Source organism: Lynx rufus, unplaced genomic scaffold (assembly GCF_022079265.1).
Source record: "Lynx rufus isolate CCGP_SWC_20201006 ecotype Redwood Valley unplaced genomic scaffold, mLynRuf1.p SCAF_5, whole genome shotgun sequence".
In the NCBI taxonomy this organism is placed as follows: Eukaryota; Metazoa; Chordata; class Mammalia; order Carnivora; family Felidae; genus Lynx; species Lynx rufus.
The window spans coordinates 49,861,121-49,980,403 of NW_025814867.1; the positions used below are offsets into that span (position 1 = coordinate 49,861,121).

Below are 119,283 nucleotides of genomic sequence, written 5' to 3' on the forward strand. Positions count from 1 at the left end.
TGGAAGGCTCGGAGAAATGGCTTAACAAACACACAGAAACCAATGCAAGTCAAGGCCAGACACAAGGAGTTATAGCTATCGATTACAGGAAATTTTCCAAAAAACGGCTCCAATGACAGGCCTGTGATCTTCCAGTTTCAAGTCTCTCCTGGGCTCTGATAGAAAAATGAACACCACCATCTAGTGGTTCCTTCCTATACTTATGTGTGGTTGCAGATCTCTTGACTTGTTTCCCAGCTCACTACCATCTGAATTATGTCTTCTATGCATCCCTCAGAATTTTTTCATTGCTTGGTTTTTTTTTTGTTTTTGTTTTTTTTGTTTTTTTTTGTGGGGAGGTGGGGAGGGAAGGTAGAATCAGGTTTACCATGGTCTAATTTATATACGGTAAAATTTTACTTTACAGTTCTGTAAGTTTTGATAAATATAAACTATTTTGACAAATAGTTATATAACCACCGCCACAATCAAAATATGGAATAGTTTCACCAGTCCAAAAAGTCCTTTGTGCTCTTTTGAGGGAAATCTCTCCACCCATCCCTCAGCCCCCACTGATCTGTTTTCTCTCACTATAGTTTTGCTTTTCTAAAATGTCATATAAATGGAATCATTCAATAGGTAGCCTTTTGAGTCTGGCCTCTTCAAGTTAGCAAAACACATTCATCTATGTTGTCACCTGTATTGACAGTTCTCCCCTCTCCTCACCCCCTTTTTTTGTTTTAGCTGAGTAGTATTTCACTGTATGGATATGACAGCATGTGTTTATTATCCATTCACCAGTTCAGGGACATTTGGACTATTTCCACTTTGGGCAATTATGAATAAAGTCACTATAAACACTGTGCACAGGTTTTTGTGTAAACATAAGTTTTCATTTCTCTTGGGCAATTACCGAGAATAGGATTGCTGAGTTGTATAATATGTGTATATTTAACTTTATAGGAAACTACCAGTATGTTTTCTAAAGTGGTTGTGCCATTTTGCACTCCAACCAATTTTTTTTTTCTGCTTATGACATCCTACCTGGTTTTCCAATATTGCCATGTTTTACTTCTAAATTTTTTTCTTGTGTTATTTTATGGGATTTTCAGAAGACTGGGAAAATGATACCAAAATATTTTAAGTAGCATATTATGTTTATTAACTAGTGACTAATTTTTAAAATTTATCTCCCCCTTTCATGGTTGGGGTCTTGATGTTTGTCTTAATTTCAATAATGTTTTAGCGATTACTATGCCTGTTATTTTGCTATAAAAATTTCCCCATATCTTGCCATATTTTAATGTACATGATTTTTAAAATAAGGACAGAGTACATAATGCTTTAGTAAATGATTCCACAATCATATACAATAAACACGTTGGTTTGGGAGCATAATTCATTCTGGAAACATGCTTGTAATTCAAAGCACTTGTATATAAAAGCAGATTTCAAGAACCATTGGCTCAGTTGTGATCATGTGATGTTCAGTATCACATACTATTTGTATTACAAGACACCGTTCCTTTATCAAGTTAAAATTTATTAGAAATGGGGGCATCTTGGGGTTCAGTCCATTAAGCGGCTGACTTTGGCTCAGGTCACGATGTCAGGGTTTGTGAGTTTGAGCCCCGCATGGGACTCTCTGCTGTCAGCGAGGAGCCTGCTTGGGATTCTCTCTTTCTCTCTCTGTCCCTCCCCATGCCCTCTCTGTCAAAAGTGAATAAATAAATAAATTTTTTTAATTTGTAAGAAATGTCTGCTTGCCTTGCAGAATACTTCCAGAGCAAGTTACCCGCAATCCAAGGTTTTACTGTTTTGGGTACTCACAATGTGCTAGTCATGGGACTATATTCTGAAAGTAAATAATAGTTTGTATCGTCTTTTATCATTTTAAAGTGCTTTCATATAAATTATTTAATTCTATGTAAGTTAAGCTGATTTTAAGTGGCTAAGAGGTGGAGAAAGCTGGAGAAAGAGGTAAAAATGTGTGAGGGGGAGGTTGGGAAGTGGAGAAAAGAAGGACATTCATGAGTACTATGTTGGGTAACCATGTTCGTCCCACCCTGAAATTCCCTTGGGAGTCTTTAAGATACACCTTCACATTTTTTTATAGTCTTTTGAAATGCTAATTAACTGCTTACCTACTTTTTACAATTAGTGGAATTTTACGTTGGGCCACACTACCAATAGGGAAAGACATCTTAGATAAAATAGAAGTAGGTATGGAAAGGCAAACTTTGTCAAGTTTCTCCTTTCGGGAAAAGCATCTATTCTTGTAACAGGCCCAAAGTAAAGTTGGGTCATGCTGCTTTCTTCTACTCAGCTCAGATTTGTGGCATCTTGGTTGAACTGAGGCTCTGAATGAAGAGCTGATTACTAGGAAGATGTTGAAATAAAAACATAAAAACATCAAACTATTGGGGCGCCTGGGTGGCTCAGTCAGCTGAGCTTCCTATTTGGGCTCAGGTCATGATCTCATGGTTTGTGGGTTCGAGCCCCAAGTTGGGCTCTGTGCTAACAGCTCAGAACCTGGAATCTGCTTCAGATTGTGTGTCTCCCTCTCTGCCCCTTCCGCACTTGTACTCTCTCTCTCTTTCTTAAAAATAAACATTAAACAATTTTTAAAAATCATCAAATTATTGGTTACAAGTAGAACACCCTGTATTTGTATAAGTATTATGATGGCTATTGCCAGAATACTAAATTCGTGCACATTATGTGAAGATAAGTGATTTTTAAAAAAATTTTTAATGCTTATTCATTTTTGAGAGAGAGAGAGAGAGAGCGTGAGCTGGGAAGGGGCAGAGAGAGAGGGAGACACAGAATCCGAAGCAGGCCCCAGGCCCTGAGCTGTCAGCACAGAGCCTGACACTTGGCTCGAACCCACAAACTGCGAGATCATGACCTGAAGCGAAGTCAGATGCTTAACCAACTGAGCAACCAGGCGCCCCAAGATAAGTGGTTTTAATATAGGAAAACAGCTTATCAAGTCCTAAGGTAAAAATTCCATGGAAAGTGTTACCATTACTTGTATAAAAACAGATAGCATACTGCATTTCAAAACCTGGAGGACTTCATTTTCTTCACCCTCACTGCAAGCTGTTTTATGGTTACTTCTTTCATTCTTACATATATATATTTAATTTTTTTATTATTTATTTACTTCTGAGAGAGAGAGAAAGAGAGAGAGACAGAGCACAAGTGGGGCAGGGGCAGAGAGTGAAGGAGACACAGAGTCCGAAGCAGGCTCCAGGGTCTGAGCGGTCAGCCTAGAGCCCAAAGCAGGGCTCGAACCCACAGGCTGTGGGATCATGACCTGAGTTGAAGTTGGATGCTGAACCGACTGAGCCACCCGGATGCCCCTATTTTTTGTTTTTAATACACAAATGCTCCAACAGCAATATTATTCACAACAGCCAAGAGGTAGAAGCCACCCAATGTCCACTGGCAGATGAATGGATAAATAAAATGTGGTATATACATACACACAATAGAATATTATTTGGCCTTAAAAAGGAAGGAAATCCTGTCCCATGTTACAATATGGATAAAACTTGAGGACATTATGTTAAGTGAAATAAGCCAGTCATAAAAAGACAAATACTGTATGATTTTACTTATAGAAGTTGTACCCCTCTATTTCCTAGCTGTGGAGACGCGACAGGATTTGGCTGAATCAGTTCCTCCCAGCAGGATGTCAGTTTAGCTGCAAGAGAAGGAGACTAAAATCTAAGAGCACAGTGGGACAGAGGGCACAGCAGGGATAATCAATAAAAATATAATTATGATAATAATATCCAATGGTCTGCTTTAATGATATTTAAACATATGAATGTATCATATATGGGTGGTTATTTTTATTATATAGTCATTCCTTCAAGAAAGGATTAACTGCAAGATTTTTTTTTAAGGAGCTTTTATGGTGTATATTATCTTTTAAAATTTTAAAGTATTCTCAAACTTACAGCAAAGTTGCAGTAACAGTACAAAAAGCTCCCATTTGCCCTTCCCTTACAGAGGGCATTCAAGTTTTGCCAATTATCCCATTATATCCTTTATAGCAAGAGGACTCAACCCAGGAGCATGTATTTACTCAGCTTCTTCTCCAATCTAGAACAGTTCTTCAGCCCTCCCTTGACCTTCATGTTCTAAGATTGTCGGGCTAACTGTATTTTTTCCCAGCATTGCCCCACATTTCCAGTTCCCCATGTTCTTCTAGAGCTCTGTCTCTTAATCCAGACAAACTCTGTGCCTCAGTCAGTCCATGAATAGAAGTAGACCTGTGTCACTTATGAGGCTGGGGTAGAAAAAGCCATATAATCTTCTATTTGGCTCTCTTTTGCACACAGACACATACACACATTCCCTGGGAAGTCCTGAGGTCATGTATAGGAAATCCAGTTACTCTGAGGCTGTGGTGATGAAGAGACCATAGAGAGGTAGAGATTTCAGATGGGCTGCAGCCATTCCAGCCCTCAGCTGTTTGAATCTTCGAGATCAGGTGTCATAGATGTGAGTGTGCAAAAGTCTTCATGTGATTCTAGCTCTCAGCCTTTGAGCCACACTAGCTAAGGCCTAGTGGAGCCAGGCTCTGGGCTGTATCAGCTGATACCTTAGGATGGAGAAGAGTTGTCCCTGCTGAACCTTGTTCAAATTGTAACAAAGTAGTGTTGTTTTAAACCACCAGGTTTTTGGGTGTTTGTTGCAAGCCATTAGATAACTGGAACACTTGTAGACCCGTTATTTTGTGGAATGTACCTATATTTGGGTTTGCCTGATGTTTACTCACAGTTGGGTTATGATGTCCATTTGTTCCACTACCGTTGATGTTAATTTTGATCACTTGAGAAAGGATGTGCCTTCAGTTTTGTCCATAATAAAGTTATTCTTTTTTCCTGTATAATTATTATTTTGTAGAGATCTACTTTGAGAGAATGTAAATAAAACCTGTTTGTGACCCATCTTTCATCCATAAGTTTTACAATCCACTGATGTTTCTTGACTGAATTTATTATTTCTATGAGGGTTGCAATATGATAACTTTATAATTCAATTATTCTTTTGAGTTTTATTAGTTGACATTCTATTTATCACAAGGGTTTTCTATTTAATCATTCGTTGATTTATATCATCAGAGACTGATGGGCTCATAATTTAATCAATGGGTATAATTTGTTTACTGTCACTATTTTGATACATTGTCTCAGATTTGGCTAGCAAAGTCCTTTCAAACTGACTTCCCCCAAACTGACATGTCCCCATTATTCTCTGAACACTTCCTCACTTCCTGACACAAAAAAGATGTTCCTGGTCATCCTGTCCCTGCTTTGATCCTAAATTAACCTTTTCTCCAAGAAGACCTGGTTCTTGTGGGAGAATAGTATTTAGAAACTGCTATCTAGAGGCTAGGTTTGCTTGTTGCTACTGGTGGATACTGCTTCCAGGTTTTTTCTGTGCACAGAGACAAGTAAATACAGTAGAGGGTGGTGAGTACTAATGAAAGGGATATGAGAGCACAAAAAAGGAAGAGAGATCTAACCCAAGCCTTCATAGTTTTGGGAGGGGAACAGAAATATTCTAGACAGAAGATATTTATGCGCAAAAGGCCTGAGTCAAGAGAGAACATGTCTTGTTTAAGGAACTAAAGCAGTTTAATATGGCTAGAGTAGAGTGAGGTGGCATTGGTAAGAGAGCAGGATACAGTAAACAGGGGCTAGCCAAGTCTCCAAGGACAAAATAATGTTAGAAGTTTTAAGTTTATCCTGAGAGCAATGGTGAACTATTAAGAAGATTCTGAGCAAGGGATATATGATTAAAAATCACTTTAGAACAGTTGGAGCATCTGAGTGGCTCAGTCCGTTGAATGTCTAACTCTTGATTTTGGCTGAGGTAGTGATCTCATGATTTGTGAGTTTGAGCCCCACATCGGGCTCTGCAATGATGGCGTGGAGCCTGCTTGTGATTCTCTCTCTTTCTCTCTCTCTGCCCCTCCCCTTCTCTCACTCTATCTCAAAATTTTTAAAAATTAAAACAAATTAAAATAAAAAATCATTTTAGAACAGTTGTCTTCAATAAAAAAAAAAAAACCCTCACATTCCACCCTAAAAGGATTTTGAAAAACAATGTACTTCCTTCCACATTTTAAGTTGGCATCTAATATTTTCCATGAGTTAAAAGTTAATCGTTTAATTTTTATTTATTTATTAAATAATTATTTTTGAGAAAGAGTGTGCGCGTGAGCAGAGGAGGGGCAGAGAGAGAGGGGGATAGAGAATGTGGAGCAGGCTGACAGCCGTGAGCCCCACGTGTGGCTCAAACTCACAAACTATGAGATCATGACCTGAACTGAAGTCAGACTCTCAACTGACTGAGCCACCCATGTGCCCCTAAAAGTTAATTTTTTTTAATGGGAGGTTTAAAATATCTTACATTTTTAAAGATGAAATGACCTTGGATTGTACCTGAAATAAGTATTTTATGATACGATACTCGCCAAATCTGAAAAGTCATGTAAAATTTCTATCTGTGGATTTTATCCAATGTTATTACCTAAAAAAATGGCTCCAGAAACCACAAAATTACATTTGTAAGTATTAGGATCACTCGTTTATGTTGCCTAAGTTGTCCCGTCCCCCCCACCCCGGACAAAACTATGTATGAGACAGGTGAAGTTCTTGTAGGTTTCAGATGCTTCAATTACTCATTAAAAGAGGTTTTCAGACTTCCCTTCCAGCAAAGATAGAGGAACAGGAACTGGATTTATTCTTCTGCTGGAACAACAACAGCAACAAGAAGAATTCAGACAAAATATATGAAGCAGTGGTTTCAAAATACTGGATATCAAGCATCAAAGGACAGTGACCCGTGAGAGACAAGAAACAAAAGAGATGAGCCCTTCAGTTTCCCCAGCTACTGCCTTGATAATCTCTAAATTATAGATATAACTGTATTAATTAATAATCATGTAAAGTGTGAATGATCTAAATACTCCAATGAAAAGAAATGAGTAGATAAGACAATAAAAGCCAGACCCAATTATTTGCTGCCCATAAGAAACACTTTAAACATAAATACAAAAACAGGTTAAAGAGTTGCAAAAGATACCATGTCAACAATGAGTCAAGAAAGCAGGCATGCTGTTTAATTGTATTTTTTTTTTCATTTGTTTTTTAGGTAAGCTCTAGGCCCAATATGGGGCTTGAACTCACAACCCTGAGATCAAGAGTCTCATTCTGACTGAGCCAGCCAGGCACCCCAGGCATGCTATTTTAATATTGGACAAAGTAAATGTCAGAGTAAAGAATATTACCAGGGATAAAGAACGTCATTTCATAATGATAAAGTGGTCAATAACAATTTAAACATTTATGACCCTAACAACAGAGTTTCAAAATACATGAAGCAAAAACTGATGGAACTATAAGAAGTTGATAAAAATCACAAGTATAACTGGAGATTTTAGAACTCCTCTCTCAATAACTGATAGAACAAATAGAAAATCAAGAAGATAATAGTCTTGGTGCGCCTGGGTGGCTCAGTCAGTTAAGTGTATGACACTTGGTTTTAGCTCAGGTCATAATCTTGCAGTTCGTGAGTTCAAGCCCCGCATCAGGCTCTACGCTGACAGTCTGGAGCCTGTTTGGTATTCTCTCTCTCTCCTCTCTCTCTGCCCCTTCCCTGCTTGTGCTCTCTCTCTATCTAAAAATAAATAAATAAACTTAAAAAAAGAATTTAATAGTCTTGAGCAATACTATCAAACAGCTTGACCTATTTGCCATTTATAGGACACTCTACATGACAACAGCAGAATACACATTCTTTTCAAGTACACAGAGAACATTCACCAAGATAGACTATATTCTAAGCCATAAAACAAACCTCAATAAATTTAAAAGGATTCAAATCATACAAAATATATTACAAAATATATTCTCTGACCACAATGGAATTAACTTAGAAACCAATAACACATCTCTGAAAAATCTTCTAATGTTTGGAAATGGAATAACAGGCTTTTAGATAAGCCATGGGTCAAAGAAGAAATCAAAAGAGAAATTAGACACTATTTAGAACCAAATGAAAATTAAAATATCATATATAAGATTTTGTGGGATATCAGTAGAGCAGTTCTTCGGGACAGACATAGAGCTAAATATATTAGAAAGGAAGAAGAAAAAAGAAAGAAAAAGAAAAGATCTCAAATTGATGATCTCAGATTCCAACTTAGTAAAATAGGAAAAGAGCAAACTAAACACAAAGTAAGAAGAAGAAAGGAAATAATAAAGATTAAAGTGGAAATCAATGAAATAGAAAGCAGAAAGACAATAAACCTAAGAGCTGTTCTTCGAGAGGATTAATAAAATTGGTAAACTGCTATCTAATCAGACTGAGGAAAAGCAGAAAACAAAATTACCAGTATCAGGAATGAGAAATTTGACATCACTACAGAGTCTAGATATCAAAAGGATAATAAGAGAATATTGCAAATAACACTTTGCCTATGAATTTGACAACTTAGACAAAACTGACAAATTCCTTGAAAAACACAAAATGCCAAAGACCAATCAAGAAAAAAATAACCTGAACAGCCCTATGTCTTTTTAAAATTTTATTTGGTAGTTAAAAACCTTACTACCAAGAAAACTTCAGGCTCAGATGGCCTTATTGGTGAATTCCACCAAACATGTAAGAAAGAAATAAAATGAATTCCACACCAACTCTTTTAGAAATAATAATTCTATGTAACATTTCAGGGAGTGCCTGCGTGGCTCAGTCGGTTAAGTGTCTAAATCTTGGTTTCAGCTCAGGTCATGATCTCATGGTTCAGGATTCAAATGGCACATCTGGTTTCACACTGACAGTGTGGAGGCTGCTTGGGATTCTCTCTGCCATTCCCTGCTTGCATTGTCTCTGTCTCTCTCAAAATAAACAAATAAACTCGGGGTGCCTGGGTGGCTCAGTGTGGGTTAAGAGTCTGACTTCAGCTGAGGTCATGATCTGAGTTCAAGCCCTGTGTTGGGCTCTGTGCTGACAGCTGAGAGCCTGGAGCCTGCTTCAGATTCTGTGTCTCCCTCTCTCTCTGCCCCTTCCCCACTCACACTCCATCTCTCTCTGTCTCTCAAAAATGAATAAATGCTAAAAAAAAATTTAAAAATAAAATTCTACACAAACTTTCAACCTTATTCTCTGAGGCCAGCATTACCCTGATACCAAATCCAAAGACATTAAAAGAAAGCTACAAGCTAATATTCTTCTTTAAAATAGATACAAAAATTTGAAATCAAGATTTAACAAATCCAATACATAAAAAGGAAAATATATCATGATTCCTTCAAACTTGTCCCAAGAATATAGGGCTGGTTTGACATTTACAAATCAGCTCATCAATGTAATTTACCACATAAACTGAAAAAAGGCATATAATAATCTCAACAGACACAGAAAGAGCATTTGACAACATCCATTCCTGATCAAAACTCTCAGCAAAACAGGAACAGAGGGGAACCTCCTCAACTTGGTGAAGGCTATCTATGAAAAACCTACAACTTATGGGTGAAAGACTGAATGTTTTCCCTCTAATATCATAGTTCCAGTGAGATTGGGCACAGACATTTGGGAAGTTTTGTTTTGGAATTGTTGATTTTGGGGCCCAAAATGCCATTGAACATCTAAACTAGGGATTTACAGGGTAATATGGATCTGGAGCCCAGAAGAGAGAGCTGTTATAGAGCCTATTAAAAGATATTTTAAAACGAATTTATATTTTTAAAAACCCCAGAGAAACAAGGTGAAAAGTTAAGATGAGAAGAGGGTTAGGAATGGAAATATTGAAGAAAAGCAACACTGAAGCCTTCTCCTGTAGGAAGATATAGGAAGGAAGAGGGGCAAGAAAAGGTGACCAAAAGAGCATGAGCTAGCCTTAAAAAAAAAAAAAAAAGTGACCAAGAACAATCTTACAGGTGAAAAGATACCTCTAATGGTGTGTCTGTAAGAGAAATCCAGTTTCAAGAAAGAGGGAGGGGTCAAGTCAAAAGTTGCAGAGGACCTTAAGATTTAAGGATTGTGGTACATGCTGATATGCTTAGCCATAAACACAGGTGACCATCAGAACATATTTAAAATAGGCATTATCTAGTATAGATGGGCTTTAGCCAATCCTTAATACTGGCACATCATATTACATTCCATTCCATTCTGGGTCAATATTGATGCAACTGAGTCTTTCCTATTGGTTACTACACTGTTCTCTTACTACACCGTAGGTTCATACGGACCTACCAAGAGAGCCCAGTATCCATGGCTTTAGAAAGTTCAAATATCCATTTTTCAACTCAAAAAAGGGTAAGTGAAATACTTTCGTTGACTCCAAGGCCTGATAAGATTTGGGGCCTTTTGTTCCTGAAACTAATAAACCGTCTATCCTTTCCCAGATCAGGTACCCCTTACCTCCTATAATGAGAGGCAGAGAAGAACATTATCTCACCGAGCCTCATTTTTTTTTATTAGTAAAAAATGTATAAGAACATAAATCCGACCTCAGTACTTTCGTGGAATTGGTTAGAATAAAATGGAGGTTTCGTAAATCAGGGTTGTCTTATTCAGGTTTCTTGACACCTGGACTAGAGCCTGACACATAGCATGAGCTCAGCAAATGGCTGTATTGTAATAATTGAATATTTGTTAGAAGGCTTTGTTAATCTGGAAGCTGTTCCAAGTGTTACTTATTCTCCAACCCCGATTTAGGCTCCCAGGTGACCAAATTTAAACAACTCCTCTTGATGGGTGCTAAGGAGTAGCTGGAAGGACTATAGCCCCCTCCCCAGAATAAATAAAAACATCGGAGGCTGTGCAAACAGAACTTCATGGCCAGTTCCCTGGCCCACCATCCCACCAGATTGCCGCTCCCAAACCTCTTCCTTTTGAAAATCTGCACCCGTTGTAGAACTTTTGGGACCCTATGTGAGCAAGTCTCGCTTTGATGTCTCTGGAGATGTTACCACAAAACTCTTCATAGTAGCCTTGGCCTCTTCAACGTCCCTCAACTTGAGATGCGGCCGCGAAAACGGCTAAGAGCTCCCCCAGGGGCCCAGCCCTCGGGAGGCTTCTTAGTCCGCGCCCCCAGCCTCTCACAGTGGTTAAAGGATGCCGGCAGGCAGGCCTACGAAAAGCTCTCCGAGGCTTAGGGTTTTCTCGGAGGTGGACCTTGGGGGCGAAGGTGGGGCCGCCCGCCAAGGGCCCCTCCTCCCGCGGCCCGTTGCCCGGTGCGGGGGCGGGAAGGGCGGAGCCGGGCTGTTAGCTGCGGGCTCCTCCTCCCAAGGGCAGGCCAGGGGAGGCGGAGGCGGGGCAGGTTCCTAAATGGGGCGGACTTTGGCGGCGGGGGCGGGGCCAGACGCCGCGGGCACTTCTTCCCTTGGGCGGGCAGGCCGGAGAAGCGGCGGTTTTCTTTTCCCGGGGGCGGGCCTCGGCGGCGCGAACGGACCTGGGGGCGGGGCCGGGCCCCGAAGGTCCCTCCTTCCGAGGCGGGCTTGTTTGGCCGTGGCGGCAGCTGCGGGGTGTCCGCGGTTTGGCTGCCTAGCCAAACGGGCTCTGGCTCCTCCCAGTGGCCGGCCGGGGCGGAAGCAGGAGGCGGGGGCAGCGTGCGCGCTGCTGGTCTCCTCTCCCGCGGCGCTGGGGCCCGCGTTCCGCGGCTGCTGCTCGATTCGGCGCCTCGCAGTCGGCCAGCTCCTCTCGGCGCCCGCCGGCTTCTGGACCAGGCCTCCTTCTCAAGCCCCGGCCCGCGGCGTCGACCCCGCCAGCCCTCTAACGCCCCGTCTCATAGTGTGGCCACCGCTGCCGCGGCCCCAGCCCCGATGGCTCTGTGCAACGGAGACTCCAAGGTCAGTCTTTCGCGTGGGGGTCCCTGCCTCGCCGCTTCCGGGCGCAGGCGAGGCTCCGGGGCCGGGGAACCACCGCTCGACCCCCCCCTCCCCCCAGCCCGTCAGCGCAGCCCTGCGGCCCGGGCAGCTGCGCGTCGGAGAGCCCTTGGTCGGGGCCTGTGGCATGTTTTCTCCTCGGGAGCGGCAGGTGCTTTGTTGATTTTGTCTGCGTGTCGGGGTTCCTGCGGCCGCCGGTCTTTGGGCGTCGGGGAGGGCGTCAGCTCCCCGCGGCCGCGCCGCTGGCCCCCGCCTCCCCCGCGCCGCTGTGGGGCTCGGAGCCCGGGGAGCGCGGCCGGAGGGTGGAGGTAGGGAGGCCAGCGGGTTGTGCGTGTTTGCTTCCTCAGCCCTCACCCTCGTCCCTTCGAGAGGCTGGGGGCCTTTTGTGGATCTCCGGGGACCCGCCGAAGGCAGGGCAGGGTCGGGGCCTCGCGTGCGGCTTTCGAGCCGTGCCGGCCTCCCGTCTTCCCGCCACCCCATTTCCCGCCTGCCTTCGGTGGGGCCCTCCCCGTACCCTAACGCCGGCCTTGGGGTCCGCGGCGGCGAGGCCGCGTGACTGCGGCTCCCCTCGCCTCCCCCCTCCTCCGGTCCTGGTCCCCAGGTCAGTCCCTGGTCAGGGCCCATGGCCCCTCACTCCGCTGCCCTCCCCCCCCATCCTCCGAGGGCTGGAGCGTGGGTCTAACCCCGCCCCCAGTCGCTGGCTGCTTTTACTCGCTTGTTGGCGGTGGATCCCCCTCCCCGCGGTGCGGATCCCTCTCCGGGACGCGAGCCGCGGCCGCCACCGCCGAGGGCTGGAGAAGTGGGGAATCCCGGCGTGCTGGAAAAGTTGCTAACTCGATGTGGGGAGAGCACGTTTGGGCCGCCGCTGCGCTTCTCGTCACCTCCAACTCACTTTTTCTTTAGACCTCTTCGTCCGTCTCGCTTCTGAAATTGAGCACCTTTGCTTTCACTTCTGTATTAAAATTTTCGTTGGCTTGGCGTTCTTTCAGACCCTTACAAAGTCGTTTTTGTCAGCGGGAAACTGCAGTTTTGAATTGGGATTAACTTGAGCAAGATGTACCTCCTGTATGCTGTTTAGAGCCTCGCTTTGAGAAATTACTTTAAATTTTATTCGGGTGTGTGGGATTTTAAAAGTCAGGTGGGAATTGGTGTTCTAAGTCAGATAGTAGTGCCTTACTCATGGTATTGTTTCCAAGGTGGTGCCTAAGTGTCACTTGCTAGTAGGTCCTTTTTTGCTAATGATTGCTTAGTTCCTCGTAAACATTCAAAAACTATTTGTTGAGCAAATGAGAAGAGATAGTAAGGTAGCGATATGCGCTTTTAAACCAAGGAAACTGATGCTTAGACTCCGTGAAGCTCTTGTCTCAGGATTATGAAGTTTAAATGAAGACCCTGAAGTAGTTTCAGACCTCAAGCGAATGTAAACCTCATTGTACAGCTCTTTACAGTCTGTACATTTGCAAAGCATTTTTCTTCTCTCTTTTGAGACTTATAACTTAGCTTTGTGCTCATAGAAGAAATGACTGTACCAACAGAACTGAAACCTAATTTACAGACTTTGAAAAATATGTAGTGGTATAAGAGTATTTTCAGGAAATTAACTGGCAGCAGGAAGTTAAAGATTCAGTTTCCAATTTATTTGTCTCAGGAGTATGGAACATAAACTTTTTTTCTAGTTGACACTTTGGTTTAACTTGCATTTTAAAGAGAGTCTTGATCAATTTGATGTATTTGAGCTTCAAGTGAACTGCTGATTTTTTTAAAATTTCAAGGTCCTTTATGTTTTATAGCATACTCAAGCATGTGTATTTTTATTTTGGACTAATAGATGTGAACCGGATTGGAAGCATTTTCAGGAGGAGCCATCAGGGAAATAATATACTTCATTAAATATATTATTATTTCATGTACGAGTAAGGAGAAAAAAAAAACCCTACAATTAAACCATGATATGTCATTGACATCGTATTGACAAGTAAAGAGATGTAGAAGTAAAGTAGGTGAAATGAGATATTTCTAAGAGGTCTGTCTGGAAATCTGAGTAGGTATCTCTTTTCTATAGTTTACTCCTGAATTACTCTTCTCTGGAGTGAAATACAAGTACTGGCCTCAAGCTTTGGCCGCAAGCTTACTTTGCGCATAGATTGTGTTTCTGACAATTGTATGTAAATCCTGGTTCATAAATTAAAGAGGCGATTTCAGTTTCTATCCTGGCACATTTCAATTTGTATCAGGATTTTCTTTCTTTCTTTCTTTCTTTCTTTCTTTCTTTCTTTCTTTCTCTCTCTCTCTCTCTCTCTCTCTCTTTTTCTTTTCTTTTCTTTTCTTTTCTTTTCTTTTCTTTTCTTTTCTTTTCTTTTCTTTTCTTTTCTTTTCTTTTCTTTTCTTTTCTTTTCTTTTCTTTTCTTTTCTTTTCTTTTTGTAATCTCTACACTCACTGTGGAGCTCAAAACCCCGAGAAAAACCTGGAGATCAAGAGTTGCAAGCTCGGGGCGCCTGGGTGGCGCAGTCGGTTTAGCGTCCGACTTCAGCCAGGTCACGATCTCACGGTCGGTGAGTTCGAGCCCCGTGTCAGGCTCTGGGCTGATGGCTCAGAGCCTGGAGCCTGTTTCCGATTCTGTGTCTCCCTCTCTCTCTCTGCCCCTCCCCCGTTCATGCTCTGTCTCTCTCTGTCCCAAAAAATAAATAAACGTTGAAAAAAAAAATTAAAAAAAAAAAAAAAAAGAGTTGCAAGCTCTACTGACTGAGCCAGCTATAGGCGCCCCTGTATCAGGATTTTCTAAAATGACATTTTTATGTGATACAAATCAGGGAGAGACCTAAAATCTGTAAAAGCATTTGGGCTGAATGGTTAACCACCTAAAGCAGAGGTTATTGTTTTCTTGGTTAAGGAGTTGACATAATGTTATTTAATTAAGAAGTTAAGATCATATTTAATAATGTCTTTAAAAACTTTTTACAGCTACTTGATGTTGTATATGAATTGTATATAGGTCAAGTATGAGACATAGTAACTATTTTCTGTTTTACTGAGGCAGGATTATCAGAATATTGTTCTTTGGACTCCGTGTCAGGTTTCCCTTTTTTTTTTTTTTTTTTTGCCTTATCTAAGCCTCAGACTCTTGGTTCCAGTAGAGGTGGGACCTGCTCCATCACCTTTCCTGACATGTTGACTAGGGTAATCATACTTGAATTAATGTGTCTTTAAAGTTGATTGCATGTGATACAGAATCTTTAATGACATCTAATGTTAAACTTCTTTTTTATTTAAAAAAATTTTTTTAATGTTTATTTATTTTTGAGAGAGAGAGAGAGACAGAGCTCCAGAGGCAGAGGGGCCAAGAGAGAAGGAGACACAGAATCAAAGCAGCTCCAGGTTCTGAGCTGTCAGCACAGAGCCCGACGCGGGGCTCGAACTCACGAACCCGTGAGATCATGACCTGAGCTGAAGTCGGCCGCGTAACCGACTGAGCTACCTAGGCGCCCCTAATGTTAAACTTTTAAATTTGGCATTTCTAAATTTAAGTTTTTGAATTGAGTTGAAAGATGATGAGATTTTTTACCTGGGACGCATTGACAACTGTCCTTTTATGATAATCCTATATAGTATATATTTTTTTGAAAGGTCAAAGATGATTTTTTTTGCCTCAGATTTTAAAATATTTGTGAAGATGCTCATCTAGAATGTAAGAGCTGTTACAAAAGGAATAGTTTTTATTATTTCCTGTCGTTACATGGAAGGTTTTGAGACTTGGAAGGTTTTGAAATTCCTCCAGGAACCTCAGATAGCCTTGTCTTTAGCGAGGCCAACTTGTTACTTAAGGTAGATGATTGTCTTTTAAGAATTTTTTAAAGATGTAGACTTGTCTTATACTCGTCCAAATGTATTTGATACTTTTTAAAAGGCTATTTAATGAATTATATTCCAAAGGATGCTGTTTGAAGTAAAGAATAATTATTTGCTATACAGAACAATAAAGTATAACTCTGTTATGATGCTTAAATTGTCTTCATGTTTCCTTCTAACCTAAACTCTGTTAGATGCTCAAGATGAATGAAATCCTCAGGGATAAAACAATTCTGAAGCACTTTGTGAATCAATGGAAAAGTAGTCTCATAGAATTTGAGTATTTGTATAGCATATATAATTCTGAGTTGTGTAGAATAGAATGCTATTTTTTTCATGCATTTTGTAGAATAGAGACATTTCTGTATTTGCTTAAGAATCACAGTGGTTCAGGGGCGCCTGGGTGGCTCAGTCGGTTAGGCCTCCGACTTCGGCTCAGGTCATGATCTCGTGGTCCGTGAGTTGGAGCCCCGCGTCAGGCTCTGTGCTGACAGCTCAGAGCCTGGAGTCTGTTTCAGATTCTGTGTCTCCCTCTCTCTCTGCCCCTCCCCTGTTCATGCTGTCTCTCTCTGTCTCAAAAATAAGTAAACATTAAAAAAAAAATTAAAAAAAAAAAGAATCACAGTGGTTCAAAAAAAAATAGCTTTACTATAGTAATGATGTGATAGTTGGTTTTCTTCTTTTTTTAATTTTTTAAATGTTTATTCATTTTTGAGAGAGAAAGAGACAGAGCCTGAGCAGGGGAGGGGCAGAGAGAGAGAGAGACACACACAGAACTCGAAGCAGGTTCCAGGCTCTATGCTGTCAGCACAGAGTCTGACATGGGGCTCGAACTCCTGAACTGTGAGATCATGACCCAAGTCCAAGCCAGACCCTCAACTGACTGAGCCACCCAGGCGCCCCTATTAGTTGGTTTTCTTATTGGTGGGCTCTTGCCATGGCTTCAGGTTCATGGTTTGAGGATTAAGGACATGGTTATATAGTTATGTTGTACATTCCCTGATATAGGCCTTTATAATGTGATAGGAAGTAAGGTGTTTGGTTATAATAGTGTGACCATATATTCTCTTTGTCTAAACTGGGGCGTATAAGGACATAAAAGAACAGAAAAGAAGTTGCTGAAAATAAATTTGTAATTGCTGTAAAATGAAATATTACCAAACGAAAAGTTTGGATTCATGCAATATAGTAAATAAATGGCAAAACTCCTGTAGCAAGAATGCTCAGATTACTGTCTGAACATTATGTGCAGGAACACACGACATCTCTTTTTTGCATATACTTTACAAACACCTTATTCACGTTTCCCATTGACCTAGTGGATGGTGGCCTACAGGTTTGGAGCATCTTGCAAGCTGAGCAGTGGCTGTGTGGCACAACTGAGCACTCAAGACTGGATAGAGTTAGCTATCCCTAGTTGCCGAGGGTCCAAGTGTACCTCATTTTATCAGAAATGGATAAAAAAATGGGTTATCAGATTGAACCTGAAGTTAGAAGTGAGAACTGTATATTGCACCTGCACTCTATGCAGAACTAGACAAAACCATGTCAGAAGGTGGAAATATAAAGTGAAAGTATAATAAACCCATCTGATGTTATTTAAATGCAGCTATTCATAAGCATATGTGTAAAACTGAAGAATATGTTAAGCTGGGTTGGGTGTTGGAATAACAGGTGTAAATTAGGATCCTTCTGGGCAAACTGCCATATGGTCACTTCAGTTATAGAGCACATATTGTCCTGAGTCTGGATCTTGATTTCACAGTGACAGGTATTTAAAATTTGGCTAAAATTTAATCCTAATATATATATCAGAGTAGTTATTTTTGAGTTAATAAAATTCTGAGTTATGAAAATTCTTAAAAATTGAGTGTCAAATTGCTTGTTTTCTAAAAGATGAGAACCAGCAGTGTTGAAACTGACCAAAAGGTAAAATAATCTGCTCTAATCTACCATAACAGATGTTTCCCAAACTTTTAAAGCTGCCTGGAGTTGCAAAATTCTGTTATTCCTGTTTGTCACCAGGAGAATAGAATCCTTTTTCTGTCTTAAAACTTACAGAGATCTATGTAAATTTAAGACACCCTCACCTTGTCTATAATTTGGAGAACTAGTCTTAGTAATTCTTCTCCTCTGAGTCTCATTATGAATGTAAATTTAAGACTCCAGAATTCTAAAATACTGCTTTGGACACATTTTGGATGAACAATCCCAAATTAATTTGGGAAAATTTAGATGAATATACAGTTATTAGAAAATACAGATAAATCATTGTTTTGATGTGTTTATTAGTAATAGTGAAACTTTTTATGCTGTGATTTTTCCTTCTTTAACTTAAAAACAATTTTTTTTAATGTTTATTTTTTTTTTGAGAGAGCATGAGCGGGGGAGGAGCAGAGAGAGAGGGAGACACAGAATCTGAAGCAGGCTCCAGGCTCTGAGGTGTTAGCACAGAGCCGGATGCAGGGCTTGAACTCAAACTGTGAGATCATGACCTGAGCCAAAGTTCGATGGTTAACCAACTGAGCCACCCAGGTGCCCCTTCCTCCTTTAACATTTTTTTTTTCCTTTAACATTTTATGAAAAATTTTCAAGCTAACAAGTTAGAAGAAATTTTAGTCACCATTTAGGCATACACCTAGATTCTACTCTTCACTTTTATTAAAACAGTTTTATTGAGATACAATTCATATACCATAAAATTGTGCCAATATAAAGGGCACAATTCAGTGGTTTTTAGTATATTCACAGATTTGTATGACCATCGTCACCACAGTCAATTTTGGAACATTCTCATCACCCCCAAAAGACATCCTGTAGCTTTTAGCAATCAGCCCTCCTTTGGCCATCTGCCTTTTTTTCCCCAATGCTAGACAGCTACTAATCTTTTTTGTTTCTATAAGATTTGCCTTTCTGAACATTATATACGACTAGAATCTTAAAATATGTAGTCTTTTGTGACTGGTTTCTTTTAGTATAATGCCCTCAAAGTTCATCTGTCTTATAGCATGTGTTAAGTACCTTATTCTTTTTTGTTACCAAATAATGTTCCATTGTATGGATATACCACCTTTTATACATTCATCAGTTGATGGACACTCTTGATATTATACATAATGGTTCTATGAATATTCCTGTACAAGTGTTTGTGTAGACATAAGTTTTCATTTCTTTTGGATGTGTACTGGGGCCGAATTGCTGGGTCATATAGTAATTCTGTGTCTAACCTTTTGGTGAACTGTCAGACTTTTCCAAAGTGGCTGCAGTATTTTCTATTTTCTGTCAGTAGTGCATGAGGTTCTAATTTCCCCACATTTTTACCAACACTTGTCTTTTGGATTATAGCCATCATAGTGGGTGTGAAGTGGTATTTCATTATGATTTAGATTTGCATTTCCCTAATGACTGATGATGTTGAACATCTTTTCATGTGCTTATTGTCCATTTGTATATTTTCTTTGGAGAAATGTCTGTTCAGATCATTTGCCTGTTTTTGAAAGTAGGTTACTTGTCTTTTTGTTGAGTTGTAAGAGCTCTTTATTCTAGTGACAAGTCTCTTATCAGAAATATGCTTTGCAGATATTTTCTGCCATCCTCTGGATTTTTACTTTTTTAATGGTGTCCTCTGATACATAAAAGCTTATAATTTTGATGAAGTTCAACTTATTTATTTCCTTTTGTCACTTTAGCTTTTGGTATCTCACCTAAGGAACATTTCCTTTTTTTTTTTTTTTTTTCTTCAAGTTTTTATTTAAATTCATTAGTTAACATATGGTGTATTACTAGTTTGGGGAATAGAATTTAGTAACTGGTCACTTAAATATAGCACCCAATGCTCATCACAACAAATGCCCTTCTTAATGCCCATCGCCCTACCCACCTCGCCTCCAGCAACCCTCAGTTTGTTCTCTATAGTCAAGAGTTTGTTTTATAGTTTGCCTCCGAAGAAGCATTTCCTAATGATCTTAAGTCTTGTGTAATTGCCTATGTTTTCTTCTAAAGCCTTTGTAGCTTTAGCTTTTACATTTAGGTCTTTGATCCGTTTTGTTGTGAGACTCTAAGTTATAATTTGGTGGAACATTTTCGTATTATTGCATTATCGTCATGAACTGTGAAATCTGTTCCTTCCAACTCCAACATCTGACTGAGTGAAATAAGGTACCAGATTTACAGCATTAGACTGAGCAGGTAACTTTTTAAAAAGTAATTAAAGGGAATTAGGAATAAAAGTATACATTTTTAGTGGATGGTTAATTGGATGCTTAATCCACTTAATGGATTTAACCTGATAGATTTTTGGTTTTGTAATGGAGTGATTCTTAGATTTGACTGAATGTTGGCCTTGTTTTTGACACCATGGCAGAGCTTGACGATCTGGTCCCCCCCCCCCCCCCCCCCCGAAGGCTGAAAGTAAATAGTTGCTTATTGTAGCATTGTTTTTCGGTTTGTGGAGACAAATGGTTTGAAAAGGTCACTAATAGGTATTTTGTTTGGCTTGTTTTTATTGAGGCAAAATGTGCATAGTTGAAATACACAGATCTTTAAGTGTACAATTTGAATTTTTTAAAATTTATTTTGAGAGAGAGCGAGCACAAGCAGGAGAGGGGCAGAGAGAGATGAAGAATGACAATCCCAAGCAGGCTCTGTACTGTCAGCACATAGCCCAGCTTGGGGCTCAGACTCCCCAAACGTGAGACCTGAGCCGAAATCAAGAGTTGGGCGCTTGCTTAACTGACTGAGCCACCCAGGTGTTCAGTGTACAATTTGAATTTTGACACATACACACACACACGTATACATACACACACACAAACACACCCATGTAACCACTTCTCCAATCAAGATCTAAAACATTTCTATCATTTCCAAGTACCTGTGTGCCCCTTTGACACTTAATCCCTCCACTCCTCTAGCAGCAACCACTGTTCTCATTTTTATAACCAGACATTAGTTTTTGTCTGCTTTTGAACTATATATAAATGGAATCATACAGTGATTGTGGCTTCTTTCATAATGTTTTTGAGATTTATCCATGTTGTTGTGTCAGTAGTTTGTTCATTTTTATTGTTGCATAGTATTCCACTGTGTGGATATACCAGAATTTGTTTATCCATTCACATGTTGATGGCCATGTGTTCTGTTTCCAGTTTTTGTGGACATAGATGTTCATTACTCTTGGATAAATATTTAGGAGTGGAATTCTTGGGTCAGAGGAGAGCCCCTAATAGGTTTTGGTATTTTCTATTTTGTACAGTTTAAAAATATTTAGGTTATAATAATAAATTACTTGATACCTGGAAGAGATAAACCTTGGTATAGTAAAACAAACTTTAAAAAATTACATCATAATATTTTATCTTTAAGAGTATTTTCAAAAGTACCTTGTTCAGCTGTATTTTAATGGAAATAGTATGTGGTTTGTGGGCAAAGAGGCTACTTTTGGATTGGCTTTATAAACCTGTACCAGTAGAAATGAATCACTTCTTTATTTGATAATAACAGTCTGAATTTTAAATTCAAAAATAATTTGACAATAAAGCTGATGAAAATAGAATTGGATGGGGCGCCTGGGTGGCTCAGTCGGTTAAGCGTCCGACTTCGGCTCAGGTCACAATCTCACGGTCCGTGAGTTCGAGCCCCGCGTCGGGCTCTGGGCTGATGGCTCAGAGCCTGGAGCCTGCTTCCGATTCTGTGTCTCCCTCTCTCTCTGCCCCTCCCGCGTTCATGCTCTGTCTCTCTCTGTCTCAAAAATAAATAAACGTTAAAAAAAATTTTTTTAAAAGAAAATAGAATTGGAAGCACTTGATTTAATAAGGCTGGGTTTTTATTTTTGTTTTTATTATTTATTTATTTATTAAAAAAAATTTTTTTTTAACGTTTATTTATTTTTGAGACAGAGACAAAGCATGAACGGGGGAGGGTCAGAGAGAGGGAGACACAGAATCTGAAACAGGCTCCAGGCTCTGAGCTGTCAGCACAGAGCCCGACGTGGGGCTTGAACTCACGGACCATGAGATCATGACCTGAGCCTAAGTCGGCCGCTTAACCGACTGAGCCACCCAGGCGCCCCCCCTTTTTTTTTTTAAATTTTTTTTAACGTTTATTTTTGAGACAGAGACAAAGCATGAACTATTATTTATTTATTTAAAGTTTATTTAGTTATTTTGACAGAGGCAGAGAGAGCACGAGTCAGGGAGGGACAGAGAGAGAGAGCGTGTGGGGGAGAGAGAATCCCAAGCCAGCCCATGCTGACAGTGCAGAGCCCTACACAGGGCTCGAACCCAGGAACTGTGAGATCATAACATGAGCCAGAACCGAGTCCAATGCTTAGTCGACAGAGCCACTGAGGTGCCCCTGTTCTTTTTAAATGCAACCTTTGGAATTGATGCAGTATTTGCATATAAAATCTATTTTCAGGTTTTTGATAAGAAAATTTCTATCAGTTTGTGAGGCGTATTTTCCTTGTATGGCAAATCTTGGATTCACCAGGACTAGCTCTCCAGAGGTTAATTAATAGTGCCTCTAAGTGGTTCCTCTTCCCTAATGTCTTTCCTTCATTAGTTACCCCCTTAAAAAAATTTAAGTATGCATTTATGTTTTAAATTTACAAAGCTAGAGAATCTGTATAATGTGTATTTTTTTTTTAAGTTTATTTATTTTGAGAAACAGTGCGAGTGGGGGAGAGGGGCAGAGAGAAACCATACCCAGCAGTTTCCCTGCTGCCAGTGCAGAGCCCGATGCAGGGCTCAAACCCACGAAGCTGTGAGATCATGGCCTGAGCTGAAACGAAGATTCAGATGCTTAATCGACTGAGCCACCCAGTCACCTTCAGTGTAATCTGTATCTTAAAGACAGGGTCATAGAGACCTAAGCATGATTATAGCCATTTTGTATACTTCTGCCCTGTGTTCTTACGTATTTTTGCATGTATTTCCAGGGAAAGCAGGATCATGGTTTTTTTGTTTTTTTTTTTTAATTTTTTTTTTTTCCCAACGTTTATTTATTTTTGGGACAGAGAGAGACAGAGCATGAGCGGGGGAGGGGCAGAGAGAGAGGGAGACACAGAATTGGAAACAGGCTCCAGGCTCTGAGCCATCAGCCCAGAGCCTGACGCGGGGCTCGAACTCACGGACCGCGAGATCGTGACCTGGCTGAAGTCGGACGCTTAACCGACTGCGCCACCCAGGCGCCCCAGGATCATGGTTTTTTGATTTAGAACCTGCCATGGGTGCTTTGGTGTTAGTTTTTTGTGAAATTTCACTTTAGGTGGCAGTAAACATTTTCAGAAGGATGTGTCATACTGATTTATTGCTGACAAGTTTATGGGTCAGCTCAGCACTGCTGAGATCTACTACTTTCATCCTTCCGCCTAAGCCAAGATGTCTTATGGCATGGCACTCTCACTTCTGCTCTCATTACATAAGCCAAAACTAGTCTCATGGCTGAGCCTGATGTCAAGAGTGAAGAAACATATTCCACCTAAAACAGAATGAACTGCAAAGTCACATGAGAAACGGCATGGATGTGGGGAATAGTGAAGAAGTAGGGCCAATTATACAGTCGATTACATATAGAATGTTAAAAACATGCATATGTAGAGCAGAGAGTATGAAGTCCCTACCTAGCTAAACGGTTACAAGCACATGGTCAATCTTTCTTCATATATATTTACTTAGTGCCTCACAGAGTTACATACATATTCTCTATTTTGTATGTTAAGATTGATCAGTTGATTCAGGTATTGCCAACATAACCATTTATTATCAAGTTTCTCATGAATCTTTCACCTAATGATTTTAATAACCAATGCCTAGTTTAGTGCTTGTCATAGATCTGCTGTAAAGAACCAGTTTTTAAATTTTCAGCCCACTGATGCTAATGCAATAAATTTATAGACATGAAATTTAAAAATCTAAGACATAATACATAAAGACCCCCAATTTTTATTGTAGACTCAGCAGGAATAAAATTATTTTGTCAACTTGTTATATAAGTATATGAATGTTTATGTAGAACTTATGTACCTTTTGTTAACATACCTTTGGTCACAATTTCAGATCAGAACTGGTCCCTGGGTGAACCACAATAGCTTAGATCCTTTAGGATTGTAAAATGGTGATATTCTAATTCTGCTATAAAGAACTCTCTCTCATGAACTATATGGTTACTTGGTAGAGTTCCTACTGGAAAAGCAGAATGCATGCTTGATTCCTTCCCATTACTTTGACCAAATTTATTAATAGTTTTTTCAAGTTTTATTATTTGCAATAAAGTGTAGTTCAGGCACATATTAGAGTAGAAAGGGCTACATATAGAAGGGAGATTGTGTTTATGAAGTAGAGTAGAAGCATCTTGAAAAATGGACCATGTGCTAAACACCTGTGAAATTGTGATATCTCAAACTTCGCATTTTTTTCCTTAAAAAGTGTATTGATTCTTTCTAAGCTAAAATTCTTTTTTTTTTTTAAATGTTTATTTATTTTTGAGAGTGAGAGAGTGACAGAGCATGAGTAGGGGAGGGACAGAGAGAGAGAGAGAGAGAGAGACGGAGACACAGAACCTGAAGCAGACTCCAGTTAGAGCTGTCAGCACAGAACCCGACACTGGGCTTGAACTAACGAACCGGGAGATCATGACCTGAGCCAAACAAAGTCAGACACTTAATTGATTGAGCCATCCAGGCGCCTCCCTAAGCTAAAATTCTCAAAGGTATTTTAGGAGTAATAATTATGTGGGAGACAAAATTGAATCTCTTCATGAACTCAGTATGAAGAGATAGCTTTTTGATTATCTTTCATCTGTAAATAAAAAGTGTTATCCTAAGGTCATCAGAAAAGTGAAGTTTGGGGATAAATCTGTATTATTTCTTATTTTTTTTATGTTTACTTTTGAGAGAGTATGAGTGGGGGAGGGGCAGAGAGCAAGTGAGACACAGAATTTGAAGCAGGCCCCAGGCCCTGAGCTATCCTCACAGAGCCTAGAACGGCGAGATCATGACCTAGGCCAAAGTTGGATTCTTAACCAGCTAAACCACCCAGGTGTCACTGTATTATTTCTATTTCTTTGTTTGTCTTTGCAAAGAACCTTTGGTGCTTGTTTATGTGAGTAGGTCCACATATGCTCACACCTGAAATCACTTTCAAAAGAGGTACTTTTTGTTAGAATAATTGATCTGAGTCACAATAAGAATGCAGAATCAGTAGAGAAAACTAAGGGATAATATAAAGAAAACAATGTATGAGGAGGGTGAGCAGAGATAAACACAGTTCAGAACTTTTCCTTTCAATATTTTAATAGTATGAGAACAGTTGTTACTGAATGTTGTCTGTGTATGTGTATACACTGCTAACTTTTAGAATGAGGTTGATTTGAGCTGATTCACAGTGGCTTAGATTTACCTAGAGATAACCTTGTTTGTTTCTTAGTTGGTTAATGTTCGCCATTGAATGGAAAAACTGTAATAAAACTTTAAAGGATTTAAAAATCATGAGGTAAATAATAATACACTCTGATTTTCACCAACAGTGCAAGTTTTATTTAATTTAGAACTGGTTATGTAAGTATAGTTTATCCATCAGGTAACCTTGCCATAGATTTCTGAAAAGACCTCTTTTAGGATAATTGAAATCCAAGAGGAAAATAATTAATAATTTCAAAGAGTTTAAACACTGGTATTAGAAATTATAATGTTGGACTAAATTTTTATTTCCCTGCAAGTTAGATGAGACAGAGCATATAGACTTGTGGTTTTATTTTCTTACTCAGTGTTCATATGTATAAATTAAATCCATTAGATCTGTATTTAGCTCATCTGAGAAGATGAACTTCCTCAACCACTCCTGTGGTTAAGGTTTATATATGGGAGTCTGATAGTGTTTAAGTGGATGCTGGAAGTAGTATTAGAGTCCAAGCTAACCTGCTTTTTATTTTTTAATTCATTGATTTTAGGTCGTTCATTCAGACTGTGTTCATTATGTTTAGCAGTCGTGCCCTTGAACTTGAAAGGAGTTGTTGGCACCATAAATACAGGTTAGAAGAGGATTTGCAATGATTTTGAAGGATCCAGAGACATAGTTGGTTATTCAAAAGAAGATGAAGTTCGGGTCAGAAGTACAAATTGATTCAGTAAAGGAGAAAAAAATAAAAATATGGAGATGGTGGTGGCTTGGTCCTATCTAACATGTAGAAATAAAGTAGGAGTGATGAATATACCTAGTAAGTGCTTGAAATTTCATTAGGGAAAAGAATTTTCTCAACGTATGAAATCATTAGCAAACTAAGAGTAGTAAAATGCTAACACAAAAAGTTTATGTCACTAGGGCCTTGTATTTTCCAGACCTGTTGAACACTGAAAACTTAAAAAACGTAGTAATTTATTGAGGGAATTCCAATAGAAGCTTATAGGTTACATAGATTAAAGGAGATAGAGAAAAATGAACTCCAGTGAACTGAGTGATCGTAATTTTTGTTCACAATGTTAATGCCTACACATGTGAAATTCTAAGATAAATAGAACAAAGTCAGTAATCATAACTTAAACAACATGAAGCAATTGAAGATGGGTAAGCATTGCATGTACAACTAAATGTATATGCAGTATTGTATATTATTGTATTGGGATGTCTCAGGACTTGTAGATTTTTCTCAGGTGTAAAGCCATTTCCTGAGGGCATTTTATACATTTGTTACTTAAAATGAACTGCATAACTATCACTTGTATTCAGTAATGGCACCTAGAACTTTTTATATATGTCATTAGAGATTTATTTAGAGAGGCTTTTTTGAGAATCATAATAGCACTTACACACAGATAAAAATATATGTATATGAAATAAATTACTTTTAGTATTGCTAAACTTTCTTCGTGTTCAGTCTGACTCTTCTAAGAAATTACTTTTTGACTTGAGTTGTCCAGGAATTGTTTTTCCGCACATCTTCCATGACATCAAGAATTTTGATAATTCACCATTTCTTGAGAGTGCTCAGTTACTTCTGGGATTTTTTTCAAGGCCATTGACAACTCATTCTGCAAGTTTTAATGCTAGTACTTCCTTGATCTTATCAGAAGATGTCAATGGAAGTTTTTCAGGTAATGACCAGGACTCAGTCCTTATTCAAATGGTCTTTAAATGTTTTGCTGACTGAAATGTTAAGGGGTTGAGCTTGTCCAAAGATACTACGAGGAGTAATAAGCCACTGCACTTTCCAGGGGTCTTACTCAAGTGTTTGTAGAAAACATAGAAAAATGATGTACTTGGTGAATTACATAAAGCTCCAGACTGTCTATCCTAGATGAATTTTAGCCAAGCTCAGCTGTATTTCTTTTGCTGAATCCTTGGGGCATCTTTCTGCTCTGAAGGAAATTTTCTAAGAGACTCCAGGGAATCTCTTTCCCTTAAGGGATTTTATGTCAAGTTGTACGTAACTATGACCATGGCAGTGACAGCTGTGTCATTGAGCTAATGTAAAACTTAAGATATTGTGTGATTTTTGAGCTGTCTGGCTTCTTTCATTTGGCATGTCTGAGATTGATTTATCCATGTTGGGATTTTTCGGCCAGAGAAGACATGGTATAGCACTCTGTGGGACCATAGAGAGTTTAAACAGCAGTTTAGGCTTAAAGAGTAGGTCATGGCCTTCCTTGTAGGGCTTGGAAGGTATTTTGGACTTAATTGAACTTTATTCTAAGGGAAAGTCACTATAGGATATTAAGCAGGGGAAGGAGGACTTAAATCACAGTTTTTTTTTCGTTTTAAGCACGCAGGCTTATTAATCACCTGATCAAAGTCAGTGTCACCAGTAATGAAACAAAATGACATTGTGTCCTTGCCACCGTGTTCTGTCAAGAAGAGGCATGATTACATCACCAGTGTAAGATTGTTGCCAGAAAAATGTTTATCTGGAATCTAATCATAAGGCAACAAGTAGATCCTGCTTGAGGCGTGTTCTGCAAAAAGCTGGTCTGAACTTTTAAAAAATGTCACTGTCCTAAAAGATCATAAAAAGATGAATAAATCTAGATTAAAGGAGACAGTGACATGACAATGTGAGTTCAAAGTGTGTGGCTTTAGATGGGGTTCTGGAATTAAAAAAAAAAGCTATACAGGACATTATTTGGTGACATTTGGGGAAATTTGTGTGTAGATACTATCAGTGTTAAATTTCTTGGGTGTGATAATATATTGTAGTTAGGTAGGAGAATGTCCCTGTTTGTAGGAAGTACATTCTGAAAAGGTTTTTTGGGGAGAAAAATGTCTATAATTGTTTTCTAGTAGTTCAGGGAAAGAAGTATATATAGATAGGAATAATGCAAATGTGGCAAATGTTACTAATTGTTGAATTTAGGTGGAGAGTGCTGTTTCACTGTGCCATAGTTTTGGTTTGTTTGTTTTTTTCTTAAGTTTATCTTACTCCCAGTATGGGGCTTGAACTCATGACCCCAGGATCAAGAGTTGCATGCTCCTTTGAGCTGGCCAGGCACCCTTGTGCCATATTTTCATCCTTTCTGTAGGTTTAAAGTTTTTCGGGGGGGAAAAAAAAAGGAGGGTTGAACAAGCATATGATAAGGTTAAGAGATAGAGGGTCTCTGATTTAACCCTTTAGTTGTAGGATCAGACTTTATTCAGTGTTGTATGTGAGGTGATGGTTTCTTATGAAAAACCTTCAGTTAATTCTGTTGACATTTCTTTAAAAAAAAATTTTTTTTTTACATTTATTTATTTTTGATAGAGACCAAGCACAAGTGGGGGAGGGGCAGAGAGAGAAGGAGACACAGAATCCGAAGCAGGCTCCAGGCTCCGAGCTGTCAGCGCAGAGCCCGACGTGGGGCTCAAACTCACAAACCGTGAGATCATGACCTGAGCCGAAGTCGGACACTTAACTGACTGAGCCACCCAAGTGCCCCTGTTGACATTTCTAAAGTACCTAAGGTGTTGGATAATTTTATGAAGATGTACACTTTTTCCAGAGTATAGGTGTAGTGAGATTAAAAAAGTAAATACGTTCAAACTTCCAGTAGCCTTTTGGTAATGAAAGGATTATTCTGGATAGTTGAATATCCCAGATGACTAAAATGTGTGTGTGTTGGGGGGGGGGAGGGGTTGTTCAAAATATCTTTAACCCTAAAACTTTTATTTTGGCAACTGAAGGCTTCTAAAATGTCTTTTCTTTTCTTTTTTTTTTCTTTTGAGAGAGAGTGAGAGTGCGTGTACAAGTCAGGGAGGGTCAGAGAGAGAGAGAGAGAGAGAGAGAGAGAGAATCTGAAGCAGACTCCAGGCTCCAAGCTGTCAGCATAGAGCCCAATGTGGGGCTCAAACTCAAGAACTGTGAGGTCATGACCTCAGCTGAGGTTGGATGCTTAACTGACTGAGCCACCCAGGTGCCCCCTAAAATGTCTTTTTTGAAGGACAACTACCTGAATAACTTTAGTACTGATGAAATCCAGTTTCCAAAATCATTTATGTGATATAATACTACCTTTCTCAGATACCAGTGGAACATTATTTCATTCATGAAAGCAATCTTTCTAAAGTGATAAAGCTTACTTCCTTTAAGTACCAAAATAATAAAAAATAAAATGAAGGTAGTCTTCCAAAAATACGATGCATATTTATTTATTTATTTATTTATTTATTTATTTATTAACGTTTATTTATTTTTGAGACAGAGAGAGACAGAGCATGAACGGGGGAGGGTCAGAGAGAGGGAGACACAGAATCTGAAACAGGCTCCAGGCTCCGAGCTGTCAGCACAGAGCCCGACGCGGGGCTCAAACTCACGGACCGCGAGATCATGACCTGAGCCGAAGTCGGCCGCCCAACCGACTGAGCCACCCAGGCACCCCCGATGCATATTTAAAAAAACATTTTTTTCTTTTAATGTTTATTTATTTTTAAGACCGAGAGAGAGGGAGACACAGAATCTGAAACAGGCTCCAGGCTCCGAGCTGTCAGCACAGAGCCCGACACGGGGCTGAAACTTACAGACTGCGAGATCATGACCTAAGCCTGAGTCGGAAGCTTAACCAACTGAGCCACCCAGGCACCCCAAAATACAATGCATATTTACCCACTTTCCTTCTGTAGTGCTGATTGTTTTGGGGTCTGAAAAGGCCTACATTTACATCCTGCTTTTGCCATTGTTTCCCTGCGCAAGTGACATAGTATCTGAGTCTCATTCTTCCATCTGTAAAATAGAAACACATACCATTATGAATAAGAAAACATGTAAAGCACATGAAATACTAGGTGTGAAGTAAATGCTAGTTCCCTTTTATTAAAAAAAATCTTTTTATTGTAAAATAAAACATGGGCACAGAAAACTACACACAACAAATGTATAGTTGGATGAATTATAAATCGTGTGTTTTTTTATTCAAAATATTGAAAGTTTTTTTTCTTTAAAGTCCTATAATTTTGTTAAGCATATGTGTTGGTACAGAGCGGATTAGCATGGCTCCTGTGCAAGGATGACATAAAAATATATGAGGTGTTCCATATTTTTCCACTTGCAATGATGTGGACGGAGCTAGAGAGTATTATGCTAACCAAAATAATCAGGAAAGACAAATACTGTATGTTTTCACTCATATATGGAATTTAAGGAATAAAACGACCAAAGAGGGAAAAAAAAGGCAAACCGAGAGACAGACTCTTAACTACAGAGAACAAACAGATGGTTACCAGTGGGGAGGTAGGCGGGGGGATGGGTGAAATAGGTGAGAGGGATTAAGGAGTGCACTTATGATAATAAGCATTGTGTATTGTATGGAAGTGTTGAATCACTATATCGTACACCTGAAGCGAATGTTACATGGTACGTTAACTGGAATTTAAATTTAAAAAGTATGTGTTGAGATTGGTCATTCTGGTTTCAAAGTCTAATTTTGAGTCGTGTTCTTTTATGCCTTGTATAATTTTCTTAATATTTTTTAGTTCATTTAGGGGTGCCTGGGTAACTCAGTCAGTTAAGCTTCCAACTTTGGCTCAGGTCATGATCTCATGGTTTGTGAGTTCGAGCCGGGCATCTGCCTTTCTGCTGTCAGGCGGAGCCCGCCTCAGATCATCTGTCTGTCTGTCTCTCTCTTTCTGCCCCTCCCCCACTCTCTTCTTTCTTTCTCTCTCAAAAGTTAACAAACATTTTTTAAAAATTAAAATGGTACTTTCCAGTTTTGATCTGTTTCTCTTTTCAGCTTGCTCTTGTAGGGATGTTGTTTTATTCCTTACTCTCTTTTTTACTTTTAGTAATTTTGTATGGGATTTGACTTGTGTAATTTCTTTTTCTCTTTTATATGAATTTAATTTTCCTGAGTTTTTAGATGGAATCTTAGTTCATAAAACTTTCGTAACTTTAGGGGCGCCTGGGTGGCTCAGTCGGTTAAGCATCCAACTTCAGCTCAGGTCATGATCTCACTGTCCGCGAGTTCGAGCCCTGCGTCGGGCTCTGGGCTGATGGCTCAGAGCCTGGAGCCTGCTTCCGATTCTGTGTCTTCCTCTCTCTCTGCCCCTCCCCCGTTCATGCTCTGTCTCTCTCTCTCTCAAAAATAAATAAATGTTAAAAAAAAATTAAAAAACTTTCGTAACTTTATAGGGCTCTTCTGTTAAAATTATGGCAGATTGTTTTCTCAGGATTCCTTGCTCTGATCCTCCCCGCCCCTCCCCCCCCCCCACCACTGTAGTTTGGCCCTTCTATTTTCCTTCCTCCTTGTCCTTGTCCTGCTTAATTTTGATTCTGCTCCCAGCAGTTGCTCCTCATTTGTGAGCCTTGTCCTACAAGGGAGCCCTGGCCCATTAGTTTATAAGGTTCATGGGTATTAAATTCCTTCCACCCGTTTAAGCCTTACCTTGGGTCTCCTACTACCCATGCACTATTGGATGGAGTTCTCACACCTCCCAGTGCAGCTGCTGTTCTTGAATTGGCCTGTGCTTTCTAACTAATATCTGTTGATTGTTTTTGGAATTGTCCTATTCTCAAGTTCTTCACTGAAGCTAGGTTGTTTCCCACATAAATGTTTAACACCAGAGTTTATGACTATTGTAGTTTGTTCCCACAAGCTTGTATTTTGGGATTCTTGGGAGAATATCTTGTCATTTACTGTTTCGTTTTGCTATCTAGTTGTTCAGTGATACGTGGGAATTCAGGAAGATACAAAAATGATACCATCTCTACCTTATGAGAATCTCTAGATTCTTTTGTCTTATTGTTAAATTAGGGTACTGATAGGTTTTTTTCCCTTAGTATTATTGATGTTTTAAAAAATGTCATCATGATAAGATAACATGATAGACATCAGGTGAGTTGAGAGGGGTGTTAACCTTTCAGGCTTTTGTATTTACTTAATAGATTTTACAAATAGGTATAATAAAGTTCTCTGTTGTGTAGTGTTGAATTTCATTTGTCTCTACTATTGATGTGACTGCCAACTTCTTTTCTCATTAGGGTCCTTTTTCTAATCTGTTAAGTTTGGAAGTTTAATTATCAAACTTTACAGCTCTGTGTGAAGTAGTAGTAAATAGAGTCAAGGTTTTGAGGGAAAGGAACTTTTGCTTTCATTACTGGTGATCTTTTTGCTTTTCCCTGAGTTGTTGAAGATTTGTGCCGGATATAGGCACGTTGATAGCCGAGGTAGAAATGAGGCAAGGATTCAGTATTTCCTCAGTGACCTCTGATGTCATGTGATTAAACATTTTCAAAAGTTGATGAGGAAACAGTGTACATTTTTCTTTTAAATTAGTTGATTTAAAGAAGTACAGCTAGTCCTCACTGTATAATAGTAAAACGACCATAAAAATGGTTGTGCAAACTAAATCATGCAAAGCAATTTTAATCAATGGGAAGATTACAGTGGTTTTATGACCTTTAAAATCTTTTGTCAAAACATTAATTTTACGTTAATTATAGAAGTATAGAGAAATAAAATACTGAAACTGCCCTTTAAAATAACTTAAAGCATTAGACACAGTGAGACTTATGTTTTCTTTGTAAAATACTGATTAAGAGTAGTTTAAATACTGCTTCTCTTTGCATCTTTTCTGTGCCTTGATGGCTTTTGACATTTTATCCTTTACACTTTGAAATGTCATGAAGTATCTCCAAGAGTTTCTTTAATGTGAAGTATTTTCCTTGGGTCACTTTCTCTGGTACATTGGCATCCTTTTCAACATAGTCACTTTCCTCATTGGTGGTGGTAAGTTTACCTTCACCAAGTTCTTCTGGCTGCACATCTAACCAAGAGGCACACAAACCACAGCAGTGTCAACAGTGTCATGGCCAGCAATTTCTTCCACAGCTTCATTTACACTGGATTCATATTTCACTTCTAGTGTCACTTTTCATTTCTTTGCTGCACTTTCTTTTTTTTTTTAAACGTTTATTTATTTATTTTGAGGGGGGAGGAAGGGCAGAGAGAGAAGGAGAGAAGAAAGAGAGAATCCAAAGCAGGCTCTGCACTGCCAGCGTGGAGCCTGATGCAGGGCTTGAACCCATGAACTGTGAGGTCATGATCTGAGCTGAAACCAAAAATCGGACGCTTACCTGACTGGGGCCACCCAGGTGCCCCTGCTGCACTTTCATCTTTATTGGTCGGTTCCCTCTTTGGATTTTCCATAGGAGTAAAATGTTATGTCGATTTATCACTGGGCAACAAGGAGGTAACACAGCTGTACTCTAGCTTTTTTGTTTTGCACTGACCAGTTGCCAACAAACTTTGAAAGAAAGGACGTATCAGTCACTCGTCATAATGTTTGTTATTTATGTGAAAATTTGTGGATTGAAGAGCTGGTAACGAAGTTTGTACTTTGTGTAATTACAGTTAATATATGGTAACTGAAATTTGAGCCATGTTGTGGCTCAGACTGGTGTTAGTTAACTGAACTTTGATACAAACAGTGGTGACTGAAATTTGTGCGTGTCAGAATCATGCAAAGCGAGAACTCTGCCTGCAGTGTAAAAAAACAGGTTAGTACTTAGATTTGGTAAAAAATTATGACCGTGATAAAGGGACTGAAATCTGAGAAATTTACACAATAATCAAGCGGTCATTCAAAAACACTTTCTATTCTTGACAAAATTAGGTAGAGAGGGGGAGAGAGGATCTGAAGTGGACTCTGTGCTGACAGCATGTGTTCCACTGCGGGGCTCAAACTCACAAACTGTGAGATCATGACCTCAGCCGAAGTTGGATGCTGAGCCAACTGAACCACCCAGGCGCCCCAATTGAGATTAAGGAATTTTAGACAAATAATTAAAAACAATTTTTTTAAATGTTTGTTTATATTTGAGAGAGGGAGAAGAGAGAGAGAGAGGGAAAGAGAGCATGAGCGTATGCAAGCATGAATGGGGAGGGGCAGAGAGAGGCAGACTCACAGGACCTGAAGCGGGCTCTGTGCTGACGCAGTCAGCCCGTTTGGGGCTTGAACCCACAAACGGTGAGATCATGACCTGAGCTGAAGTCCAGCGCTCAACCGACTGAGCCACCCAAGCACCCCATTAAGACAAATGCCTTAAAGAGTAGTGTGTATGCACCTGTGTGTATATAGTCTTAAGGGCAAAGATCTAAAAGGAAAAAGTTTTAGCATTTCTTTCTCTCTGGTATATTCTATAAACTTCTTCTTTCTGTGATCTGATTTTTCTACATTGTTCAGTATTCGTATGATTAAAATATTCATTGTTTTGATCTGAATAATCCTTTCTGGCCTGTGGTTTGGTCCTTCTCGCAAATCCTTTGTAGATGGCTGTGATTGTTGCTTTTTTCATTACTGCAGCAGAAGTGTTTGTGAAGTTGTGAGGTCTGCATTTATTTTTTCACATAAATGGAGAGGGAAGAGGGATGGAAAGGATTACAGAAGTGTCTGAAGGACTGGCTTATGCTTTTTTATGTGCACATTTTACAACTGGAGGGGGAAAAACTCAGAAATGTTTATTATAAACCTTTAAAACGTACTGAAGAGTTACAAGGAAAGAAAAATTTTATTATTTTTAAAGTTTATTTTTAAGAGAGCATGCAGGGGAGGGGCAGAGAGAGAGGAAGAGAGAGAGAACCCCAAGCAGGCTGTGCACTTTGAGCAGGGTGTGTTGCGGGGCTCGATCTCATGAACCATGAGATCATGAGCTGAGTTGAAATCAGAAGTTGGACCCTTAACCGACTCAGCCACCCAGGCACCACAGGAAAGAAAAATTTTAAATCACTTGTAGCTCATTATTCAGATACAACCTCTGTTAATATTTTTTGTATAAATCTGTCTATATTATGTCCATACGTCCTTTTTCATACATGCACATACATTCTTTTACATGGTAAAATATTTTAAAATGGGATTATATATGCTTCCTACAAGTGGGTTTCCGAGTACAAACACTTTTTAAAGTTTTTTCTTACGTTAATATACAAAAACAGAATAGAGAGTAGACTAAAATGAACACTGTGTACTTATCTTAACTTCAGTGATTTCAGCGCATAGGCAGTCTTGTTTCATCCATACCCACCTACTCCTGCGTTATTTGAAGCCAGTTCCTGGTAACTATTTCAGCATATATAGTTAAAAATTTTACATTTTGCCAAATTGCTTTCAAGAAAAGCGTTATCAACATATACTTGACGTAAGATTAAAAAATTAAAAAAAATTTTAATGTTAAGGGTTAGATGCACATATATAGCATTTCCTCGGGTAATACAAAAATACTCTGATGAAGTGAGTTTAAGCATGCTGAACTCTGGCTGCAAACTTTCAGTTCCTCATCAGAAAATCCTTCATAGGAATGCTGTGACTGTTAGATAGGATGACCATATAATTATTTATTGTTCAAGCTAGGATGCTTTTGAGATTCAAAGGGGGCATTCTTAATAATAATGCCAGTGTAACAGGCATAAACCAGGACTGTATTTTGGCACAACTGTTGTAGGCCCACCCTATTAGATAATACACTTAATACTTTTATGCATAAAGTGATTGTATCAGGTAGTCAATAAATGGTAGCTTTTATTGAAGTGTTTATGTATGCCCATGTATGGATATATATAAAGATCTTCCATTTAAAATTTTTTTAATGTTATATGAGAGAGAGAAAGAGTGTGTGTGTGTGTGTGTGTGTGTGTGTGTGTGTGTGAGCGCGGGGGAGAGGCAAAAGTGCAGGAGACAGAATCTGAAGCAGGCTCCAGGCTCTGAGCTGTCAGCGCAGAGCCCAATGTGGAGCTTGATTGAACTCAAGAACCGTGAGATGACCTGAGCCAAAGTTGGACATTTAACCGACTGAGCCACTCAGGCGACCTGAAAAATCTTCCCTTTGAAAGAAGTGCTTTGAATTGGCAACTCAAAGTCCTAAGTTTTTTGTTTCTGTGTGTTTTTGGAGCTCATAGTGACCACTATTTTTTAAAATAGCTCTACTTTTCATAATTAAGCAGACATTTGTCTTAATATTTGCAGCTGGAGAATGCTGGAGGAGACCTTAAGGATGGCTGCCACCACTATGAAGGAGCTGTTGTCATTCTGGATGCTGGTGCCCAGTATGGGAAAGTCATAGACCGAAGAGTACGAGAACTGTTCGTGCAGTCGGAAATCTTCCCCTTGGAAACACCAGCATTTGCTATAAAAGAGCAAGGATTCCGGTAGACTTTTCACTTATGTTTTCTAAGGAGATGGAGCTTAGATTGTAGGAGATTTTTATTAATTTGCTTGGACAGTGAATTTTTTAAATGACTGTAAGACATGCAGTGGTTTTTACAAGAAATTTTCCATGGTTCTGATTTAAAAAAAAGGAAATTTTATTTTTTGAAAAACCATATTCGTAGTTTATTTTATTTTTACTTATTTTTAATGTTTATTTTTGAGAGAGAGAGAGAGAGAGAGAGAGTGCATAGGTAGGGGAGGGACAGACAGAAGGGGACAGAGGATCTGAAGCTGGCTGTGTGTTGACAGCAGAGAGCCTGATATGGGGCTCAGACTCACACACCATGAGATCATGACCTGATACAAAGTTGGATGCTTTACCGACTAAGCCACCTAGACACCCCAATTTGTTTTTTTGTTTGTTTGTTTTTCAATTAAAAAGATTGACTTAATTTTAATTGCACCATTACAAGAACCTTTCATTTGAATATTTTATATTTTATAGGATTTTGGGGTCATACTTGAATTTGGCTAATATGGTCATTCTTTCATTCATCCCAGAGCATTTGATCAAAGGAATGTATACAGTGGCTAGAATACCTAAATGAGAAGAATTCTGTGTCCAGTGAGTCTCTTTTGCTTCCTATCCCAAGAGACTAAGTTTCTAAAATATGAAGATTTCTCAAGTCTAATATAAGGTCTAATTCAACAGCTTACATGCTCATAACTAGTCAAAATGACAGCCAACTTCTATATAGTCTCTTCCTTTAACAATTTCTGGTTAATGCTATGCCTTTTCTCACGTAATTAATGTTTTTTCCTTACTAAGAGTGTTGCCAGAAGCAAGCAACTGCCATTTGTAACCTTGATAGGCTCTTAAACATTAATGCTATGTTTCCTCCAAATACAAGATGTTTAATTTTTCTTAAGAACATAATTTTTTTCCATTAGAGAAATGTTCAACTTTTAAAGACTTCATAGACATGTTTATCCTGTGAGTGTTGTTTCTGAAATAGAGTGAATTGGACATCAGAAAAGACAGGTTTAAATTTAACTGTGTACTAGTCTTAGAATACAGTTAAAAACAGTTCTGTCTTTTAAACTGTAGAATTTTTAGAGTAAGAAGAGACCCTTGAGTTTATCTAATGCAATTGTCTCTGTTCGCCAGTGAGAACCAGTTTTAGGGAATCAAAAAATGGTGCGAGAATTCTGAATTCCTTCTGTCATATCTAAGCTCCTTCATTCCCCTCACCCAAACAAACAAACACTCTCCAGCAAACTAACCTAGGCTGAATATTTAAGAATAGGGTAGTCAAATACTTGGCAATAGAATGCTAAGTGTTTTTCCTGCCCTCTCCCCACCATCATAAACAATTGCTAGGTCTTGTGTCTAGAGGTTCTTTCTGTATAGGAGTATAGGAACTATAGCACTGTGGCTTTGATTACTATAATCCTTTCTTCTGAGAGATCTATTTGATCACCCTTTTTGTAAAATATTAGTATTATGACAGGAAAGACCTCTTAACCTTGTTTTTGGAAGTTTGACCTGCTTGTTACATAAAATTGGTATCTGGAATGCCTTATGGCTTACTGGGTTTTGTAATTGCAAGTTAGTTTCAAAATAATTGCAGAATAGAAATAGAAGACTCAGAATGAGGGATTAGCTCTTCTTGAGAGTTACTGAGATAAGAATTTTCATAATTGGCTTAAGTACTCCTTGAGTTTCATCCTTGACTAAGTCCATTACCTTTTCTTTTTAATAGTATTAAGAATCTTACAGTCCTGGGGCACCTGGGTGGCTCTGTCAGTTAAGTGGCCAACTTTGGCTCATGAGTTTGAGCCCTGTGCTGGGCTCTGTGCTGACAGCTCAGAGCCTGGAGCCTGATTCGGATCCTGTGTCTCCCTGTCTCTCTGCCCCTCCCCCACTAACACACTGTCTCGCTTTCTTTCAAAAATAAATAAACATGAAAAAAAATTAAAATTAAAAAAAAAAAGAATCTTACAGTCCTGAGTTGTTTAGCAGATTATTGAAGGATACTGGGCAGTCCCATGGTGGTTATGTTTTATAAAACTAAGTATAACATATTGCAGTTTTAGAGGTCTTGATTACTAAGTATATTTTATAGAATTCTAGCTTATGCATTAAAAAAAAATTTTTTTTAACGCTTAGTTTTGAAAGAGAGAGAGAGAGAGAATACAAGTAGGGAGGGGCAGAGAACAAGGGAGACACAGAATCTGAAGCAGACTCCAGGCTCTGAGCTGTCTGCATAGAGCCCAGTGCAGGACTCTGTGAGTTCATGACCAAACTGAAGTCGGACCGAACCAGGAGTTCATGACCTTAGCCGAAGACGGGTGCTTAACCGACTGAGTCACCCAAGTGCTCCTTTAGCAACTTATTATACAATTAAATCTTTACTGGAGGTGCAGGTCTCTCTCTGATTCTGGTTATTTGTAGCCATGTGAGAGTGAAGGTCAGGTGCTGCCAGATTCCCCCCCCCTTCCTAAAGAAAACCCAGAAATACAGATTTTTATGTAAAATTTTCAATATTAAAATGTTCTAAATTTTTGGAGTGAATTCTGAAGGCCAAATTGGATCTGTCAGTGGCCAGGTGAGAAGCATAGGCCTCAGTTTGCAGCCTTTTCCATAATAACAGTTCGACTCCCAAGTTAACCTATAGAATGCTCTGTAAATTGTAATATAGTGAAGTTATCATATTGACCTGAGAGAATGCCATGTGGGCAAAAGTCATATGTTAGTTCCTTTTGTTGGGTCTTTGGTAAAACTGTTGGGAATGTTGGACAAGTTTTCAGCCAACATAGGTTATTATTCATATTCTGTCATCCTTTGATGTATCTTGCTTTGAGTCATCTAGGGTCTTTCTGTGATGTGCTTTACTCCTTGGGTCCCAGAAGATCTGTATTTTCTTTTTCTCCCTCTAGCATTTTCATTTACTTCCTTCATGAATAAAGAAGACAAAACAAATTCATGCTAAATTTTCACAGATACAAATATTAGTATTTATGTATTTGAAGTTCGTACTTATTAACAAGTGAATGTTGAAATGATAGATTTTAACACATTGCAGTAGAGTAAAAATGATTAAGCTGTGTAGGAGGCTGGATTTGCTATAATATACTGAAAACATAATATAATCCCTGAATCTGTATTGAGTCTCCCTCAGTGCTTCAAAGGAGAGAAAATATAGACTTTGTGTAACACGGGGCGCCTGGGTGGCTCAGTTGGTTGAGCGTCTGACTTGATTTTGGCTCGGGTCATGATCCCAGGGTTGTGGGATCGAGCCTGTCATCAGGCTCTGCACTGAGCGTGGAGCCTACTTGAGATTCTCGTTCTCCCTCTGCCTCTCTCGTCCGCTCATGCACTTTCTCCCTCTCTCTCTCTCTCTCTCTCTCAAAAAAAAAAAAAAAAAAAAAAAAGAAAAGAAAAAAATCAGCTGTTAGAGATTCTTCACTGACTCTCTTCCTTAAATCTACAGTGCTATTATCATCTCTGGAGGCCCTAATTCTGTGTATGCAGAAGATGCTCCCTGGTTTGATCCAGCAATATTCACGATTGGCAAGCCTGTTCTTGGAATTTGCTATGGCATGCAGGTACATCAGTGAATTTGCCTTAAGAATTGACTTAATTTTATCCTGTTTGTGACTCCTACTGTATTAGTATTTTCTGTCTTTAGAGCATGTAGGATATTTAGTTGTATGAGCTAATTTGTGCATATTACGAGGGTTTACAAATTGCTACAGTAGCATGGCAGAATTGACCTGAGTGGAAATCTCTTTTCAGAAAAAAACAGCTATATTACTGCATATAACATAACACTATCCATTAAAAAATAAATAAACTTAGACATTCAGATTTATGTGTTACAGAAATAGCACACAGAGCTTCTATGTATTTTTACTCAATTCCCTTACTATTGACACTTTTAACCTTTGAGAGTAAGTTGCACACATGATGTCCTGTTACTTGTATTTCCTAAGGGCTAGGGCTCTCTTCTGTGTAACCACAGTACAAATAATAAAATCTGTAAGTTAACATTGATTCACTTGTGCATCTAATCCACAGAGTGAATTTACATTGCACTGTTTGTCTCATTAATGTCCCTTATAAGTCCTGGATCCAAACCAGGACCATGTATATTTAGTTGTCATGTTTCTTATTATCAGACACCTTTACTTTGGAACCATTCCTCAGTCTTTTCCTTCTCTTTCATGACCTTGACAGATTAAAAAAAAAAAAAAAAGGATATTCCAGTTCTTTGTAGATGATGCTTCAATTTTGGTTTATTTGCTGTTTCTGCATTGTTAGATTTAGGTTATTATTTATTTATTTTCTTTGGCAGGAGTACCATAGAAGTGACGCTGTGCTCTTCTCAGAGTATCTAACTAGGAGGCACCCGATCGATGTCTGTGTGTACCATGACAGACAATGTTAATTTTGATTATTTTGTTAAGATTGTGTCTGCCAAGTGTCTCCAGTGTGTTATTAATATACACCTTGGAATTGTATCAAAAACAAGAATAAATAGGGACTGAGGTCTAGACATAAGCTATTCTTTTATGAGTTAGGTGTTTAGAAATCTATTTTGGCTGCTTTGGTACTTCTTTGGTTACTTTATTTTTAGGTAGTATAGGTTTATTAGACTAGTAGAATGTGATTACTAAATAAGATGATGGGAAGATAATGAACCAGAACCTGCTAAAATCTCACTTAGCAAAGAATGATTTGTTTAATACGGTCTATTTACTGACGAGGTGGGAATAGAAATAAATTAAGAGAAGTTATCCTGGGGCACCTGGGTGGCTCAGTCGGTTGTGTCCAACTTCGGCTCAGGTCATGATATCATGGTTTGTGAGTTCGAGCTCCGCATCAGGCTCTGTGCTGACAGCTCGGAGCCTGGAGCTTGCTTTGGATTCTGTGTCTCCCTCTCTCTCTGCCCCTCCCCTGCTTGTGCTCTCTCAAAAATAAATAAATGTTAAAAAAAAATTTTTTTAAAGTTATCCCTAGTGGTTGTAAGCAACATGATTTTCTAATTGAGATAATTTTTAACAGTGTGTCTTACTTAACCATGTCATCTGAAAATTGAGTTAGCTGGGAAAATATTCCCTGAGTAATAATTATTAATTGATATGTTACAGTATTTTGACTTTTCTAGTGTCAGAAGCAAGATACTTTTTTGTTAAACTCAGAATTCTCTGCTATGATAAGAATAGCCAAATAAATATGATGACTAGATTCACTTGCTTGTGAATTGTCTTCATCTCTTCCCTTTTGCCCACCTTAAGCGGAAGGGAGGACAGGGTCGGAATACAAGTGGAATTAATCTAATTGTGAGTGTTAATCCATTGATTAACCAAATGGAATTGGTGTTAATTCAGATACTGCTTTTTACTTCCCCATGATACTCTGTTCCTCCCTAATTGATTATTGAGAACTGCCTATTAATTTTTGATTACTTGTATGCGTAGCTTAATTATTAAGACAATGTGTTCTTTCTCCCAATGACCGAGTTGTTTTAAGTTTTTGGATTGAAGATAATTTGAAATTTTAGTAAGTGGGCAAAATGACTATTTTTTTTTAAAACAATCTGATTGAAACCTTTATGCTTTAATATGAATATTGTACAGAAGGAGGCTGTTTAAAAGGTAGAAAGTGAGCAGACCAGTATATTCTCTTTTAGCTATCTCTGGAGTATTCCGCAAAGTAAAAAAAATATAAATCAATGTTCACAAAATAAAAAAATATAAATCAGTGTGAATATATTCTAACTTGGATATAAATTAAAAAATAAATTATTAAAAAATGTGAATGTTTCATTATCTGTATGCTTGATACAAGAGCAGAATATTAGGAATCATCGGTCTGTTAAACAGCTTTACCAGATTTCATTTCTTGCTAATTGTTGTTAAAGTTTTCCACTTTGATTTAGAGGAAATACTGATCACTACAAATATGTGACATACAGAGTCCAAAGGCTATAATAGATATTTTCTTCTCTATGCAACAAACATTTTCTAGTAAAAGGCTCTTTTTCCCGTTAATGTTCTCTGAAATGTCAAGTGGTGATTATGAATTTCACTTGGTTAATAACTTATTTTTAGATTTTCTTATGTAATATTCTAATAAATGCATTTTCTTAGAAGAGCCTGCATCTTGATTTAGTTGATATTTGGATGACTCTTTTTTTAAAATATATCTTCGCTGTAGGATGTAATGTATTTACATCATTGATTTTCCATGCCAGAGTAGTCAGTATTAATCATACAGCATGACTTAAGTGTTTTTTAGTATATTGAGAGGTATTATAACATTCTGTAAGGAAGACTCTCATAGATACCTTTTTTCAGGACCCACTTAACAGTGAAATACATGTGGAAAATGTTGCCTTAATTTAAGTGCTAGTGACTGTTTCTCCCTTATGCCAGTCCCTCATATAACTGTGAGGCCTAGTTTTTCTGTTATTCATTAGGGATCTTTATTGTAGCCAGAGCCAGGCCTGCTCAGGTTAAATGTGTACAACAATCTGCCTTTATGTCCTCTGAACTTACATAGTAGGACAGTGGAATAGGCTGATCTTGGTCTTTAGACAGAAATCGTCTTTCCATAAAATACTGGTATAGATGGCACATCTAGCTAATAAGCGGTCTATAAAGGACTGACTGATATTTCTTAATGGCTATTAGTTGGGTAAGTTTAGCACCAAAGGTCTCACTCTGGGATGTACTTTTGCCCCCAACAGCATTCTGAAATTTTAGTAATTTCACTATTTTATGTACCATCTTTTCCCATTCTTGAGACTCTCTTGTCAGAGACTTTCTAATTGCTTTCTGGTAATTCTTTGCTTTAGAAGAAAAAAGTTAGTCCTGCTCGTTGCTCCATTTATCTCTATTACTCTCCACTCAGCATAAGAAATAGAATATTAGTACAACTTTTGAAACTCTCTTTATACTTTTCTCCATTCATGTTTTTTTCCTACCAGAGGCAGCACTTTTCCTGAATTTTATTATTCATTCTTTCTTTTCCTTACAGCTTTAGACATAAGCTTATATCCTTAAATAATGTTATTTAGGTTGCCCATTGATCTTTATATAAATGAAATTCTGCATGTTAATGCATTTAATTGTAAGTTACTCATGTTCACTACTGAATTTTTTGTTTGAATAGCACAGATTAATTATACATTTCACTATTGGTATTGGTGGTCTTTTTCCAATTTTTTGCTATTACAGACAATACTGCCATGAATATTTTTGTACTTGTCTTTTGGCGTTCTGCATACTCTAACTTTTCTCTAGGGCAGCCATGAACTGAAATGCTGAATCTCAGCTTTACTAGTAATATTTCCCTCCAATTTACATTCCTGCAGCAGTATGTGAAAATTCCTTGTGCTCTATATTCCTGCCAAGCCTTAACATTGTCAGATTTCTTGTTTTATTTGCCAATCTGAAGAGGCATTAAATGGGATCACATTGTAGTCTTAATGTTCATTTTCCTTATTATTGTAAGATTTGTATGTTTATTTGCCAGTAGTGTCTGCTTTAGTATAGAAGCATGTTAATGATTTTTGCCCATTTTTCTATTACAGTGTCTTATTTTACTGTGTTTGTATATGATGGATACTAAACATTAGCCAAATACATATAGCAGATACCTTCTAGATTGTGACTTGCCTCTTCACTGTTGTAATTTCACTTGGTTTCTGTTTTTATCCTTTTTTTCTTTCTCTTTCTTTCTTTCCTTTTTTTTTTTTTTTTTTGCATCCTGAGAAACATCTTTATTACAAGTGTTTGGTTTCTTTACACACTCCATGAGGTTTTGTCAAATTACTTCTATTAAAAGGGAGTATCCTTCCCTTTCTCTCTCCCAAATCTAACCCTTGTTGTAAACTGGCAAGACAAGAGCTGATCTGATTGGGGCAGGAGATCTGGAGTCCTGCATGAGTTTCTTTTGAGGCATTTATGACATTGGGGTTATGAGGAATCCATACTGAAAACTATTTCCTTAAGTCAGAATACTAAAACAAAAATTTAACAAGAAAACAAATTGTTTTATTATAGGTAAAGTTATCCCCCCTTCTCACAAACACAAGCTTAACTGATTGTCAGCTCTTTGCATTTTAACCTTAAGTAGTGTGGTCAGGAACGGCACCCCCCCCCCCCCAAGAAAAAAACCAAACAAACATGAAAGCCTTCTCAACAGGTAAGATAACTTCAAATTTTAGGGCAAGCCTTTGGCTTTGTAAAAGCATTTAATTTAGGTTTTGTGAACTTTTAATTTGTGTTGAGTTTGAACAGCTTTAGTTTTCTTGATCATTCAGCTGTCTTTTAATTAAGAACGGCAAATTAAAGGAGGTAGACGTGCACAAGGTTCACTGAGTATATGAAAGACAGCATTTTTCATTCAGCAAATTTTAATGACTGCTTTGGGCCACATGCTTTGGTAGGCCTCTGGGACTGTGAAGAAATCTGAAGACGTGGGGGAGAACACATGGTCTCATTGTTTTGGCAGTGCCACTTGTTTGGCTGGAGTAGAGAAGTGGGGGTGGGGAAGAGAGGTGATACTAGACAGGGGCCATGTAATGAAAGCTTTTTGTGTAATATAAGTGACTTGGACTTTATCCTATAGACAGAGGGTCAGCAAACTGTGGCCTGCCTCCACATCTGGCCCATTGCCTCTTTTTGTATGACCTGCAAGCTAAGAATAGTTTCTGTGTTTTTATTTATTTTTTTACTTTTATTTATGTGTTTATTTTAGCACGAGCCAGAGAGAGGGGCAGAATGAGAGAAGGAGAGCCTTAAGCAGGCTCCATGCTCAGCACAGAGCCCCAACCCCGGGGCCGATCTCATGACCCTGGGATCATGACCTGAGCTGAAATCAAGAGTTAGTTGCTCAGTCAACCGAGCCACCCTGGTGCCCCAGTTTTTATGGTTTCAAATACTTGGAATAAATTTTTTTAAACTGTGTGGTTTTTTTTTTTTTAATGTTTATTTATTTTGGGTGTGAGGGACAGAGAGAGAGTGGGAGAGAATCCCAAGCAGTCTCCATACTGTCAGCACAGAGCCCTACTTGCAGCTGTATCTCATGAAGTGTGAGGTCATGACCTGAACCAAAACTAAGAGTTGGATGCTTAACCGACTCAGCCACCCAGGTGTCCTGAAATAAAATTTTTTTTAGAGAATTACATTTTGTGATGTGAAAATTAAGTGAAGTTCAAATTTCAGTGTCCATAAATAAAGTTTTATTGGAACATAGCCCTAACCATTTCTTTAAGTGTTGTCTGTGGACAATACTTGTCTGTAGCTTTCATGCTATGGCAAGAATTGCATGGTTGCTTCAGAGGCAGTAGGGCCTGCAAAGACCAAAATACCTACTCTTTACAGGAAAAGTTTACCAACCCTGCTGTAGATGGTAGAGAGCCATTGAAGAAATTAATCATGGACTAACACAATCATATTTATATTTTAGTAGCTGACATTGGTAGATCTCTAGAATATAGACTGGTTAGACTGTAGCAATGTTTCCTAAACTGTGTGGTAGTTAATGTACTGCAGAAAGTGTTTAATACCTAGGTTTTTAGTTAGGGAAATTTGGGCTAAATGGGTTAACAAGTTTTGTTTTGTTTTTTTTCTCTCTTTTGGGCTTAACCCAAACCTTTATTGCAGGAAGTTTTATTTTGAATGTCTTCAGAGGAGAATGTAGAGGGCAGCATTTGCTGATGATTTTGAGGAATATTCCACTGTGCATTGTAAGAATGGACATTTATTTAGCCCTCTGCCTGCTTTTTTGTTGGGAGCTGGATCAACCTGTAACCTGCATGGGTATGGCAGGTATCTTATGACACCTGTTGTGGAACAGACAAACCCAGATGAGTTGTAGTGGTTACCTCAATCAGAGATAATGATTGTAAAAATCTTTTGTGTATTTTTTTTGGTGTTGGGGAGGAGGTTGGGCAAATGTGAATGATAAATTAGAAGATTGATTGACACAAGGAGGGGCAGAATGAAGAGACTGTTTGAAATAAGAGTCTGTAGGTGTATGGGATTTGTACAAATGTGTTTAATTGAAAGACCAGATATTCTTGCTTACGCTGTGTCCACACCATAGCCTTCTGCAGGCTTTCAGACTGTTCCTTTGGGGCCAAAGATTAAATCGCTTGGAGAAATTTATACCTGTCTAGTTTTAATACTACAGCTCTTCTATCATCTGCTCTTTTTCTAAGCTCAGAGTACCTTTTAAAATGCTTTTAAATTAAACTCAGATGTAAGTATTAAACCTCCATTTTTAACAGATGAATTAAAGTACACTAAATGGAAAATCTGCCAGTATTTAATAGAAATTAACCTCAGGTCAGATATCTAATCTAGTTTTGTTTTATAACTATTCTTCTTAATAACTGTGTAATTTTATATGATAATACCAAGTTATCTATATTTATCCAAGTCTTTGATTTTTGGGGTGCAAACATAGCAGATATTCTGAAAATAAGAAATATAAATTACTAAATTAGCATAATAAAGTGGGTAATTTTCTTTTGACTTACATTAATGTCAATTTATTTTTTTTTTGAACAGATGATGAATAAGGTATTTGGAGGTACTGTGCACAAAAAAAGTGTTAGAGAAGATGGAGTCTTCAGTATTAGTGTGGACAACACATGCTCATTGTTCAGGTATTATAGATATTTTTAGATGAATAAGAACGGTTAGTAGAGTACCTGATTTAAAGTTGGGATTGTTACTCTTCAAAATTAGAGAATCTGGAATAATGAAATTAAGGCCATCCTAGTGGCCATCGGTGTAATTGTCATATTTGTTTTCCATTTGAGTGTCAGGATGGCAGAGGGTGGTGGGGAGGCTGATTAGGAATAGTGAAAGCCCTTATGACCTAATTTAAAAACACTTGTGCAGTCTTGGATTCCTGTTTGGAGTTGTGGACTGGGATGCTAACATTTATGGCTTTTCTTTTTTACTCTTGGGGGTACGATTTTAAACATTCGTGTGCCAGGTGTGGCAAATCGATAATGTTTTAAACTATCTTGCATCTGCCACGTGTGTTTGTATATCTCTTCCTTCATGTTTTTTGCTGGGTACTTAGCAAACAGCCAGATTGTTGGACTCATTCCTAAATATGTGTTATGTTTACCTCCTCACTTTCTCTGTGTTGAGCATAACTGTACCTAGTGTACTATCTTTTAATATAGTGAATGTATTAATTGATTTTGTTGCTAGGTGATAATAGATAAGGTGCTATAGCTCTAATCTATTTGAAGATAGGTGAATGAGCTATTCATAGCTTCCTAGAATCATTTATCTTCTGCTTGACTTAAAAAAAAATGCTGTTTTCATTCAGTTTTCTAAAGAACCATAAACTTTCCTTTTTTGGGTTTTTCCGAGTTTTGGGTAAAGCTAATTTTGGTGGACTATTAATAGTGTTACTTATTTTCTTGATTTTTTTTTTTTTAAGTAATCTCTACACCCAATGTGGGCTTCAAACTCATGACCCCAAAATCAAGAATTACATGCTCCAAAGACTGAGCCAGCCAAGGGCCCCCCTCACTTAATTCATTTTGACTTAAGTTTCATTTTTATTTCTTTTTCTTTTCTTTTCTTTTCTTTTTTTTTTTTTTATATTTTAAGTAATCTGTACACTCAACATGAAGCTCAAACTTAACTCTCAGATCAAGAGTTACATGCTCTACTGACTGAGCTAGTCAGGCGCCCCTTAAATTTCCTTTTTACTTTAAAACTACATTTCCCCCTTACTGCAGTAAATCTGTAAAGTGCAGGCTGATATCGATTGATACAGAGTTAACCTGTTGTTCTTTTTTTTTTTTGGTGAATCCAAGAAGTCTGTTTATTTATAATTTAAGTATAGTTGACACGATGTCACATTAGTTTCAAGGTACAATATAGTGATTAGACAAGTCTATCCATGATGTGGTTACTTTTTTTTTTTGTTTTTAATTTATTTTTGAGAGTCAGAGCATGAGTAGGGGAGGGGCAGAGAGAGATGGAGACTTAGAATCCAAAGCAGGCTCCAGGCTCAAACTCAAACTCACGAGCCATGAGATCATGACCTGAGCTGAAGTCAGTTGCTCAATCAACTGAGCCACTTATGTTCCCCTTGTTATCATTTCTTTTAACTGCTAATTATTTTTAGTTACGGGTTTGTTATAAAGTTCTTTTTTTTTTTGTATTTGAATTAGTTAACAGTGTAGTAATGGTTTCAGGAATAGAACCCAGTGATTTATCACTTACATATAACACCCGTTGTTTGTCACAAGTACCCTCCTTGCTTCCCATCATCCATTTAGCCCACCCTACTACTTACCTCCCCTCCAGTGACTCTCAATTTGTTCTCTGTATTTAAGAGTCTCTTGGGTTTGCCTCCCTCTCTGTTTTGATCTTGTTTTATTTTTACTTCTCTTCCCCTGTGGTCATGTTTTGTTTCTTAAATTCCACATATGAGTGAAATCATACAATATTTATTTTTCTCTGACTTATTTCACTTAGCATAATACACTCTAGTTCCATCCATGTTGTTGCAAATGGCAGGATTTTATTCTTTTTGATCATACTGTGTGTAAGGTTCTTAAAGGCTCCATTGACTTGTGCCTAAATTAATTCTTAATGAATAGTTTTCTCCAAATTGGACAGATCAGAAATTTTAAAATCCAACTTATTTTTATCTGAAATAGAGACATAACCCCAGTTGATACACAAAACAGGCCGTGGCTGTCTCCTCTTTAATTTTGAGGAAGAGCAAAAATAAGTGTATCTGTTCAAAGATTATCATTTTTCAAAACAGCCAAATGGCTCAAAATAATTTTATGAACTGAAGCTATTCATTACCAAAATACATTTGAAATCCAGTGCTTATCCATTTCATAATGGAGAGGTTGTTGTTTACATTCATCTGTATCCCAAGTGACTAGTCTTGAGAACCATTTTAGGAGTCATGGTGGTTTATGATACTGCAAGAGGTTTTTTTAAATCTAAAGATCTGGTTAAAATTTAAAGTTTTTCTGTCTTCTAATTCTACAATTCTGGGACTCCCCTTCATTAATCCTAAACAACAATGATGACAGCAGTTAGTAAACCCAAAACATCATTTTGGCTTTAATATACTTTTATCTTCTTGCTTTATTTTTAATTATTTTTTTTTAACTTCGTAATATTCAGACCTCTTTCAGATTTTCTCATAATATAAAAAATGTCTTTTTATAGTTGATTTGTCTGAATCAGGGTCAGAGAAAGTCCATGCGTTGCATTTGATAAATGTTACTGACATTTCCTTTAATCCATGCCTTTGTTTGGCATGAGAAGTAGAGATACACATTGCTACCGGGTTGTCTTTGTTTCTAGGCCTTTTCAGTGAACAAAGTTAGTCAAAATGTATTCTTTTAGAAAAAACAAAATCAGTGTACATTCTTATTTCCAATTAAAATGAATGTTTATAGGGTTTTTATCTAACTCCTTTGATTTTGCATCTCCTTACTGTGAGGCTAAAAATCTCAATTCCTAATTATATTAATTATTTAATATTTATTTTACCCTGTGATATGTATGTATTTATACTCTCTAGCTGCAAAATAACACTACCAGTATTAGTACTATCACTTTTTGGTAGAAAACTACTGAATATTTAGTTCTCTGAAATGCCTTTTGTTCTTAAGATATTTCCTAATAGGTAAAATTTTGAAATTAGTATTTTGTAGCTTCTTGAAATTATTTTTTATGTGTGTGGTTATACCACCAACTTTATTTTTTCAGTTTTTAAATTTTACAGATTGACTTTTTTTACGTTTATTTTTTCGAGAGATAGAAAACAAGCAAGTGAGGGGCAGAGAGAGAGGGAGATGCAGAATCCGAAGCAAGTTCCAGGCTCTGAGCTGTCAGCACAGAGCTGGATGCGGGGCTCGAACCCTTGAACCGTGAGATCATGACCTGAGCTGAAGTAAGACACTTAACCCACTGAACCACCCAGGCGCCCCAACAGATTGCCTTTTTTGGTATTTAATGCTCTCAATGACTTTTTTTTTTAATGATGCATAGAATAAATTTAAATTCCAGCAGATTTGCACTGTTACATGGTTCTAAATTTTTTGATTTACATGTACGGTGAGCTAGTATTTCTAAAGGGAAAAAACAAACTTTAGTGATAAGATGAGTAAGTTCTCGGGATCTAATGTTCAGGGATGATGACTACAGTTAACACAGTATTGTATACTTGAAAGTTGCTAAGAGAGTAGATCTTAAATAGATGAAAAAAATGGTACCTATGCTAAATGATATGTGTTGACTAACCTTATTGTGGTAATTATTTCATAATACAAGTGTATATCAGATCATCAGGTTGTATATCTTTAACTTACACAATGTCATATGTCAATTACATTTCAATAAAGCTGGAAAATAAAGCATAAGGTCTCATTGATCATGTCTCTAAGATATTTGTATGTTGTGTTTTATTTTTTGTATGTTTAGGGGCCTTCAGAAGGAAGAAATTGTTTTGCTTACCCACGGAGATAGTGTAGACAAAGTAGCTGATGGATTCAAGGTTGTGGCACGTTCTGGGAACATTGTGGCAGGTGAAAATTGTTAAACCTTTGCAGATCTCATTTCAAAAAACCTTATCTGAAAAGTCTAAAAATATGTTTCTGTATGAGGTACTCAAAAAGATTTTTTTAAGAGTTATTGTAAATGTCATAAAATTGACCATTAATTTATGAAGGGAATTCAATATTAGATTATTTAGAAGTTACTTACTGGTTTGCTCTGAAATACTTAAAAAAATGTTTGTTAATTCATTCATTTTTTAAAATTAATTAATTAATTTATAGAATTTACTTATTGTTTACATCCAAGTTAGCATATAGTACAACAATGATTTCAGGAGTAGATTCCTTAATGCCGCTTACCCATTTAGCCCATCTCCCCTCCCACAACCCCTCCAGTAACCCTCTGTTCTCTATATTTAAGAGTCTCATCTGTTTTGTCCCCCTCCCTGTTTTTATATTATTTTTGCTTCCCTTCCCTTATGTTCATCTGTTTAGTATCTTAAATTCCTCATATGAGTGAAGTCATATGATATTTGTCTTTCTCTAATTTCGCTTAACATAATACCCTCCAGTTCCATCCATGTAGTTGCAAATGGCAAGATTTCATTTTTTTGATTGCCATGTAATACTCCGTTGTGTGTGTGTGTGTGTGTGTGTGTGTGTGTGTGTGTGTATACACTACATCTTCTTTATCCATTCATCTGTTGATGAACATTTGGACTCTTTCTGTACTTTGGCTATTGTTGATAGTGCTGCTATAAACATTGGGGTGCATGTGCCCCTTTGAAACAGCACACCTGTATCCCTTAGATAAATACCTAGTAGTGCAATTGCTGGGTCATAGGGTAGTTCTATTTTTAATTTTTTGAGGGACCTCCATGCTCTTTTCCAGAGTGGCTACACCAGTTTGCGTTCCCACCAGCAGCGCAAGAGATCTTCTCTCTCCGCATCCTTACCAACATCTGTTGTTGCCTGAGTTGTTAATGTTAGCCATTCTAACCAGTGTGAGGTGGTATCTCATTGTGGTTTTGATTTGTATTTCCCTGATGATGAGATGTTGAGCATTTTTTCATGTGTCAGCCATCTGGATGTCTTCTTTGGAGAAGTGCCTATTCATGTCTTTTGCCCATTTCTTCACTGGATTATTTGTTTTTTGGGTGTTAATAAAAAATGTTCATTCTAATAAAAGTTCTCCAGATGCAAGATACTGCTTTTAGAGCTCAGGAAAAATTGGAGAATGGTCTGTTTTTCTGTTGTGCCTTATTCATAATTGGGTTTTTAAATGCCTTCCTTAGGTGTACATGGATATTTGCAAAACATCAGACTAAGCACTCAGGACATTTCTCTGAGCCAGGATTGGTAAACTGTGTTCTATAGTCTGTTTCTGTATGTTCAGGACCTAAAAATGATGTTTATTGTTATTAAAGAGTTATAATAAAAGGCAGGGATTGTGTCCCATGTATGCATGTGTCCCTAAGGGCCTAAAATTTTTACTATTTAGCCCTTTGTAGAAATTTTACCAATCTGTGCTTTAAACCCATTTTTATTCTTGACTTTTCTGAGGAAGAGGAATTGATTTTCTGGCAGTTTATGATTTTTGACATGCTTACTTGGTTAGTTATGTAAATAATTATCAATCCTAGAAGTCAGTAGAAAATGGGTTTATCAATAAAGTTATTGTTTGAAATGCCACGCTTAAACAATAAGTTGAAGAAAAGATTTGTCATGGATAAACTGAATTGAGTATTCTGCCTGCAATTAGTTAATTAGACTAGTACATTAACATAGAAATGATTGATAATGGTTTTCGTCTTGAAATGTTTTTATTTAATATAAAAGATCAACAGTGTTAGATGGCTTATGTATTTTTTTTCATTCAACAAATACTTGTATACCTACTTTGTGCCAGTCATGGCTCTAGGTGCTAAGGATAGAGTAATGAACAAACTGGACAAAAGTCTCTGTTTAACATTCTAGTTGGGAGGAGGGATGGGACAGACAATACACAAATACAGAATATGTCAAGTGTCAGACGGTGTGTAAGTGCATTGAAAAAATACAGGGAAGAGAGGAGTGTTGCAGAATATGTGTGATTAGGGTTGTTACTGTTTTCTACAGGATATTCAGGGAGGGTATTCCTATAAAATGATACTGGGCATGAAGGAAGTGTGACCCTTCTAGATAGTTCGGGGAAGAGGAGATAGTAGTACAAAGCTCCTGGGATGGGACCTTGTTTGAGGAACAGCAAGGAGACTAAGTGGTTGGAGCAGAAGAAGCCTGGGGGAGAGTGGTAGAGGTGAGATGAGGGAGGTGTTTGGGGGACCAGAACACAGACCCTTTGTGACCACTATGAACTTTTTGGCTTTACTCATAGCGAGGTAGAGTTTTGAACAAAGGAGAAACTGAATCTAATTTTAGGCTTACCTTGGCTACAATGAAGAGCAAAGAGGAATGGGTCAAATGTAGGAGTAGGGAGATCACTTAGGAGTCTATTGTAGCAATTAGGAGAGGGGAGTGTAAGGTACAGTGTGGGAGAGGTACAAGTGGTCAACAGTTACTGGTTTCTCGCATAGATCTTGTATGTACTTTGTTAGATTTATACCAAAGTATTTCACTTATTTGGGTGCTAATTGTGTTTTCAGTTTCAAGTTCCACTTGTTCATTGTTGATGTGTAGGAAGGCAGTGAACTTTTGTGTATCAACCTTAGATCCTGCAACCCTGCTATGATCGCTTATTACTTCTAGTGTTTTTCTGTGGATTTTTTAGGATTTTCTGTATAGATGATCATGTCATCTGTGAACAAAGACAGTTTTATTTCTTCTTTCTCAACCTGCATGCCTTTTATTTTCATTCTGTTTTTTTCAGTGTTTTTTCTCATTGTTGTTCAGTTTTGGTTATTTCTATTGAGATATCCTGTAGCTGAGAGCTTCTTTCCTCAGCTCTGTCTGGTCAACTAATAAACCCATCAAAGGCATTCTTCATTTTTGTTAACAGTGCTTTTTATCCTAGCTTTCTTTTTGATCCCTTCTTAGACTTTCCATCCCTTTGCTTACATTACCCATTTGTTTTTGCATGCTGTCTGCTTTATCCATTAGTCTTAGCTGCTTAATCACAGTTTTTTTTAAATGTTTATTTATTTTTGAGAGAAAGAGTGATGGAGGGAGGAGCAGAGAGAGGGAGACAGAGCCCGATGATGGGCTAGAACTCACAAACCATGAGTTCTTAACCTGAGCCGAAGTCAGACGCTTAACTGACTGAGCTACCCAGGCGTCCCAATCCTAATTGTTTTAAAGCCTGATCTGATCATTCCAACATCCCTGCGATATCTTAGTCTGGGTATCTGGTTCTGATGCTTATGGTATCTCTTTGAACTGTGTTCTTTTCCTTTAGGATGCCTTGTAATTTTTTGTTTGTTTTGATTGTCATGCATGATGTACTAGTTAAAAGGAATTGTTGTAAATAGGCTTTTAGTATGTGATGGTAAGGTGTGGGGATAGGAAGAGTAGCTCTCAGTTTTTTAGTAAGCCTGAGTCCCTGGGCTGTGGAGTTCACAAGTACTCAGTTTTTTCTCACTGTTAGATGGAATGTGATGACTAGAGTGGGCTGGATTTGGAGATTTCCCTTCTAGCAGGTCAGTGGTCTCTGATAGAAAGCTAACTCTTTAAGTGGATTAAATAGTTTCTCCTGAGAGTAGATAGACCTAGTTAAGAAGAACAGAATGTCCTGGTATATTTTAAAATTGTTTCTTTTTCCCTCTCCCTGACATTTACTTTGAGAGCTTAGTCAATCTCCTGGAGGTAAGATTCACAAAAGTGTCAGGGCCCGTGATGAGTGGGTACTCTTGGAATTTTTCTCTCTCAGATTTTCACACTGAATCTCTAGCAATTCATTGATTATAGTTTAAGTTTCCCTACCTCAGCAGTGGTTCCTGTGGATGTTTGCACTCATGGGTTTCTGCTATGGTAAGTTATGATTCTCTGTGTTCATCTGCAGTCTTTCCAAGGGCAGTGGTTAACTTTCTGTTTATTGTTAGGATAGAGCAATGTCCTTCAGGTTCTTACATGCTGGACTGGATACTGGAAGCAAGACTGGGTTCTGATAGGTTTTGAAAGGAGAGACAAAGGAATTGCTGTTGGATTACATGTGGAGTGGGGAAAAAAGGGTATAATTGGGCTTTAACTCCCAAGTTTTATGACCTGAGTATCCAGAAAGGTGAAGTTTTTGTTTACCTGATGGATAAGAATGCAGTCATGTGGATTTGTGTATTAAATTCAAGATGCCTTATTAATCATAGAAATAAAGGTATGAGTAGACATTTGTATATGTAGGTCTAGACTGTAGAGTAGAAAATTGGGCTTGAGGCATAAATTTGGGAGTATACCATCATATGGGTAGAATTTAGAGCCGTGAGAGTGATAGATCACTCCACGTATAGAGAAGAGATTTAAGTGCTCAGTACTGGGCAACTTTCATTTGTAGAGATGGATAAGATGAGGAGGAACCAACAAAGATTAAGAAGGAACAGTGAAATCAGCAATGAACCAAGAGAGAATGGTGTCCTAGAATAGAACCCAAGTAAAGAAAATGTGAAGTTCGTTGGTATAGTAGAATGAGTATGAGTTTGGGAGCCTGCTAGACCTGATTTAACTACTTACCTAGCTGTACATTTCTTGATATCTCAGAGCCATAAACAGGGGTAATGCATGCACATGTAAAACATTAAGCCTAACACCTGTTGCTTAATAGGCAGTCAGTAATTTCAGAAACACATTATCCAAGTCCATGAAGTTATATCTGCAGTTAATAATATCTAAGAAAGGAGTACTTAGAATATTCTGACAGGCCTAATACGTAAAGTTGGTAGCTGCACATTGCATATGAAAGCTACGTGGGACCGAGAGCCAAAATTGAGTTATCATTGGGGTGCCTGGGTGGCTCAGTTTGTTAAGCGTCTGACTTCGGCTCACGTCATGATCTCACAGTTCACGAGTTCGAGCCCTGCATTGGGCTCTGTGCTAACAGCTCAGAGCTTGGAGCCTGCTTCAGATTCTGTCTGTCTCTCTCTGCCCCTCCCCCACTCATGCTCTGTCTCTCTTTCTCTCTCTCAAAAATAAACATTAAAAGATTTTAAAAAATTGAGTTATCATTGTATTATGTAGACAAAGTAATCTGGGTGGAGAAGTTGAAAGTACTGTGAAATAATCTCTGTAGGACTTACTTCACTGTCATACATAAAAACCTTTGAAGAAAAATTGTGGCAATGTTGTTTTTGTTTTATGTGTTGTCTTTTTTTTCCTGTAGCTAAAAATGCACTGATTTATATCAGTTTTCACATTTATAGAGGAAGAAATTGTGAGGAATTACTATGGGTACTTAGTTGAGTCTTCAACATGAAAAAATTTTAATTTGTGATTATTTTCTCTATAAAGGTATAGCAAATGAATCTAAAAAATTATACGGAGCACAGTTCCACCCTGAAGTTGGCCTTACAGAAAATGGGAAAGTAATACTGAAGAATTTCCTCTATGATATAGCTGGGTGCAGTGGGACCTTCACTGTGCAGAACAGAGAACTTGAGTGCATTCGAGAGATCAAAGAGAGAGTAGGCACATCAAAAGTTTTGGTAAGGAATTTACATCTGAAAGTCTACAAATTTATTTCAGTAATGTGAGAACTCAAAACTGGCTTCATCACCATAGCTCTTAAATGTTGACTGGGTGATGGGAAGCTTTGTGAGTTGCACTGGTTCAGAGTGCTTTTCCAATTACCATACATACTTGTGCTAAAAGCAGCGTTTTTAAAGCTGATAGTTTTGTTTGTTTACTCAATTTGATTTTTCTTTTAATTTCACCTTTTAGGTTTTACTCAGTGGTGGAGTTGACTCAACAGTTTGTACAGCTTTGCTGAATCGTGCTTTGAACCAAGATCAAGTCATTGCCGTGCACATTGATAATGGCTTTATGAGAAAACGAGAAAGCCAGTCTGTAGAAGAGGCCCTCAAAAAGCTTGGAATTCAGGTCAAAGGTATTGATGAACCCCAGAAGAGTTAATATATATATGAGGATTTATTTAACAAATCAAATCTAACCTTATGGTTTGAATGAGCTCATTGCCTTAACCTTATGGTTTGAATGAGCTCATTGCCTTAACCAAGTACAGGTTTCTCAATAAGCTTATAGTTATGTTTTTTACATTATAAGTGTCTGGTTCAAGGGGCGCCTGGGTGGCTCAGTTAGTTAAGCATCTGACTTCGGCTCAGGTCATGATCTTGCGGTTCGTGGGTTCTAGCCTTGCGTCAGGCTTTGTGCTGACAGCTCAGAGCCTGGAGCCTGCTTCTGGTTCTGTGTCTCCCTCTTTCTGCCCCTCTCCTGCTCATGCTTGTTTCTATCTCTCAGAAATAAATAAAACCTTAAAAAAAATTTATGAGTATCCAGTTCAAGAGGTGTCCCAGTATAAATTTTATAACTGTTGACTATTCCTAATGCTATATACAGGTAACTAAAATTTCAGCTACCATTTTGTTCTCTTCTGTTCATTTCTCTTTTTGGGTTATCTTTTCCCATCTGTAATATTATTTATGGATGAGAATTTTCAAGTTTTCCTACAAGTATGGATGTACAGATTATTTTACAGACTGAAAGGCTTATACAGAGGAGTGAAGAGTCTGTGGTCATCTTTTTTTTTTTTTTTTTAATGTTTATTTCTGAGACAGAGCATGAGTGGGGGAGGGGCAGAGAGAGGGGGAAACACAGAATCCAAAGCAGGCTCCAGGCTCTGAGCTGTCAGCACAGAGCCCAACGCAGTGCTCGAACTCACAAACCGTGAGATCATGACCTGAGCCAAAGTCGGTCGCTCAACCGACTGAGCCACCCAGCCACCCGTATGGTCATCTTTTTTCCTAGTTTTTTTTGAGAAATCATTGATAACACATCACTGTATAAGTTTAAGACAATAGCATGATGATTCGATTTTACATGTATTTTGAAAGGATTATCACAGTAGTTCCAGTTTATATCCATCTTCTCATATAGGGACAGTAAAATTAAAAAGGAAAAAAATTTTTATGACATGAACCCTTAGGATTTACTCTTAACTTTTCTGTGTATTATTCAGCAGTATTAGCTATAATTGTCATGTTGTACAATATAGCCTTAGTGCTTACTCATCTTATAATTGGAAGTTTGTATCTTTTAACCTAACCTTCTTCCCAATTCCCCTTCTTCCCACCCTCCACCTCTGATAGTAAGTCTGATCTCTTTTTCTATGAGTTTGGTTTTTTTGGAGTCAACATATAAGTGAGATCATACAGTATTTGTCTTTCTCTGTGTGACTTATTTCTCTTAATACATACAAGGTCCATGCATGCTGTCACAAATGGGTAGGATTTTCTTGTTTTTTTAATGGATGAATAATTTTCCATTGTATATATGTACCACATCTTTATTTACCCATTGATGGACGCTTACTTAGGTTGTCTCCATATCTTAGCTATTGGAAGTTATGCTGCTATGAACATGGGAATGCAGATATCTTTTTGAGTGCTTTCATTTCCTTTGGATATATCCCAGAATTAGAATTGCTGGATCGCATGGTAGTTTTATTTTTAATTTTTTGAGGATCCTTCAAACTCTTTAAATTTTTTTTTTTTTAAATGTTTGTTTATTTTTGAGAGAGACAGAGACAGAATGCGAGTGGGTTAGGGGCAGAGAGAGTGAGAGACACAGAATCTGAAGCAGGCTCCAGGCTCCGAGCTGTCAGCACAGATCCTGGGGCTTGAACTCATGAGCTGTGAGATCATTACCTGAACTGAAGTCGGATGTTCAACTGACTGAGCCACCTAGACGCCCCCCTCCAAACTCCCTTCTATAGAGACTGTACCAATTTACAATCCTAACAACATTGCACAAGGATCCCTTTTCTCCACATCCTCGCATTTGTTAATCTCGTCTTTTTGATAATGGCCATTCTGACAGGAATGAGGTAATACCTCATTGTAGTTCTAATTAGCATTTATCTAATAGCTAGTGATATTGAGCTTCTTTCTGGGTACCTGTTGACCTTTTGTATATCTTCTTTGGAGAAATAGCTATTCATATCCTCCGTCTGTTTTTTCATTGGGTTATTTGTGTTTTTGCTATTGAGTTGTAGAAGTTCTTTACATATTTTGGATATTAACCCCCCTTATCAGATACATGGTTTGCAAACATTTTTTCTCATTCTGTAGGTTGCCTTCTTTTTTGTTTTTTTAATGTTTGTTTATTTTGAGAGAGAGAGAGAGAGTGAGTGGGGGTGTGGGGCAGAGAGAGAGAGAGGGGGAGAGAGGGAATCCCAAGCAGCAGAGAATCTGCTCAGCACGGAGACAAGCTGCGGGGCTCCATTTCAAGACTGTGAGATCATGACCTTAGCTGAAATCAAGAGCCAGAAGTTTAACTGACTGAGCCTTCCAGACACCCCTGTGGGTTTTTACTTTATTGATGGGTTTCTTTTGTTGTGCAGAAGTTCTTCAGTTGGATATAGTCCCACTTGTTCATTTTTGATCTGTTCTTGTACTTTAAGGGTCCTGTGCAAAAATTCATTACCAAGACCCGTGTCAAGGAACTTTATTTCTGTGTTTTCTTTCATGGTTTCAGGTCTTATATATTTAGGTTTTTAATCTATGTTGAGTTAACTTTTCTGAGTAGTAAAAGGCAGGGGTCCAGTTTCATTCTTTTACATTTATATATTCCATCACCATTTATTGAACAGACTGTCTTTTCTCTATTGAGTATTCCTGGCTGTCTTATCAAATATTAGTTGATTGTGTATGCTTGGGTTTATTTCTGGGCTCTTGATTCTGTTTTTTGTTTTGTCTGTTTTTATGCTGATACCATATACTGTTTGGATGAATATAGTTTTATAGGATAGCTAGAAATTAGGAAGTGTGATACTTCTGCTTTGTTCTTTCTCAGGATTTCTTTAGCTATTTGGGGTCTTTTGTAGTTAACACATATTTTAGGGGTGTTTTTTCTACTTCTGTTTAAAAAAACCCGTTGGGTTCTTGGTAGGGGTTGCATTAAATCTGTAGATGGCTTTTGGTAGTATTGACATTTTAACAGTATTTTTCTAATCCATTTATTCATTAATTTTCCATTTGTGTCTTCTTTGATTTCTTAAATCAACATCTTGTAGTTTTCATAGTAGAGATCTTTCACCTTCTTAGTTAAATTAAGTATTACTGTTTTTGATACTGTTGTAAATGGGATTGATTTCTCTATTTTTTTTGAAAATTTGTTGTTGGGACGCCTGGGTGGCTCAGTCGGTTAAGTGGCCGACTTCGGCTCAGGTCATGATCTCGCGGTCCGTGAGTTCGAGCCCCGCGTCGGGCTCTGTGCTGACAGCTCAAAGCCTGGAGCCTGTTTCGGATTCTGTGTCTCCCTCTCTCTGGCCGTCCCCCATTCATGCTCTGTCTCTCTCTGTCTCAAAAATAAATAAACGTTAAAAAAAACAAAAAAAAAAAGAAAATTTGTTGTTAACATATAGAGACACTACTGATTTTTGTATGTTAGTTCTGTATCTTGCAACTTTACTGAATTCATTGATCAGATCTAAGTTTTTTGGTTCAGTCTTTAGGGTTTTCTCAATATAAAGTCATGTTACCTGTAAATCCAGACAGTTTGATTTTTTTTCCTTTCCAATTCTGATATCTTTTATTTCTTTTTCTTGCCTGATTTTTCTAGCTAGGACTTGTAGTACTTATGTTGAATAGGATTGATAAGGGTGGGCACCCTTGTATTGTTTCTGGTCTTAGAGGGAAAGCTTAACTTTACACCGTCTAGTATGATATAACTGTGGGCTTGTTGTATGTGGCCTTTATTATGGTGAGATATGTTAACTCCTGTGCCTATTTTGTTAATAGTCACTTTTTTTTTAATTTAATTTTTTTAATTTTTTAATTTTATATCCAAGTTAGTTAGCATATAGTACAATAATGATTTCAGGAGTAGATTCCAGTGATTCATTCCCTATGTGTAATACCCATTGCTCATCCCACAAGTGTCCTTCTTAATGACCCTTACCCATTTAGCCCATCTCCCACCCATTATCCCTCCAGTAACCCTCAGTTCTCTGTATTTAAGAATCTCTTATGTTTTGTCCCCCTCCCTGTTTTTATATTCTTTTTGCTTCCCTTCCCTTATGTTCATCTGTTATGTATCTTAAATTCCACATATGGGTGAAGTCATATGATATTTGTCTTTCTCTGACTTCGCTTAGCATAATACCCTCTAGTTCCATCCACATTGTTGCAAATGGCAAGATTTCATTACTGAGTAATACTCCATTGTATATCTATATATACCACATCTTCTTTATCCATTCATCTGTTGATGGACATTTGGGCTCTTTCCATACTTTGGCTGTTGTCAATAGCACTGCTATAAACATTGGGGTGCACATGCCCCTTCAAAACAGCACGCCTATATCCCTTGGATAAATACCGAGTAGTGCAGTGCAGTTCCTGGGTCTTTGGGTAGTTCTGTTTTTAACTTTTTGAGGAACCTGGTCACTTTTTTTTAAGTCCACTAGTAAATTTTTAGTTTTTTTTTTTAATGTTTATTTATTTTTGAGAGAGAGAGAGACAAAGCATGAGCGGGGGGGTGGGGCGCGGAGGTGAGAAGAGGGAGAGCCAAAGCACAGAGCTGTCAGCACAGAGCCCGACATGGGGCTGGAACTCATGAACCGTGAGATCATGACCTCAGCCGAAGTCAGATGCTTAACTGAGCCACCAGACACCCCTAAACTTCTTAGGTTTTAACTGCATTTATGTTTGTAGCTATCTTTAATACTTTTTTTTGTTTTTAATGATTATTTTCTTTTGTTTTTTTTTTTTTTTCCAACATTTATGTATTTTTGGGACAGAGAGAGACAGAGCATGAACAGGGGAGGGGCAGAGAGAGAGGGAGACAAAGAATCGGAAGCAGGCTCCAGGCTCTGAGCCATCAGCCCAGAGCCTGACGCGGGGCTCGAACTCATGGACCGTGAGATCGTGACCTGGCTGAAGTCGGACGCTTAACCGACTGCGCCACCCAGGCGCCCCTTTAATGATTATTTTCAAGAGAGAGTGAGCGAACATGAGCAGAGGAAGGACAGAGAGAGGGAGAGGGCCTGAAGCAGGCCCCAGGCTCCACGCTGTCAGCACAGAGCCCAATGTGGGGCTCAAATCCATGAACTGTGAGATCATGACCTGAGCTGAAGTCAGAGGCTTAACAGCTGAGCCACCCAGGCGCCCATATCTTTAATACTTTTTAAAAACAGGGTGTAATCAGTAGTTACATTGAAATCAAGTCCATACTTTGATACAAACCATGCATATTATTGAATTAGTTGGAATTGATGCCAGAAGGTTGACTGTAAAATGAAGACTTGTCGTTAAACATGAAGTGAAGACGAGTCTATTTCTTTCTCTTTTGAAGCTTCACTAAAATAACATTACAGGCATAAAACAAATATAATGCTACAGGACAAGGAATAGGGGAGGTGATAGCAGTCTAATGGTGTAACAAAATGTTGGAAGGTGGAAAGCAGATGGATAATGTGGATTTTCTCTGATAAGCTAATGGCTCTTGACCAGGATGCCTCACTAGCCAAGCTTTTTCCAAAATCCTGGAATGGACCCTAGGAGTGTCTTTACGTATTTCTGTATTGTTGTGAAAGGTGCAAGTAAGATATTTTAATAAATTGTAGTTAATTCATTTTGTCTTTCCACCATAACTTGAGCTTTGTTTCGTGGTGTTGAAGTGACTGCAGGCATTTTGGGATTAGGCTAAGAAAAAGTTGAGTTGGGGACACATTTAGTTTGGGTTTAATGGCATATATGTGATTTGTAATCATTTCTATGTGTAGTTTGTGTTAACCATCCTAATATTGTGATTAAAAAAAAAAAAACAAAAACCTTGTGGTTATTCATTCTTTTTCTTTAAATTTTTTTTTTTTTTTAACATTTACTTGTTTTTGAGAGAGAGATAGAGCATGAGCTGGGGAGGGGCAGACAGAGAGGGAGACACAGAATCTGAAGCAGGCTCTGAGCTGTCAGCACAGACCCTGAAGCGGGGCTCGAACCCATGAACTGTGAGATCATGACCTGAGCTGAAGTCATACATTGAACTGACTGAGCCACCCAGGTGCTCCTCATTCTTTTTCTTGAAGGGAGCCTCCAAGTTGTAAAAGTTTTATCCTCACAAAAACTTGCATCTGTCCCTGGTAACTGATATAGTAGAATGGAGGACTCTCAAACTTTGGTGGGAGGGGTGTTAAGGGGAGGAAGGTAACAAAGTTGAGACTTGTGGGGAGGCTCAGGGTTGACTTCCCAGTGTGGTGTGGTTCTCTGGGTGATCCTAAAACCGATTGGTTGAATACCTGAGAAGGAGATCCTTTTTCTTAACACAGGAATAAACTGCTTCTATCCCTCCACATCATAAGACTAGATTTACTCTCTACAGAGGCTAAATAAAATACACTCTGGATTTGGGCATGTCAATACCAGGCATAGTTGAGGGTAGAAATAAGATTCTACAGTAGAAACAGTAAGATTAAGCAAAAATCTGTGTACTGAATGGCTACTCCCTCTCCTTGCCACTTTCTGTGTTCCATTATCAGAATGCTGATAGGCAGGAGATTTAGGGTGTCTATTCTGGGGTAATTGACCAGTTTAAGAGAAAGAGCTACAAATTCACGGCTGTATCCCAGTGAAATGACCAGCTGTATTTCGGTGAAACTCACCAGTTGTTCAGCCTTTCTACCAAGTAGAGATCTTAGTCAATTTTTAAGTATCTTGCTCTTTAAAAATAAAAGGACAGGGGCGCCTGGGTGGCTTGGTCGGTTAAGCGTCCGACTTCGGCTCAGGTCATGATCCTCACGGTCCGTGAGTTCGAGCTCCGCGTTGGGCTCTGTGCTGACAGCTCAGAGCCTGGAGCCTGTTTCAGATTCTGTGTCTCCCTCTCTCTCTGCCCCTCCCCTGTTCATGCTCTGTCTCTCTCTGTCTCAAAAATAAATAAACGTTAAAAAAAATTAATTAAAAAATAAAAATAAAAATAAAAGGACAGCCAGAGATTGCTACATATATGTTGATAAACATCAGTTTTTCAAGAGACTAGTTAATTCAGTGTGCACTTCTGAGGACTTTGACCCTTCTATATGAACCACTGCTTTCAATTCCCTTGGGGCTATGCTTCTTCCTTTAGCTTTTCCTTATTGCTCTGGTGGGGCATTGAATACAGGGAAAGCAGCCACCATAATTTATAATGTCATGGCCTTGGATTATTAAATGCCACAGGATTCTTAAAAGAACAAAATTTAATGAGTGCCTATGTCTGGACACTGTTAATCGTGGTTTGTTGGTAGTTCTTTAATATGTAGGCAAGGTAAGTTGTGATCAAAAGATCCATCTAGGTTTTCTTTCCGTGGTTTGACCTGTTGTTTATGGTTTTTAAAAATGTTCTATTTTAAAATGTGCTTCTCCCTCTCCTTCAGTGATAAATGCTGCTCATTCCTTCTACAATGGAACAACAACTCTACCAATATCAGATGAAGATAGAACTCCACGAAAAAGAATTAGCAAAACGTTAAATATGACTACAAGTCCTGAAGAGAAAAGAAAAATTATTGGAGATACTTTTGTTAAGGTACCTTTTTGATATCCACATTGTGTGCTATTTTTGATGTGAATTTTACTATTTGTTTCCTTGTTATATCAAATAACCAAGTTTACTACCTAATTTTAATTCTTTTTTTAGTTAAGAATTTTAGTGTATGTTGCTATTATACTGATTGGTAGAAACTATTGTATGTTTTAAAAACCATGTTTACTTATGTTGCCAGTCTATTGTTTTAACTATTTTAGATATTTTCAATTGATGTTAGACTTCAGTTCTTTGGATATTTCAATGGCTACTTTTCAGGCTTTGAATGTTTGCATACCTTTTTGAATCTCTAAAGCATATGTTCTTAATTTACTTCTGGGAGTTGGTGCAGATTTTGTCTCTTGGTCAGGATTGTAAAAGGACTCTGAGAAATTTTGCTGACGGTGTAAAAAAGACTGCTATCTTTTTAAAAGATTTGTCTCCTAAAAGGCTGTTTTACTCCTCTTGGTTATAGATTGCCAATGAAGTGATTGGAGAAATGAACCTGAAACCAGAGGAGGTTTTCCTCGCCCAAGGTACTTTACGGCCTGATTTAATTGAAAGTGCTTCCCTTGTTGCAAGTGGCAAAGCTGAACTCATCAAAACCCATCACAATGACACAGAGCTTATCAGAAAGTTGAGAGAAGAGGTAAAAGCTTGTGAGAACTTTAACATAAAGCCTTTCTCCCTCTCGCTCATCCCTCCCTGAATCATTTTTAATTGTACAGTTCAGTAATGTTAAGTATATTTGCTTAAGTATATTTGTTATGAGACAGAGCTCCATAACGTTTTCATCTTGTAAAACTGAAACTTTATATACCCACTGAACAACAGCTACCCTCCTTTTCTTCTTCCCAACACCTGGTAATCACCATTCTACTACTTTAGATACTCCATATAAGTGAAATCATATAGTATTTGTCTTTGTGACTGGCTTATTTCATTTAGCTTAGGTCCTCAGGGTTCATCCATGTTGTAGCATGTGACAGGATTGCCTTCCTTTTTAAAGGCTAAATAATATTTTTTTGTATGTGTACACATTTTGTTCATTTATCTGTCAGTGGACATTTGGGTTGCTTCCACTTTTGCCTATTGTGAATTGTGTTGTTATGAACATGAATTGGCAAATATCTCTTAGAGACCCTGCTGTCACTATTTTTGGCTACATACAAGAAAGGCTGGATCATGGTAGCTCTATTTTTTTTTAAAGGTGTTATTTTTAAGTAATCTCCATGCCCAACATGGGGCTTAAACTTCTAACCCTAAGATTGAGTTGCATGCTCTACTAAGTGAGCCAGCTAGGTGCCCCATTATAGTTCTTTTTTTAATTTTTAAAAGGAACTTCTTAATATTTCCATGGCAATTAAACCATATTCTAGTCCACCAGCAATGCACAAGTGTTGCTGTTTGTCCACACTTTACCAACAATTATTACTCCCCCCACATTTTTTTTTTTTTTTTGGTAATTCACACTCATTAGGATGACTATTATCTGTCTTTATTTTATGCATCTTAGTGGATGTGACGTGGTATCTGTGATTTTGGCTTGCATTTCCTTAATAACTAATGATGTTGATCATGCTTTTACATGCTTATTAGCCATTTGTGTATCTTCTTAGAAATATCCAGATCTTCTGCACATTTATAAAAAAGTTTATTGATTTATTTTTAAAACTTTTTAAAAGTTTATTTATTCATTTTGAGAGAGAGTGACCAGGGAAGGAGCAGAGAGAGAATCCCAAGCTGACAGCACAGAGCCCAGTGTGGGGCTTGACTTATGAACTGTGAGATCATGACCTGAGCTGAAATTAAGAGTTGGATGTTTAACTAATTGAGTCACACAGCCGCCCCAAAAGTTTATTTATTTTTGAGACAGAAAGAGAGTGCACACATGAACGTGAGTAAGGGAGGGGCAGAGAGAGAATCCCAAGTAGGGCTCCATCTCACAAACCGTGAGATCATGACCTGAGCTTAAATCAAGAGTCAGATGCTTAACAGGTGCCCCCAGATCTTTTGCACATTTGTAATTGGTTTGTCTTTTTATTATTGAATTGCAAGTGTTCTTTATGTATTCTAATTATAGATCCTTTATCAAGTATGATTAGGTTGTCTTTTCATTACTTGATAGTATCATTTGGAGAGCTTTAATTTCGAAACACTAGTATGGTATTTTTGTTTTTAATTAAAATTGTTTTTTTAATGTTTATTTATTCTTGAAAGATAAAGACAGAGTGTGAGAGGGGAGAGGCAGAGAGAGAGAGGGAGACACAGAATCTGAAGCAGGCTCCAGGCTCCAGGCTGTCAGTAGCACAGAGCTTGATGTGGGGTTCGATCTCACAAACCGTGAGATCATGACCTGAGCTGAAGTCGGATGCCTAACCAACTGAGCCACCCAGGCGCCCATTAATTTTTTTTTTTAATGTTTGTTTATTTTTGAGAGAGAGACAGAGCGTGAGCAGGGGAGGGGCAGAAAGAGAGGGAGACACAGAATCTGAAGCAGGCCCCAGGCCCTGAGCTGTCAGCACAGCGCCTGATGCAGGGCTCGAACTCAAAAACTATGGGATCATGACCTGAGTCGAAGTCGGATGCTTAACCGACTGAGCCACCCAGAAGCCCCTAGTATGGTATTTTCTAATTGTCTTGTATTCTAATGAGAACTAGATCAGAGATAGTGGTTAGGACTGCTCTGATTTATTTATATTTGAAAGGTTTATGTTTAAAATGTGTTTCAAAGAGAAATATGAGGATCAGTAAAATATTTGCCTAATTTCTTATAAACATATGGGAGGAAATATACTTTAAAATACGAAATTTTAAAGAATGGTATTTTAATCTAAGGTAAAAGACAATAGGAGAGGCCAGTAATTTGTCACTCTTTATTTTCCATGTCATTTTGTTACTAATTTGTATTAATTGGCTTTCTGCCTCTGTAGGGAAAAGTAATAGAACCTCTGAAAGATTTTCATAAAGATGAAGTAAGAATTTTAGGCAGAGAACTTGGACTTCCAGAAGAGTTAGTTTCCAGGCATCCATTTCCAGGTAAGGAAAAAAAAAAAAAGAATTGCTCAATTTGCCGTTATACCTTCATGTTGAAGAAAAATCAGTTCAGACAATTTTGAAATAATTTTTTATCTCACGGAATATGTAACTTTAGAGAAAGGAAAGGGTGGGTAGGGGATAAAATTCTTCTTAGTATCTATTATATATACTTCATTTTCTTACATAATCATTTTCCATTGTATTTGTGTATATATTACACCAGCCCAGTGAGTCTGGCCTATGATGTTGCCATCAGATGAGAAAAACAAGGCATAGAGATATTTTAATAACATTGCCACACAAGAGCTGGGATTTATATGTTATTTCTGCTATACCATGATGTATCCCATGGAAGACCAGGTTAAAATGTGGTTCTCTGAAATCCTAAATCCTATGGTTAAATTGAATGGATGAATTACTTCTTTGCATAGTGCTGTATGTAACTAATTCATGAACAACAACAAAAAAAAGTACTTTGTTTAATCATGTGCTGCTGTCATATAGAAAAATAACTAATTAGAGGTGGTATTGGTTTAAATTTAGGACTGAGAGTCTTAAACTGTTTTTGTTATAAGTTCTTGAGCTTGGGTAAGTCTTGTACCTCAGTTTCTGGCTCTTTGTAATAGTTATTAGGTGATGATTTGCAAGAATGGCCTAATTAAATTAAAAAAACACAGTAAAGGTTAACATTTCTGAAATACTAGTATGTGCCAGGCATTCTGCTAAATAATTTACACATACTGTCTCATTTGATCCTCACAATAGAAACTACCATTATTCTTTTTTATAGATGAGGAAATTTTAGGGGCAGAGCCCAGTTTGCCAAAAGTTAACACAGATTAGGTATGGAGCTGGTATTCTAGCCCCGATGGCTTCACCTCACAGTTTGTACTCTTAAATACCATATTGGTTCCATAAACAGTGTTACAGAGTTATAACTCATTTGGTAATTAGTGTTGTTTGTGTCTATAAACTTCAAATCTAGGAATTCAGGATGTTTAATTCCTAACCTGTGTGTTGGCAAAGGATTGTGTATGAATGTAATGGAGGCCAAGTGGTCCTGTGTCCTTGGGCATCATTGCATTAGATTCACTTGACTTTTTAAAATTTATTTTATTTATTTTTGAAAACACACAAGCAAGTGGCAGAAAGAGAGGGAGAGAGAGAATCCCAAACGGGCTCCTTGCTGATAGCACAGAGCCTGATGTGGAATTTGAACCCATGAACTGTGAGATCATGAACTGAGATGAAGAGTTGGGTGCTTAACTAACTGAGCCACCCAGACACCGTATAGATTCACTTGACTTTTAAAAATCTATTTTATATATTGGATTTTTTTTTTATTATGTTAGATTTCTTTAGTAGAAAATATTGTGCTGCTTTAAAAAAAAATTAGGCATACTACTTACCTTAAATAAGCTGTTGATTCTACAGATGAAGAATGAAACAGGAATTAATGGAACATGGCTAAGGTTTTGTCTATAATCAGGCATCTCAAGGGATGCCTTTTCTGTTCTTACAATATAGAAGCAGAATCCATTTTTCTTAGATCTATGCATACCTTATGTTTTTATCCTTTTTAAGTATTTGATGAAAGAGAAATGCCAGTTCACATTTTTGGAGTTAAACAGTCTGTTGTACTTTTTTTTTTTTTTTTTAAACAGCATACTCTTCTTCCTAAAATTAGATTAGTAGTTGAATCTGGGTGGTGAATAATAAGGTGGTTCATTATACGGTACTCTTTACTTTTGTATGTTTAAAAATTCTTTTAATAAGTTTAAAAAAGATTGGCACATATATTGTGATTTAAAAAATTTTCAGTGGAGAATACTGTGGCAATACATGGACTATCAAAAATAGATAAAAATCCTTGATGTAAAGGAGATGTAAAGAGAACTAAAGCGTTCTAAAAAATGATGAGTTGGATGGGAAATTAATAGTCACATTTGAAATTAAACACTTCAAAAAACTTACTATAGTTATGTCAATTATAATTCAGTAAAGTTGGAAACAATGGTCAATGGATTTTAATTTTTGGAAGGATTTTTATATTAGAAACTGATACTTTTGTATTACATTTTAATATAAATATAAAATTTATATTAAATACCATTGTTACTATTCTCTTTAGGTCCTGGCTTGGCAATCAGAGTAATATGTGCTGAAGAACCTTATATTTGTAAGGACTTTCCTGAAACCAACAATATTTTGAAAATAGTAGCTGATTTTTCTGCAAGTGTTAAGAAGGTAATAATTTGCATTGAGTTTATATATTGTAGGTGTTTTAAGTAGACACAGCTAATCAGTATAAGGAATTGGATGGATTCTTGGCAGTAGTAGTTTCATTTTTTGGAAATTCAGAGTAATTTAACATGTTAAGTTACTCTAAAGAAAATATTCTCTAGAGACTTTCAAATGCAGACTTTTCAGCCATACAACAGATTAGATAGCTTGAATCCTTAAAAATGCTAGATATGAAAGGGTGTTTAAAAATATTGTATATTTAGTATAAGAAAATAAGGAAAAACGTTTTAACTCGAAAGTGAAGATAAGTCTCCCAGTCCTTCTGTAGATTCGATGCCTGAATTCATAATCTGTGTGGTCTGAAAAACTGCAGGCCAAGAATTTCAGTTTAAAGTGAAGCTTGATTGCTCATGCATCCAGGTGTCAGGCTTAGCAGTGTAAATTCTCTTTGCAGTGTCTTCAACCAGCCCTTAAAAGATTCCTGCATATAGAGTTCCAATATATATGAACTTAAAATTTTAAAAATTGCAAAATATGTATAGAAGTGAGGCAGCATGAATGAGAGCTAGTGGAAAAAACTGTCAGAACAAGACTCTGAAACACTATTCAGATACTGGTGTTCGTAGATAGTGTAAAATATGTAGAATTAAAAGAAGCAAAGAATAATAGGGTATATGATAAATGACTGGGCAGCTTTGAAAAAAAGTAAGTTCTAGGAATGAAAACAACTAAAACTAAAAACAGCTAAAGACAGAAGTAATGAACTCCAAGGTAGATGCTAAGAGATTGTCCAGAAATTAGAGTATCAAAGAGAAAATACGGATAGAAGAGGTTAAAATAGAATGAGAAGGTCAACTTTAACATATGTCCAAGAGGAGATAATAGACAAAAGTATTTGAATTCTTCCATGCTGGTGGAAGACACCATGCCTCAGATTCAGGAAACGTAACACATCTCAATTAGAATAATGGGAAGAAAAATTGATACCAAGTAGGCATATCTAGCAAAATAGTCTGCCAAAGACAAAGCAGCTGCAGAGAAAAGATTGATTGCCCTTCAAAGGAAAGACTTACACTGAAAGTAATGGTAACAGCAAGAAGATTTCAAAGTGCCAAGAGAGAATAATTGTGAATAGTGAACAGATGACCTGTCTTGTAAGAACTAGGGCAAAATAAAGACATTTTGAGATAAACAGAATTTACTATTAACAATCATTACTTAAGGAACTAAAGGCAGTGCTGCTCAACCCGAAATAAACACGGGCTGTATAATAAAAATAATCTCTGATTTTTGTTACTTGTTTAAAAACATTATAACAGTATACATGTAAAATAGCATATAAGCCACAGGGATTGGAATTAAAGCATTCAAAGATGCTTGTATTGTTTGCTAGGAGGACAGAGAGATTGATTCTCTTCTGTTAAGTATCCATGCTAACACTTAAGGGGAACTGCTAAAAGAATAAAAATATGGGAGTTAACTTCAAAACCAGTAGAAGGGGGGGAAAAAAAAAAGACCAGTAGAAGGGATTAAATGAGGTGGGAGAAATAGTTTAGAAAAATGTAAGAAAGGAGAAAGAAACCCAGAAACTGGGACAAAAAGAAACTGCTAAATAAAATGGTAGAATGAAATCCAACCATGTTTTTAACCCACAATTAATTAAAAGGACTAATATCTCTAGTTATGATATAGATTGTCAAACTAGATTGAGAAGTAAAATCAAATTATAGTCTGTTTACTTAGAGATAGAAGGAGTGAAAGTAAAAAAATGAAGGAGCATATATATACCAGGCAAATACACCAAAAAAAGGAAGTGGGTGGAGATACATTAATTTTAGACAAAAGTAACTATGGTAAAGAGTTTTAATATAAGGAAAAGGTTTGAGTCACGTGAGGTGTGGCCCTCGCTGATGATGAAGATTAAGTCTTCAAAATATATAAGCTGTATTTCTTACCCTGATGCTTAAGATTTTACAGCCCTGGCCCTTAGGAGTGAAATTCTGATACACTGCGTAGCACACACAAGTCAAAGAGAAATATCAAATAGGATCTATTGCTGTAAACCAGTAAGTGTAGATACATAAGAGAGTAATAGATACCAAAAGAATACCTCATTTCTTGAAACCTTAAGAAATATCTGTTTGATTTTCTCAGCCACATACATTATTACAAAGAGTCAAAGCTTGTACATCAGAAGAGGATCAGGAGAAGCTGATGCAAATTACAAGTTTGCATTCATTGAATGCCTTCCTGCTGCCAATTAAAACTGTAGGTGTGCAGGTGAGTTGTGTGGATTCACTGATCTGTGACAGAACTTTCTGCAGTTTGTTCTTTCCATTGATACTGAAATAGGAATGACTTAGGAAAATGAAATATGAAAGTATATATATCAGATTTAGAAATGTAAAAAGGTGGTATTTTATAAAATGTTTGTAGAGTAAATGAGGTTATAGGAACTAAAAATTCAGGCTGAGATTTTGCATTTTGGAACATCTGCCATCTCTAACCAAAAGTTAAAATTCAAACAGTGATTTGCTATAGAGTTGGCTTGCTTGCTTCTGCCTTGAAGGGCAGGTACCAGGAAGTCATGTTGTCTTGTATCCCTCTTGGTGTGGAAATGTACTTTGGCTTTAGAAGTCTTTTAAGTGCAAGAAGGCTCCCAGATGAGCATTTACACTATTTAGGTCTTGCTCTCAGCTTGTGTATTCCTTAAACGAATGCTCTCCACCTCTTCAACACGTTCTCTCTTAGCTTTGATCATGTACAGCTTAACGTTTTTATATTTATTGTTCTTTCTAATTGTAAAAGCGTAGAAGGATAATATAGTTTTCACTTTTTTTTAATGATGTATGTATGTATGTATGTATGTATGTATGTATGTATGTATGTATGTATGTGAGAGCGAGCAAGCCAGGGGAGAGGCAGAGAGAGAGGGAGAGAGCAAGAATTCCAAGCAGTCTCCATCCACACTGTTGGCACAGAGCCTGACTCGGGCCAGCTGTCAGCTGTCAGCACAGAGCCCGATGTGGGTCCTGAATTCACAAACTGCGAGATCGTGATCTGAGCTGAAGTCGGACGTTTAACCAGGTGCCCCTGCAGATTCATTTTGAAATTTGTTTTGATAATTCAGGCAGCTATTGCCCTACTATTAAAAAAAACAGAAAAACAGACAAGTTATTTGATTTGTAAAAGTTTTTCCAGTCCAAGTAGATCTCTTACAGAGAATTTTCATCTCTGTATACTAACTCCTGCTAGGCAGGAAGGTGAATTGAATTAGTTCCCTACTCCTGTTTTTAGGTAAGTATTATAGATGATGTTAGATGAATAGATGTTTGAGGCAATTTGTTGGATGAATTCTTTTTTTTTTTCTTTTTTTTAACGTTTTATTTATTTTTTGAGACAGGGAGAGACAGAGCATGACCAGGGGAGGGTCAGAGAGAGGGAGACACAGAATCTGAAACAGGCTCCAGGCTCTGAGCTATCAGCACAGAGCCTGATGCGGGGCTCGAACTCACGGACTGCGAGATCATGACCTGAGCCGAAGTCGGCTGCTTAGCCGACTGAGCCACCCAGGCGCCCCCGATGAGTTCTTTTTTAAAAATGAAGCTTATTCCAGTTCCACTACTTTTTCCATCAAAATAAAGGTTTCTTTTGTTGTTTGATATGTTACTTTATTTTAGTCTTTGATGCTTTTGAAGGTGAGACCCTTGGAAAACTAGATAAAAATCATAATTCATGGTTAGTACAGCAATGAAGTTTATTTTCTAAATACCAAAATGAACCATACTTGTAAAAAAACAAAAAAGGTCAAAATGCAGTACTTTAGTAATTTTCCCTCCTCCTGTTCTCTAGTTGCATCTCCTTGTATGCATCCTTACAGAAACATTTATTTATGTATTTATGTATGTATGTATTTATTTTTTATAATTTAACTTTATTTTTTATTTTTTAAAATTTACACCCAAATTAGTATATAGTGAAGCAGTGATTTCAGGAGTAGATTCCTTAGTGCCCCTTACCCATGTAGCCCATTCCCCCTCCCACAACCCCTCCAGCAACCTTCAGTTTGTTCTCCGTATTTATGTCTCTTTTGTTTTGTCCACCTCTCTGTTTTTATATTATTTTTGTTTCCCTTCCCTTATGTTCATCTGTTTTGTCTCTTACAGTTCTCATATGAGTGAAGTCATATGATTTTTGTCTTTCTCTGACTAACTTCACTTAGCATAATACCCTCCAGTTCCATCCATGTAGTTGCAAATGGCAAGATTTCATTCTTTCTGATTGCCAAGTAATACTCCATTGTATATATATACCACATCTTCTTTATCCATTCATCCATCAAGGGACATTTGGGCTCTTTCCATACTTTGGATATTGTTGGTAGTGCTGCTATAAACATTGGGGTGCATGTGTCCCTCTGAAACAGCACACCTGTATCCCTTGGATAAATACCTAGTAGTGCAATTGCTGGGTCGTAGGATAGTTCTCTTTTTAGGTTTTTGAGAAACTTCCATACTGTTTTCCAGAGTGGCTGCACCAGCTTGCATTCCCACCAGCAGTGCAAAAGAGATCCTCCCCCTCCGCATCCTCGCCAACATCTGTTGTTGCCTGACTTGTTAATGTTAGCCATTCTGACAGGTGTAAGGTGGTATCTCATTGTGGTTTTGATTTGTATTTTCCTGATGATGAGTGATGTTGAGCGTTTTTTCATGTGTCGGTTGGCTATCTGGATGTCTTCTTTGGAGAAGTGTCTATTCATGTCTTTTGCCCATTTCTTCACTGGATTGTTTTTTGAGTGTTGAGTTTGATAAGTTCTTTGTAGATTTTGGATACTAACCCTTTATCTGATATGTCGTTTGCAAATATCTTCTCCCATTCTGTCGGTTGGTTGCCTTTCAGTTTTTCTGATTGTTTCCTTTGTTGTGCAGAAGCTTTTTATTTTGATGAGGTCCCAGTAGTTCATTTTTGCTTTTGTTTCCCTTGCCTCCGGAGACGTGTTGAGTAAGAAATTGCTGTGGGCAAGATCAAAGAGGCTTTTGCCTGCTTTCTCCTTGAGGATTTTGATGGCTTCCTGTCTTACATTGAGGTCTTTCATCCATTTTGAGTTTCTTTTTGTGTCTGGTGTAAGAAAGTGGTCCAGGTTCATTCTTCTGCATGTCGCTGTCCAGTTTTCCCAGCACTACTTGCTGAAGAGACTGTCTTTATACCATTGGATATTCTTTCCTGCTTTGTCAAAGATTAGTTGCCCATACGTTTGTGGGTCTATTTCTGGGTTCTCTATTCTGTTCCATTGATCTGAGTGTCTGTTCTTGTGCCAGTACCATACTGTCTTGATGATTACAGCTTTGTAGTATAGCTTGAAGTCTGGGATTGTGATGCCTCCTGCTTTGGTTTTCTTTTTCAAGATTGCTTTGGCTATTCGGGGTCTTTTCTGGTTCCATACAAATTTCAGGATTATTTGTTCTAGCTCTGTGAAGAATGCTGGTGTTACTTTGATAGGGATTGCGTTGAATATGTAGATTGCTTTGGGTAGTATCGACATTTTAACAATATTTGTTCTTCCTATCCAGGAGCATGGAATCTTTTTCCATTTCTTTGTGTCTTCTTCAATTTCTTTCATAAGCTTTCTATAGTTTTCAGTGTATAGATTTTTTACCTCTTTGGTTAGATTTATCCTTAGGTATTTTATAGTTTTTGGTGCAATTGTAAATGGGATGGATTCCACAATTTCTCTTTCTGTCGCTTCATTGTTGGTGTATAGGAATGCAACCGATTTCTGTGCGTTGATTTTGTATCCAGCAACTTTGCTGAATTCATGAATCAGTTCTAGCAGTTTTTTGGTGGCATCTTTCGGGTTTTCCATATAGAGCTTCATGTCATCTGTGAAGAGTGAAAGTTTGACCTCCTCCTGGCCAATTTGCATGCCTTTTATTTCTTTGTGTTGTTTGATTGCAGAGGCTAAGACTTCCAATCCTATGTTGAATAACAGTGGCGAGAGTGGACATCCCTGTCTTGTTCCTGACCTTAGGGGGAAAGCTCTCAGTTTTTCCTCAGTTTTTCCCCATTGAGGATGATATTAGCGTTGGGTTGCTCGTATATGGCTTTTATGATCTCGAGGTATGCTCCTTCTAGCCCTACTTTCTTGAGGGTTTTTATCAAGAAAGGATGCTGTATTTTGTCAAATGCTTTCTCTGCATCTATTGAGAGGATCATACGGTTCTTGTCCTTTCTTTTAGTGATGTGATGAATCACGTTAATTGTTGTGTGTATATTGAACCAGCCCTGCATCCCAGGTATAAATTCCACTCGGTCGTGGTGAATAATTTTTTTAGTGTATTGTTGGATCCAGTTGGCTAATACCTTGTTGAGGATTTTTGCATCCATGTTCATCAGGGAAATTGGTCTATAGTTCTCCTTTTTAGTGGGGTCTCTGTCTGGTTTTGGAATCAGGGTAATGCTGGCTTCATAGAAAGAGTTTGGAAGTTTTCCTTCCATTTCTATTTTTTGGAACAGTTTCAAGAGAATAGGTGTTAACTCTTCCTTAAATGTTGGGTAGAATTCCCCTGGAAAGCCATCGGGCCCTGGGCTCTTGTTTTGTGGCAGGTTTTTGATTACTAATTCGATTTCCTTACTGGTGATGGGTCTGTTCAAATTTTCTATTTCTTCCTGTTTCAGTTTTGGTAGTGTATATGTTTCTAGGAAGTTGTACATTTCTTCCAGATTACCCATTTTATTGGCATATAATTGCTCATAATAATTTCTTATTATTTTTATTTCTGTTGTGTTGGTTGTGATCTCTTCTCTTTCATTCTTGATTTTACTTCTTTGGGTCCTTTCCTTTTTCTTCTTGATCAAACTGACTAGTTGTTTATCAATTTTGTTAATTCTTTCAGAGAACCAGCTTCTGGTTTTATTGATCTGTTCTACTGTTTTTTTGGTTTCGATAGCATTAATGTCTGCTCTAATCTTTATTATTTCCTGTCTCCTTCTGGTTTGGGGTTTTATTTGCTGTTCTTTTTCCAGCTCCTTAAGCCGTCAGGTTAGGTTGTGTATTTGAGATCTTTCTTCCTTCTTTAGGAAGCCTTTGCTGCATCCGAGAGGTTTTGGGTTGTGGTGCTATCATTTTCATTGACTTCCATATACTTTTTAATTTCTTCTTTAACTGCTTGGTTAGCCCATTCATTCTATAGTAGGATGTTCTTCAGTCTCCAAGTATTTGTTACCTTTGCAAATTTTTTCTTGTGGTTGATTTTGAGTTTCATAGCATTGTGGTCTGAAAATATGCACGGTATGATCCTGATCTTTTTGTACTTACTTAGGGCTGACTTGTGTCTCAGTATATGGTCTATTCTGGAGAATGTTCCACGTGCACTGGAGAAGAATGTATATTCTGCTGCTTTAGGTTGAAATGTTCTGAATAGATCTGTTAAGTCCATCTGGTCCAGTGTGTCATTCAAAGCCACTGTTTCCTTGTTGATATTTTGATTAGATGTTCTGTCCATTGCTGTGAGTGGGGTGTGGAAGTCGCCTAGTATTATGGTATTACTATTGATGAGTTTCTTTATGTTTGTGATTAATTGATTTGTACATTTGGGTGTCCCACATTTGGCGCATTAGTGTTTACAGTTGTTAGGTCTTCTTGGTGGATAGACCCCTTGATTATGATATAATGCCCTTCTGCATCTCTTGATACAGTCTTTATTTTCAAGTCTAGATTGTCTGATATAAGTATGGCTGCTCTGGCTTTCTTTTGTTGGCCATTAGCATGATAGATGGTTCTCCATCCCCTTGTTTTCAATCTGTAGGTGTCTTTAGGTGTAAAGTGGGTCTCTTGTAAACAGCATATAGATGGGTCTTGTTTTCTTATCCATTCTTTTACCCTATGTCTTTTGATTGGAGCATTGAGTCCATTGACATTTAGAGTGAGTACTGAACGATATGAATTTATTGCCATTATGATGCTTGTAGAGTTGGAGTTTCTGGTGGTGGTGCCTCCTTTCTAATCTTTTGTTGCTTTTGGTATTTATTTATTTATATATATATATATATATATATATATATTTTCATCTTTTCTCCCCTCAGAGAGTTCCCCTTTTACTTTTACTTTAAAAAGAAAGTAAAAGGGAATTATAGGTGCACATTGTTTGTCACCTTTCTCCCTTTAACTTGACATCATGGGCTTCTTATTACATGCCATTACAAGTAGATTATTATTTTTTCTAAAAATTTTAGAAATGTTTATTTATGAGAGAGTGGGAGCAGGGAAGGTGCAAAGAGGGGGCTGGGGGGGACAGAGGATCCAAAGCGGTCTCTGCACTGACAGTAGAGAGTCCAATGTGGGGCTCAAACTCATGAACTGTGAGATCATGACCTGAGCCAAAGTTGGACACTCAACTGACTGAGCCATCCAGGTGCCCCAAGTAGATTATTATTCTTAACTGTTACCTTGTATTCCACGTAAGGTCATACCATAATTTAATCATTCCCTTACCAGTGGACATTTAAACTGTTTCACTTTTTCATTACTATAGGTATTTCAGCAAATATTAATCATAATTTTTAAGCAGTTATTTGTGCTTCTATAATATCATGTCTTGTATTAAAGAGCATGTACATTTTGAACTTTGGTAGATACTATCAAATTAGCGTTCATGTAGTCAATTCTCCTATCTCAGTATACTGGCTAGTAGGTAGTTAGCTAATGAATCTTTTTAAATTGTTTATTTTAGTTTAAAATTTTTTAAGTTTTTGTTTATTTTTTTTTTAGTAATATCTACACCCAACATGGGGCTCAAACTCACAACTCTGAGATCAAAAGTTGCACACTCTTTTGACTGAGCCAGCCAGGCACCCCTTAATTTAAAACAAAAATTTTTTTTAAGTTTATTTATTTTGAAAGAGAGAGTGTGAACAAGCGAGTAGGGGAGGGGCAGAGGAAGAGAGAGAATCCCAAGCAGGCTCCTCTGCACTGACAACATGGAGCCTGATGTGGGGCTCAAACCCATGAACCGTGAGATCATTATCTGAGCTCAAACCAAGAGTCAGATGCTCAACCGAGTGGCTCAGTCAGTTAGTTGAGTGTCCAAGTCTTGATTTGGGCTCGTGTCATGATCCCAGGGTCGTAAGATTGAGCCCTGCATTGGGCTCTGTGGAGTGTGGAACCTGCTTAAGATTCTTTCTCTCTCCCCCTCCTCCCTCTTCCCCCACAACCCCCTCTACTCTTCTCCCCTGCTCCTGTGCACATGCTTGCTCTCTCCCTCTCTCTAAAATAAAAATTAAAAAAATATTTTAAATAAAAAGCAAATCACTTGCATTAAAAAGGACAAATGAAAAGGGAGTCAATATTATGTTTTATTCATTTTTTAATTATTAAAAAAATTTTTTTTAATGTTTATTTATTTTTGAGAGAGACAGAGACAATGCAAGTTGGTTAGAGGCAGAGAGAGAGGACAAAGGAAAGGGGACAAAGGAAAGGGAATCAATTAAAAAGGACAAAGGAAAAGGGAATCAATATTATGTTTTATTCATTTTTTAATTATTAAAAAAATTTTTTTTAATGTTTATTTATTTTTGAGAGAGACAGAGACAATGCAAGTTGGTTAGAGGCAGAGAGAGAGGGAGACACAGAATCTGAAGCAGGCTCCAGGTTCCGAGCTGTTAGCACAGAGCCTGACGTGAGGGTTGAACTCTCGAGCCACAAGATCATGACCCCAGCTGAAGTTGGACACTCAACCGACTGAGCCACCCAGGCGCCCCTGTTTTATTCATTATTTTTAAATTGATTTTCTTAGTTCATTTTTGAAGAAATTGATAATAAATGTTTAAGAAATTATTTTTATCTGACTTAGAAATGCTTTATCCACCTAATAAACGGGCAGATTTTTTCATAGTTTTTTTAAAATATAGTTTACACACAATGTTACGTTATTTTCAGGTGTACAGCATAGTGATTCAACTTCTCCATATGCTATGCTAATGCTCACCACAAGTCACCATATATCCCTATTATAATGTCATTGACTATATTCCCTATGTTGGGCCTTTTATTCCTGTTACTTGCTCATTTTCTAACTGGGAATCTTGTGTCTCACTCCCCCTTCACCCATTTTGCCCATCCTCCCACTACCCTTCCCTCTGGCAATCATCAATTTGTTCCTGTATTCATGGGTCTGATTCTGCCGTCTCTTTGGTTTTCAGATTCCACATAGGAGGGAAATCATACAGTATTTGTCTTTCTCAGTCAGACTGAATTAGCATAATAACCTCTAGGTCTGTTCTCCTCAAATATCCCCTCAAATATCTCCCCTCAAATATCTTCTAGGTCTATCCATGTTTTGCAAATGGCAAAATTTCACTTTTTTTATGACTGCGTAATATTCTTTGTGTGTGTGTGTGTGTGTGTGTGTGTGTGTGTATACACGTATGTGTAGACACCACATTTTCCTTATCCATTTGTCTATTGATGGACACTTAAGGTTTTTCCTTGTTTATTGTAAATAATGCTGCAGTAAACATAGAGGTGTGTATTTTTTCAAATTGATGTTTGCATTTTTGTTGGGTAAATACCCATTAGTAGAATTATTGCATCATATGGCATTTGTATTTTTAATTTTTTGAGGATCTGTTTTCCACAATAACTCTATCAATTTACATTCCCACCAACAGTGCATGAGGGTTCCTTTTTCTCCACATGTTTGCCAACACTTAACTCTTTTTGATACTAGCCATTCTGACGGTATAAGGGGATATCTTACTGTGCTTTTGATGTGCATTTCCCTCCTGATTAGTGATGCATCTTTTCATGTGTCTATTGCCATCTGTAGGTATTTGAAAAAATACCTGTTGAGGTCCTCTGCCCATTTTTTAATTGGATTGTTTGGTGTTTTTAGTTTTGAGTTGTAGGAGTTCTTTACGTATTTTAGATGTTCACTCCTTATTGGATGTATCATTTTTCAGATAATTTTTTCCATTCACTGGGTTGCCTTTTGTGTTTGTCAGATTCCTTCATTTGCAAAAGCTTTTTATTTCAGTGTAGTCCCAGTAGTTTATTTTTGCTTTTTGTTTTCCTTGCCTTAGGGGATATATCTAGAAAAATGTTGCTGTGGCCAATACCAGAGATTTTACTGCCTGTGTTCTCTTCTAGGGTTTTCAGGTCTCACATTTAGGTCTTTAATCCTTTTTGAATTCATTTTTGCACATGGTGTTAGTGGTTCAGTTTTATTCTTTTACACGTAGATGTCCAGTTTTCCTGGTGCCATTTATTGAAAAGACTGTCTTTTCCTTCTTACCTCCTTTGTCATAGAGTAGTTCATCATATAAATGTGGGTTTATTTCTGGCCTCTCTATTCTTTTCCTCTGATCTATGTATCTGTTTTTGTGCCAGTATCATACTGTTTTGATTACTGTAGCTTTATAGTATATCTTCCAGTCTGGAATTGTAAGACCTTGTTCTTCTTTCTCAAGATTGTTTTAGTTACCCAGGGTCTTTTGTGGTTCCATACAAATTCTAGTATTACTTGTTCTAGTTATGTGAAAAATGCTGTTGGTACTTTGATAAGAATTACATTGAATGTGTAGATTGTTCTGTGTAGTAGAGACATTCTAATAATAGTCCATGAGCATAGAATCCTGTCTTTCTGTTTGTGTCATCTTCAGTTTCTTTCATCAGTATTTCATAGTTTTCAGAGCTAGGTCTTTCACCTCTTTAACTTTATCCCTAGGAATTTAATTCTCTTTAGTGTAGTTGTAAGTGGTATTATTTTCTTAATTTCTCTTTATGTATGGTGTATAGAAATGCTACTGATTTCTGGGCATTAATTTTGTATCCTGCAACTTTACTGAATTCATTTATTACTTTTAGTAGTTTTTTTTTTTAATTTTTTTTTTTTTTAACGTTTATTTCTTTTCGGGACAGAGAGAGACAGAGCATGAACGGGGGAGGGGCAGAGAGAGAGGGAGACACAGAGTCGGAAACAGGCTCCAGGCTCTGAGCCATCAGCCCAGAGCCTGACGCGGGGCTCGAACTCACGGACCGTGAGATCGTGACCTGGCTGAAGTCGGACGCTTAACCGACTGCGCCATCCAGGCGCCCCACTTTTAGTAGTTTTTTGATGGAGTCCTTAGGATTTTCTATGTATGGCATCATGTCGTCAGCTAGTGACAGCTTTTAACTTCTTTACCAATATTGATAACTTTTTTTTTTTTTCCCCTTCGCTGATTGGTATGGCTAGGACTTCTAGTACTATGTTGAATGAAAGTGGCGAGAGTGGACATAATGTGTCTTATTCCTGCTTTTATAGGAAAAGCTGTTAGTTTTTCACCATTGAGGATGATGTTAGCTGTGGGTTTTTCATATGTGGCCTTTGTTATGTTGAGGTAAAACATTGGTAGATCCTGTCTGCCAAATTAAGTATGCCGGCTACATACAGTTTGGCAGATATTTAGAATGAAATCCCAGTGAGCTTCTGGCATGTGTTGAATAATTATTTTTTTAAATATTTATTTTGAGAGAGAGAGAGGGCGCAAGCAGACCAGGGCAGAGAAGGAGAGAGAATCTGAAGTAGGATATGGGACTCTATCTCATGAACCTTGAGATCGTGACCTGAGCCAAAATCAAGAGTCAGATGCTCAACCAACTGAGCCACCCAGGCTCCCATGCATTGAATGAATTTTTAAAATTACCAAGATACTTTCTTTTCTTTTTAAAAAAAAAATTTTTTTTAATGTTTATTTTAGAGAGAGAGCCAGACTGAGAATGAGTGGGGGAGGGGCAGAGAGAGAGAGAGAGAGAGGGAGACACAGAATCCAAAGCAGGCTCCAGGCTCTGAGCTGTCATCACAGAGACCGACATGGGGCTCGAACTCACGAGCTTTGAGTTCATGACCTGACCCTAAGACGCTCAACTGACTGAGCCACCCAGGCGCCCCTAAAATTACCAAGATACTTTCTTTATGTCTGAGCTCATTTAGGTAGAATTTAATATGGGATTTTAATTTAGGATTTATTTATATCATTAGAGAAATACTTAAATATGCATTTATTCAAGCATGTTTTTGTTTAAAAAAAAGAAAATGATTATTGATGGTGTTATCATGACTGAAATATTTTCCAATCCGTGTTTTGATTTCTATAAAACCATTAAAAATTATTGATTGTATTTTTATTTTCAGGGTGACTGTCGTTCCTACAGTTACGTGTGTGGAATCTCCAGTAAAGATGAGCCTGACTGGGAATCTCTTATTTTCCTGGCTAGACTTATACCTCGCATGTGTCACAACATTAACAGGTATGTTCTGCAGGGGACAGGGGGTGAGGTGAAATGGGAAGATGTGTTTTTTTTTAAGATCTTCTCACTGTTGAGAGACCAAAAGACTCAACGTATACATAGATAACAATTGAACAGATACTTAATAATAGCTTGTGTTTTCTTCCTTCATCACAGTGTAGTCACTGGCTTATTAAAAAGCTTTCTATTGTTGTTTAAAGGAAAACTAGGAAGGATTTTTTATTTAGTATAAAATATTAAAGGCACTTTTAAAACTTGTGTTCCAGGGGCACCTGGGTGGTTCAGTCGATTGTCTGATTCTTGATTTCAGTTCAGGTCATGAGCTCATGGTTCATGGGTTTGAGGCCTGCACCGGGCTCTGTGCTGACAGTGTGGAGCTTGTTTGGGATTCTCTTTCTCTCTCTCTCTCTCTCTCTCTCTCTCTCTCTCTCTCTCTGTCTCTCTACCCTCCCCCCACTTGTGCTCAATGCTCTCTCTCAAAATAAATAAACTTGAAAAGAAAATGTATCTTTCATATTATCATCTTATTAGTTCTTGGTTTATGATAATATGTTTTCTTCCAGGATTTCTCCCAGGGTTTCTTCTACTAGAAGGAATACATACAGGTTATAGAATTTTCAATAGAGACTTTGTTAATTTAATAACAATCCCAAGGGAAATCAAAGGGAAGAAATGGGCATATGCCAGATGTCATTAAAATACATGCAGAATTTATGTTGATTTTGGTTTTTTCAGGTCTAGCTTTCCTTTCATTTGCACATTAACTTCTTATGTTGGGAGTATCAACAGCTGATTTATAATCTGTTTGTAATACTCAATTGCATTGTCCCATCTATAGTTCAAGAAGTATCACTTGTTTAGTACCAGATTGCTAATTAGATGTTCCAGTTTCACCATTGGGTACTTTCTTGTTTTCTGCATGAATATGAAGCAATTCACAACCAAAAATATTTTTTTAAATATACTTCATTGTCAAATTGGCTTATATATACAATATCCAGTGCTCATCCCAACCAGTACCCTCCTCAGTGCCCATCATCCTTTTTCTCTCTCTCCCACCCCCCATCTACCCTCAGTTTGTTCTCTGTATTTAAGAGTCTCTTATGGTTTGCCTCCCTCCCTCTCTGTAAAAACTATTTTTTTTCCCCCTTCTCTTCCCCCATGGTCTTCTGTTAAGTTTCTCAAGATCCACATGAGTGAAAACCTATGATATCTGTCCTTCTCTGACTTACTTCACTCAGCATAATCCCTTCCAAAAAAAACTCTTGAGGTTTCAGTTTACTCAAGTTTGCTGCAGTAATTAAGAACCTACCCATTGGTGTCCACCCGGCAGGATGTGTATAGTTCTAGAACTGCCTGCTGGGTTGTGCTGTCAGACAGGGAGTTGCAGGGAAGCCAGTGTTTTACTAAAAAGGCTTATTATCGTGATGAATCTAAGGCCTGCAAATACAGAAAGCACCTTTATGACACTGAAAAGAAGTACTAATAAATAACAGTAAATTTGTAATTGCTTATTTTGAATGGAGATAATTATCTTGGTTACAATAATGGTTCATAATCCATCTTCTAGAGAATACATAATGCCTAAATAAACTTTTTAGGTCATATAGAAAATTCCTTTTCCCTGAATTTGACTCAACTGTTTTTGGTTTTCATTTCACAGCATTCTTACAGTTTGAGCTCTCGCTCAGTTTTTCTTTTGCTAAAGGACACTCACCTTTTTTAAACTTTATCTCTGGCCTTTTGTATGCTGGTTTCTCTGCCTGTCTTCTTCTTCCCTCGTGTGTTCCTCCCTCCTTTCCCAAACATTTCCCCTACTGCCCAAAAAATAAAGTCTAACAAACAACAAACAGAACAACAGATCTAATTTTATTAATTTTTAAAGTTTATTTTGAGAGAGAGAGGTGAGGGTAGGGGAAGAGACAGAAGGAGAGAGAGACTCCCAAGGAGGCTCTGCACTGTCAGCACAGAGCCCGATGCCGGCCTGGAACTCAGGAACCGTGAGATCGTGACCTGAGCTGAAATCAAGAGTCGGACGCTTAACTGATTGAGCCCACCCAGGTGCCCCCAAAAATAGCTTTTAATACATGAATCACAAACCCTTAAAAGAGTCTTGGTGAATTTTAGATGTCTTTGTCAGGGTCCTTTTTGGGAATTGGAATTTAAATAATTAAAGACATTTTTTTTTTTTTCTATTTTTGCCAAATATTTTCCTAATTCACATTATGGAATCTTTGTATAGGGAGGGACTGTTCCAGTTTCACTGTTCTGTACGGTGTAAAAGACTACCTATTCCTGTACGTTCTGTGAACACGCTTGTTTGTAAAAAATAAGACAGAGCAAGTTCATGGCATTCTTTTTCCTAGTTGCTTTTTCCTCAGGGGATCATTTATGAACTCTAGGGACTGTATTGCTGAGTCGAAGTGTAGCTTTTCATGCATGGGATAAAAACCTGCTTGCTATCATAGGTTTAGGAGGAGGCAGTCAATTAGTTGGTGGTAGTGGCAGTTTTGATGTGATGCAGTTTTCTTCTATGTGTTTTTATTCCAAGTACTTACTAAGAAAAAAAAAATTCATTAAACTTTATCATGGAAGTTGCCAAGAGATATTTATTGTCTTTGGTAAAGATAGATAGGGCTAGAGAAGAGGGACAGTTGTGTGCTGGCTGGAGTCAAGAGTGGGGAGAGCTAGGATATGTCATACCCGCGTCCTGACTGCCCCTTGTTTCCTGGGTGAAGGTTGTGGAACAGATCCTCCCAACCAGTGGTAAGACTCCTCAAGTTGTTGTACTTACCTGATCCTAATTTCCTCAAGCCTTGTTCCTTTTATTATAAGCTACTTTTATTAACACCGTTATTAAGATAGGAAGCGTATATCTTTCTTTTAAACATATACTTAAAGGAGTAGTGATTTATTCCTTTGGCAGGGAATAGTAGGATGCCAGATTCTATTTTGGTCACACTTTTTTTTTTTTTTAATTTTTATTTTATTTTGTAAATTTACACCCAAATTAGTGTACAGTGCAACAGTGATTTCAGGAGTAGATTCCTTAATGCCCCTTACCCATTTAGCCCATCACCCCTTCCACACCTCCTCCAGTAACCCTGTTCTCCATATTTAAGAGCCTCCTATGTTTTGTCCCCCTTCCTGTTTTTATATTATTTTTGTTTCCCTTCCCTTAGGTTCATCTGTTTTGTCTCTTCAAGTCCTCATATGAGTGAAGTCATATGATTTTTGTCTTTCTCTGATTTCACTTAGCAGAATATCCTCCAGTTCCATCCACGTAGTTGCCAATGGCAAGATTTCATTCTTTCTGATTGCCAAGTAATACTCCATTGTGTATATATACCACATCTTCTTTTTTTTTTTTAATTTTTTTTTTTTTTAACGTTTATTTATTTTTGAGACAGAGAGAGACAGAGCATGAACGGGGGAGGGTCAGAGAGAGAGGGAGACACAGAATCCGAAACAGGCTCCGAGCAGTCAGCACAAAGCCCGACGCGGGGCTCGAACTCACATGCCGCGAGATCGTGACCTGAGCCGAAGTCGGACGCCTAACCGACTGAGCCACCCAGGCGCCCCTATACCACATCTTCTTTATCCATTCATCCATCGATGGACATTTGGGCTCTTTCCATACTTTGGCTATTGTTGATAGTGCTGCTATAAACATGGGGATGCATGTGTCCCTTCGAAACAGCACACCTGTATCCCTTGGATAAATGCCTAGTAGTGTAATTGCTCGGTCGTAGGGTAGTTGTATTTTTAGTTTTTTGGTGAGCCTCCATACTGTTTTCCAGAGTGGCTGCACCAGCTTGCATTCCCAGGTCACACCTTTTAGAATGGGGAAATGAGAATCTTTCTTTGGGATCAGTGTTTCCCAAAGTGAAAACAAAATTGAGTAGTCAGATAAGCCTGTAGTGCATTTCCCAAACTTATCTTGGAGGTTTCTAGTGCATATTAGTATAGTACAGTTTCTGAAGTTTTGTCATAAAGCAACCTATTTATTTGTTCAATTCAGTGTTTCCCCAGACTTCTGTGGATTGATTTCTTAGGGGTACTATAACAAATTATCACACACTCAGAGACTTAAAACAGACGTTTGTTCTTTCACAGTTCTAGAGGCTGGAAGTCTGAAGTCAGGGGGTTAGCAGGGCTATGCTCCCTATGATATAAGGCTCTGGGAGAGGATCCTTCCTTGCCTCTTCTTAGTTTCTGGTATTTACTGGCAGTCCTTGGCTTGTGCAGTATAACTCCAATCTTTGTTGCCATTTTCACATGGCCCTCTTTTTTCTATGTGTGTCTGTTTGCAAATTTCCATCTTGTCAGAAGGACGCCTTCATAGACTCTGGTCCTTACAACCTTCCCTTAACTTGATTACTTCTGCCGGGACCCTATTTTCACTTACAGATTCCAGGTGGACATGAAGTTTGGGGGATACCCATCTATCCAGTACATTATATGAAAAGGGAATCGTGATAATTCCATATATATTTGTACATTCTGAGATACTATTATTCCAAAGAATACACTTGCAGGAAGGTACATGGAACATAGACCCTTCTATAATCTTACATCCTGTCCTACCCATGTGGTGATTGGAAGTAGGAGAGGGGCCTCAGGATAAAGGGAAAGAATGATACTCTATTTGCCTTGCTTCTACTAAAATGTAATTTCTCTATAATTTTTACTTCCCTTCCAGAGTTGTCTATATATTTGGCCCACCAGTTAAAGAACCTCCTACAGATGTTACTCCCACTTTCTTGACAACAGGGGTGCTCAGTACTTTACGCCAAGCTGACTTTGAGGCACATAACATTCTCAGGGAGTCTGGTAAGTTGCTCATTTTGTTTATCAGTACATGCTGTAACTAGAATTTGGAAGTGTGGCATTACGGTTTCTAGTAGGAGGATGCAAGTTTGAATTTCGAGATGCTTTTATTTTTATTATTCATTTCTGTGGATTGTTCTGTGATATTGCCTGCTATACAAAATTATTCACCTTTATGGTCATTTGTGGACATGTCCATAGGGGCAAAAAATTTGAGTTGCCTGACTCCCATGTTCCCAGTTTAGGTTATATAAGGTGATGTTTTTGTTTCACTCTATTACTGTAAACAAGTGTCCTTTTTGTAGTCTACTTGGTACCATATGTTTTGCATTTCTGTGCTTTTTGTTTCTGCTTTTACTATTTGAAATGTCCCCCAAGCATAGTGCTGAGGTGCTGTCTGGGTTTCTAAGCACAGAAGGGCTGTCATGTGCCTTATGGAGAAAATACGTGGGTTATATAAGCTTTGTTCATGTATGAATTACAGTGCTGTTGGCTATGAGTTCAGTGTTAATGAATCCAGAATAAATATTAAATGAGGAGTCTTTAAACAGAAACACATGTAAAACCAGGTTATGTATTGATTGGTTGATGAAAATGTTGTGACCAGAGGCTTACAGGAACCTAACTCTGTTTTTCCTCTAGGGACAGTGGTTTACTGTTTACTAATTCACTGTTTGCAGAATAGACTATAACTACCTTGGGTAACAAGAATAAAATCATATCACTGTAACATTAATACAGTCATCAAATTCTATTGTTTGTATTTGTGATGGAGTTTACTTACAACGATGTTGAAAGCAATGCTGCATGATGATGGTCTTAACTGTCATGCTTTTGTATGTGATTTTAGATATTGTCTGGGAAGATTTAATGGAACTAGGTTAGAGGGCTTTTTCCATGGTACGTGATTGGTTCTGCATGTTAACTTCCTTTCTCTAGGGTATGCTGGGAAAATTAGCCAGATGCCAGTGATTTTGACACCATTACATTTTGATCGAGACCCGCTTCAGAAGCAGCCTTCATGTCAGAGATCTGTGGTTATTCGAACCTTTATTACTAGTGATTTTATGACTGGTATACCTGCAACGCCTGGCAATGAAATCCCTGTAGAGGTAATTTATATATTTTTTTCTCATACACGTTTTTAATATCTCTTATAGTTTGTAATTTGGTGAATGGAATAGGCTATGATAAAATTAGTATTTCTCGGGTTGGTTTTCTGTTTATAAGATAGGCTTTTTTTTTTTCCAATCTCCACATAATAATTTAATGTACCGTAGTAGAAAAGACCTTAAATTTATTATACCCTCCAGATGTCTGATTACTATATGGAGAGTATCCACCTCTAATGTGTAATTCTGTCTAATCTTGCCAATAATAATATTTTTAAATATTGTTTTCTAAGAAAGGGTGAAAGCCCTGGGAACGAAGAAGAGTTTATTAGAAATAAGGATGAGATTTGATGCAGTGATGGCTAGACACCCATGAATTGCTTAATGCTCTACTTACTGTTTTTGATCACCATCTTCCTCTCTTGTTATCTCTCTCTCCACTGGAATATTCCAAAGCAGCTATTTGCATAATAGCAAATGAAAACCAAAGTGAAACTTTATTAGGTGGCCCGCAGCTCCCATACTCTAATGCAAGGCTCTGGTTATAGCTGGATAGCTAGGCTGGGGAGTGTGGCTGTTTTCCCTTAAGGCTCAAATTTGCCAAATCTCTGTTCTTTCAAGTGACCAGGCCTCCTCCTCCTCATGTACACTTGGTAGTGGTTATTGTTACAGTGCATTATGTGCCACCTTGCTGGCCTCCGAGTTGTATGTTTCAGCCACACAGAATTTGTGACACATTGGCTTTAACATATAAAATCACGTGCTTGGATGTCACATTGCTATCAGTGTTTCTAAACACTTGTTATGCACAAGCAACAAACGTAACTTGCAGACTGGCAACTGCAGACTGCACTTTGAGTAGTACTGAGTTAAGTCACTTCAATCTATAGAGGGAAATTAGGTTCACCTCATAACACTAATCAGAGACCATGCCATACACATGAAAGACAATAATACAGATAGATCACATTTTAATTGTAAATGCAAGCCTACTAAGTCTGTTGGACATGCACTGGATTCTGGTTCTTCTATTTATGATCTTTGTTTTATAACAGGTGGTGTTAAAGATGGTCACTGAGATTAAGAAGATTCCTGGTATTTCTCGAATTATGTATGACTTAACATCAAAGCCCCCAGGAACTACCGAGTGGGAGTAATAAACTTCTTGTTCTATTAAAGTATTGTGTTCAGTTTAAATTGATTAGAAACCATTCCCAGTATTGACATGCGGTACTGTGAAAAGAGTTACTGGAGCGGCTGCATCACATCTGAGTTCTCTACAGCAAAAATCTACGGCTTAAGAGCTGAGTTGGGGATAACTAAAAGGGACTGAAGAGTTTGTACGGGTATAATCAAAGCACCATTGCCTACACTCAGACAGATTGACACTGCTTTTGCCTTTGCCTCACTTGTTCTTTATGTATAAACTCACTGTTGCTATTAATGTCTCTGTCAATGAAGATGTATGAAGGTGGCTGAGTTTGGGATTAGTAATGAGCCTCTGTCCCCTTTCCAGTTTCTAAGAGCTGTTAGAAACACCCATTATTTACCAGTGTGACTTAGTATGTATATCTTCCAGAGAATCTGAATTTTCATGTAAGTAACCTTACTCCTCCAAAGGTGGGGATAAGGGATGAACATAATCAGATAAAGTGTAGGTGGGTTGTTTCAGTCACTTTTGCAGAAACTGGGGCTATCAAATGTAAGCTGCCATATCACAGTCATGGGAGGCCATGGGAGAAGGAAGCTATGAATGGCCTCAATTTAAAATGTTTTCAAATCCTGTTCCACATAGATGCCTTGGTGTTCACCGTCAACCTGTTCATTAGTAAGGAGCTTTATCACCGCCCCTCCCCCGCCGCCTCCCCAGTGTTGCCAGCTCCCATAGCCTTGCCGAGGAAGTTTCTGTTCTTTTTCCCACAAGAGGCTATCTCTGGTGTAGCATCGATAAAGTCTGAGCATTTTAATCTCATTTGGTCAGAGGGCCAGCTCTGAGCCTACAGAAACCATCATGCATGCCCACAGTTTATATCATCTAGTAAAGAGTGTAAAATGAACTCTTAGATGTAATCTGTAGGTGGATTTATTATTACCCACTGCTCAGAAGACTTGTGACCAGTTCTTGGTCCATGCAAGATATTGCCAAACCTTATAATCTTTCTATCATTCATAAGAAAAGATTCAAGAACTTGTGTAGGACTCATTGCCATTGCCACTGGTTTCTACCAGATCCTTTATAACATCCATGTATGCAGTATAAAAATAGTACTAGACTTAAATTCTACAACCATTTCTCCATGTTTTAGCTGATCTTACTATTTAAGAACATTAGTGAGTTTTTGTTCTGTTTGTTGTTTTTTTTTAATTGAGGTTAACTGACATGTACTAGATTAGTTTCTGTTGGCATACTAAACCCATTTCAGGTTGCTGCCTCTTCAAGATCCTTTGTATCAATCAGGTACAAAATTTTCTTTGGGATTCATTGTTAGGTAAATCGTAAAATTATGCGATGTAGAAGTCTACTTTTTATTCTGGCTGGTCCAGAGGACAAGAAAACTGTATTGCCAGACCTGCAAGGGAAGAACTTCTGTCTATTGTAACAGAGACCTGTCCCCAAAGCAAAGGGGTATTTGACTTCTACAGAACTTGAAGGGTTTATTTTCTGTCCTGAAGATGAGGTATTCATACTGCCTTTTGGAAAGAGGAAATGTAAGTGATCTGGCCTTAACAGATTTGGACTCATGTTATCTTAGACCTGGAATAGACAACCTCTAAAAGGCTTACAAATATTTACATTGTGTGAAAAAATTCCTCTTGTAGCAGAAGTGTCTTACAGTTTTGTATTCAAGCAAATAGGAAACTAGGAAGAATATATAAGTGTTTTCTTTTTAATGTATCTTCTGTGGAAAACTGCTCCACCAAGATGAACCTTGTCAAAAGGGTTAGGTGGTCATATAAATTGGGAAAGTGCTGTTCACTTGTCCTGTCTTGGAAAGTCATGGTATACATTATATTCAAAGCTCTGAGAGATTTTGATGTTAAAAGCAATTGTTAAAACTTTTTAACTTAATGTTTTCCTGATACTGTCTGCGAAACCCTTTTTATAATTCTTAATACTGGAAAAAATGGTGTCTCCAAAACATATCCTGACATCATAAAGTAAAAAAAAAAAAAAATTTTTTTTCTGGAATTGAGAAATCTTCCCTGATGTTTTTTTGTATCCTCTTTTCCTTTGCAAAGTGCTGTTTGCTTTGTGCTGTACAGTATTAGTCTGTATCTTCACAGTCTGTCATCCAAGCAGCTGGGAAAAGTTAAGATTTATGGTCCATTTTACATTAGGGAAATAAGCTCAGCTTAGTGATGGTTACCTAGTGAAGTTCAGAATTAAATATGATCCTTGGTAGATTAAGACTGCATTCCCATCACTCACCACGTGCCTGGGATACCTATTTAATTATTTTGTTTATTTGTACTGATGAGGGCTAGGTAGGCAGATCAGTGGAAACATCATTTATTCCCCACAATGGCAGGCACAAAAGAATTTTCAAGTACCCAGTTTCACCTTAATGGTGCCATTTATACTCCTCAGCCGTACAGGAAATAACAGCCTGGCTTTTAAGTTCTTTTAATATTAGATGCGACCTTACCCCAGTCATAGGTAAACATCACAATACATTGTGAAATCAAATATTAATTACCTTGTTTTTTGTAGCTGTAGTATAGATCAGCGAAATTGGACCACTTAATCTTCTGTTGTGACCACAACACTTGGAAACTACCCATTAATATATGTACCTGATAGCAGTCTCTTTACTGTGTGTTTTTGGAACAGTTGACCAAGAATGTGCTTTGGCTTCGAGACTAATGAAAAGTGTCCCATTATCTGTTATATACAGCAAATTGTTGGCAGAGCTGGAGCTAGAATCCAGGCTTTGTCTTCTCTGTATTGAAGAGGTTATGTTTGAAGGCCCTTCAAGGCAAGGCTTAACAGGAGGTTCTCAGCGGATAGTTGACCATCAAGGATAAATGTATTTACAAAGTGTAAATTCTCTCCTTATTTACAGTAATAGAATGGTTAGTTTCTGTCATGCCCAGTGTTATACCTCTGTTTCTTTTTTATTCTATTTTACTCCTTTCCACCACTCCATACCCTCCTCCTTTCTCCCACTGTTTCCTGAATTCTCACTGGAATGTGGTAAGGACACACCTCAGCTAATGGGTACTCCTGTCATTGACCCAATTCAGAAAGTAATAGGGAACTGAATATAAGCTGGACGTCTCTACCCTTAGAAAGCACCCTCTTTGTTCTCACTCTGGTAGTTTAGCCATGCAGGTAACATAGGGAACCAGGGTATCTTTTTTTTTTTTTTTTTTTTTAACCACTGCAGGGTTATAACGGCGATAATGGTGGCATCCTTGGCTTTTTTATTCCCTGACCATTTAATGACAAGTGAAGAGATTTGGAATCCTGCAAAGAGTACCAAAATGCCAGCAAAATGCCATATTAAAGAGGCCCAGGTATTCCACCCAGCTCTGACCCTTCGTCTGTGGTTCTCAACCCTGGAGAGGAATTAAGTCTCAACCTGAGGAATTAAATCTGTATAATGTCTAGACCCCACAATCAAATCAATTAAAATAGAATCTTGGTAGGGCCCCATTATTGATAGTTTTAAATCTCAGCTGGAAAAAACTATTGCTGAAAGATATACCTGGTCTGTCTAGTTATGGCTTAAAATCGTAGTCAAATCTATAAGAGAAATGCTAAGAGAAGGCCACAGATAACGTCTTGTTGAACATCTCATAGCTAAATTACTTCAGAACTAGCGGCTCTCGACAACTTCTTTTGCTTTTTGTCAAAGAGGAGCAATCCACCCCTATGTTATAGCCACCTCTCTGAATCTGACTCCAGCTAGATCATGAAACAGACTGAGCTATTATTGCACCCACTGAAATCCTTCTGGAGCTGTGTCATTTGGATATAATTCATTAGAGAGCTGGAGATTACCTGCCTGCAACCTAAGTTCCCTGAGGGAGGACTTTTTGAACAGCTCCATTTCAAGTTATGTATCCATTAGTGTCTTTGTTTACTGGTGGATCCCGTGGCATCTTTTGACCTTGTTAAGGGCTCTTTGATTAGCAGAATTATGAGACTTTGGGGAGAGTTTCGTTATTTCTTGGATATACTAGGTTCAGTAGCTCCAAAATCTTTCTGAGTTGTTCAGGAAGCCTGAACCTTACGTAATCCAAGTGGAGTATTGCCTTTGGAGAATACAAATATTTAAGGTAAGTAATTTTCTGTCTTTGAACCTAATGTGGCATTGTTAAAACCTTATGGTATTAAACGAAGAAGTGAATGTAACCTTTTGAACAGATTTTTTTTTATAAAAAAGTATTTTGTTAATTGGAGTAAGTAGTATAGTTGTGAATTGTTCATGGTATATTGAAATACCTTGTATGTTGTGGTGATGTTGGCATAAAATAGCTTTGCTAAATTAATATGAAATGACTTTAATGCCTTTTGTTTTCAATACACTTCATAAGGGAGGCAGTGATGACTTTCATAATTTGTCGTTAAACATCAGTGTTTATGAGAAGGTGAAGGAGGAACAAAGAGGACAGACGTTATCAGGGTATGGGAAGTAAGAAATTGCATATACTGTCGGGTTTCTGGATAATAAGTTGAATCTGTCTCTGTAGGAGGGTGTCAGGATTTTGCCCAGAGTATAACAGTGGACATGATAGACACAAAATATTAGATAGCTTTTTAAGTGAATAGTTAGCTGTGTGTATGTGTTTTGAAAATTAAAGTCCTACACACACACACACACACACACACACACACACACTTACTTGACTTCATGCATACTTATTTATATTTGATCAACTCTGTCCTCAATTATTTCAAACATCTATTACCTTTATTAATTTGATACAAAAGTTGGATCCTATTTGTTGAGAACTGTGAGCATTGATCAAACCCATGAAAGTAAATGTATTAAGTCACTAATATGATTAAGGGAAATAACCATGTTCAGAAACTGAATTAAGTAATTACTTTCAGGTAGCTACATTGCTGTGGTGTGATTGACCTGTTCTTAAGAAAAAGCTTCTGGGGCACCTGGCGGGCTCAGTTGGTAGAGAGTGTGACTCTTGATCTCTCAGGGTTGTGAGTTTGAGACCCATGTTAGGTGCAGAGATCACTTAAAAAATTAAAAAGTTTCAACAGACAAAAAATATTCAGCTAGGTGCAAGAAAATTCCATCTTCTGACTCTTTTCAAAAGCAACTTCTCTTTTTTTTTATTTTTTTTATTTTTTTAAAATTTTTTTTTCAACGTTTATTTATTTTTGGGACAGAGAGAGACAGAGCATGAACGGGCGAGGGGCAGAGAGAGAGGGAGACACAGAATCGGAAACAGGCTCCAGGCTCCGAGCCATCAGCCCAGAGCCCGACGCGGGGCTCGAACTCACGGACCGTGAGATCGTGACCTGGCTGAAGTCGGACGCTTAACCGACTGCGCCACCCAGGCGCCCCAAAAGCAACTTCTCTTATAGTGTGGGTGGTGATGTAATGAATTGGACTTGTTCATAGTGCTTATTGTTTTGGGGGGAAAAAAGCACCAAGAACGATATATATCATGACCCTTTTGTGTTCAGGAATCTCCTTAAAAATTTTCAAGCCTACAAAAAGTGAACTAGTGCAGCTAGCACTCTCTAGCTACTCTTAACTACTCTGATTCAAAAATTAAAATAGTGCCTTTCCTTAATTACTGAATAAACCATAGAGCACATAGTTGAAATTTCCCCAAAGTTGATAAAAGTTCCCAGAGATTTTTAAGTAAATGCAGTATCTTGGAATATTTCAGTATGTTGCCATTCTAGCCTGTTTTCAGATTTTTGCTTAAAGAGAAATTTAATAATTTGCCATTGAATAGGAAACATTTTGGAAGATCTTTTTTACTTTTTTTTTTCTTTTTCTGGTCAGGTTCTTTTTTTTTTTTTAATTTTTTTTTCAACGTTTTTATTTATTCTGGTCAGGTTCTTAAAGCAACTGATGTGAATTTAGTAGGGGTTTTCACGCTTTCCTTTCACAGTTCTGTTAGTGATTTTTTAATAGCAACCCTAGACCAAAATAAGTAATAGTTCCATTTTTTAAGTGATAGTAATGTTGAAACAACTTGAAAAATATTTGTCCTAACAACATAGTAGCCACTTGAAAAAATATTACACATCCATTGAAAGAAACAATGTATCTCATTTTTGAATAACTGGAGTTAATTACTAAATGTATGCTCTATTGGGGACTGTGCAACTTGATAAACTCTGGTATAGATGAACACTGCTATCTCCGTTTTCTAGTCCATGCTGAGTTTTGCACAGTACTTTTTTTATCACAGCAGCCACTGAATACTTAGCTTTGCAAAGATAAGACATTGAAAGGAGTGCAGCATGCTGCTGTGAAATGGACCTACCACAAGCTAGTAGTTCACCTTGCGTGTATCTGAGTTTGCTGCAGTGTCTTGGAGTACCTCTGAATAGTTTGAGAACCGTGGTGTCTTGAGTATTTTGATTTTTTTCCTTTCTGCACATCAAAGGATACATATAAAATATACTTGTATCCTTAATAATTGAAAGAGTTGTCTTTCTTGGTTTTGATGTTAAGAGTTGGAATATTTTGCAAAGATAGAGATGTTTAAAAATCTCAACACATCTTAGGGGAGAGACAGGTATACCATGCTACATAAAGTAAACATGTATAGAGTCTGCCTACATCCAAGTTGGATGTGTACTTCTCACTTTGGAGCTTTGCTTTGTTAGTTACAGTTGTTACTACGGAGGCTGAAAACTATCCTGTGCCTTTTAGGATGTAGACTATACACCCTCTATACTGTATAAAAGTGAATATTTACTGGGTTTACACATGCCAAATATGCTTTCTACACATTAAATACTATATTGATTTCTCTTTGTAAAACAATGGGAAACCGTCACATAACACACTAAAAAAAATCTTTTTGTTAAATACACAGTGATGGCCATCCCTTGAATGTTTTTAGAGTTCATGAAGACACAAAGAGGGAATTAACATTCATCACAGTTTGGGAATAAATTGAATTTAAAGCTTACTGAAAGCATAGCTCTCTTATATACAGTTTCACCTTTGTGTGACTTCTCTGGATCTCAGAAGGGAACCATTGTAGAAAAACATTGAGAATTGGGAATAGGAATCTGTCATGAAATCTTAGAATATTAATGACCTAGAGTAAGATTCCTAGTTCATTTGCTAGGTGTTCTTTTGGGAATCTATTTTAGAAATATTTCTTCCTAATTCTGCTTATAAAACATTAGCCTGAAATCTAATTAACTTGATGTATTTCTGACTCCATGTAGCTGTGCTGCCTTCGGCAAGGCAGCAATCTCCTGGGCAGTGGTTAACTCGGATGTGATGTAGGAATAATATTACCTGGTCAAGTGACAAAATGTAGGAAAAGTGAATACATTATGAGAATATGCCTTCTCTGTAAAATGCTGGTGTAAGCATAGTCAGTTATTTAAAACAGATGGCAGTACAGATGTAACAAAAGATACGGGATTAATAATCCCATTGTGCTCATTTAGCTGGGATAATTCAAATAAAATTATACCATGTCAGATCTCAGATTTTGAGGATGGGGTGGGATGGGATCATCTGTTTTCAACTATGCAAGGGCTATGTATGCATGCATCTTTATGAAACTTACGCCACTTGATATTAACTAAGAGGGAACAGAACTGTCTCTTGTCTCCTCCAATCTTACACTTGAAAACTACACAAATTTCGTGTAGTTTTCTTTCTGTTCTGATTCTAGTGGTGTATGCAATAATGAGACATTTGTCCTCTCAATCTCATAGTTGGGTGAAGAAGTTTGGAACAAAATGGAAGTGATAAGTCAGCATGTGAGTAATTGCAGAATTAAATATTCAGGCAGCACTTTCCATAAAATGTGGAGAGGTGAGGGGAAACACCTCAAGCTCATGTGATGTTCAAGTGCTTTAGGTCTCCCCCTGGATTGGAGCGGAGTCTTGGTGATAGGCTCCAGAGAGGTAGAACATATTCCAGGGGAGTGGAGGCCAGGAGGAGCCCCAAGCGAATCAACTTTGACCAGCTTGGGTGGTTTGGGAAGGTAAAACTGGAGAGTTGGTGCGAAATTGTGGAGGACTGTGATTCAACCAAAGGCTGGAATTGTGTCCAGTTAGGAGTATGTGCTGGATAAGCCAGGAGCGCTTGAAAAGCTCCTGTGTGTGGTGGCCCGGCTACCTTTGAGAGTCATACCAGCCCTTTTCCTTTGCTGTATGTGACGTCTCTGATAAGCTGTAGTCAGCTAGGCTTTTCCCATGCTGTTTGTATGGTTCAAGTGACCTACTGTATGTTTGAGGCTGTACACAGCCTCACTCTTGCTCACCAATCTGGCCTAACTGCCTTCTGCTGGCAGGCTGATCCCCTACGGGTCCCTCACCTCCCTTGCTGCTGCACTTCTCACCTTGGCCCCTACTGCTCTTGCGGCCTGGAGCGCCAGCCCCAGCGTCCTCATGCCCCACAGTGCACACATTCAGTCAGCTTTGAATATTTGTGAGGGTTTCCTCTATGAAAACTTGTTAGTTCATCATGTCTGTAGAATGGAGCACTCCTCAGCTCCCACTACTGCTGGTGAATTCCATGACTGTTGATTTCATTTATTTCTGTTTTACGAGTAACACTTCTTCAGACTATAAACTTCTTGATTTATAGGACCAGTGATTTCCTCATCTTTGAACTTTTAGAGCCTGGTTCATAAAATGTAAAAATGGAATGCTTTTGAAGGACCTGCAAGAGGACAAGGCATACTTCAAAGGAATACATGTCTAATAGTAGAATTCCAAGCATCAGACACCTAAGCGAAGAAACTGAGCTCAACCAGGTGACCTAGCCTGCATAACTTGAAATCACCAAATAGGAAACCACTTATATTCTAACCTATGTGTAGCTTCAGCTTTTTGTGTTACAACCCTAAGTGCAGTTGCTGTGCTTCTAAAAATTACTGTTTTAACTTTCGGCAGACAGTCTGGTTCTTTGGCAAATTGTTAGAATTGTAAATTAAAATATGAGTGCTTGGAGAATACCATGCAATTATTAGGGATTTGTTCGATCTTCTGTATTAAGTGAGATTGGGTGGTGAAGGGCCTGGCTGTGTGGCAAGCAGAAAACCACAGAATTAAAGAAGTGGGGTGGTAGTCCTGATGTCAGGTGGCCTTAGCAGTTCCCATGGTGCTTATGGTTAGACTGGCCAACTGGCAATTGAGGTTTCTTTCAGAAACTGTCCTCCCCTTATCTCTTCTTAAAAAAAAAAAAGATTTTTTTTTTGTTTGTTTATTTTTGAAGGAGAGAGAGAGTGTGGGGGTGGGGGGGTGGGGGCAGAGAGGGAGGGAGACACAGAATCTGAAGCAGGCTCCAGGCTCTGAGCTGTCAGCACAGAGCCGGATGCGGGGCTCAAACTCACAAACTGTGAGATCGTGACTTGAGCCGAAGTCGGTCGCTCAACCGACTGAGCCACCCAGGCGCCCCAGCCTCTTATCTCTTGTTTAGACATCTTGTAAGTACTCTTCTTGATGAAGATATAAGCAGAGTTGGAAGAAAAGAAGGTTAGACGGGTCTTAGGATTTCAGTGTTTTCACCTTTTTGCTATAGCAGGGAACACTAGTTCATTATCCAACAAAAATAAAGAATAATGGGATTCATCTTCCAAGGTTTATTGGTGCTGCTGAGTGGACTGGCAAACATGAGGCAGCCATGGGCTGCATTTATTTTGTAGTTCAATGATAGAAGAGAGATTTATTAACCCATCATCACAATTCCTCTAAACATTTTGCTTTATTTAGTAAGAAGAAGGTGTATGTAACTTGACACTTCTTACCCTCCAAGCAGACCTGAGTTCATTCGGGACAGTAACCACTGAGCACCTGTTCTGTGCCCAGCACTGGAGCCCCAGCTGGACTCCAGAGAACAAGTCTCCAGACCCGGAGGAGGTCCTGTCATGCTCCATTCCTCTGGCTCTTCACCATAGCCAGCCCTCCACACCTATATCCAGTTTGCTTCCTCCTTCCCAGATGGCCCTTCAGTCGGCTCCTTTCCATTCCCAGCTTCCACCACAGTCCAGGCCCTCAGTTGTCTCTGAACTATGTTCTTGCAGTGACAGTAGTATTCTCCACCCCTTGTTTCTTCCCTCTCCAAGCTAGTACCTCCATTTCAAAACACAGGTGATGGACTCAGAACCTTCTGGTCACCTTACTTGCCCAGAACACATCAATAGCCTCCTCTGTCCACAGAATAGCATCCTGGCCACTTTACCTACCACATAATTATTTTTCAGATTTATCTTCTAAAACTATTTTCTAGCCATTCCCCACACTTGAGGCATCTTTCTTCTCTGTGGGTGTCCAGGCCATGCTCTACCCAGGCTGGTGTGACCACCAAATGACATGGAACTAGCTCCCGCTTTAGGGCCCAGCTCCAGTCACCTCCGAGAAGCCTTCCTTGGTTTAAGTCAGAGCATTAGCTCTCTCCTCTACATTCCTGTAACACATGGTATACATCTGTTCTATGGCATTTATTCCGTTTACTTTGCAGTTGTTTGCTTATTCCCCATACTCAGTTGTAAACTTTGTGAGGGGAGAGAATGCGTCTTGATTTTTATGTCCCATCAACGCCCATAATGATGCTTGGCCTGCAACAGGTGCTCAGCAAATGCGTGGTCAAGGTTATGTTCTATGCTTTATATTTGTTTTTAATTGCTTGCTGTTTGGCTTAGTTTTCATAAAGTACCATTATCTGTGCTTGAAAGAGAAATTGGACTCCCATCATCCAAACTTAAAAGGTTGGGTAAAGCAGGTCAAAGGCAGCTGGTACATGACAAGCAGGTCAGCAGCAGAGAAGTAACATGGGATAGGGAGATTTCTTGAGGCTGTTTCTCCAGCATTTGTGATCAGCTGTATAATCTTGGGCAGTTTACTTAATCTTTCTGAACCTTTTTCCTCACTTGTAATGAGATGAAAATATTACTTACCTACTAGGATTGTTGTAAAGACGAAATAAGGTATTTGAAATGTAGCACCCGGTGCAATGCTGACATATAACAGTTTTCCAGCAAATGGTCATATGTACACATTGCCTGTTCCGCCCACAGCCTCTGCTGCTTCAGTACACTGGTTTTGTCTCGTGTGACCTTAAACATTCCAAGCTACAACTGACAGGAACAGAGCTGGGCAGCCTGTTCAAAGACTGGCCAGTGACCTGAGACATGGCCAGGCATGAGGGCTTCTCCTAGATAGTTGGTCATTATTTCCTGCCGCAGGAAGTTAAGCTAGGTGATTCTAAAAGAACGAGTGGGAACTTAAGGTAAATTAAAGTTGGGTTTTGAGGGGCTGTGTTGGCCCTGTGCAAGGTGCAGTTGTGAGCAACCAGGAGAAGGTGGATGGACAGAAAGCAGGGATACTGTACTGGGGCAGCAGTCGGGGAGGGAGGGTGGGAAAGAGATGGCAGACCCAGTTCTGAGTAGCTCTCAACAGCTTTCTGGAAAGTATGAGTAGTGTGTGGCTTTATTGCTCTTATGTCCTGTCCTCCTAGGGCTGTGACTGTCTAGCTGGTCAGGCAGGTTCACACAGTATCTGCAGAGTTGGTGCCTGGTGTGCTTCTCCAGACAGGGAGTTACTGAGGAATTGTCTGCAATCTGATCCCTAGGTCCTTTCTGCACTGGAGAGGCTTGACAGAAGTAGTCTGTTCTCCCCAGGAGGCTCAAATGTCTCTTGTGGCCCAAGGGTGCAGAGCACTGGGCTGGTAGGTCACACTCATGACTCATGTGATGGATAGGAGCTTGGCATTAGGAGCCAAAAGAACTGAACCAGAGAGCAGGAGTCCACAGACTATGCCATTTACAACTGAAGTTAAATGCTACCTGTGTTGAAAATTTGAACAACAAAGGGGGAAAAAAAATCTTAGTTCAGTTTTGCAGTTTAGGCAATGAAATTATGGGCCAATACAATCCATCCATTCTATTCTAATAGTTCAGGAAATAAGATTTACTAAGGGTCCTCTTTGCACAGTAAAGGTTAATCATGTCCAGAATATCCCATCTCCCCTCTTCCTGCCCCCAACACCCAAGTTGAGGCACAGCTCTTACCAGCTAAGTTTCTGATTCAGCCTGGAAAGGAGTTCCTGTTTTAATTGGTTCCTTTCTCTTTTCATCCTTTAGCACCAAAAATCATCCTGTCTCAAATACATTTGCAACCAGATGTCTAGGGGAAAAAATGATGTGAAGTCAGTTTTAATTTGTTGTAAGCAATTATCAGTTATTACACTTCTGGAGCTTTTTGGTCTCTAGGAAGAATAAAAATAGGGTATATAAATTGGTGGGTGCAGGCTGTTGGAGCTTGTGTAGCATGACTTGGTACAATTATAATTTAAGCTGAAAATGCTTATTGATACCTATCCGTGCTAATGCAAGCCCAATTATTTATGCTTTCTGCTTCCTGTCTTCTTACCACCTGACTTTATAGCTACTGAACTGCTTGTTATCATCTTGGTCATTGGGAAGGAAAGAAGAGGGAAAGGCATAGAAATGCAAACTAGCTAATTTTATTTCTTCATAACTTGAGCCTGTAAAGACGTTTAGTGGGGGAGGAAATACTGTTGGCCTCAAGGTTATTTGAGACTTATCTGTGGTTCATTCCAGTCTGTAGAAGATGAGAATTGGTAAAGATCTGGGAAAACGGTTGTATTTAATCCTGAAGTGCAACTCAGGCTCCAACAGTGGGAAGTTTGCATACCTGGTTAAAGGTGGAGAACTCCGATTTGGGGGGTTTCTTTATAGCTACAGGCTGCCTTTCAGCCCTGCAGATACTAATGGTCAGGGAGGCCATGCCCCCTCCCCCTCCCTCAACCCCTGAACCTCCACACTTGACAGCCAGTGCCTCTTCCTATTAGTCTTGTCCATGTCTTGGGTCACAAAAGTAATGTTTGGGGCATCCCTGTCAAGTTTAGTTTGAAACTAGAAATGCACCATGCCTCTTGGAAGCAGGACCAGAGTTCTAGCAGAGAGAGAAACACCATCTGCAAGATCTTTTCCTCTTTCAAGCTAATTTGTATTAGATTATAGACGGTGATTTTTCAGTCTTCAGAGGTCTTTGGGAAAGCAGAATTTAACTTTTTAAATGTTTGAAGAAAAGATAGTTAATGCCTTTGAAAGCTAATTCATTTAATCATTTATTCAACATTTGAATGCCCACTCCATGGTGAATCATCTCATGACTTGAACAGAAGAGAGTCATTAACATGGTTCTCAGATATATTGATTCTGCTTTATATTTTAATCTCTAGATAGAGCTATGAAGAAAGTGATAATTCTGTTTTAAACCTGTGCAACTTTTTTTTCATGGTGTCTCCTGGGATCTCAGTGGTAGGCTTGGATGAGATAGATAAGCTTCCACTGTGAGGGCCTGGATGAGTATACCTAACATGGTTCAGGGTTATTCCCAATCCCCACATGTCTATGAATCCCAACCTCAGAAAGGGAGGTGGTCCCAGACTGAAGCAGCACTCAGGCAGGAACAAGGCTCAGCTCCCATTAGTAAGGGCTACAGGAGAGACAGGGTGTTCAGTGGTTAAAAACACCAGACTGTGGAGTCAAACCTGAGTGCATTACTGTGTGCTACATTTATCACAACTAAGGAGCAAACATTGGTATGTTGCTATGAACATTTTTTATTCATATTTCACTGGTTTGTCCTAATGTCCTTTTTCTGTTCTAAGATCCTATCTAAGATACCACTGTACATTTAGTTTCATGTTTCCTCCACTGCCTCTTATGTGCGACAGTATGTAAGACTTTGTTTTTGATTACCTTGATGATTTTGAGGCATGCTGGTCAGGTATTTTGTTGAACATGCCTCCATTTTAAAAAATACTGGCTTTATTGTGATAGAATTCACATATCATAAAATCCAACCATGTGAAGTGTACAATTTAATGGTTTTATGTATATCCACTAAGTTGTACAGTCATTTTCACAGTCTGTTTTAGAACATTTTCATCACCCTCAAAAATCAGCCCTAGAATCAGCCATTTCTTCAAGGAGCCTGGTTTCTTTTATTGAAGAATGGTATTAGAAACCAAGATCTGGGTGCTGAGTGTGCTTGTTGCTATTGGGGTGTGTATCGCTGTTTCTGGGTTTTCTCAGTGGACAAAACTAGGAAATAAGTATGTGTAGCTTAGCCCACATATATACATGTTTCTGTAATTATTTTGGTCTCTGTGTCTAATGCTGAACGTGACTTTGAAGATCACTTTTAAAGAAATGTACTGAGAGATGGGTAAACCCCTCAATAGAGGTTTAATGTTTAAACATTATAGTTTCTTCGTGTAGGATAGAACCATTTGTTCCGTCAGTGGAAACAGTGGTAAAGAATCCTCTATCTAACATAATTACTGCTCCACGTTTAACCACAAATGCAGTCTTTTCCTACCCATCAGATGACGACTGCCATCATACCATGTGGCTCCTGTTCTCAGGGTCTCTGGTTGTTCATTCTCTTCTAGGTACCAGTCCTCAGGGACTGGTAACCTGAGGACAATAGCATACTGGTTAAATGAATTAAAGCATATCCATGTGAATACTAAAATTGACGTTACATAAAATTGCAGCAAGAAATTAAAAAAATACTTTTGTATATAAAACATTACTAAAGGAACTATTCAAAAAATATGCATGTGGAAAAAGTATAAGGATATTCACTAAAATGTTATTAGTGTGTTAACTCAGGATAGTGAGATTAGAGGGGATTTGGTTCCCTACTTTTCGTTTGAATTTTCAAAATTCCCCACATGCTACTTAACACATGCTAACACATGCTTACATGCTTCTTGCGTGTAAGAAAAGAATTCTCCCGAAAAGTAGATACTCTTATTAGACGAAGGCCTAATAGTACTTTAATTAGACCATGATTTTGCTTAACCATTAACTAAAGAAACCAGGAATAGGACTTTTAAATGAGATTAATGGATTAAAAGTAATTTTCACAGTCTAGGGAAATATGAGGAAGGACAAGTCATGATAGAAGCAAAACTTTCTGATACTTCGCAAGGGAATAAGAATTCTCTAAAAGTCCAAGAAAAGCTTGTGGTGGGGTGGGGTGGGGGATGGACATGACAGAAAAGCAATTGCCTAACCGGAAACCTCCAGCCTGTGGTTTAGCCTGATGCCCTTGTTGAACTGGGTCTTTGAAACTAAGGATGCCTACAGAACCTGGGCATCCTATAAGGTGAAATGAGCGCCATGTTAATTAACTTGTTTAAATGTAAATCCACAGCTAGAAGCCACACAACTGGGGGCCTGGATTAGAGAGGGGAGAGCCCTGAATCACCCACGCATGGGAGATGCTGCTCAGGCCATTTCGTAGAAGGTAAAAACACTGTCTCCGGGAAGTTGCACATAAAGAGGAATGAATATGGGAGGCTTATACCAATGGCATATACTAATGGCATACTTGGAAATGCAATTTTTTGTCTTTGGTCACTTTGTTTCTTGCATGTTAATGTTGGATCACTATCACTAATTAACATGTGGTTAGTAATTGCCCAGACTAGGGAAGTTTATTTAGAAAAGCACAAACTGGCTTACCGTTCAACCAGATCAACCGAAGCCTGAACAAATTCCTTTTCTACTCCAAAGATCAAATTTTGTTGTCAGGTAGTAGTTAAAAGGAGAAGATTTCATAATTTCTCAAAACTATTAAAAAATTTTAGTTTTATTCATTTATATTTTCTATTTATGAGATTTTATTTTTTTTAATTTATTATTTTTTTAATTTTATTTTTTATTTTTTAAAATTTACATCCAAATTAGTTGACATATAGTGCAACAATGATTTCAGGAGTAGATTCCTTAGTGCCCCTTACCCATTTAGCCCATCCCCCCTCCCACAGCCCCTCCAGTAACCCTCAGTTTGTTCTCCATATTTATGAGTCTCTTCTATTTTGTCCCCCTCCCTGTTTTTTATATTATTTTTTTTTCCCTTCTCTTAGGTTCATCTGTTTTGTCTCTTAAAGTCCTCATATGAGTGAAGTCATATGATTTTTGTCTTTCTCTGACTAATTTCACTTAGCATAATACCTTCCAGTTCCATCCATGTAGTTGCAAATGGCAAGATTTCATTCTTTTTGATTGCCGAGTAATACTCCATTGTGTATATATACCACATCTTCTTTATCCATTCATCCATCGATGGACATTTGGGCTCTTTCCATACTTTGGCTATTGTTGATAGTGCTGCTATAAACATGGGGTGCATGTGTCCCTTTTAAACAGCACACCTATATCCCTTGGATAAATGCCTAGTAGTGTAGTTGCTGGGTTGTAGGGTAGCTCTAGTTTTAGTTTTTTGATGAACCTCCCTACTGTTTTCCAGAGTGGCTGCACTCTTTCATTGCCACCAACAATGCAAAAGAGATCCTCTTTCTCCGCATATGATGAGATTTTAAACCAAGATTTAAATGAATATTTAACAATGTTTTCCTATATTGTAAATTTCAACTGAGCACCCATTAAAAACAAGTACTAAAAAACTTGCAGATGAGTGAAAGGTATCGAATAGATCTTTTAGATGAATCCTACCTCTGTCATTCTTTGCAGTAAATTGGGAGAATGAATGAACCAGTAGTGAAGGGAAGCAGATGTTAAACCAGTTGTAAAGGAGATGGAGCATGGTGTTAGATACGTGGCCTCAGGCAAGTTACTTAACCTCATATAACGACCACTCCATGAAGTAGGTATTATTATTATTACCCCTAGTTTATAGATGAGGAACAGGCAGAGTGCAAAGAGCTTAGAGCCTGGACTGTAGAAAGTTCTGTATGAGTTGGTTAAATAAATACATACATAAAAGGAGACTAAAAGACCATGCCCTGTCTGTGACCTTGTCTGTTTTTGGATCTTTCAGCCTCTGAGAAATGAAAGATGATTAGTGTCAAGTTATTTTCCGGACTAATAATTAAAGTCAGATCTTCAGTTGCGTCTTGATCACTCGATACTACACATTCTTGATACGGTTTTTTTAAAGTTTATTTGTTTTAAGAGAGTGAGGGAGGGGCAGAGAGGGAGGGAGAGAGAATCCCAGGCAGGCTCTGCACTATCGCTGCAGAGCTCAACGTGGGGCTCAAACTCACAAACCATTAGGTCATGACATGAGCCAAAGTCAGACCCTTAACCAGCTGAGCCCCCCAGATATCCCAGTAAATAGAGTCTTAAAAGAATTCCAAGCTTGGTGACTAGAACTGCAACAGAGAAGAGGATAAACTGTTCCCCATCTGATCTCTACCTTTGCTTAATATGAGCTGGCCCATGTATACAGACAAAAATGCACTTTCCAAGGTATTTTGTAAAAATATTCTAGAACTTAGGGGCTTGTGGGACAAGGGTGTTATTCTACGAAATTCAACTTCTGGTTCCTCAAATCTGTAAAGCCATTTTCTTTGGTCCACAGTGGTGTTTTTTTTGTTTTTGTTTTTTTTTTCATTGAAAACTAAGAAAACAGAGGATCTGAGGAAAGTTTTCTCTTTTATATTTTACGTAGGAATTCTTAAACTTGGCAAATTTATCCATATCTTTGAGCTTTGAAAAGCAGAGAAACTTTGTTTTAGAAAATGTGTTAAGTGTGTTATTAATACTTTGCCCGTTGAGCTTCAGAAAGAGTAAAGATTTTACCTGTGTCTTCCTTTCTCCTTCACAACTCTTCCCTGTTTCTCCCTTCCCCATGCATGCTAAAGAAATGACACTTATTTTTAAAATTACATATATTTAATAAAAATTGTGCTTTTTGGTCTTAATTTTTTTTTTGTTTTAATTCTATTGGAACATTTCACAGTTCTTATAAAGGAAAACTATTTAAGTTGACTTTAATTATACTTCAGTTTATGTAATAATTCATGGCACATAGATCCTTATATAAGGATTATCTTGGTAGAAATGTATTTAATAATACAATAGGAAAAAAACTCATTGTCCATCCAGAAAATGTCAAACAAAATAGGATTCATGCATAATCTAGTATTCATGTAGCTGTTAAAAGAATAAAAAGTTCAATGTGCTTATATGAAAAACATATAGCTTAATGATGCTTATATTGAAAAAATACAATTATGTAAATTCATAAAAAAGAACTGTAAATTGTCTAAATTAGTTACCTTTGGGATAGGTCAGTGAGGGGGGAAATTGGGGTTTCAACATTTACTCTGTATTCTGTATGCTAGAATCTTTAAAGAGAATAAATTAATGTATTATTTCTATTTCTGTATTATTATTATTTAAGTCCACATTAGGGATACAATGATTTTTACCTTTTGTGTAGGTGGGTAGAATACTGTAGATATCTGAAGAGAAGTTTTCTTCCTCTTGAAATCCTTTTTCCATTCTTAGCACATAGGCTAAACTTCTCCAGTAGCCAGCAGCTTCTGAAGAGTTTCCATTGTGATGTTAATACTCAGGGTTGCTGCATTTGTTCCCATTAAAATTTCTCTTTCTTGGGGACCTTTCCTTCCTATTAAGTGAAAATGGGAATGTAGTACCAACAACAACAAACCACCTCAAAATCCTTTGGAAGAAAAGCATTATTCAACAATATGTTGAAGAGTAACCATGCATTAGCTGGTAATGCTTAAAAATATGAATTTTTCACAATCTACTTAATCTACTTTGCTTGGTGATACTCTAGTTGGTCCAATCCAAACTCCAAACACAAATACAGATATAGAATCTCCTTTTTTTGCCCTCACACCTGCAGTGTTGAGTGATCCCCTTGACTAAAGGCATTTGGATGGCAGCATCTTCCAGAGGTAGTCAAGCCACTGGATGCAGGATGATGTGAGTCAGTTGCTCCTGTGATGATGGAAGGTTGGTGGTGAGGTGTCTGAGCATGGGCCATCCGACTTTTTTACTCCAAGAATGGCAGCCACTGGCAAATTGATCTTGGAATATGAGATGGGGCGGAAGGCGGGGTGGGGGGGGACCGGGGGGGCGAGTCTGTGACCCCTCAGAGCCTCTGGGCCCTGGGAAGTGGCTTTTCACAGCTACCTACCTATCCTTTTAACCTTGGCTGTTCTTCACAGCAGGCTCACTTTTCCATCTTCATCAGGATGGGATCCCTGGTAGCCAAATTCTTGGATATACAATCTGTCCTCATTCTATGTCAGTCCTTAATTTCTCTTAAAAGCTTGAGTCCACTTGACTAGCACTTTACTGTTATAATCTCCCAAGTATTGTTCTCCCAAGCAATGACCTAAAGAGCACAGGTGGAATCTTCTTACTATTTTGTCTCTAGTACTTAGCCTGACATATAGTAGGCATTCCTTAATTGTGAAAAGAGGAAAACAAAGGCAGGAGTAAATGAAAGAGAAGGAAAGAAAAATTTGATTTCTTTGCCTCTCCTCCATGTGTGACACTGCTTTTCTCTTGCCTCCTTGCCCTTTCTCATTTCATTTTCAGTACCATTGATCTTTCTTCTAGTATGCATTTTCCCCTTCTCTTTTCCTGTATCTACATTTCTTTATATTCTCAGTGTCAACTTCAACTCTATTTGTTTGAAGCTCCCTCTTTTTTGTGTGACAGACTTTTGGTTTGTCTCACCCTATTGTCTTAATTTTTTTTTTTTTTTTTTTTTTTAATGAATCAGACCTCATGGGAATCCTTCTCATTTGACCACCTGCAGGGCAGGGCCACTGACCCAGTCAATAGTTTTAGTATGTAGATCTTTCCCAATCTTGTCCTGTTTCCAACTTAGCCTTCTAGGTGTTATCCTAAACCAGTTTCTCTTGGGCTCCTGTTTATTCATCCTAAAGCCCTCCCAATTACTGTCAACAAAGGAACTAACGTTTTCAGGGGCCCAGAGCCTCACCAATCACAGGTACTGATTAGCTGGTCCCTATGAATAACTGGCCATCCAAGTTTTGCCTTACCATTTGACTCCAATCTCATTAGTCACCCTGAAGCTCTACTAATTACCATCAACAAAGGAACCAACATTTTCCAGTACCTTGTTTCTCCTTCAATGTAGATACACCAGGATTGTTTCTATGAATAAAAAAATTGGCTAAGTTTTATCTGTTTGACTATAGGCTCCTATATGTGACTGTAAAGCACTAATTACCATCAACAAAAGAGCTAACGTTTTCCAGCACCAGTTCCTGACCTAGTGTGAACACTGCCAGGGTTGTCTCTGTTAACTAAGATTGGTCACATGTGCTTTGTCCTACCACAGTTTCACTCTTTATCCCTCTGTAGTCTCTCCTTCACTTCTGTGGTTATCATTAGCAGGGCAGCCAACATTTTCTGGAGTTCAGTGCTCACTAATGTGGGCCTCACCTGGCTTTCAGGATTCAAGCACACTAATAAAGAAGCCACTTTGGGACCCAGTTCCTTCCTAATTAAGATGTTAGTTCTCTACATCCTGGAGAAGACTCCCTAACACCTCTGCTTCTGTCCTTCTACTCCCACCAGTATTGACACTTGTCAGTCCAGTGTTCCCAGATTTAGTGTGGATTCCGTATGTCTGGACATCCTCCCAGTAGCCCCATAGGTGATACTCAGTAAGGGGTAACACTAGGACCCTGGTTAAATCTCCATTGACTGGGAGCTTCTCCCTTTCCTTGTGCCCTCATATCTCATTTTATTGCTTTCTACTATTCTCATCTCTGTCCCTCCTTTGTCTACATGATTTTAGAAGTGACACCATAGACTCTCTCCTGTTGGAGTAAAACAAGTGCCATTCTCCTCAAATTCAGCTGACCAGTTCCTCGTGTTCTGGTCCCAGCTTTAGACTAGGAAGTGGCCATGTTTCCAATAGTTAGTCTTAGACACTTGAGAAGCTCTGCCTTAAGATATGTGAACTCTAAAATAAAACATTAAAAAAAAAGATACCCTAAGATTCTGGATCATCAATCCCTTTTGCTCTGTCCTATGACTGGCAATACTTTCCCTTCTAGGGAGAGAGAAATTCTTTAACTTTTCCCTGTGCAATGTCCCTTTGTGTCTCAAGACCCAGCTCAGCCCTCAGGATTTTTCTTTCCTCCACAGAGAAGAGGCACCTAGAAATTTCAGATGTCAAACAAAGGTAAATATCTTTCACAACAGCCAGAACCAAAGTGGCTAGTATGTAGACATTCAGAATATGAAGCCAAACATATTAGAATATGTCACAATTAATTCAATACTTTCCATGAATCTCCTTTCCCCTAAAACAGTCTTCCTGGTACTCTGTGGGTCTGGGTTGGCCCCATGCTACATCTAGTTCCAGTCACCTTTATCAGCCCAAACTCCTTAAAGCTTCTTAGTTGGATATGCTGCCTACCTCCTCCCTACCATTATCTATTGGTTAAAAAGAAATCAATCTCTACCTTTTCCCAGTGGGAAATATGACTAGGCACCTCACCAGAGATATCAAGTCATGCCCTGCTTCGGTCCCAAAGCCTTTAGTGTCCCTCCTGTGAGTAATTTGTCATGATTACAAGACCACTGTGTAATCATGTCTGAGCACAGACAAGAACATGGTGCAAAAATATCAAATATCCCCTCACCTGACTCTCACGAGTGACCACTGCTCTGCTCCTTACCAATTACAGCAGTAGCCCCTGCTCTGTTCCTCCTGGCTTCTGAGCAGAGTCTAAGAGCTGACTGGGGGGGTTTCCAGAGCTTCCAGGAAGGGGTTGCAAGACTTCCTGTCAGAGCTTCCAGGCAGGGGACCAAGGGCTTTCTGTCAGAGTTCCCAAGGGTTTCCACAGGTGGTGCTGGAGAGCAGCAGCTCATTCTTCAGGGAAGCTAATTTGGGGCCTGCCCTTAGTGGTGCTTTCCTCAGCCAGCTGGGTCAGTTGCATTCATTCAGCAAACATTTAACAGGACCTTAACAAGCTCAGTTCTGGAAGATGATTATGAGACATGGTATCAGTTCCGAAACACCTCATAGTCCCCTCTAGGAGGACTTTCTCTTGAGAAGTTTATTTCTAAAACACAGGCCTGTCTTTAGTTCCCAGGGAGCAATGGTTCTCTGGCTACTGGGGCCAGCAGACCCCACAGTTCTCTATTCCATTTTGACCTTCACATTGCTGAGGGAGATCCTAAATGAGTTCCCTGCCAGTGGTCCTAGTCCAAGCTCCTTCAGAGAGTATATCCAGTCTCTTCCTGGTTGCTGTTAAGAAATACTCTTTTAGGTTTCCCTTTAAGTTTTTGTTGTTTTGTTTTATTTTTGTGTGTTTAGTTGTGTGTGTGTGTGTGTGTGTGTGTGTGTGTGTGTATGCTGTTTTCTGAGACAGAAGAAAAGATTCTCAGATTATCTTTGCCTCTAGGGAGCACTTAGATTCCCACTGAGGTGTTCCAGGGTCCATAGGGTAGAGCTCAAGGAAATAATTATGGAATCTTAGGATCTACAGTGATCTCTGAGGTATGGAAATGTGGAGGAGATCATTCAGCCTATAATCAGCCCTACTTAGCCCAGCCCAGTAGACCTATTACTTTCTGCCTCAGTTTTTTCATACTAGGTGTGGAATCCCATTGATAGCCACCCAAAATGAGTGGATGCTTTGAAAGGACACACTTTGTTATTCAAAGCTGTTCTTCATGATGCTATATAATTCTGTAATTGGGAAAATTACAAAATTTAGCATTAAAATAGCAAATTTCAAAATTATATTTTCCCTATCATCATGCTTTGATAAAAATGTGGGTGCTTATAGACCAAATCTGGAAGGGAATATGAAACTGATCTGCATCATGTGTTAGGTGGGTTTGTGATTGTGTTGTACAAATATATATGGTGTGTGTGTGTGTGTGTGTGTGTGTGTATTTCTTCGTCTGGTTCCTCCTTGACCTACTTCTTTACTCAACCCTGAGGACAGTGCATGGCACAGGCGTTTTTGAGCCCTGTCACTGGTCTGTGCACCCTGTAATTGCACTGGCACCCTGAGACACAGGGACTTGGCCTTCAGAGTTCTTACAACAGAAAGGAACAGATAGCTGCCAACATCTGTATAAACATCTGTCAAGCATTTGCTTCCTACTTTCCATACCACAGGCTAAGGTATACTTAGAACTAGCTGTTCTTGTAAAAGGAAGGGGTCTACACTCTGTTTAGAAGGGCAAACTCAGCATCCAGATTGGCCTTACTTAATTGTGAAACTATTTTTGTTATAAAGTTACAGGGAGTGAATTATATACAGGAAAAAGCACTGTACTACAAGTCAAGAATTTAATACGTGAGTCCTGGTTCGATTATTCTTTGTGTTCTTGACCAGAATTTAAATATTTGGTGGTTGAATTAACTCAGATTATCTTAAAAAACCCTTTCCCCTGGACATTTTTTTTTTAATTTTTTTTTAAAATTTTTTTTTCAACGTTTATTTATTTTTGGGACAGAGAGAGACAGAGCATGAACGGGGGAGGGGCAGAGAGAGAGGGAGACACAGAATCGGAAACAGGCTCCAGGCTCTGAGCCATCAGCCCAGAGCCCGACGCGGGGCTCGAACTCACGGACCGCGAGATCGTGACCTGGCTGAAGTCGGACGCTTAACCGACTGCGCCACCCAGGCGCCCCTCCCCTGGACATTTTTAAAGAAAATCATGTAAGTAGATACTCTGGTTCCCTCAAATTACTCACTTTTTAAAAATATAATTTATTGTCAAGTTAGCTAACATACAGTGTATGCAGTGTGCTCTTGGCTTCAGGAGTAGATTCCCATGATTCATCACTTACATATAACTCAGTGCTCATGCCAACAAGTGCCCTCCTCAATGCCCATGACCCATTTTCCCCTCCTCACCCCCATCAACCCCCAGTTTGTTTTCTGTATTTACAAATCCCTTATGGTTTGCCTCCCTCTGTGTTTGAAACTATTTTTCCCCTTCCCTTCCTCCATGGTCTTCTGTTAAGTTTCTCACACTCCACATACTTATTTATTTTTTTAATTAAAAAAATTTTTAATGGTTATTTTTTGAGAGAGAGACAGAGTGCAAGCAGGGGAGGGGCAGAGAGAGAGGGAGACACAGAATCCGAAGCAGGCTGTAGGCTCTGAGCTGTCATCACAGAGCCCAACATGGGGGGTCAAACCCACGAACCATGAGATCGTGACCTGAGCCGAAGTCGGATGTTTAACTGACTGAGCCACCCAGGCACTCCCAGACTACTCATTTTTTAAATGTTTATTTATTTTTGAGAGAGAGAGAGAGAGAGAGTTTGTGCATGCAAGCCGGGGGAGGGGCACAGAGAGGGGGACAACAGGTTCCAAAGCAGGCTCCACACTGACAGCAGAGAGCCTGATGTGGGACTCAAACTAACAAACCATGAGATGATGAACCAGAGCCAAAGTCGGATGCTCAACTGACTTTGAATTCAAGGTGCTGGGCGATTTAAAGCAAAAATAAATAAGAAATATTTCTTATAAGAAATCTTTAGATGACAGTCATTATTATGCAGGCTATGTGTTGTGCAGATTTGAAATTATTATGTAGTGATAAATGGTGGATGGGCATCTGAGTATTGAGAGACATGCTTGCAGGATTCTGTGCTTTTTTCTCTTTTTAAAATTTTGTTCATTTGCTACTTTTTTTCAATAAAATTTTTTGTTTGTTTATTTATTTATTTATTTAGAGGGAGGGAGAGAGAGAAAGAGAATCCCAAGCAGGCTTTGTGTTGTCAGCACAGAGCCCGATGCAGAGCTCCAACTCAAAAACCATGAGATCATGATCTGAGCTGAAGTTGGGCGCTTAACCGACTGAGCCACGCAGGTGTCCCTGTTTGCTTGTTTTTTAGTGAGGTCTATGCCCAGTGTGGGGCTTGAACTCACGACCCCAAGATCAAGAGTTAGAAGCTCTACTGCTGAGCCAGCCAGAGGCCCCTGTGCTTTTTCCTCTTGTTAATGCAAACCGTTCTTCTCAGCATTTCCCTTTCACCTTTGGAGTCCCAACCATTGTTTCTGTTTTCTTTACCCTTACCCTTTCCTTTCCTCTTCCTCCTCTCTGTGCCTCTCCTTTTGTTCCTTCTTTGCTTGCAGTGACTCATTTTTGTTCATGTTGAATAGTTTCTTTCAGTTATTTGGTGACCTGAGTTGATAAAGGTTGGTCTTTACACAGTTAGCATCTTTATTACTTTGTTAGGGCTCCTGTAACAAAGTGCCACAAACTGAGTGGCTTAAATGAGAGATATTTGTGGTCTCACCGTTATGGAGCCTTGAAGTCTAAGATCAAGGTGTCAACAGGGTGGGTTCCTTTTGAGGCTGTGAGGAAGAAGCTGTTCTAGGCCTCTCCCCCAGCTTCTGGTGTTTTGCTGGCCATCTTTGTGTTCCTTAACTTGTAGATACATCATCCTGATCTCTGCCTTTCTGTTCACATGGCATTCTCCTTGTGTCTGTGTCCATATCTGTGTCTAAATTTACCCTTTTTATAAAGATATCAGTCATAATGCCTACCTCTAGGATGACCTCCTATTAACTTGATTACCTCTGTAAAGACTCTTTTTCCAAATTAGGTCACATTCTGAGAGTTAGGACTTCAACATCTTTTTGAGAGGGACATATTTCAACCCAAAACAGTATCTAAGGGAATATGTGTGAAGCAATCAGGTGTCTAAATGGTTCAATAAAGTAATTACTAATGTTATTGAGCATTCGTATGGGCTGGGCACATTATGCATGTTACCTTCTTAAAATAATGAGATAGGTGCTATGTTGATCCTCATTTCACAGATGAAGAAAATGAAGCTAAGAATAAGTGACCTGCCCAAGGTCACACAGATGGTGTGTGGCAATGCCAGGTTTCAGGCTTAGGACTGCATCTCCAGCATCTGAACTTGTAGCCATTATGTGTATAGTACTTCCAGGATGGACCACTGGGCCCAGGAAAGAAAAATGCTCCCTGCTGCTCATTTAGTTTTTATTAAGTGAAATAGGTTTATCACTTTCTCCATTTCTGCCAGTAAAACTGAAATCTATAGGCCAGGTTCCCCCCTCTTATTGTTTAAGGTATTATTTTGATGAATTTTAGTAATTTTATGAAATCATGTAACCATCAGCACAATCTAGATATAGAACAGATCCTTAATCTAAGAAGTTTCCTCCTGACCCTTCACAATCAATCCCTATCCTCCAACCCCAGGGCTAGGCAACCACTGATCTGCTTTTTGTCATTATAGTTTTATACAGGCCTTGTTTTAGTTTATAAGTCCTGAGATCCTAAAAAAACAGAAAACAAAAAAATAGCCTTTATTGTTAACCAAATAACTTTTTCAGTTTAAAAAAAGAGAAGCAGCAAATGTTTTTCTCTCTTGCAGTTAAGAGGGAGAAATAACTTTTTGTTAAAGTTATTAAAATAATCTGATTTGGTAAGAGTTAATTTGATAATATTCTCAAGATTATTAATTTTCCTAATCTGTTTAAACAGTTAATTCACCTGTTTTGCAATTTTAATTGAGCTTTTCTCCATGCATAATTTTATAAGCTCCTACATGGGTCATTTGGAAACTATTGGATTGTCCTTATGTAGATCTTCCAAAGTGGCATATTTCATTATATCATAAAAGAAAGTCACATTTGTTAATATCACCACTAATCTCATCAGAAAAGTCTTTGGGATTAAGAAACTGTCAAGTTCATGGTGGTGATCACAAGTTTTCAAAAGTCCAAATTTCATCTTTGAAACTTGAATTTTATTATTAGCAACACATACTGCCAGTTGTTTGTCTTGAAGTGACAGGCTCACTGTTCATTTTTGAGAAAATGTCTACCAATCCCAAATCAGAAAAACCTACTTTATCTATCAGCTATTCTTTCAAAGAAAAAATGGTATTCCATGTGAAAAGCAGTTCACCTTGCAAATCAAACTGATGCATAAGTGATTTCCCTTGAGACAACTATCAAACTTGGGTATGACACAGAAGACCTCTATGCCAAAGGATAGGTAAGAGACTATTACTCAAGAAATGAGATACTATAAAATGTAATGGCATCTAACTCCTTCCCCGAGGACATTTGTAGTTGGAACTGGTTCCTTCCTGCAAGCCTTCACCTGCTGCTAGTGAGGAATGCAATGACTACTAGCGTAGTTTGGTGCCGCTATCCTGATTCATGCTAAAGACCCAAGAGTTTTATTCACCGTGGTTTTTGCATCAGCATTGCAAATGTTAACACACTTCAAAAAAGTGCCAACAGTGTTTTAATGTTATCATGAAACTAGTTTCGACCTCATGAAATTCTTTTTTTTTTTTTAATTTCTTTAAATGTTTATTTTTGAGAGAGAGGATGCAAGTCGGGGAGGGGCAGAGAGGGAGAGAATCCAAAGCAGGCTCCAGGCTCTGAGCTGTAAGCACAGAGCCAGGTGCGGGGCTTGAACCCACAAACCATGGGCTCGAACCCATGAACCGTGAGATCATGACCTGAGCCGAAGTCGGAAGATTAACCGTCTGAGCCACCCAGGCTCCTCAACCTCATGAAATTCTTGAAAGGGTCTTGGTCCTCCCAGCAATATTTAAACCATATTTTAAGAACTGTTCTTCTAGTGGAAAAAGCAAAAACCAGACTGAGCTGCTAATCAAGCAATATATTCTCAAACCAGTAGCACACGTATGATAGGCTACAGTGCTATATAAAGTAGACATATCAAAATCCTCTGAAGACAGAAAAGGGAAAATGTTGACAAAAGTCACCCTGTATCCATGAAAATCTGATTAATCGAAATAGAATTTTCAAAGAAAAAAATTAGAACTTCTTGCTCTAGCAGTACAACTTAGCTTCAGCAATCAAAATTTAGATTATATGTAGTATATAACATTTCTTGTATAAGACATTTAAGAGTTAAGACTCTCAGGACATGTTAAGACTGTTAGAGAGTCTTATATGGTGAACGACTAAGGAGCTGCCATGCTTCATTCAGATCTTCTAGAACTTAAGGCTACTGCCAATCAGAAATCAGTTTCATAGTCTAAAATTGTATTTAAAAAACTAACATTTTATTTATATACAAACATGTACAACATAGATGCAAGTTGTAAGGCATAATAATAAAAAGAACACTGATGAATCCACAAGCTAGTGTGAGAGCTAGAGCTTTAACATGCCATTTAACCTCCTCTATTCTAGCCCTCTGCCTTTCCCTTCAGAGGGAGACATTATCCTATATTTTAGATTTATTACTCTCTTGCTTTTTTAAAAAAGTAGTTTTATTGTATATGTATCACTAGATCACATATTGTTTTTCTACATTTATTCTTTTAAAACATGCTTTTCTCAGTCAACTTTATGTTTAAGATTCATCCGTGTTGCTTGAATCATAATTCACTTTCATTGCTGTATAGTATGCCATTATATGAATACACAGTTTACTTTTCCATTCTTTTGTCAGTGGTTCTTTGGGTGTTTTTAGTTTTTTCTATCATTAACACTAGTTATATGAAAAGTAGTTGTACAAGTCTCCTAGTACACATGTGTAAGAAATTCTCTTGGGTATATATACCAAGGGGTGTAATTGCTGGTTTGTAAGATACACACGTTTACCTTTACAAGATAATGTCAAGTTACCTTCTATGGTTTTTGGTATCAATTTATAATTTCACATAGTGTATAGGGGCATATGTAGTATATTTACCCATATGCATATAGGGGTATAGAATTTTCCATTTATCTACTTCCTTCCCAATACTTGCTATTGTCAGTCAAAGGAGGGGGTATACAATGGTGTCTTGATGTGATTTTACTTTGTTTTCTTGAAAAGATTGAACATCTTTCTGTATTTATATTCACGATTCTTCCTCTTCCTTGAATGCCTGCTTATGTCTTTTGCACATTTTTTTGCTGCATCCTTTTTTATTGGTTTGTAGGAGTTCTTTACTAATTCTTGCTATTGATTCTTGGTTAGATATCTGTGTTGCTAATATCTATGTGTTGATAGGTCACATAGCTATAATTCTTAGGTACTATGAAGATGGCTTGGTGATGCAGCCTATGGGCCAGTATTACCCAAACTCAAATCCTTTTTAGAAATATTCAGATGATCTTTTAAGTTAAGAGTTAGAAAAAATTTGCTTACAAGTTTTTAAATAACCAGGTGCTGTTTACTGTTGAATGATATTATAGGCTGTGATCCCAAAGTCTTGGTCCACTTTC

General features: G+C 38.3%; 1 protein-coding gene and 1 non-coding gene across 2 annotated transcripts; both read left to right on the top strand.

Annotated features, from left to right (window-relative positions):
* Positions 1 to 11,498: 11,498 nt before the first annotated feature.
* On the top strand, positions 11,499 to 90,264 carry GMPS (guanine monophosphate synthase). The gene is made up of 16 exons (XM_047099594.1): positions 11,499 to 11,858; positions 36,162 to 36,343; positions 39,839 to 39,953; positions 46,932 to 47,029; positions 50,847 to 50,950; positions 56,351 to 56,544; positions 56,780 to 56,945; positions 64,428 to 64,579; positions 65,052 to 65,225; positions 67,510 to 67,615; positions 69,747 to 69,862; positions 72,014 to 72,139; positions 83,029 to 83,144; positions 87,847 to 87,977; positions 88,914 to 89,086; positions 90,142 to 90,264. Exons 1-16 carry the CDS (start codon positions 11,832 to 11,834, stop codon positions 90,241 to 90,243), a joined length of 2,082 nt encoding a protein of 693 aa, XP_046955550.1. The 5' UTR covers positions 11,499 to 11,831; the 3' UTR covers positions 90,244 to 90,264.
* LOC124527385 (U6 spliceosomal RNA) lies at positions 30,142 to 30,243 on the top strand. The gene has a single exon (XR_006965845.1). It is a non-coding gene; the product is annotated as a U6 spliceosomal RNA (small nuclear RNA).
* Positions 90,265 to 119,283: the final 29,019 nt, after the last annotated feature.

Excerpts from the sequence above, each read along its gene's own strand:
- GMPS (XM_047099594.1), top strand. The coding sequence starts at position 11,832 with ATGGCTCTGTGCAACGGAGACTCCAAG. Across the intron at positions 64,580-65,051 it reads TTGGAGATACTTTTGTTAAG|ATTGCCAATGAAGTGATTGG; the intron begins GTACCTTTTTGA and ends TCTTGGTTATAG. Across the intron at positions 83,145-87,846 it reads ATGTGTCACAACATTAACAG|AGTTGTCTATATATTTGGCC; the intron begins GTATGTTCTGCA and ends CTTCCCTTCCAG.